Genomic DNA, 105,081 nt, shown 5'->3' with positions numbered 1-105,081 from the left:
GCGATGGCTGATTGAACTGAAGCAAGGAAAAGAGAAGCTACAGGTAATGCTAAGTCGACATTTGTGTGACACCCCACAGGGAGAGCAAAAAAAACCTCAAAGAATATGCAGTTGAATCAACTGGTTGTATTTTCTATACAATGTTATTGTGTAATAAATAGATGTTGAGCAGGATTTCTTATGAAAGCTTGGACTGTTCTAAACCTGAGGGTCATTATAAGCTCTGGCTACAAACTGTGGTTATGAATTGATGTAGTTGTGTATATACAACCACTCATAATTTGTGCGGCTAAGCTCCACTAGGACAGGGAGGAGAAGCAATCAGGGACGGGGAGGGACTGGCTCCCCAACAGGCAACGTCTAGCTCCAAGTAGCATTGTACAACCTAGGAACAGACACTGGTGAACCACTAAAGTTACTGGGAAAACACTGAAACAACTTGAAAGTGAAAAGAAAACCCTAACTAAGAAAGGAGGAATTTTTAACTATGAATCACCAGGCCCAGAGGACAAAACACCAAACCAGCCTTTTGAAAACTGGCCCTTCATCAGCACCTACAAACGTTCAATCTTCGTGCTTGAGGAAAGCTCCACAACTTGATTGTAAGATCCAGAATACAAAAAATGCCCCGAGTTTATTATTTCAGTGTGTTCATTTGCTCGAGAACATTCCACAATTATGAATTTGATTTTTATATTTATTTGATCACAATTTCCTTTTTCAGGTGCCACAATGGCTGCTTTGGTGTCACCCTCACAAGTGGAAAGAAACAGGTAGTATTTAAAAACCTTGACAGTTATGTCAAGTTGTTCTGCTTAAAATATGACACGACAAGGGATGCTGTGAATGTAGAAAATGTATCCACTGTTTGATGCTACTCTGTGGGTGGCAAAGTCCTTGGTGGAGTAGCCCAAGTGCATGGCCTCACTGCTGAAGCGATTACACAACACATTTTTGAAAGACCTCCATGAACTGGGTCCTGACCCGAAAAACACTTGATGTTCTTGCTTTGATGGCGCCAATCATATGTCAGGCAGTGTACAAAATGCCTTGATAAGAGAAATTAAACAAGCAAATACCTGACACACAAAACCTTGTCGGCAATGTATTCTACTCCACCAGCGCTCCAGACTCCCTGAGCCTGGAATCTCTGTGTGCTTTGACTGGCTTGCTTGGATTAGAGATTGAGCAGGTGAAAATGGAAATGGCTGTCCTTCAGGCACGGCCCACCCACTTAGCATCCAGACCACCCAAATCTGAGCAGGGGTGTGGTGCTGCCACAGTGGCCTGGAGCATCTGACATCCAGGACAGAGCTCTGTGCCCACCCTCCAGAAAGCTACGTGCCGGCAGCTCTGCCTTGCCATGTTCTGAGCCGCCCCATGTGTGGGCCCAGCTGGGAGCACCGGGGGGGCTAGGGCATGGCGTGCGTCAGGGAAAAGCTGCTGAGCTGGCTGACCCACCCCCACCACCCCCAACCCACCCCCTGACCTCGACTGAAAGCCCTGCTAGGCAAGAGAGACAAAGAAGAAACAGAAGAAGTTCTAGGTGCTGCCAAGGGGTTCAGGAATTCAAGAAGCGTTTGTTCATATTGAAAATGTCTACGGGGGTCTTGTCTGGAGCAGCGTCTGCAAGGTGTGAGAATTCCTTTGTACACCAAAGGACAAGCATGACCCAGGACAGAGAGAAACCTAATTCGCCTGTTACAGGAAAGTGATTTGACTTCAAGACTGACCCGGGCTGTCTTTGTGGCAGAATTCAGACACCATTCACCAGGAAGGCAGCAACTTTCGTTTATGGCCAGTTTTGGCATTACGTGACACTTTCATGTTATGCTCTAGTCTTTTACATTTCCGACGCTGAATGTTTTAAATGCTTGAATATTCTTAGACAGAGCAAACACATAAACAGGGCTTTATTTTTTAATTGCGTAAAAATAAACATTAAAACCAAGGGTTCAGACTGACCCTGCGTTTTTCACTAAGTACATATGAACTTCCGAGGGCACCCACAACTGTTCCTCTTGTCATACAGGCCGTCCGGTCCCTCGCTTAGCCGCGGGCCGGCTAATGGCCCCGCTGGGCCCCCGCACTCCAGCGAGGTTGGTGAATGGAGTTGGCCTCCTTCCCAGCACCTGACACGCTGCTGCCTCGGGGAGGGGCCCATCAGAACCGCTGGGATTAGCTAGGAATGCCTGGCACGCAGTTAACAACCGCACCTGACCCTGGGAGCAGCTGGCCTGAAACAGCGAGGACTCTGGCTTGGCCAGGCCCTGGGACACGGCTTAGCCGCTGTGCGCTCTGCCCCATGCCCGGTTGCATTCCTGCCCCCCTACCAACACAGAGGCCTATGTGATTAGTGGGAGGGGGTGGGTTCAGCCCTCCCCTCGCAGATCACAGCTGAACTGGGGCACTGTGGGCGCAAACAGCTAACCCAGAGCAGGCAGGGGGTGCAGGGTCTGTCCATGCTGGGGTGCAGTAGGGGGAGCTTGGGAAAGGGGGGGACGGGGCAGAGCAGCTGTTGCCGCTGTGATTGGGGTCGCAATGCACCACGGGCTTGGCCCACCCGCTGATTTTTCCACTCCCAGGATAGACGAGCTCTGTGCCCTGCCTGAAGGCAACGCTGGCTGTTGGGCCTCAGCCTCGTCCCGCCTGCTCCCATGTTTGGTGGCATGGGGGGGGAGTTCAGCTATTCCCCCCCCCCCACCGCCCTGATGTGACTAAGCAGACAGCAGCCTGTCAGCACCTGGACAGTGGGACCCTGATCCCCCCCCTCTCCCCGGCAATGTCATGACCCCTGGGCCAGCAGGGCCGAGTGCCCACAGCTGCAGTAGCCCACTGGCAAAGCTGCCAATGGCTTGTGCTCTAGGGGCGCAGATAGCCACGTGGCTGCCATTGCTGCTGGCTAAGGGCTACCCCAGAGCAGTGACTCCGGCCCCATCTACCCCACCCCCACAGCCCAGGGGCCATGGCTGTGAGTACTGACAGCCCAACAGCCACCGTAGCCGAACCAAGGCAATATGGGGCACTGGACTCAACCCACCTTGTGCCCCATCGTCCCACCTGCGGGCCACGGCCCTGCCCCTCCACGGGGTGACGGCAGCTGTCAGCGTTAAGATGAATGGGCCAATTTCACCCCTCTTGTTTTAGGCTCTCTGCAGACTCAGGCAGGCAGTGGTGATACCCCCAACCCCAGGTCACATTTTCAATCTTTTTCTTTGCATCCTTGAGGACTAGCAATATGTTTTCTCTCTCTGTCTTTTTTATTTTAAAGCCAAACTCTCAGCCCATGACTCCAGAAGCTGGAGCTGTAATCCCAGTGCCCAGGCAAGGGGTTGTAAGAGCCCCTTCTGCATGTAACACCCATTCCCCCCAGGAGATGCACCCCCCCACCAATGTGCCTTCCCAGCCCTTTTAGGGATGCTTGACCTGGTCATACAGAGTCACGTTAACTCTGGGCTGGGGAAGGGGGCAGGAGCACGGGGGTCAGGGCAGAAGTTACACCATTACACCTAAGATCAGGGAGCCCCCCTTTGCCAAGGGGGGGGGGCAGCCTGTCCTGATCCCAGCCTCTGCCTCGTTCGTCTCCTCTTGATGCCACAGGTGCCCTGCCAGGCAGCAAAGCTCCCCCTGTCCCTTTGCGCCCCGGAGGCTGGAACCCGGCCCCGAAAGGCGGCCTCTAATCCCAGCCTGGCGCATAGAGCGTGGCTGACCTTTCCCCAGCCCGGGGACACCGCATGCTTGCCCTTTGGACTGGCCAGCTGGCCGCCAGCACCCACTCCCTGCCGCTGAAATAGACGAGCCCTCGAAGGCAATCTGCCCTCACTCCTCTTCCCCACCCCCCCGCCACTGCTGGCGCCCCACGCAAAGCTCCAGCCTGGCCTGGGCGCCCGGGCAGCAAAGGGAGGAAAATGGACAGGGAGGGGTCGGGTAAACAACATAATCAGAGACTTGTTCACTGCTTCCCGGGGCCTGCTGCCAAAGCCAGGGTGCGTGTGCGCTTTGAACTAGCACAAAGCTAGACGCCTCCTAAATCCCCCAGCTTGGGGGTGACACATGAGCCAGCTCTGCAGCAGCAACGCTGGCCACAGCCGCCCCTCTGCTGCCCCGTGCTGGGCTGCAGGGGAAGGGGGACGGCACCGTCTTCATCCCCGGCTCTACTGAGTCATTAGCTAGAACCGGGGTAAGGGCCAGAGGCACTGGGCAGGGATCAGGGCCCTCCCGTGCCAGGCACTGGACGTACACACACACTAGGGTGACCAAATGTCCTGATTTTATAGGGACAGTCCCAATTTTTGGTCTTTTTCTTATATAGGCTCCTATTACCCCCCACTCCCCGTGCCGATTTTTCACAGTTGCTGTCTGGTCACCATAACACACACACACCCCACACCCAGTCTCAGCGCCCCCTCCCCCCCACCGCCATGCCAGGCACTGTACGTACACACACCAGGCGGCTGAAATAAACAAACAGGTGGACGGCTGCAGCTCAGTGGTGCGGGGTGTGTTGCAATGCCGCACGGCTCAGGTCTGGAATAGCAGGTTGGGGGGCTGGAGACGGGTTGTGGCAGGGAGTGGGGGATTGGATTGGTGTCAGAAAAGCCACATCATTTCTCTGAATGGGGAGAGGGGGAATAGCTCAGTGGTTTGAGCGTTGGCCTCCTAAACCCAGGGTTGTGAGCTCAATCCTTGAGGGGGGCGATGTAGGGATCTGGGGCAAAAATCAGCACTTGGTCCTGCCAGTGAAGACAGGGGGCTGGACTCGCTGACCTTTCAGACTCCCTACCAGCTCGATGAGAGAGGTCTCTCTCCATATACGAACCATGCTGAGAAATTGAGGCAGAAACCCACTGCAGGGAAGTCGATGATAAAAGATGGGGGGGGGGGTGAACTGCTCCACAACCCCGCACACCCTGCCTCTGTGACTGACATTCATTACACTAGAATGACAGCACCTCCCCCCAGGTTCGTTCCATTGTCAATACACCAGTGAGCCATGGGGTATGCCTCCCCCCCACCGACTGGCTTTGGCAGGGAACATTCACACAGAATCAGCCCACCCAGGAAAGGATGAACAGCAACAGGCCGAGCTGCAGGGACCCTTCCCGCTATAAATCTCCAGCCCAGCTCCCAGGTACCCCAGTATGAATCACTGCAGCCCAGGGCCAATGCTCGTAGAAAAGCCTAATGGTTTGCAGGTGCCCTCACTGACAGACGCGGTCTAGGACTCCCCCCTAACCGGAGAGTAGCATTGCTAGTAAGCAGCCGCTGCGTTCCACCCCAGAGGTGGCTGCATGGGAGTGAGGCCAGCAGAGAGGAGCAACTCCGCCGGCTGAGCAGGCACATCCCAGCCTGTTCCAGATGACAGGCACCGCCAGACCCTCATTCCCAACAGGACGGCGCCTCGTCCCCCCCCTCAACAATACAGGAAGGGCCAGGTGGCCCCAAGCCCAGCGGGGGAAGGGTGGGGGCCAGGCAGCGGGAGGGAAGGGGAGGGGAGGGGGTTTTGCAGGTGGGTAAGAGGGCAGCAGAGGGGGCACACAGCAGATTCAGGCTGCCAACAGGCCCCAGCGCAGTGAGGGGGGGGGCTATGACCCCCTGCTCAGCACCGTACCCCCCCAGCAGCAGCAGGACACAGCGGGACAGCGCTCAGCCTAACCCGGCTGCCCCCAAGGGCAGGCCTCACTCGATCAGCTTGACCAACAAGGACTCTTCATCCATCACTGCAGCCATCTCCTCTTCCGCGCCTTGGGGCGCTGGGCTCAGCGTCACCAGCACGGCCTCCTGGCTGGGGGGCTCCTCCTCGCTGGGGGGCCCCTCCTCGGCCTCCAGGGGGTAGTAGCGCCGGGCGGCGGAGAGGAAGTCATCGCTGGCGTCCAGGATGAGCAGCCGGTCCTGGGGAAGGGGAGAGACAGCCAGGCTGGCATGGGGAGGGGCACACGGTCAGGGCAAGCAAGGGGCTATGGCCAGAGTGAGAGACCCACATCCCCCATGTGTGTGGGGCAAGAACAGCAATTACCCATCATCCCTCACTGCAGCTGCGAACTCTGCACCCCATGACTGCAGACACAGGGGAGAAGGGGCCCCACCAGCTGCCCCACACACCCCACACACCAGGACGAAGAGGTATCGCTCGGGGAGGCTGCAGTGGCGGTCGAAGAGGCTGGTCTGCTCGGCCAGGGCGGTGAGGAGCTGGCGGGCCTGCAGGGGCTGGCGCAGGGAGCTGTAGGAGGCCGTGGAGGTGATGTCGAGCAAGCTGTCTGCCTCGGCGCTGAACCCTGCCCAGGGGTGGGAGGAGAGAGGCCTTTGAGCCCACGCCCCAGCTCCATACTCGCCCTTGTTAGAGCTGCATGGGGCCTGTCTCTTCGAGGGGATAAGAACCTACTACTGCTACCAGGCGCCAGAGGAGTTACTCCTGCAGCCCTGGGCTCGTTAACACTCTGCCCATGTGGGCGAGGCTCAGAGACTCTGGCACTCAGGAGAGGCAGGGTCAGGCCTGCTCTCTGGGTCCAATGGCACGTGCTCCGTGGGGCCCTGCATCCCACTGAACAAGCCCCTTGGCTGCACGGCCTCCTGGCGAGAGGGCCCAGCCCCTCAGCCCTGGCTAAGGCTGCAAGGCAGGGCCAGGCACAGCAGGCAAAGCCTGCAACCCACCCCACGCCCCTCTCCGCCTGCAGGGAAGCAGCCGCCGTACCCAGGACCTCTAGGATCTGCCTCCATCGGTCCTTCACCTCGCGGCGGATCTGGCGGTGGGCGCTGATGTCAAAGCTCAGGCGTCGGTAGCCCTACGGGAGAGAGACTGGGGGGGTCAGACCCCAGAAACCACAAGGCACCAGCTCACCCCCTCTTCCCTTCCCTATCCAGTCCTGGCTGCCGTGCACCAGCGCCACTGATTGGCCTGCAGCCATGGTCCCAGCCCAGCCTTGGTAGGAGAGTTATGTTCCAGTAGCACCCAGAGGTGCTAAGTGAGAGCAGGGCCCTGTTGTGTTGGGCACTGCCCAAATGCCGCCAGCCCCAGCCCAGAAGAGCTCCCAGGCTAGACAGACAGGCTGGGAGGAGAAACTGAGGCAGACGGGGCAAGGACTTGCCAAAGGTCACAGCACCGATCAGTGGCAGAGCCAGGCATAGCACCCAGGCCTCCTGGGGCCCCGTTCGGAGCCCTACGTCTCCAGCCCCAGGAAAGATGAAAGCTCCCTGCGGTTCGGCATGCACAGTGGGGACCTCAGTGAGTCCCCGGGGCCCACGTGGGCCGGGGGCACCGACCTCCGAGCCCCGGCGCAGCCTGGCCCGTTTCTGCAGCAGGTTGTAGAGCTCGCGGTCGTCGTCGTGCTCCATGTGGGTATCGTCCGCGGGCTCGTTCCACAGGTTGGTGGCCTGGGCCCGTTTGCGTTTCCCCAGCTGATCGAAGTACCGGAGCATCTCACTGCAACGAGAGGAGAGCGGGCCCGGGCGAGAGAGCGCGGGGCATGGCCCCAGCCTGGCACCCAGGCCCTAGGCAGCACCGGCTGGCTCGGCCAGACACTGCCATGCAAATGGGGCCACTTTACTAAACACTGGGGCAGCTTTGCACAGGCACCTCGGGGTGGCCCCCAACACAGCAGTCATGGACCCCTCCCTTCCCAAGCCCCTCGCTGCAGGACTGGGGGTGGGGGAAGCTAGGCGGGCGCTGAGGAGCTGCTGTTGCAGGTTGTAACAATTGCTCATCCAATATCCTCCTCCAGTGGTAGCCCAGAGCCAGTGGCTCCAGGGGAAGGGGAAGGGGACCCCTCCAAACGCTCATGCGGCCTGGTGGATAATGCAGGGTCCTGGCAGGTAACCGGGAAAGGGAGTTCATGCCCCCACCTGCAAGAGGCAGTCGAGCCAGCAGGAATCTCGCAGTCACTGGCAAGGGGTGAGTGGGGGGAGGCGGGTACCAAAATGGGGAGCAGGGAAGTTTCAGACCGAGGCTTCCTTGCCCAGGTGCCGGGTGGGTTTGTTTTTAAAGGGGCATTTCAGCCCTCCCCTTTAGATCTTTGTGGGCAATGCGTCGGGGGGGGGGCGCCTCTAGGAACGTTGACTGGGGAGGAAGATCCCAGCTCACTGGTAGCAGCCATGGAAACGCTCCTTCTGCAAATCCTGATCTAGTGGTTGTAGGACCTGGCTGGAGAGCCCCTCTCTGTCCCCATCAGCCCCCCACCAAAGAAGCCCCCATCCTTGTAGAGGAAAGGGGAGCAAAGGCGATTTGGAAGCGGGGTTCAGAGGCATCTGCCCTGCAGCCATGAGCCCATCTTTCTCCAGCCTTGTATGAACGCCTGCACGGCTGCCATGTCCTGCTTCTCCCAGGGCTCGGAGTTCCTCTGACATCCACTCGGTGCCGGGATCACGGCACAGAAATGCAGCTGACCCCACTGCGGAACGTGGCGGCTGCTGACCAGCATGCGGGGATGCTGTTCCAAGCAGCTGAGCACAGGCACGCGGGGGAGAACACCTCACCCAAGCATGGGACGGGGGACGGCAGGAAGTGAAACAGAATGTGATTAGCCAGAAAACTTGGGCTAAAGTTCTCTGCTCTTGTGAAAAGCAATACGGGATTTTTAAGAGCCCCAGCGCTGGGGTTAAGGGTGGACTGTAGCTGATTCACCCTGCTGTGAAGACAAAGGATTTTGCTTCTCAGAGCTGCTACCATAGCACTGGACACAAACACAGAATTCACTCCGCTGTGGAACAGAGGGGAAGGAGGGACATGGTTTAAAGCACTGACCTGGGACTCAGTTCCACTCAGAGCTCAGCCACACATACCGCGTGTCGTGGCCTTGCTCCGTGCCTCAGTTTCCCCAACTTTAAACTGAGGCGAATAATGCTTCCTTTTGCATCCCATTCTACAGCGAAGGGACGGCCTCGCACTTCGTGCAGCGCCTCACCCAACAGGGTGCCAGTCTCACTACCCTAACGACATTAATAAATACCTGAGGAGTGGATTGTTCTCTGGCTCTTCTTGTGCACAGGAGCAGCAGCAGATTTGGTGCCAAACATCCATATTAATTAAACCCAGAGGAACAGCAGCACAAGTCTCTTGAAGGGGCAGCAGATCCTTTTCTCCTGCATGGAAACGGCTCTGAAGAAGAGTGAGTGGGACGTTCAGTGTGTTCTAAATTTAAGAAAAAAGCAAGTCATAAGCCCCGATCATGTGAGATCCCCCCTTCACCAGGGCTCACAGCCTTAAGCAAGGGGGGACGCAGCCTTGCTAAAAAGGAGGCTCTTCTCTGCATCGCTTGGGGTTACTGGGCAATGAAAGCAGGTTTGTTTCCTTCCTAGCAGAAAGCAAACCCGTGGTCCGTAATGGCTGTAAATACACGCCAGGCCCGGCCCAGGAATGATGATGATCCTGTCCGGGAAGGTTGCAAGGCAGGGCTGTCACCTCTCCCAGTACCTCGTGGGGGGAGCTGCTCAGATCCCGTGGAAATAGGGCTGCTTTAGCAGACAGGCCAGTCGGTTCTTACCGGCTGGACGGTACACTCAGGCTCAGCAGAGCAAGAACTGTCTGGGGCACAGAAACCCATCTACTTCTGGAGAAATCCCCCTCCCCCATGGGGGTGGCAGCCTTCATCCCCTCCACCCCGAAAAGGTGGTGACCCTGCTGGAGACAAAAACCGGGGCAAAAAGGGATGCTGCAGCCTGTGGAAGCCAGGTGCCTGCCAGGATCTGGAAGAATCCCTTGCACCCCTCTCTACCCACCCAAGCAAAGCCCAGGGCAACTTTCCTCTGCCTCCATGTAACTGGGCCCCGCTCCCAGCTGGAGAGGGCCTGGGCCGGGGGATCAGAATCCTGCTGGAGGCATGTGCAGTTCACTGCGCCTTGCAGCAGGAGCACCAGGGGACGGAGAACTGCAGGATGCACTGGACTCGTGCGCAGTCGCCTTTCCCTGGCCCCGGGGTTACCCCTCTGTCGACGGGGGAAGGGTGGGGCCCCATCTGCAGTAGGTGGGACTCGCAAGTGGCCGTCACCGCTGCTTTTAAGGCCCTTTGGTGAGCCAGGCCAGGCAGGCTCGGTGCTCCCAGCCGGCAGGGACAGTGCAGGTGGAAGTGGACTGCTGGCCCCTTACTAAGACTCAGTGGGGGTGTTTTGGTGGCCAGCTCCCAGCCTTGTTGGGGTTATGAGGACTCTGCCACAGGAGAGTGGAAGGGGAGCCCTGAGGTCAGGCAGGGCTCTGGGTAAAGGAATGGGAGCGAGGACTCAGATCCTTTTGCCGGCCCACTTCACCGGGGTAGTGCATAAGCCAGGAAAGTTCCCCACAATAGTGCGACCACCCCCCACTTACACAGGCTCTGTTTTACTAAACGATTAGAGGGACTGGCCCTGGGAAAGGTCTGAGGCTGCTGCTCCCCGCACCCCAGGGCTTCACACCCTTTAGGGGACGGCTATTTGCGAGCTGCCTCTTGCCATCGTCAACACCAGCCAGGCGTGGGAGGCGGGCAGAAAGGCGCCGGAGTGTCAGTGCGGCCACGGCGAGCACACACCACGGGCAGGGGTTCACGCAAGAGAGATTTGCTGCCAGGTGCGATGGAACCGGCTTCCTCGCCGAGTCGCCGGCTGGCTCGTTTCACAGGCTCAGGGCTTCTTCGTTCTTTGCTTCGTTTAAAAGAGCAGGAGCCAAGGGGCCAAATGCAGCCTGGGTGTACGGGGGGCACTTCCAGAGCCTTCAGTGATCCCCCAGAGACAGACACTTTCGGAAAAGGCAGGGGCGACTTTGATCCATCATCTTCAGGGCCTCCAGTGCCAGAAGCTGCCAGAACGCCAGCCAAGGTGCATGGGAGCCCTCTGTCCCCCGGCTGTGCAGATTCATAACCAGCCACAGGTATCACTGCCCTGTGCCCTTAGCTACAGCAAGAGCACAAGCACTTTACCCAAAAGACGGGGCCTGGGTTAGAGGTGGGGAAACCAGGCACAGGGAAAGTCACGGATTTCCCAAGGGTCACACAGCAGAGCTGGGCACAGAACTCTGGATCCCCCGTCCTCTGCGCTAGCCACTGGCCCACGCTGCCTGAAGCGGGGAACCAACCCTCCGAACGCGAGGCTGAAGGGCAGCCCAATCACCTCTCATGATCACGCTTAAAGTTACCGCAGATCTAAGCGCTGGCGACTTGTTTCTGTCATTATCCCAGTGCACCAGGGCTGCTTTCTAGCTGGCCAATGAACATCTTCCACGCACCCCCCGCACCCCGTACGGCCCCGCTCCAGGAAAGCCCGTAAGCACATGCTTATACAGTATGTGCACTGGGCTACAGCGGCTCTGAGAGGCCCAAATGACAACCCAGTGGGGCGTGGTGTGACGCTGGGCGACACGGGTCAGAGGCTCTTTTCTGTTGTAGGTTTTTATTAGACGAGGGTACAAAGGTTCCAGGGGGAAGGCAGCAGGTTATTAGAGCGACAGGCTTTCTAACCAGGCTCAAGGGGAGCCCCTGCCCGCCCTGGAACAACCACAACCCCCCTGGAACTCACCACAGTCCCCAGGGGGGTGCATGAGGTCCCCAACAGGCGCTTTGCGCCGAGGCGATCGTTCAAAAGCCTCACGTCCCTGTGTGCGCCGTGCGGGGGGAAATCGGGCTTAGGGGAGCGAGTTAACTGGATGGAGATTGGTTTCACAGGCCCGTTGAAACCAGTGAACAAGCGGAGGTCAGAATTTCTTCTTCCTTCCCCCCGCCCCACAAGGCTGCATCATCCCCCCTCACCTGCACTCCCCTCTCCTTCATGCTCATGAGCGTTAGTCTACGCCCAGAGCAGGGGACTACGGCCCTTCCTTATGAAAACGGGGTCACAGCCTCGGAGGCCCAGTAGCCGTCGCCTTCCTTTGACCGCCCTACGCAGCCAAAAGGGACTTGCCAAGGTCGCTCGTTCCCGGACTGAAGTGTTTCCTGGAATCGGGCGATTCTTCTCCGAGTTCAGAACCATTCCCTCACCAGCACCCCGCCCCCAGGCGCCACGGCTGGTACGTCAGTGAACTAGGGCAATGGAACAGCCTTGGCAAGGCTCCACTGCTCGGAGGCCCTTCGCCGGAGCTCGTGGGGGACACGACTTCACAACAGGGGAAGCTGCGAGAGCTGGAGAAGCTGTTATCTGAATAGTGTTTTCCCAGGGGCGGGTTGCTTGTGGGTGCCCTTCCCCCAGGCCCAGTCACATCGGAGACCCAGAGATGCCCCCAGCTGGGGCTGCAGAACCGTTCTAGACCTGCAGAGACGCTGCCCTGGGTATATTTCACAGCCTTTTGTGGACCACAAAGGCCTAAACTAATCTGCCACTGCCTGGCAATACCCTTATCAGCGTGTTCGCACAGCCGAGCCCTGGCAGCTGAGGAATGACAAGGGGTAGCCAAGTGCCTACAGGGTGCGAGCTACCAGCCATGCCACGTGAAGCAATGCCTGGCAGCAGATCAGAAGCAAAGGCCGTCACACGCTACCTGATGGTGAGAGTTTCTCCATTTCCCACTTTAACCATCCTCCAGCAGCAAAATGAACAGGGATGCCTGGCCCCGCCCTTCCCTCGCCTCCACAAGGCGTTTAGGTAAATGCAGGAGCTCCGGACGGATGAAAGTCACACCCAATTATCAGAACGTTTTAAAAAAGGACGGGAGACAAACTGGGGAAGTGGTGGGCTTATCCAGCCAGGAACTGCCACCTCCGCTGGGTATGGCGAGGGAAAACCAAGTGATCAGTAAAGGGGTTTGGCACATGTTTAAATCACTAAAGGCTCCGCTGATTCCCATAGCAGCTCAGTTAGTTTGATCCTTGATTGGAGGGGTGAAGAGAAAGGGATCTGCGGGAGTGGGGAGGGACTGAGGCATCCCTCGGGCCTCTCAAGGCATCCACCCCCCTTTCTGCATTCCTGCAAAGGTTGCTCCAGTGTTAGTATTGTTGCAGTGATACACCTCCCTGGTCCATGGTCTGGCTCAGCCCGTCCTGGGGGGAGGGAAGAGGTCTGCGTTCCACGCAGGCGGCTCCCTGGCAGGCTGGCTCCGGCCCCTTGGAAGTTGTTCCCCACTCTGCGTTGAGAGAGGGTGAAGGAATGTCCCGTGGAGGGTCAGGCGCTGCAGCTCAAGGCCTGCCCGACGCCTCGCTGACCCGCTGCCGCAGGTGGAACGCAAACTCGAACATGGTAGCTGCCAGGCTTTGATGGATAAGGTAACGGGGAAGCCGACCCTACAGAAAAACAACACAACGGGAACACGGGGTTATTTTGCTGATTATGATTGTACATGATTCCTATCCTGCATCTGAATCCTGGGGAAAGCCGTGCTACGGCTCGTGTCTCAGGGGCACTGCTCGTTTTAAGTCCCACTCGAAGCCAGCACCATGTTTCCTGCACAGGTCTCTGTGGCCGCTCGAGATGGGTTCCACTGAGTATGAACCAGAGCATCTCAGAGCTTTTTTAAGGACCACATCAGTGCGGTAACAGGACGGGCCCTGCCTGGCAGATTGGCGAGAACCACAGCAAAGAGCCGTGACAGCTCCCAGCTGCTTCGAGCTGCTTTTGAGTGCAACAAAGTGTTTTGAGGTCTATACAAAACCCTGCATGGTTTGAGTCCTCAGCTGCCCCGTGCCAAACTGCAGCAGTAGCCAGCAGCAGTGGCATTCAGACAGTCCTCACCCAGCGGCAGGGGGCTGAGGGCAGAAGGTGAGGCAGGGGCAATCTGTCTCCTGTGTTTGTACAATGCCTTGCGCAGTGGGGTGCTGGTCCGTGACGGCGGCTCCTAAACGCTACCGCAAACCAGATCATCAACAACAGCAATAATTCACCACGGGATCCCCACCAAGGCCCAGATCTTGTAACTTCGAGGGCCCGCAGCAAGGCCGATTTTGCCAGCCCGTCCCTGTGGGGACTGCATGGAAGGGGCTGAGAGGGTGTTTGGTGGGAGGCCGTTCTGCAGGGTACTATGAAGTATTTGCACTGCTGTTCCACCCTGGTAGCCTGTCATTGACCAGGACCCTGTTGCGTTAGGCGCTGGTCGAAAAGACCACCAAGGGCTGCCCCCCGGGGCACCGAGGGGAAGGACATTGACCCAAGGGCGTTTCAGGGTGGCTGGTTTTATAACACGTGCACCTAGAGAGCTTGGGGAATCTTCAGATCAGAACAAATTCACTGGAGCTCTCAGCCTTCATCACAGAGGATGTAACCACGGCTGCGTTTTACAGGCATTTCTTCAGGGACACAGGATATGCCAGGAGGGATGGACCCGTGGGTCCGCCTGGCTCGGTAGCCAGTCTCAGACAGTGGTTAGCCCCAGATGCCTCAGGCGAGAGCTGGCTAATGGCCAATTCCGAATAGCTTGGCTGCTACAGAGGTTTCTTCCTCCCAGGCAGCAGCTAGCAGGGGCTGAGGGCCTGTCGCACAGAACTGTGCAAATGGCCGATTCCTTTAGAGGCTGGACAAACTCCAGAGCCAGTTCCCATAAAGCAAACCCAGACGCAAAGCACTGGACACAACAGCCCGTGTGAGAGGCGCAGCTGGTTTTTTGCTGCTCTCGGCTACATCCCCCCGTTTGATACCCCAGCAGGACGGCTGATTTTGCCAGTGCTTTTCAGTCATGTTACGAGCAACAGACTAACCGGCCGACTTCCCCGATGAATGAGGACTTTGTGCTTCCCTGCTGCAGCGGCGGGTTACCACGTCAACAATGGGACAGCTCATCTCCCACCAGCCCCCCGCACCTGACCCCGGCTGGCAGCTCTTCTGTATGCTGCCCTTGTCCGAGCAGACAGCAGGGAGCAAACGCGGCAATGCAGCCAACGGCTCCAGCTCGGGGCCACTCGCCGTGTTTCAGGCGCCTTGCTCCACGCGTGCAGAAGTTAAGCGTGCCAGGGGAGGCTGTTGCGATCGCAGGTTACTGGCGGCAACGGACACAAGGGTGGGCAAGCTTTGGGACAGCACGACAACTGCACGAGGACAGTTGACTTCTGGTACCCAAGCAGTACAAAAATACAAACAGTTCTTCTCTCGGCCGGTCTATTCTGCACCAAGAACTCAGATTTATGGTCAAGATGTTTAGGAATCAGCGGTGATTTGGGGGGAGGGGGGCAGCTCAGCACACCTGAAAGGGGCCAGATGTTCCGAAAGGGCTCAGCACCCACCCCTGGAAGAATCAGGCCCCGTTAAAGTGTCCCAAGCTGGGTCCCCAAAACCATTTTTGAAAGTGCCTGATACACCCACAGGTCAGTCCTCAAGGGCTTTGTGGCAGGGTGTGAGCCGGCTGCCTTTGGGACACAGGCACCTGAGGAGATGGGTTTGGTTGCACTGTTAGCACCACAGGTTTGAGTTCTCCTGGGTGGGGATTAGATCTCACTGCTTGCAAATACTGGCAGAGCCGCGAGCCAGATTCTCCACCTTGTGCTCCAGGGAGCCCAGGCACACGCCGACATGGAACCCGCTTTACCTTGAGGTCCGTGTTGAGGATCCAGATGAAGGTGCACACTTTGGGATTGGTGGCACATTTCAGTACAATGAAACCTCCTGGCCCGTTCTCGCCCCTTGGAAAAGGAACAGCACAAAGATTGCACAGCTGTGAGGCTCTGTAGACACCGTGTCACAAACACACGCAAACACACACTACCAGGCAGATGCACACGCATGCAGCCTGGATCCTGAACGCACCCATGCAGTGCAAGGACACCAGTATGTTCGAATGATCCATTACTGCACTTGGGTGCAATGAGAGGCAGGATGTCAGAGCTGGAGCAGTCCTTGGGCAAACCTAACTGGGAAACAAAGCGGGAAGGAGCTCGCTAGCTCTGCTGCCAGAGGATGCCGCCTCTTCAGCTGCCATGTAAGGGATTCCCGCTCATCCCACACCTTCAGCTTTTATTTCCACGGGAAGAGCTAAGCGAGGGCCAGTGGCCTGTGGGAAGGGACGTTGGTGGGGCCTAGTAGGCGTTTCCAAATCACAACATTCCCTGCTACTTCCACTGGCCCCAGCAGAGACACAGACATGGATGGGCCGAGAAGATGCCTCTCTACCTGCTGGGGGTGCTATGGCAGGATTAGCTCACACTGGCAAATGCTGCCTTGCAGTCCTGCTACTTGGGCTCTGCTCTGGGGACAGAGAGGGCCTTCCGTCTCCAGGGTGGCGGTTCTCAACCTGTTTACCATCGTGGCCTGCACACGCAGCTCTCCATGTATAACGCAGGCCGCATCCACGCAATATATATACTACCTGTATGGCAGGGAGGATGTCACATGGGCCACAGCTGTGTGCGGATTGGGCCGCAGGTTGAGAACCGCTGCTCCAGTGGCTGTCGGTGGGGCCTGTCTCACCAGCACTACATTTGCTGGATATTGCAAAGCAAACCCTTTTTGAACGCAGGTGCTGGTGGAAAGGTCCCATGTTGCTGAGCGCTGTAGAGAACGAAACCCTTCCTGGGCAGCCTCCCCTTCACTGCTCTTGGTCTGCTTAGCAGGGGCAGATACCGACTGATCCCTACTGACATGTGCCGGATTTGTGACTAAGAGGCGAAAGGCCCCTATCCATCCCGATAGGTTTTAAAGGAGATGCACGTCACCACTTCCCAGCTTTGCGACGCTACGTACATTTCTGCTGGATGTGGCCTTAAAAAGATTCGAGGCCTGAAAAGCCCCAGCACCTAAATAGACTGAGGCAGTTACTGAGCCTGTGAGTTAAATGTCAATTACTTTAATCAGATTACTCAGAAAAACAAAGTCAGTAAGAGAAGCAGCTGAGCTGGTCACTAGCCACCTGAGGCACAGCCTGACTGTAACAGAGAGGCCTTGTTGGAAGAGATTCAAACCCAGATTAATGCATCACAAGGCAGCCGGCCACTGTAGCTTGGAGTAGAGAAATGCCAGAGACCTTGGCGAGTGCTTTGAGAGGCTCCGTATGGAAGGGCCCTCTGTTTACACCGCCTGCTCCGTCTCTCTGTGCCCTGGGCCTCTATTAAAACTAAGGCCAGGCATGAGAGAAGAAAAGGGCACATGCATAACAAACAAAACCCAGGAGGAGTTCAGCTGCTTAGTCCCCCTTTGAAGTTGCAACTGTCCCTGCGTGAGAGCTAATTCCACAGCAACGGGATGTGGAGTCGGTCAGGGGTTTTGATCTGTCGTCCCCCCTACCCTGCCCCACTGCCTCAACCCGAGCTGCTGCTGACCTCCTAAGCAACACGCCGATTCCATACCTATTGTTCTTTAAACAAAGGAAGAGGAACACGGGAAGCAGAATACAGTTCCACAGACAGATGGGCTGCCAGCGTTTTTGTAAAGCGGCAGCTTCCTTTAAACAGTGACAAGAAATTCCCTCCCACCCTTTTTTAAACTCAAGCGTCTGTTTGCAGTGAGCATATAATATTACGTAGCAGCGTGCGCTATAAGAAAAATTAGACAGTTCCCCATGCCAAAATCAAAACTCTTACCTGACGTATTTGGACAGCGGAGGCTTCAAACCATGAGTGGTTGACATCCCTGAGGAAATATAGCGGTCTCGCCTTCGCTCAATGCGACGCACGTTTACAAAGTCCCTGTGTAAATAAAGGGGAAGGCAACTGCTCTGGGGTCTGCCTGGGAGCTTTAGGACTGCACAGACGTGGAAGGGCCAACATTCAATCTAAGCCCTATGGAAAAGGTGGCAAAACGTATTTTAATATGGAGACGCTATGTACATTTATGGTTATTAAAGGGACAGACCAGGTATTTAGTGACTCGGACAGAGGCTTGGAGCCAAGACTCCTGGTTCTCGTCCGGGCTCGGCTATCAATCTCGGCATAGGACCTTGGGCAAGTCATTACACTACATACTCCACTGTGTTACCCACCCACAGGGCAGGCTAGAAGTGCCCTCTTGGACCCATCATATGTTTCGTGTATAAGACGATGGTTGGCCTGGAGCTCCCTCACACAAAATCTCCCTGACGTGTTCTAGGTGCTCGTCTGACTGGGCACCGGGGCGGAATAAACTCACCTGGGCGACACTACACCCCCTGCAGCCCCTGCTGCAACATCGTATGAGATAATGGTGTTATCTTCAACCCGCTGTAAGATCTGAGTGAAAGAAGGACAGAATAAGATGCTTCCTCGCACCCGCCTGTGGATCCGTACATGCCAACAGCTGGGAATAAGGAGCCTCCCTCAAAATTGCCCCTGGATCTAAAACAAGTGAAGAGCTTTTAGCGGCAGATCTGACGAATACGGGCCTTGCAGAGTCCAGCATTAGCAGGACCACGTTCGCCTTCTGGTGTTGGGAATGGTCTGCTCTGCCCTTCTGTCTAGCGAGCAGGCATTTCCTTCGCATCCTGGACACAGCAACCGCCTAGGATGAGTAAGTGCCTCCAAGCCAGGGCAGCAAGTACGACCTTGGCTCTGCTCCTCGGCCCACGCCCTGGGGCTTTCAGACAGATCGGCTCTTGGTGCAACTAGCTACTTCGGCACGTTCACACTGCCTGGATGAGCAATGCATCGGGATTACAAATGCAGCCAACCCAGCTCCTGCAGGGCCAGGCACTGCATGCAGTAGGCTCTGTGCTGGGAAGTTCCAGCCCCAAAGGGTTATTAAAATGCCATCGTCACAAAGCACTTGCCTGGCAAGCTGCCACCGTTTTATTCCACAGGATCATCCTCTCAGGTTGGAGAATCACCTCCTGGTAGACTGTTTCAGCAGGACACTGCAGGAAGGCCTGAGAAAAGGACCAGACAGTTAACAGTTTGGCCCAGTTGCCTTCCCTGGGGCGTGTATTCAACAGCACAAGATAAAGATCATTAGGGACAACAATGGAGTGAAACAAGCGCTCATGAGAAGCGATCGCAGAACTACTGGCTGCAGCCAGACAGTGCAGACAGGAATAGCGTACCTCCATCCTGAGCAGAACCACCCCTGCTATTCCACCCCTGGGCTACTCCAGCGTCTACCGAAGCAGACAGCTGTTTCAGGAGGCTCATGGAAGGCTACTAAGTGCATCAGCAAAAACGAAACACTCGCATTCATCGGCAGCCTCGGGTAGGTCTTTAGAGGCAGAGGGATAATGCAGTAACATGGGGTCACCCAGATCTCCGTTCATTAAGAGCCTTTTCCTGTGCAGTTCTTGCAACGTACGTACTGGCACAAAGACAAGGTCGCCACGGCAATGGGCCTTCACTAAGAGATTGCTTATAGCCAAGCCACTACAATGAGTCACTGCCTAACATCTGTTAATGCCAGATTGTACCTGAAGTGGGATCAATCCTGATCTTGCTGGACAGTCAGTCACTATCTTACTGTAGTCCTGGAAGTTGAGGTTGGAACAGGATGCTTTGGTCACCTGGTCCATCTATCTGCCATTGGATGCCAGTGTATTTGTGGGGGGTTGGACTGGTCTAGTTTTGGATGGCAAGCCTGGGTGTTACCCGGGCAGTAGAACAGAGCTCAGTGTAAGAACGCAGCAGAGTTGTATTAATGAAAGTCCCTCCAACCAGCAGAACGGGCCTTACAATGCCACATGCGTTGCAGTTTGACCTGTACTGCTGTAGCCACAGAAGAGCATGAGTGACCAGCTGTGCTGGGGCATTAAGCAGTTACTGCACGTGGGTTATGCCCCTACAACAAAGCTGCAACTTACCAAGCAAGGAGGTGGAGGCCATAGGTCCTTACCTTTAAAATAAAGGTCTTGCCGTGGAAAGGAATTTCAATGGTGTAAACAACATCGCCAAACTCCTGTACAAGAGACAGTCAAGTCACACTTCACATGCACAATACTTCACGCGCCTGTAGCACCTTTCACCCCAGGATCTCCAAGCACATTTTAGACTTGTGTCACTAGCCAGGCTGCAGAACGGCAGTCCTGCTGCCATCACTAGAGTCAGCACTAAAACGCAACCCCCTCCATGGCGGGACCTTTTAAAAGTACAGCTCGACACTCTGCAGCAAGTTTAGGACAGGAAGTGAAGACTGCCTCCAGCTGAATTTTAACACACTTCCAAAAATCCACATGTATCGATGGCTGCAAACAGAATGCAACACGCAGTGGCATAAGCGTGACAAGGCACAGAAATGGGATGAATCTGTAGCTGGATGCGTAGCAAAGGGAAGGAGTCTATTGCATGTGACAGCTCCCTTAATGCGGGGCATGATGTTTTTCAAAATGGCACCACTCACTCCCTTGTTTTACCAACCAACGCCTTTGATCCTTTCCCATTCGGTCAACCGCAGTTCCACACCATAACTGCAATTAAAGGCTAACCACGCTCCTCCACCTGCCTGTGGAAAGACTGATGGGTTCCCTCTCCTGTCAAACACGAAGGTAATTGAACGCCTAATTAAATAAGAGGCGATTTACATTTAACTGAACTGGAATAAGATTCCTAATTCAATCATGTCATTGTAATGCTTGTTAATTTTTCGTGGCGTAACCAGGTTCTGAAAGCCACGTCGTTTTGTGGTCTGTGCTAACCCCTTCGTGCTTTCAGCGGCAAAGAGGGGTGATACTTGCATTGTTTTTTTCGAATTTCCAGTTCTCCTCCTGGGCTAGGATTTGATCCACAACCTCCATTGCTTCTTTGCCTTGTTGGACGTATCCCTTCTCCTAGGAGGAAATGCAATCTATTTACTGCTCCCTTTAGTCACAAGCCTGGGTGTGCGAATGAGTGAGTTCGCCTCCTAGTGGTTGGGCAACAGAGGAAGGGACTTTCCACTACTGTGCCTGCTACAGATCCTCCTTTCACTCGGGTGGCAGAGGCGAGCGTGTTGCACGTAGCAGGCCTAGCTGCGTCTCTCCACAGTTGCGATGCCCTTCATCCCGAGAGTCCCCCGCCGTTTTTGCCAGATGAAATGGTACAAGCCACAATGAGATCACTTCTCCTCCCACTGAGCTGCAGCCACCTCTGGGGTGAACCAGCAGCGGCTTAGCTGCACAGCTGTTTTGGAAAGGATGTGAAGAATCGTGTGTCCAAGTGAAACTACAGTGGGACGTTAGGGAGGTAGAAGGCTGTTACCCAAGCTGGAATTTGACAAGATAGTGGAGTCAATACCCCCCTTCCTCCTTCAGCAAAGTCACCATGTAACCAGTAAGAGCAAAGGAAACTGGAGGGAGCAGGAAGGAGACGAGCTGCTGTCAGAGCCACAGACGCCTTTAAAAGCCAACTACAGGACGGGGGTGAAGGGCAAAGTAAGTGATGCTGCACATGAGCGAATGATTCTCAGTAACGAGGGGTGACTGGATACTGAGTCAGAGCAGCTTTTCCTAGAGCACATGAGCAACATCGCTCAGCTAAGGGAATGATTTGCCCCTGTTTCTTGGCAGCAAGTAACATATTTCCTGACCTTCAGTTCTGAGAGAAGAAGAAGAAAGATTCTGTCCCCTTTCACCCCTCGATTTATTCAGCACCCTGGTGGTACATGCTGGAGTAATTAGCTGATTACAAACCCTCATGGCCACATGCATTAAGCAGCCATCAGAGCCAGACACAGAGATGCTCGGAACTAACGGTGGCAAAAGTGGGTCTCTAAAATGGCAAGATCACCGCTGCTCCATTTACCTGGGCTGTTAACACTTTCCTCCCCACACCTTCTTCATCAGACTCGTCGTCCGATCCTAAAGAAAGGTACAGAGTTGGGAGGCAGCTAGAGATCCTGCTGGTATGATTTTATGAAGAGGGGAGGGGGCCCTCCCTCCCGCCCCACTTCACCCTCCAGATGCACAGATTCATGCAGGCTAGTCTGTGTGTTCTTACAGGAACAGCGACAGTGGTTACAATGGGAAATGCTCCAGTCCCCCAGCCTCAATGCAGTCCCCTCCGAAAACGCACCAAAGCCACCAGGGGAACACCCTTTTCTGCAGCAAGCTGTGCAGCTCACACTAGCTCTTTGGGTGTCCAGGGTGAGGCCTTTGTTCTTCCCAGAGCAACCTCCGACTGTGCATTTCAAACCCTGTGTCCTGAGGCCTGGAGCTTTGGTTTAAAACACAGCTGAGAATGGATTTTGGTAGCACTGAAAAGTCAGGCATCAAATGCAAAGTAAGTGGCTACTTCTCCACCTCCTGACAATCTTTTTCCGACCCCACAGCTGGGCACAAAAGCAGATACACAACATAACCTTCCCCTGGCACTGGAAGCAAAGGGGATTTCGTGGCACTGTGTTGTAACACTGCTCAAAAGGTCGGTCTAATTAGGCAAAGCTCAGCGAGGAACTTTGAGAGGCAACAACAGGGAAAAGGAAACCCAGGGGATCCTGCAAGCGGAACAAGCTGAGAAAGCAACTCAACCCACATACAAAAGGTCACTGCATCCCAAGAAGAGGCAAAAACATTTGTCACCTGCCAAGGACTCCGGAGGGGAATAGAACTGCCCGTCCGAGAGGGCCCCGGAATAGAGCAGAGGGCCCCGGAAGGCTGCGGCCTGCGCTGCCAAGTACCCTAGGGAACCAAGGGACACACAGAGTCACTCTCTACAGAAGCCAGAGTTTACTCTTAACATTCCTCCAGGTCAAACTACCCCAGTTAACTGACGCTTGGAACACAGCTCTGTACTGGGACCCAGGCGGTCTCTGGGGGACACAGCCCAGCCTGGAGGGAGCGTTCAGTCCCTCTTCCCTCACTTTTCATGTGAGACACAGCACTTTATGTGCACGGAGATCAATGGACTCTTTTGCCTGTCAAATCCAAAGGTGATTAAGCGCCTAATTAAATAAGAACTTTCCCTCGAAGCAATCCAGAACACGCTCTTAATCCAATAGAGGCATTAAACACTTGCTCATTTTTCATCTTAAAACCTCCTCACAAGACCCAAACGTTCTCTGGTTTTTCCCAGCCCATCGATGCATTTGCGATCAAGTCTCACTCGACAAATTCTTCCTGGTTTAGACGCCGTCACTCACTCACACTCTCACACTACCCCTACCCGTTGGGAAGACAAGAGTGAGATGAGAAGCTCCTTTGGAGAGCTACAGGTCAGAGTGGGACCCTGGGCTGAGTACATGGGCCTGATTTTCAGTCAGGGTCAGCACCCTCCACCCCCACTCGCGTCCATAGGACCTGTGGGTGCTCAGCACCTTGGAAAAAGTCCTAGCGTTTGAGGCCAGAAGGGCCCATTCGATCATCCAGTCTGAGCTGCCATATAACCTCGGCTGGAGAATTTCAGCCAGTCTCCCCTGTGCTGATCCCAGCAACAGGGGTTTGGCTAAAGCATCACTTCCAGACGGGCACACGGGCTTGACTTTAAAAGATGGAGAATCCAACTCTCCCCTTGGGAGATTGTGCCAGTGGCTAATCGCTCTCACTGTTAAATATTAAGGCCTTATTTCTAATTTGAATTGGCCTGACTTTAAACTTCCAACCACTGGCTCTCATTCTGCCTCTCCCCTTTACGGTAAGGGTCCTTTTAGCAGCTGGTATTGTCTCCCTGGAAAGGCATTTCTATACCATAATCAAGTCAGACGAGGCAATTGATCCCCACAACCTGCCTGGAGATAACTTCTAATCCTGGTTCCCCTTCCCACACACCACCTGGCAACAAGCTGCTGCCAAAGCCCCAGCGGTTTGTTTGCTCCAGCTGCAAAGAAGGAAAGTGACTTACATCGTTCCTCTTCCGCCTCCTGAGATAGGACTTTAAAATCCAGGAACCACGTTTCAAGCCAGGCGATAACGAAAGAGACGATGGGAAGTACGTACCCAAAGGCCCCCTTGACTAGCAGCTGGGGGAGGAAAAGAAAGCCACAGGGAGTTTACACAAGCTGGGAAGTCACCGCATGAGACAAAACAAAATCTCCCATTAGAGCCCTTGAGAGCAACTGACCTCCGAGAGGATGACCTTCACGATGAGGAAGGCACTGGACACCAGCGTAGTGAACTGGAAAAGGGAAGACAGTTACACAAATCTACATGCCAGCTTCAGTTTAAAGAAAGAAAAAGTCCAATACATCAACAACAGGAAATGGATTCCTTACCGCGATGACCCACCAGTGGCGCAGTTTTAAGAGTGCATAGCCCAGAAGTAACACCGAAAACCGGAAAAAAGCCAAGACCTTTAAAAAACAAAAAAGGCACAGATAAGGACAGAGTCATTACTATTTCCATTACACTCATGCCAAACATGCAGGGTGCCACACAGACAGAGCAAGATCTTCAGGGCACGGACTATCTAAATAGTCAAGACAAGAGGTGGGAGGGGAACAGCCCAAGGTCCCTCAGCAGGTCAGTGCAGAGCTAGGCACAGAAACCCGTGCCCTATCCAATAAGCCACCCTGCCGCTATCTTAGAGCGAAATGTCTTTCCCTTTGGCGGTTTAGCATACTTACAAATATATCAAAGAATGAGGTTTTAAACCGGTACTCAATGATTTCGATCTCCAAGTTCTTCTGAATGCCATTGTTGGTCTGAGGGTTAGAGAGAATGGAAACAGAGAGATGTTGAGTGCAGAGATAAACTAAAGAGGATACAAATCAGATAGTTCTGTTTAAACATTAGTCAGCTCAAGTTAGGTATCAGGGCTGTCTGCTCAATGCATCAGTGGACTCATCAGCAAATGTTTAGCCATGAATGTATGCAACACCCCACTTCACGTCCATTTCACTGTCTGTTTCACACCCAAGTAACAGAGCAGAAGCAGCATGTAAATGCATTAAGAAAAGGCTTGAGTACCAGAAAGTATTGAAAAAACACCCACTGGTTTAAAAAAACAAAACAAAAACAAACAAACAAAAAAACCTCACACTGAAAACAAGCTTCCTTAAGAAAACTGTTTTTGTGTCTTTTTTCCACTTGGTTCCTGATGCTAACCAAGGACCCCTTGCAATCCCACGCCCACGGAATACGCAGCCACGTTGACCCGTAGGATTTCAAACAAACATTCTCTTTTCGGATCCAGACACGCCTCTGACAAAGTGGGTATTCACCCACAAAAGCTTATGCTCCAATACATCTGTTAGTCTATAAGGTGCCATAGGACTCTGTGTTGCTTTTTGGATCCAGTTATTGGAAGTGTGCTCTGAATGGAATTGAAAAAAATAACTGGTTTTCTTAAAGGACCATTGACGAAGAAAGAACTCACAAGGTTGTGTGATTGATGTTGCTTCCACAGAGTGTTGTCTACATAAATATTCCTGTTCTTTTACAAGTTATTCCATACAAGATCTCTTCAAGACTACTTCAGATCTGTCCTCGGACGATCTCTCTTAACAGGCATTCAGTCAACTCCCAGGTAAATGCGCTGTGGCTCGAGGCAGACGGGAAAAAAGGAAGCCTATTCATTCTGTATAGGAATGCTATTAAGGGTCTAGCATCTATTGTGTCAAAATAACTCTGCTTCAGAGCATAGTTAAGGGCCTGCCAGTGGGATTTTTGTACCACAAACCCTATTTTTAGAGGCTTGGAACTGTGGCTTATGAGGGACTGGATGGTTCAGGTAATTGGAACCAGCCTTTCACCTTCAGGCTATTGGGTGGAATACAGCCCAGCTGGACTGGAAGTTGTTACAATCTGACAGCTGTTTCATGGTCTATGAGAAACCAGTTGGTGGGTCTTCGTCCTTAGCGGACAGCCATTCGCATCAGAAGAGCCGCGGCTGTAACGCGTACTCCTTTGCTGGAGGAGAAGCCAAGGACTGACTAGGCAGCCATCAAAAAGCATTCCCCATAGATCAGGGCTGGGGCACACTGGAGGAGAGCAGTGGTTCTGCACTGCTGCTGTCATGCTGTATCTGTTCTGTGGCGAGAGGAGTTCGGTCTCCAGGGCTGGCAATCCAGCAGGCTTCACAGAGCTGCAGCTTAAAAATTCATTCCACGACTGAATTTGACAAGAGCTCTCACCCCCGGAGGAAAGGGATGAGGGCTTTGGGCTAAATTTCTTGGAAAAAATGAAAGTTTAAACAAACATCGCTGCCCTGAACAGACAAAAGAGACTGTTTGGGGAGTTCTTTAACTCAGAAATGAACGTGCTTGGACAATTCAAGTTTGCAGGTGACTGGTGCACTTAATGAGAACTGAAGGAGTTGCCAATATTGCAACAAGCGAGCGAGAACCATTTGAGTGTTTTAGAAGCATGAGTCACTGCACAAACCTGGTACTTTTCACAGCAGTGCAAATGAGCCTTCTTAACATTTTCAAACACACAGCTTCTGGGCGCAAGGCCCATAGGTTACCAGTCTCAGTTCAGGGCAACTCACGAGCTAACATAGCTGTGAGCAAAACTGGAGCATGAAATATAATTTGGTACCTTGGACACTAGTTTTATTTCCAGGAGTCACGTTGCAAATCAAAATACAAGTGATCCCTCCTTCCCCTCCCACCAGCCCTGGAAGAGGGAAATCCCACAGAGTCAAGGGAATTCACAAGAGGACAGGTCCCACAAGGGGTTTCTACTGTAACCCATTGGCCCTAATGGAACACTGGCTGTTAATTTCCTTGCTGCTGTGGTTCCTAGACAGACCCTCAGTCCTACTCACATCATTTCTGGGGGGTGGCGTGAACTGAACTGCGGACTAAGATAAACTGTTAAGTGCAGACTCTGAACGAGGTAAACAGGACATGAAGATAATAGCTGATATGTCCTCAGGGATCCAGTCATAATAAATAAGGCCAGGCCGGTGAGGGCTGCACGTAGAATTGGAGATGCAGCTCCGATCATCTCCTTTCTGCTCCAACCATAACAGATAGAACAGCAGCACATGCAGCTTCAAAGCCCAATCGCAAATGTGTAAGCAAGAAGTCTCTCCCTGCAAAATGTGACATCGCCATCACCTGGCAGAGGGCAGGGAACAACACAACCCAAGACACAGGCAGTGGCCAGCAAAAAGCCCATCAGTTCCCCTTTACTAAGGGGGACACAGGAGAGGAGCTTGGGCAGAACAGACCCAATGCTCAGACTGAGCAATACAGGTATCCACAGGATCTCAAAACAGACTCGTTTCCAGCTGGGATGGTAGCACCATGCTGTTGAGATGCTGCTTTTCTGACCACTTATTCATATCACAAGCAAGGGAGCGCCCTGTAACGCCCCCCACGTTTCTCATTTATATACAATTGTGATCTTGCATATAAAGCATATAAACCACGTATGGTTGTCACTAAAACATGCTGTAAGTTGGGGAAATCAGCCAGATCTTAGCTCCCCAGAGGCAACAGCAAGGAAAGTAACCAACGCCCGAGCGGGGAGCCATTGTCCAGCAAGGGAGCTGCAATTCAATGACTCACCTGCACGAGACCACACCAGGGGAACTGCTCACCCTTGCCTGGAGACTCAGCAATGCCCCCCCAGACATGCCTGGATTCCCAAGGGCACATGGGACTAAAATACAACAGCAGGCCCATTCTTCGCCTTTCTCCTGCCCCCACCCATGCTGCAAGCAACAAAGACACTAAGAAGACTTAAGCAGAGGAGACTGGCCCAGATTTCAAGGGTAAAATCTGTGTACTATGAACTGCAACATCCAGTGGGATGAGAAAAACTGCTTAATCTAGATGTTACCCAGCGTAATGGGGTTGAGGGTTTAGACTGTGTGCTTAGATTTTCTTTTCTTTTGGTAACTGACTGACTTTTTGCCTATCACTTAAAATCTATCTTTTGTAGTCAATACATTTGTTTTACTGTTTATCTTTACCGGTGAGTTTGTATGAAGTGTGTGGCAAGCCTGCTCAGGTTTTGGGAAGGCGGGTGTATATCCACTTTCCATTGATGAAGTGGTGAACCAATTAATAAATTTGCACTGCTCGTCTTGAGCAGTGCAGGATGGTATATTCCTGAGGTGCAAGGCTGGGAGCTGGGGTGGATCTGGCTGGTGCCTTTTCCTGTGTGATTCATGAGTGGCTCTGGGCGCAGTCATGCAATCTAGCAGGGTGTTGGGTCTCCATCTGCGGTTGTGCTGAGTGATCCCAGCGCCTGGAGGGGTTGCTGCTGGTCACTAGCAAGGCATTGTGAAACGCAACCCAGGCTGGAAAGAGTTCAGGGGGATAGCGGTCCCACAGTCGCAGGCTGCACCCTGGGGATCCTGTCACAGTCACCATGTGCCCAGTGCCAAGCCCAGGGAATGGATGAGGATCTCTGTTTGTAACAGCTGGCGGGAAGTGGTGCAGTGCCCTGGCAATCAGCTGAGGACCTGGCCCCAGGGTTTCAGAATGGGGCTGTTAAAATGGGTGGACGGCATCCCAAAAGCAACAGGAGAGATTCAGTCACTGCTTCCCCACCAAAAAGGACCCAGGACTCACATTCAGCTCAATTATCCACAGCAGAGAGACAAACAGCAGGTCGAAGGTGACAAAGAGGCAGAAAGTCCTCCTGACGTCCGAGATGGCTTTCCTCTTCTCCGGCGGGAAGTAACAGTGCGGGGAGAAGCCTTGGCTCTGCGAGAGGGAGGTGCTCATGGACGCAATGGCTGGGAGGCTCTGCTCCAGGTCATGCTGCGAGTCTCTGGGCTTGTTCATCCTCGGCTGAAACGACAACGTCCAGCAGCGATCGGGGCAGCATCTGTGAGCTCGTCACCGTATCACCTGCGGGGAAGATGGAGGAGACCTTTAGACACTTAAAGGGATGCTTGGTTTGCTTTACTAGCTGAGCCAATGCTTATTAACTGCCTTGCAGCCCCAAAGGATCCCAAGCTACGAGACTGGCCCCTCCAATACATTCAGCCCACACAGAAGCCAGCTGCCTCACCCCCTTCTTCACCTTTGAAAATCATCTCCACCCCCAATTCAACAGAATTAATTCCCCCAGCTATAAGCAATACCTGGCAGGAGAGGCCAATGTTACGAGAGCTCTTGTGTCATCAGCAGGAAGCGTTTGGGTTATTTTTCCTGCCCCGTTTCACACTTGTCCTCCGAGCCTGTCAACATGAGCAGGAACCTCTTTTGCCTCCCTCAGCTTTCTGCCACGCCCCACATTCACACTCGCTTCAGGGGAGTGAGGATGTGCCACAAAAGGGTCTGGCTGAAAGAGTCCCAGTGGTCACTAAGTGCAATTTCACTCCAAACTAAATCTGTCCATGCTCTCCTGCTTCAGAGCACGCTTTGCCGGCACACAAAGCTGGCCTCCTTGCTGCTTTGACTGCAGAATCTTAGCCTTTGCCACCGAGGCGATCAGGGTGGCATGGCCTTGGGGAAAGACGCACATGAGATGTTTTTGCAGAGGCAGAGAAATGGGCAAGGGGTCCTTTAATACAGGATTCCAGGAACACTCTCAAGCCACCCAGCTGTGGTGGAACAAGTCAGTCTAGGGGGGGATGGATGGTCCCCAAGGGCTAACCCTTGCACACGGCTCTTGGATATTCACCTTACTTTGCGCCATTGGCTGCCCATCCCATTGACAGACGCGCGGCCTGTGTTTAAGTCATACAGCGGAGCCGCTCCCTGTGCGCCTGAGTCAGAGCTGCTGACTACACAAATGCTTTTTTCAAAACTCCTGTTAGAACTGCATAGTGAGGTGCATTTTATTCTGCCTCCTGTATTGACTACCCTGACAGCCAAGCTCTGACTGCAGCATCTTTATTGCTGCACGTAGACTAAAGGAGAGAGAGAGAGAGAGAGAGAACAGCTGCATTTTCACACCCAGAGAAAGCTGGCGGTGCTGGGCATTTAGAACAGACCTATGAGTGGAGCGAGTTTGAGCAGGAAGGCATTAGGCTGCCCTACAATAGCTGGTTTAAACGCACTTGTGACCTGTTGCACTCGACCAATTTTTTCCTTGTCTGTGGTCAACAGGAAAATACCATGTTGCAATCACATAAAGAACCGGGTTTAACCCTGCCAGGTACCGGGATACTGCTTCCTAAAAAATACTGAGATGCAGTAAGTCATGAATGCTGGATATGACTGGTCAGCGGGATCGTTCCTGTCACACCACAGTGGGTGTTTAGAATTTCCTGTGGGACTGTAATGATCCAGCTTGATAGGGAGCTGTGGGAAGAGCAGACAGAAAGCAATGATAAGAACACCCCTGTGCGCAGGCACAAGACCACGGCACACGCTGTTAGCTTCCACGAGCCTGTCTCCAAGGAAGCTGCAAGTCTGGTTTTACCCGAGCTAGGAGACTGGAGAGCAAGAGAAAAGAGTTTTAAAGTCCTTTTTAAGGGGAGTCACTTGTCAACAGCTACGTATAGAGACAGGCTGCCAGAGAGAGTAGGCAGAGGGAGTCTGAAGCAGCTGGGCCCTCCCATGTCCAGGGAATAGCCAGCCTTGGGGTAAACTTGATGTTTTCTCTCAAATGCTTTTGTTCTAATTTACTTTTTGCCACAAGGAGGCTTTCTGGTCACCGCACTAACCACAGCCATTGCTCGCAGAGGGAAAAGACTGCAGGGCCTGAGCCTATGACTTGGTCTACACCAGAGAGTCAGGTCACTGCTTACGTCGACCTAATTACGTCAGCGTCCACACTAGAGCCTTACATCGGCGGGAGCAAGTGCCCTGCTGCACCGATAGAATAACTCCACTGCCACGAGATGCGTAGGGCTTATGTTGGTGTCGTTCGGGCGACGCCGTGTCTGTGTAGACACTGTGGGTTACTTATCAGCTGTTGGCTGCCATTCTTGTCAATTTCATGGCTCCCCGCTGGGCTACGCCCAGCCGGCTCCCCGCTCCCCACTGGCTCCCTGCTCCCAGCTGGGCTATGCTCGTCTGGCTCCCCACTGGCTCCCTGCTCCCAGCCGGGCTCCTGGCAGTGGAGAGTTTCTAGGATAGACATGCCCCAAGTGCAATATTCTGAGGCCATCCCAGTTAATAGCAGGGCCTGCAATCCAGAGCCTGGTCTGAGAGTGGGAGAATCATGTGATACCACCCCGAGCCAGGTGATGGCTCAAGGCCTGAGAGCAGGTGCACTTGATGAGACCAGGAAGGCTCAGAGGTGCAGTTTGCACAGTAACCTTAACATGGTTCAAATGTGTTTTTTCCTGTCCATATACGCAAGAAGCCACCATGCTCTCTAACACTGAGGGTGCTTCACCACATTCCCCAGTTGTGTGGATCACTAGGATAGGAAGGACCAGAGAAGGAACATACATGGAGCCCTACAAGTCATTTTTACAGTCACGTTTCTGACAATAGCAGCACTTTAGAAGAGAGATGTCACTTTATATAAACAGTAATAACAAGCCCTTCCACTGCTACGAGCGATGGGGAAGAATCTCTAACTGAAAAAAGTTAAGACATCTGTGGGTGCTAAATAATATATTGACACGTACACTGTGCCCCGTTCTCAACGTTAGAGTGTCACTGTGTTCTCAGCTCGAACAACATTTTGCACTTACAGTCCTCTGCAACTTCCAAGTACTTTGAAATCAGCCATCAATTCCTCACAGCCGCCGCCCCCCAGCCAGATGCATAAATAGCGGAACCCCCTTTTTTTTACAGCTGGGGATATGGGGTGGGAAGTAACTTGCCCAAGATCACACACAACCAGAACTAAGAGTTCAGACATTCCTGGTTCCCACACCATGCTCTGTCTAAAATAGCTCTGCCTTTCCAGAGAAAACCAAAATAGACCTTGTTACTTTGGGGGGGGGGGGAGGTTGTTTGTTTTTTTTAAGACTTGACCTGCGGCAAGACCAACACGCTGATTAAGAACACGTGGACTATCGCTAGTCTTCTCTCTTGCCCTTCAACATGCAAAGAGCAAGTCAAATTTTGCCCTAAACCCAGCTAGAAACAGACCTGAGGGAAAGAGGATTTCTTGTTTCCAAGCAATTCTAAAGAGATGAATTCCAAAGCACAGGTTAAGCACAGGTTATGGTACTGCAGAATTCTGATAAGCAAGTGATCTTAGAAGCTCATTATAAGGTCTGATGTGATGCATTTCTTTTCTGGGTGCTCCCAACACAGGCCTGTTCCATTAGACAGGGATGGAGTTTGGAGAGGGAACAGCAGCATACCAGAGGGGTTTTTGTTTGTTTGTTTGTTTTTTTACACAAGCTCTCTTCTGTGTGAAAGATTAATTAGAGAGCTTCCGAGTGCTCCATTACATATTTATATATTCTCTGAAGTCTCTCTTTTTGTAGCAGGATGTCAGCTCAATCGGGGAAGAGAGACACTTGGTTTTATGGTGCTGCTCCTCAAGGGGTGATGCTCGACTTCCAGAGAAGACAGGGTTTGAGAAAGAGCAGCAGAGAGAAGAGAAACAGCACTCGCTGCCTTGAGAAATTCCATGGGCAGTGATAGGACTCGGAAAAGGCACCCGGAAGCTAGAATGTCCTATGACACTTTTCTGATTCAAAAAGCAGCGGTAACATTATTAACGTCTTTAAGGAGGAGAGTTGGGGTTTTTTTCCCTTACTCCTCAGAGTTAGTGTTTCAGGCACGGGCCGTACACTGGGATAGTTCACTAGCCAACTTTGTCCTCTCTGATGAGAAATTGTTTCTAGTGATTTGAGCAGGAATTTGGGAGACAGGAGGCTCCTGCATCAAACATGAAGTACTCGTCTTAATTTTCGAGGCCTTTAATGACCTATCCCATCATCTTTCATTCTCTGATCGAGATATTGACTCCTACCTTCGATGGGCCAACCGCAGCCTCTATCACCCACTTGTCAGATTTTCAAACAAGTGCCTTCTTGCTTTCCTCCATGCTGCCCCTCACTGTCAGCATCCACAAACCTACTTCACTGTCCTCCTGCAAATCCCTCCATAAACCTCTCCGTTGGGTCACTGGTGAGCTGAGATCACTGCCTGTTCTTCCAATCAGTATTGTTTATCGTCTCCTTGTGCTCCCGCTTCTGTCTCCATCCACCTGTTTTTCATCTCAGACTTAAATCGTAAGCTCCTTGGGACAGACACCTTCTTTGTTCTGTGTCTGTACAGTGCTTGGCACAACAGGGTTCCAGTCCACGACTGGGTCTCCTCAGTGCTACTGCATATTGATAATAAAAACCCAGCTCCGCCACTGACTGCGTGGCCCTGGGTGAGTCACTTAGGGAAACTGAGATAGAGTTTATCTGTACAAGGGGCACAATACCTACCTCAGACCGCTGTATTGCAAGAATTACTCGGTGTTTGTATTGTACTACTCAGTGCCAAGTATCATCTAGAGATGCCAAGAACTCAAAGATAGTAGTTACACTGCAAGTGAAAGGGGATGGGTCTCACCTTAGCCAGCAGCAGATCAATATCTGCATCATAAAGACACCTTGGGATTCAGTGAGATTGGCAGTTCGTCTGTTTGAGAAGGCCAAGCCTGGAAGAGCAGACAGCGCTGCAGGTCAGGGTTGAGAGACACTGGCAAAGTGGCTTGCATAGCACCTGTCCACACTACTCTGGGATCTCGCCAGCCCCTCCCTTTAGTCAGCAGCGAGTAGGCCCAAGAACCCGAACTTGTCAACAGACTTTTCAAGTATCAGATGAAGGTGAAGAGAATTCACGCAGATCTGTCCTCTGAGGCCTGACGTGCTAACACACACAGATGTTATGACCCAAAAGAGACACCTGTGTCAAAACACTGCAGGGATGTGTGTGATTAGGTCATATCCTATGCACTGCACATAGCCACACTTCAGGCCTACCATGTCAGCATCCACTTGGACTGCCTGGCTTCTGCTGATTTAAGTAATAAGCTTCCCATTAGCACATGTTTGCATGTTAATTACATGTCTTGCAGTAAGAAGACTCTTTGCCTCTCACTCTCTAGACTTCCCATTACCGATGTGTCTTCTCAGCTCATAAAATGGCTTTAACATCTAATTCTCAAGTCACCTCCTTTGATAGTTGCAGATTTTACACCAAATACTGTATCAGAAGACAAACTGCCTCAAGAGATTATTAGACTTGGATCCTTTCAAAGAGATGAACTACAGAGGATTTACAAGTTAAAAAAAAAAGTCCTGGATTCCCTAGAGAATAGACACGTTTTTAAATGTAACCATCACTGTACTCCCTAATAAAGGGGAGAAATCCACACTGCAGATTTCTCTGTTTCTTTGCCAGAGTGACATAGCATAGACAGCTCAGATCTCTCTCTCTCTCTCAGGATCGCAGAGAGGTAATTTTGTTAACACACAGCAATTACATTTTTGATCATAACAATAATTAGCACTTACACACCACTTTACAAATGTTAATTAATGTTCAACACCCCAGAAGGCAGGTACAGATTATCTACTGAATACACTTTCCCCTGGTGCTGGAATCTTATAAAATTTGGGGCGTGATTTTAAAAGCAAACTTTGAAAGCAGCTTCTCTTTAAAGTCTTTCAGGACAAATTAGCGTCTGTACCAATGCTTCTGAAAGTTACCGCCTGGGTCCTATTATGTATTTGTTTCTGGTAGCTCCCACAAAATGCTAAGGCAGGGGTAAGGCAACCTTCAGCACGTGAGCTGATTTTCAGTGGCACTCACACTGCCCGGGGGTCCTGGCCACCGGGCCGGGGGGCTCTGCATTTTAATTTAATTTTAAATGAAGCTTCTTCAATATTTTAAAAACCTTATTTACTTTACATACAACAATAGATTTGTTCTATATTATAGACTTATAGAAAGAGACCTTCTAAAAATGTTTAAATATATTACTGGCACGCAAAACCTTAAATAAGAGCGAATAAATGAAGGCTCGGCACAGCACTTCCGAAAGGTTGCTGACCCCTGTGTTAGGGCCTGTCCCAAAGAGCTAAGATTGTGAAGTGAGAGAACAAAGACAAGGCTGGAGGGAGGGAGAGAGGAGAATAGTGAATAGCAAAGTATCTATTGGGTTTCTGGGAACTGGCCGGGCGGAAGCCTGCCCAATGCTAAAGGACCCCCCCCCACCTAAGGGGAGGATCTACAGGACCTCAGAAACCCACTAATTTTGGGGTACAGCTAATAAAAGAACAGGAACAGGAGTGCGGTCAAAGGGTCAGAAGAAGGGAGCCTGACGGGGACACCGAGCAGAAGCCAGGTAGTAATCTGGTTCTTGACTCCATTCTGATAATACAAAGTTTTACTTTTAACACAAGTTTTGGGTGGGGGCTTATCCATAGAACCAGCCTCTCAAAATCCTCTACGAACTCCGCTATTAACAGCTGGATTGTCACCTGAAGAGGTGGGCATGTGAACTGGCTGAGGAAGGGGGCTCCACGCCTGGGGGAAACAGTTGCTGAGATGTTTGTAGAAGTGCAACCCAGAAGAAACCCTTCCCCCCGCCTCCCCAAAGAGCAGCCCTATCAGAAGTGTGAGCTGGGAGCAGGGCTGGGCAGAAGTCTATTGGTGCCCCACACAATATTTTGGTGCCCTCTCACCTCTGCTTCCCTTAGGAATCCGAGCACATCCTTTCCATGGGGCACCGCCAATCCTTCTCGCTCAGAGGGTGCTCTCCCACGGCGTAGCGGATTGCCCATTGCAAAGACAGTTTCTTTCTGTAGCAGAATCCTTCCCATAGAGTGGTGCCATCCAGGCTATGCCTAAATCCTCCCCCACAGCTGGCAGCCTGACCTCAGAATTTCCTTCTGCAAGCAGGAGGAGGAAGGGCTGTGAAGGGGAAGCAGTGATCCTGCTTCATGCTCCACGCCACAATGCTGCTGAAGGGCCAGCGCCTCAGACCCCTTGATCCTGGTTCATCTCATGAAAGCCCTGCCTGGGAGGGACAGAAGGGCAGGCAGGCCACATACCAGCAGCACAGGCGGAGGCGTGAGCCTGTGCTGTATTTAACCCCAGGGTTGTTTTCAGTACCCCACCCGAGTGCCCCTCTGCAGAAACAGCTTTTCCCTTCCCCACAAACTGCCACAACCCCCCACCCCACCCCACCAGAAGGAACAAGGAAGAGCTCATACGGTTTCCTTTCAGACACCCAAAGCTTGGTATTGCAGCCAGCTCTGACCCAGGGACACGTATCTTCTTTGGGAGTCAAACGAGACTCCCCCAGAGCCGGGATGGCTACTCAGCGATGTGAGGACCCCGCCTCCCCATTTCATGCTGCACAATTCCAGCCCCGTCAGGTCCCAACTGAACCACACTGTGTATTTGACTGTACTACGCTCAACTCTTCGAGTCCTTATTACCGGCTCTCTCTCCCACCCCGGAACAGGGTGAAGCCTCCTCATGGAGTAGGCCTGACATTAATCAAAGGTGGATTTGTCTGATGGGCTTCACTTCCCCCTTCCCAGTTCAGATTTTTGCTCAGATCCGGATGCAGACAGGCCCCTTGTTTCTCCAACCCAGCCCCTCCGTCAGGGGTCACCATCCCAGAGCTCAGACGAATTGCTGTCAGAGCTCTAGCGATGACACACTCCTTACCACAAGGCTCAGTTTCCACCGGTGACTCTCCCTCCCCTACCCAGTGAGACTTTCCGTCACTGAACCAGATGCTCCCAGGAGACGTGGGGCATTACAGTCAGGCGCCTTAACAGTAATCAAGTATTTGGTGTTACAAGAAGAGGTTAATCGAAACCCAAAGCTGCGCGTGTCCTCCCCCACGAGCAGGAGAGCAGTGACCTTTAAGCCACTTGATGTCTGGAGCTTCTTTCGCTAGACACCAGGCAACATTTAGGGCAGCAGGAAGACAGACAAGGGATTCTCAGCTTGAGAATTCACTCTTGGTCCGAGGGCTGTTTTAAAACAATGCACTTGGGATTACTCAGTCACACGGGGGTGACTCAACAGCAGCACTGCTGAAGGACAGGCTCCCCTCCTCCCCTTCCTTCACACCCTGACTTCCTCCTGCTGCCAATCAAAGCTGACAAGGCATCAGCCTCTTCCTAATAGTCCTGGGTCAGCAGCGGGCCCGGAGTACGTTAGGAAACTGAACCCAAACTGCAATTTGGAGCCAAACACGGACATGTGAGTGGGGGTTTCGATCCCGTGTGCTCATTCAGGACCATGCAGCACACAGATACTCAGACCTCAGTGGGTCAGGAGCCAAATTAATGATCAACATTACCCAAAAGAGCCATAGCAGTGTGAATTCATTACTTACTATTGATCTATATTGTATATTTTCTCACAGCAAAATGACTGACCTAGGAGGATTATTTTAGCAACTGCAGTTGGTTAATAGCACAGTAAAACATCCTGATTGGCTAATAATGAACTCACACAGGGGTTTAATATGTGCTGCAAAGAGGAGACACATTAAAGAGCCACTTGCGGCTGAGTATCACGGATCTAGCACAATGACGGGGTCCAGAACTCTTTTCTGGCATTTAACCTCACTGCCCACAAGAGCCTTTCTCCAAAGCCCTGTGTTGTCTGAGCCATGCAGCCTGCTGCTCCTGCCCTAAGGTAGCTCCCTCCCTCTCCTTTCCTAGGGGCAGAACAATTTGGACAGAACATGCTGTGTGACACACAATCCCTGCCAGCCTTAGGGCAGCTCCCCAATTTACTGCATTCTGGCTATGTTACTGGTGTGTGTGCCCGAGGCCATCCAGAGCATGGCGAAGAATGGCAACGGGCTTTGCAAGGGCCGTGCTAATTGCAGAGAGCCACTATAAAGACGGACAGCACCTCACAGCCGTGCTCTGTGACTAGGGTATCAAAAGAGCCCCCCAAAGCCTTGTGACTCAGCCCATTTTTCCAACATCCCTTGAAACCTATAGAAAAAAAATCAGGATCACACTATGCAGCCATATCTAGGTTCCTTCTTTATTCAAAACGACAGTAGCCTGTCTGCATCCAATTTGCCGTCTCCACCACTCGAGCGAACACCCCCCCCCCCCCAGTGCAGCCGCCTCATTAGCCCTTCACACTATCAAAACAATTTTCAGAACACGTCAGTGGCAACTTAATTGTTCGAGCCTCTGATTCACACCAACTCCATTGTGCTCTCTGATCACAGCAACTTTGAGTCCGGGGTTTACACTTCTTCCCTTCCCTTCTCCCCAGCTCCCCTGGAGTTTACTGTCTGACACCGACCACTTCCCTCCCATCCCTGCGCCGGCAAGTCAGCAGAAAAAACACCCTGCCTAAGTATTCAGGAAGGCTGATTTCCATGCCACTGCAGATCAGCTGCGAAACTCCAGCGTGCAGACTGGCAACTCAAGGTCTCACAACTGTGCGATGAAATCTCAAGGTCTGATGTAATTAATCACTGTTTTTATTAACGATCACCAGCAGCTGCCAGCTTGAGTTTAGAGACCGACTTTAATGAGGAGACTCTCAGGGCCTCATGCAAAGATTAGAATTAAACATGCAACCGATCACGTTTATCTGAAAGTAGGTTTAGGAAACGTAAGATTTGCTATTAGGCCATTACTCCATTAAATTTCTGGCCTCGGGCAGTGACCAATATCGGATGCTTTTAAAGGAAATAAAATTCACCTCATATCCACAAGCTACTCCTAGCATTAAGGGGCTCATGGATGGAGAACTGTCATGACCCCCTCAGGCCCCACCGTAGCACTTCAGATGTTACCATGCAGTCGTGGATAAAATCCAGTTTGCCACTAGCTTCCTGGAATTGTGACTGCCACAGGCTGATTATATTCCATGCGAAGTAGCATTTCCTTTTATTTCATCTAAATTTAATCTGCCATTAATTTTACCAAGAGACCACTTATTCACTCTAGGGCTTGGGTTCAGTTTGTATGCTGCTCAGAACAGGGAAACGGTGGATGTATTTGTCTACAAAGTTTCACGCACTCAACAGCAGTGCATCAATAATAAAGTACCCAGTGTAAAGAGACGGATCAGATTACACTGTACTTTTAATGGAGATTTATTTAAAGTTACAAAATCCTCTCTCACTTGCGCCATCACCTTTCGCTAGGTGCCCAGATCCAATGGTGAGCCATGTGACACAAACGCTTAGAAAGATTCAGATTTATAAACACATGAGGAACTTCCCACTGATCAGTACAAAGTTCTTCTAGACTGTAACCAGCGTTACTGTAGGGTGAGGAGAGTTGCAACAGTCTTCGCAAAGTTAGGTCACTTTGTTTGCTCATGCAGCTGCTGCCAGGGCCAAAGCACACCTTTGAATCTTTGCTTTCAAGCAGATCAACAAGCAGCATGCCACACTGTCTGCGTTTTCAGATCAATGCAGCGCTCCAAGACACACAACAGCATTTTCCTCACACCATAAAGTTTGACAGCCCCCAAGTCTGGACAATACTCGTAGCAGCACCCAGTGAAAAATCATTAGCAGCAATGGCAAAAGCGGACATATCCAACACTTCTGCTGTGCTGGGATCCCAGGGCTGAAGTAGAAGGGGCGAGGTATATCAGCAGAGGTTGGGCGTGGAGGGAAAGCAGTACTGGAAAGCAGGGACACCACCGGGCAGGTTGGACAGGCAGACCCCTGAAAGTCCTGCCCTCTAGCCTTGTCCTTAGCTTGAAAAGTAAGGGCAGCAACAATGCAAGAACAGGAAAGTGGAGAATCATAAAGGCTCTGAGGTGATGACTACACATCACGTTGGAAAACATCTTAACTAACAAGATTTTAAATATGGCTTAGAAGCCAATGGAGACAGGACAAGTTAGGGTTAATCACAACCAGCTAACGTGTTTTTTAAACATGAATGTTTGTCCTCATTCAGGACAAAATTGCATTGATTAATAGGATAAACATTTCCTACCATGAGTCATTCTCCTGGTGTAAACATAGTCAGACCCCTATGAAATGCCCTCCTACCCCCAGAAAAGAGAAACAATAGTAGTATTTAGACTTCAAAAAAAAAATAGCCCCAAGAAAAAACAAAAACAAAGAGTTAATTCTGACAAGCTGCCCAGCAAAGGCAGTATTTGCAAAACAAGCCTCTGAAAGTAGAATATTCCACTGCTACATAAGCACCAGCCTTTCACGTTACATGTTAGAGATGAGTGACTACCACACAGCTTCATCGACACTGGAAGTCACAGCAAGCTTTAGGGATGTTCTTCACTTATTCCTTCAGGTAAGTGTTGTTAAACAGATAGAGCGGGGGGAGGTCTGCAAGGCAGGAACAGAGATCTGCTCTCAGCTCTATCAATGATTTGGCGTGACTTTAAGCAAATCACTTCATCTCTATATGCATTAGTTCCCCATCTGCAGGCAGGAGTGATACCACTTCCCAGCAAGGGTTGAAAGGCTTAACTAGTTAATATTTATAATAGCACCTTGAGGTCTCTGGATGGAAGCATAAGGTGGCATTAGGAAACATTGCTACAGCTTTTAGCTCTGCATCTCTCTGTCTCTGAATGCTTCTAATAAATGTTTACCATCTACAGAGTGCTCTCTCCTCTCCTCACTGCTAGGTCGACTCTCCTGTTTATCATCACTACAGCCAAAAAACCAGATCAGATCATTTTAAGCCACTTAAACGTAATGGTGCCCTTGGCGAATTAGTGAATAAAGCAGCTTTGGAAGGATTTGATTTAAATCAGAAAGTCATTGGTAATCATCAGTTTCTCCCTCACTCAAACATCAGATTCCATTGCCAATCAAGATTTGCAGCGAGAACCCCACACCATAGCACTGCTACTCTTCTAGACAACTGGTGCCCCTTATTTGCTCTCGGTTTTATCTATTAATCAATGACTAATGTGAAATATGATCAAGTGCGATTTTACACATTGGATCTACCTATCTTTAGCACAGAGGTGGGCAAACTACGGCCCGTGGGCCACAGCCGGCCCATCAGACCATTTAATCCAGCCCTCAGTTCCTGCTGGAGAGCGGGGTCTGGGGCTTGCCCTGCTCCATGCGGCTCCCAGGAAGCAGCCGGCATGATCCCTCTCTGGCTCCTATGTAGTATGCGCAGGCACAGCCAGGTCACTCTGTGTGCTGCCCCCATCCACAGGCGCCACCCCCACAGCTCCCATTGGCCACAGTTCCCGGCCAATGGCAGCTGCAGGGGTGGCGCCTGTGGACAGGGCAGCATGCAGAGCCACCGGGCTGCACCTCGTAGCTGGAGTGGGGACATGCTTCCGGGAGCTACTTGTGATAAGTGCTGCCTGGACCCTGCATTCCTGAGGCCTCCCCACCCCAATCCCCTGCCCTATCCTTGATCCCCCTCCTGCCCTCCAAACCCCTCAATCCCAGCCCAGAGCCCCCTCCTGTACCCCAAGCCCCTCATCCCCATCCTCAGCCAGAGCCCTCACCACCACCATCACCCCCAGGCTCCAACAGCCTGCCCCATTCTTGATCCCCCTCCTGCCCTCCAAACCAATTGGTCCCAGCCCGGAGCCCCCTCCTGCACCCCAAACCCCTCATCCCCAGCCCCCCTGAGAGCCCACAGCCCCAGCCAGAGCCCTCACACCCCTGCCCCGATCCCCCTCCTGCCCTCTAAACCCCTCGATCCCAGCCTGGAGCCCCTCCTGCTTCCCAAATCCCTCATCCCCAGCCCCCCCCAAGCCTGCCCCGCTGCACCCCAACCCAGAGCCCCTTCCCACACTCCAAACTCCTCATTTCCAGCCCCACCCCAGAGCCCGCATCCCCCAGCCAGAGCCCTCACCCCCTCCCATACCCCTACCCCTAATTTTGTGAGCATTCATGGCCCGCCATACAATTTCCATACCCCAACGTGACCCTCAGGCCAAAAAGTCTGCCCTCCCCTGCTTTAGCATTCTGCAACCCGTTCCCCAGGCCCTTCATCTGCTTTGTGTAGCCAGACTGTAGGCACTTTGGGGCAGGGACTTTACTCACTCTTAACTATGTTAGTATTATTTCTTCTTTGTAATCCTGTAGCATCTAGAGGCCTCAACCAATATAGAAGGATGATCTAAGGGATAGACACTGGATTTGGACTCAGGAGATCTGTGTTCAAATCCCTGTTTAGCTCCAGACTTTGGATGTAATCTTAGGCAAATCAATGAACCTTCCCTGTGGGAATAATATTTCCCTCCCTCACAGTGATGTTGCAAAGATAAAATATATTAATAATTGCGATGCATTCAGATGCCATAGGATGAGGGCCAAGTAAGTATCTAGATTGACTGGAGCCCTATTACGCTAGACAAACAGAATAAGAAACAGCTCCTGTTTTAACAGCTTAACAATTTAAATTACACAACACTCAGCACAACGTGACTCCAGTCCTGAACACAGCCTCAAGCTCTACTGCAATACCAATAACAAGAGTAATAAGTATTGAGGGTTTGTTTTTAAATTTCCTGCTAGTACAAAAATGTAAATGGGTCAAACCTGGCTCAGATTTTAAATTCCATAAGTTTAAAAAAAATTCCAATAGAAACCTAATATGTTCTCCTGTAGAACGGAAAAAATTAGAAGTGGAAGTGACTCAAAGACCGACTGGAAAGAGTGAAAATTTTCATAACCAGTCTGCTGAAGTGTTTATTTGCAGAACCGTGAGAAACATTTGTAAAAAAAAAAAAAACACACGAAAAGTACATTTTAAATGATCAGTTTTTTAAAATCTAAAATTATTAGAAATTTGGGAGTTTTTAACACTACCAAGAATCAGGATAATGCTAAAGTTTTGAAAAAAACATTTGCAAACACTTGGGTTATTAATGGGAGAAAAATCCAGAATCTGAGCCCACAGGTAAGCCATCACACTATGATAGCTGGTACCAAGGGACCAGCGTTTCTCAAAGACTTTTCGGGACCACCAGGACAGAGAGAATACGAAGGCGGTGTATTGGCAGTGGCCGATGAGAGGAATCTCTCTTATATGGATGGAGGAGATGTGATACATAGATACCACTTCTTCCCCTGTGGACCTCAAAGCAATTTACAAATGGAAGCTAGTATCATTATTACTTAAACACACAGAGAGAAACTGGAGTACAGAGAGAGGGTGGGACTTGCCCAGTCACACAGCCACTCAGTAGCAGAGTCAGGAGTCCTGACCCCCAGCCTTCAACACTGTTACATGTGTCACCCCCAGAGGATTTGTGGGAATCAGTGTTCTCTTATTTCTCCCCTCCAAACCAGCTGCCTTTCCATGGGGCTAACAGGCAAATCGTGCACAATGAAGACAAAAGCGTCACCACAGGGCCATGCAAAGGGGTCAGCTGGGCGCCTCGGACAAGGGCGCTGAACAGAAAGAGCCGCCCCTCGGGCATCCCCCTCAAGAGTCAGACTGAGCCTGCTAACCAGCCCCCAGCTCCCCACGCCTGGCACAGATCGCAGCCTGCAACCCCGCCCCCTCCTGGATCAGAGCAGGGGACACATCCCAGGAGAGGGGAAAGCTTGACACCCCCCGCAGCATGTCGAGGGGGACAGACAGACACGAATGGGGTGGGGGAATAAAGGCCCCTGGGACAGGCACCGAGAGGGGAGTGGGCAAGTGAGAAGGGTCCCTGGGACAGACAGACGCGGGGAGGGGTCCAGGACAGACAGACGGACGGGGGGGGGGACAGACGGTGTCCGGGACAGACAGACAGACGCGGCGGGGGGGACAGACGGACGCGGCAGAGGAGGAGGGACAGACACGGGAGATGGGGAGGCGGGACGCGGGGGTAACAGGAGGACGCGGCGGTGGGGGGGTCCGGGCCGCACGGACGCGGGGAGAGGCGGGACGGACAGACGGACGCGGCGGCTGGGGAAGCGGATGCGGCGGTCCGGGCCGCACGGACGCTGGGGGCGGGGGAGACAGACGGACGCGGCGGGGGGGGAAGGAGGGACAGACACGGGAGGTGGGGGAGGCGGGACGCGGGGGGGGACCGGTGGACGCGGCGGTGGGGTCCGGGTCGCACGGACGTGGGGTGTCCGGGACAGACAGACGGACCCGGGGGACAAACGGACGCAAGGGGGGAGGGACAGACAGACACGGGAGGTGCGGGAGGCGGGACGCAGGGGGGACGGACGGACGCGGCAGCGGGGGGGGGGGCAGGACGGACAGACGGACGCGGGGGGGTGTCTCAGGGCGGGCGGACCCCGGGGGCCCGGGCACGAGACGGCCCCATCGGTACCTGCTCATGGCCCCAACCGCCTCCCGCGGCTCAGCTCCCGGCGCCGGTGACAGCTTCAGGCCGGAAGCAAATCCCGGCTCGGGACAGGCAGCTTCCGGGCCCCGCGCTACCCATAGGGCGCTTCCACACGGCGCCGGCGTGACCCCTGACCCCGGAAGAGATCGAGACTCCCCCTCCCCGCTTGCGGGAGAGACCATCCGGGATGGGGGCGGGGGAGACACATTGGGGAGAAACCATCGCGGGGAGAGGGGGACTGGAGCCGGGCTGCTGGGCATTGGACAGCCAAAGCGGGGGAGCCCCTGGTTGTGGGGGAAAGAGAGACCCTGTTTTTGGGGGAAGACACCCCTACATGGGGGAGCCCCCCAAATGTGGGGGGAGAGAGAGCCCCTGTTTGTGGGGAGAGGACACCCCTACATGGGGGAGAGAGCCCCTGTTTGTGGGGGAGGACACCCCTACATGGGGGAGCCCCCCAAATGTGGGGGGAGAGAGAGACCCTGTTTGTGGGGAGAGGACACCCCTACATGGGGGGAGCCCCCCAAATGTGGGGGGAGGACACCCCTACATGGGGGAGCCCCCAAATGTGGGGGGAGAGAGACCCTGTTTGTGGGGAGAGGACACCCCTACATGGGGGGAGCCCCCCAAATGTGGGGGGAGAGAGAGCCCCTGTTTGTGGGGGGAGGACACCCCTACAGGGGATGGATGGCACCCCCCTCTCACTGCCCCTGCGCTAGGAAGGGTCTGATGTAAGGGGCTCCCTGTGGGGATGGGCGTGGCGCAGGCAGACGCTGGCATAGGGCAGAATCTCTTCAGGCTAAGGAATCTGCGGAGCTGCCAGCGTCCTGGTTCCTGCTTGGCTCATGGAGATAGGAGCCCTAGCACACCCCCTTTCCCCCCGATAATAGAACGTGACTGTGAGCTGGTGCCGGCTCTCTGTGCTGCGGATGGCCCCCGCCCCTCTCCTGCTCAGGGCTGTCTGCCTTGATTTTCAACTTTCTCAACTGACTGGGATGAGCTGTGATCTGAGCACGGGACCAGGAGCTTGTCCTGAGGTCCAAGCAGGAGGGAGGTGCAGGGGAGAATGGACAACTGTCTGTCTAGAAACGGTCCAAGGTTTTCATCAGCCTCTGTTCTCCCTTCGGAGCCTCAGCAGTTCGCCTCAAACTCCTCAAGCCCGTCTTGCTTACACTGGGGCAAATCACAAGTAACTACTAAAGTTAGTGGAGTTGCTTTGCTGCAAAGCAAGCGTAACCGAGAGAAGAGTTGGGCCCTTGAGGCTGTAGGGTGAGCACAGGCGCTCGGAAAGCGATGGATTGGAGTTGGTATTGCACATCACCTGACTTTCAGCTCATTTGCTGGTAGCCATTGCTAGTGAGGGAGGAAACCCACGGAGGTCAGTGGAGTCTGTGGTTCTCTGGCTAGAGGACTGGAAGTCAGGAAAAATGTATTCAGCATGACCTTGGAGAAATCATTTAATCTCTGTCCCCCAAATCCGTGTGCCCTAAGTGGCAGTACGATGTGGTAGCCAGCCCCCTCTGAGCCAGAATTTCCAGCCCAGAGACATGGGTAGTCCACTGCATTCCTCATTGGATCAGCCGAGAACAAGCCCTTACAAGTCTGCCACCTTCCCGCGGGAAGGGATCAGGAAAAGAAACAGGCTTGTGTTGACTGGAGAATGCAGATTGAATTTGTTAATAACATGAAACCGGCCCTTGTCCACAGTGGGACAGGTGCCAGGACACTGCATCTTGGCAGCTCTATGTATTTCCTTGTGAAAAGTCAATTGGTGGAACGAGGGTATTGCTGGCTTCACTCAAAACGCTGCTCCTGAGCAACAATGCCCTTGCCAAAGCAAAAACCAGTTCCTGGACAAAACCAAAGGTGCTCCTTGAGCCAAACCCATGTTTGTACTTAAAGCACAGACTGGGAGGAGCACAATAAGGTGCAGTGAGGTGGGATTAGCTGGACTAATAACCTCCAGAGGCAAGAAAACAGATTAGGGCCCAGATCCTCAAAACTATTTAGGCACCTAACACTTGTTGATTTCAGTGGCATCTCTTGAGTACAGCATATGGGTCATGGGACTTAATGGCCAACTGTTACCAATAGCACTGCAGAATTCAGGGGCTGGTGGTGGATTACAGAGACCCTCAGACCTAGGTCACTGCTTCTACCCGGGCCCAGCTTGGGTGGGAAGTTGTTACTGTCTGATCCTAGCAGGTGTGGCTCCATATCACAAAAACCCACCACCACTCCACCTCCTTGGCAGCCTCAGCAGAGAGGCCAAAGACTGACTGGACCCTGACTGCCCCTTTCACTCTGAGAGGGGAACCTGGCAGGTCAGTACGAGCCCATCCTGTACCTGACCCTATGTCCCCTGCCTTTCCCATCCTTGTACAGAGAGCCTAACAGCCACTGTTCTGCGTCTAAGACAAGAACCTGCTCTTTCACCATCTGGCACTGCAGTGACTCCAGCCCACGCTCCCTCTGTCACCAGCTCTCCAGGGCCCTAGCACCCTACGGAGCATAAGGGATTGTGAGTTGCGGCCAAGTCTTCTGCTTACCCGCATTGAGGCGTTAACCACTACACCAGCCCCATAGTTAGGTGCCAGCCTCATGCACTTACTGTATCCTGGCAAACCTGCTGTTGGGAGGCCTTGGAGTCGTTCCTGGGCGCTTGGTGACAGAAGGAGGACTAGCCAGGCCCATCGTATCTGAGCGGCTCCTCCTTTACCCTCTCCCAGTAAAACACACTGCAACGATTTATTTACAAAGCTTTATTACCGCAGTGAGGTGCATGGAAGGGGCATTGCTCAATACAGGATCAAAGGGTGCAGAATGAGAGAGAGAGAAGGAGAGAGAGACAGACCTAAACTAAACTAAGCAGCTGCCTCTTGCTTGCAGTCCCCATTAGGGATGATCTAACCATGGAAAACAGCATTTTGAATTTGGCAAACAGGAGCTTCTTGCATTTTCCATGTTAACGTTCCCTCCAGGGGGCTGGTTCAAATCCAGCTCAAGCCGCTAGCCATTGTAAGATGTGTGGTGGCTCCTGTGAAACAAGTTAATGGGTTCTTGGCTCAGGTCCCAGTAGATAAGTGGCCACATGACAAAAATCACCCTCATTGGCACAAACTGGCCTCTTCTGCTAGGCAGCGTCAGCAAAGAAGCCAAGGCTCGAGCGGGAGGCCTTCCCCCTCGCTAGAGACGGGCTCAAGGGGAGTTAGGCACCTACAAAAGCTTTGAGGATCCAAGACAGGGTCCTTCCTGCAGATCCAGCTTGAGGCACGTTGGTGGGGGAAGCTTGACCCTATCTGCCCTAGGATATAAACTAGAGGACTTCAGGCTCCAGGGCTGGTGAACCAACACTATGATTTGGCTCCACCTCTTCAATTGTCCAGTGCCATTTCACATTTTAATTTTAAAGTAATCCCACCTGCCCTGTCTCCCCTGTGTTCAGTGCCCCTACACCCAGTCTCTGGTCCACTGAAAGTCATGGAGATGCTCTAGTGGGTGGAATCATCTTCAAGCTTTCTCCTCTGGTCAGCACTCCCCTAGCAGCACTGGGCTTCCCCCTGCCACACGGAGCTGGAGTTTGCTCCCGTGTTCCTCTCTCGCTCTGTGGTCTGTCAGAGAAGCCCAGGGCCGGTTTTCTTTTAGCAGGCTCAAGCAAAGAGGGCAAGGACTAAATGGACCAAAAAGACTGAACTGTCCAAAGGAAGGGCCTTTCTTTAGGGTTGAAGGCATGGGGGAAGCTTGTATTGCTGCCCCCTGTACTGCACTGGGACGTGTGATTGTCTGCTAAGGGAAGGGGCCGAAGCCCCATTGTTTGGCACCGTTAGACGGACAGGACAGGGCACTAGTAAATGGAGAATAGGGGAAATCTTGCATTAGCCTCCGGCCTGGGATGGATTAGATGCCCCACAGCAAGAGGACTTGCCCATCTCTGTCATCTAGATGGACATGCCGAGGCTTTCAAACATCTGGTCCAGCTGCCACCTTTCGCCAGCACTAAATTCACTTAACAGAAACAAGCCATCCATTGGCAGGTCACGGGAAAAATCAGAAAGATGAGAAAGGAAGTGTGCGGGGGGGGGGGGGGGGGGGGATAAATTAAACGAGGCCGTTAAGGAAAGAGAATCCATAACGTGGAGCGGGAAGATGAGTGCGTTCCACCTCTGAGACGGCTTCCTCCATCTTCCTTCCGCCACCCCAGCTAACTGGTGCCTCCCAGCGGGGAGGTGGCGGAGCAGTTCTCTACGTTAACGGAGCGAGGAGGTCTCTCTGCAAAGCCAACGTGTCTCCGCTCCTTGTGTTCTGGGGAGGGGAAAAGGGAAAAAAAAAGATGCAGAAGCTGTAGATTGTGAGCTCCCCAGGGCAGGGATCACCTGTTATTTGTTTGCATGTTACCTAGTGCACGGATCCTGGATTGACAGGAGTCAGTTTATGGCTCTGAGGTGCAGGTCCTTAGAGCCTGGGGCTTTGGGGGCCCTGGGTCTCTGCCAGTCCCTCGTCACCACCAAGGGACTGTCCCTGTAAAATCACCTCCCCAATCCTGGAAGCTCAGGCCCCGCAGGAAGTCCTGTCGCAGTGGCCAAGGTGTGCACCCCTGCTTCAGCCAGGAAGTGACCCGAGTGGGTGGCCGAGTGGGTGGCTGAGCGGCTCTCCATTGCCGCTGCATCAGATTCCGCTCTTGCCTATCTCCTGCAATCTGCCTCCAGCCCATTCCCACTTCACGCCTGCCCTTGCCCTCGGCTCCTCCTGCTCCTTGCCTCGTCTATGGATACTGCCCATTCGCTGCATTCCTGACCGCTGGCCAGCAGACCCGGCTCTGAGCCTGGCTCGTCGGCTGCCTACTGACTCTGATCTGACCCCTCAAGCACTGATCCGAGTCCTTTCCATTGGGCCAGACTGCCTGTGCCCCGGTTCCTAACACGTAGAGACTACTGGGATGACAATAATCATGAAAGCGGCTCTCCAAACCGCCCCAGGCTGAGATCCCTTTATCTAATGGGAGGACCTTGCTTCCACCCAACACACTGTCATTTGCAAAGCCGTTACCCTTTGCAATCCAGATGCATGATTGAGGGGGAAAATCCATTCCATGGATCCCACCAAGCGAGCCTCTGGGGCAGGGAGCCCAGCTTGCAGCTGTTAAAAGAGCCACGTGGCTCTTTTTGTGAGATTCTGGGTGTTAACCAGAGTGTTGTGGCCAAACTCGAGCTCAGGGGAGGCCTTTCTGCTGAGCCAAGCTTCTCCATGCGGTTTCAACAGGATGCAGGTTCCCCCTTCGCTTTGTGTTCCCAGCTGTTAGTTGCCGTGCGCTGTTAAAACAGTAGCCACGTTCCACCCCAGAGCTGGCTGCAATTCAGCACTGGGGATGTGGCTCTTGCGTTTTCCTTTGCTTACCCCACTGTTGTGGGTTAGATGAGGCTTCTTTAATGAATGTTTGTGAAGCTGTCAGAGCCGCCCAAGGAGCGGGTACCCCTGAAGTGTTAACGTGCTCTGCATTAACTGGCTGTATTTATGGACTCTGCATCCAGCACTGATTAATTCTGTCGTTGCTCCTGCTACACCCCCACCACCATTCTTGCTCCTCAGGCTCATGACGTTACCGCTTGGGGAAGGACTGTCCTGTCCTGGATCTGGTTCTTGGGCCTTGGTCCCGTCTCCTTCAGTAGCTTCAGGTTTCTCCCATTCAGCGAGCGAGTTCAGTTCATCCCCAAGCTCTGCTATCCCGCCTGCAAAGGACACTTTCTGGCCACCTACCGGGAGTAAACACCCGCATGTTAAATGATGGGAGTCTCCATCCCCCATCACTGAGGGGTCCAGGCTTCATGCAACAATCAGACAAGTGCTTTAAAACGCCACCATGAATCAGTGAAATCCTGATGATCGATCGAGCCCAGGGCAGATCCAGATCCAAGCCCTCCTTCCCCTCAAATTAACGTTAGGATCCTCTGGAAAGACCCTTCCCCTAGTTTCTTCTACCCAAGGCTCCAAAGTTCCTCCCAGGCAGCCCACCAATCTACACGCTCCGGAAAGGCTAACGAAAGACCTTTGGGAGCCTGATTAATTTGCAGCCACAAAAAGCCACTGGTTTGGGGTTAGGGTGACCAGATGTCCCGATTTTATTGGGACAGTCCCGATATTTGGGCCTTTTTCTTATATAGGCTCCTATTACCCCTCACCCCCATCCTGATTGTTCACACTTGCTGTCTGGTCACCCTATTTGCGGTATCTCAATTTCTGAGACACCTTGGCCCGGGGCCCAGCTGACTGAGGAAGAAGAGGTCAGATGGACAAATGGACGGGAGCTGCGGGTGATCTATGTCCTCTGAAAATTAGGCCTTGTCTACACTACAAATGCCATCCTGGCAACCCCCTGGTGTCGACGCAGCTTGTGCCAGCAGATGGCGTTTCTCTGTTGGCAGAGCAAGGCCACCTCCCTGAACAACATTAGCTATTCTGACAAGACTTTGTAGCGGACACCTGGCTTTCGGGCTGGGGGCTTGAAAATGGTGCTAATTTTAGCCTTGATGCTTCAAAACCCAAACAAGGAAAATGCAAAGGGAGACCGAAACCAGGGCTGATAAAGCCTGGGCCCCAGGTTAGCGCCAGGCCAGGTAGGTGCCTCCTCTGAAAGCATAATGGAGCTGCTAACTGACCCTTAACCCTGGAGGCATAGCTGGGTCTCCCACCCACCACAGCAAATCCCCATTGATCCACCATTGTCTATTGCGCGGCAGATTACCTTTCCTTTTGTGTGACTTGACGACAGCTGGATAGATACGGGGTTCAAATGCTCTGGCCTCAGTTCCTGGGGCTTCTCGGTGGGCAGCAGCGAATGAGAAAAAGAACAAGACGCATTGCACAGAATTCTCCGTCGTAAATATTAACAAAGGGGATAAACAAATGGGCAAGCAGGCCAAACTCATGTCACAACTCGATGTGCTCTGAGCAACGGCCCTGCAGGGGTACAGACGGGCTCCCCTCTCATAGCTAAGCTGAACGGTGGGACATGCTCACCGTGGCCAGGCACAAATCAAGGACGGTAGATCCTGAGCAGCACAGTATTAGGGGCCATCAAATGCCCAGTGAAAGCCCCGACTCAGAGTGAGGGGGTTGGGGGAGAGTGATTCTCTGATTTACACTGGTCTCAATCTGAAACGACTCCTTTACAGTCAAAGGATCAGGTCCCTAGGCCGGGAGGACCCCAGAGCTAGGACAATCATCTCTGAGAGATGGAGGATACTGGTGCCCTCTGAGTGATCCCCCCACCAGGGGAAGTGGGTTGTGGCACTGCTGTTGGTTTCACACAGCATGAGACCACCCCCTAGGTGAGTTACGCCCTCGGCGTTCAGCTTTCCTGAAAACTAGAGGTGTTGCCTGCACTTTGAATGGGGAGAGATCAGACTTTGTCGGGTTAACGTGCTTCCCTGCAGTGGGAAGAACCCAACTCCAAGGGGAACTAGCTAGTTTGGGAGAGCCAGGAAGCTGAGAGGGGCGAACCTCCCAAGCAATGGGTTACGCCAGCCCCTCCACACCCACAGCTTTGGGGGCTGAGAGGGAAGGGAAAATGGGACCCAAAGGGAACGGCCTCCAGTTGGAGAATCACAAAGCAAACTCCTGCTGAAGGAGGTTTTGCAAACCTAGGGTGTCGTCGCTGCAGAGTTAACTCTGGCGTTGTCTCCGAGCCCTCTCCTGTTGCCCAAGTGGGTCTATCTTCACTGCAGCTAACCCAGGCGCTTATCCAATTTTAGCTCAAACCTCTGCCCACCAACCGACCCTCTCGGCCTTGGGTTTGGAAATGCTTTAAGCCCAGGCTAGCTGACCAGGATGGGGCTGGGTTAGCCCCTGGGCTCTAGTTTAACACTGGCCAAACCATTTGAGTGCTTATTGTCCTCCAGGGCTTTCCCACGATTCCCCCCATGCGCCCAGGACAGACCGATTCTCTCCACAGCTGACTGGCAAAGAATCCTAGAGCAGCCCAGCTCCCTGCACGCAAAGAACCAAGGGATCTTCCCCCGTGAGAAGTCCTAGCAACACACACAGGAGTGAGGGCCTGTTAACTGGGGCCTGCCTGCTGCTCACCCCAGGGCTAGATCATTAACTCTGCAGTGCAGCCACGCCCCAAGGGCACAGCTGGGTTTTGTCCCTTGCTGCTGCCACGGGAAACTGAAGTAGTAGCAGAAAGGGAAACTGATGGGCTTAGTTTCCTTATGTGTGTGTAACTGTGACTGCTGGAGTCCGGGCGGGCTGCTCCCTGGCCACGTGTGCCCTGAGCCAGCACACTCCAGAAATGGCAACGAAAGTTAAAATGGCACCAGCCACAAAGACTAAACTGAAGGTTGAGGGTTTGGGGTTTTGATGCTTTCAATTCTAATCCTCAAAGGGGTTTGTCGTGACCCAGAGAAGGAAACATCGGGCCAGATGCTGATCTCAGTTAAACCAGCATAAATCTGGAGAAATTCCATTGACTTCACTGGAGTTACTCCAGATTTACATGGGTGCAAATGAGATCAGAATCTGATTTTGTTACCATACACAGGGGCCAGCGTCTGTTGTGAATTACCCCAGAGTAAATCCAGAGCGGCTCCATTCATGTCTCTCTGGTTTTGCCTCAGAGGAACTGACAGCAGATTCTGGACCCCAATTTTTTCTTGGCAACCTCCCTTTCAAAACAGAACGGCGCCAACCAAATCAATGATCTGTTGTGGCAGGAAAGAGAGGACTCTGGGGCAGTGAATGCAAAGGGGGTTCCTTCATTACGCCTGCTGGATGCAGACAGACACCACGGTTCTCTCTGCCTCCAAGACTTGCTCAACACCCTGCGTTCTGCCATGTCAACCTTTCTACGCTCCACCTGCCCCTCCTCCCCCGCACACCTGCCTTGCCGCCCCCTCCAGAACCTCTGGCTGTTGTGTTTGCAAGAAGCCTGGACACCAGTGCAGGCGTGAAACCCCAGGCCCGGCTCCCCAACGTGAGAGATGCCGCCCGCCGCGATGACATGTGCCTCCTGTCCCGATAAAATTTCTCTCTGCTGTAATCACCAGCTTCCCGGCGCCTCTGGAGCTTAGCAGCAGGGCGGGGAGTGTGCGTGCAAACTCGGGAAGGGGTGCGAGCCTGTGAAAAGCAGCGTCAGCTGTTTCCCCAGATTTGGCTGGAACCGTTTTCTTTCTTTCCGTGGTACTTCTTGTACAATCCCTCTTCCCTGGCCTCGCACAAGAGGGAGCCATTCCCTTACCGGAGTGCTGCTTTGGCAGAGCTGGCTTGGGACGGGCTGCTGCTGCCTCAGGTGCCAGAGGCAGCTCCTTCATCGCCTGGGCTCCTGGAATGAATACAGGAGCAAGATAAGCCATCTGGGGAGCGACCAACGAAGGTCAGGGCGGCTGGCGTGCCGTCTGCGGAGCACAAATCCTGTCCCTCCCCCACTCCGCCGTCACCGGCAATTTCAGCCCAGTTCAGCCACTCTCTGTTACCCTAATGCCCCATCGCTCTTGCTACCCTCTGATGGACGTTTGGTGGGGTGAGCTTGGCAAGTCTTGGCCCAGTTGCAAATAAGACAGGAAAAATCTCCCCCTGCTGCAGGTGCCTCTGCTAATCTCCCTTTGTCTTCGGCCGCAGCAGACAGCCAAGGACTGAATGGGGCCTGGAGATTGGCTGCCCCTCTCAGCCCTACAACGCTGACACCAGGTCAGGATACAGCCCCACTGGGCCAGATTCCTCATGCCGCCATGGCGGTCTAGTAGATGGGCCTGGGGGTTTGGATTCAGGAGACCTGTGCTCTAGTCTGAGTTCTGGCAGGGGCCTCAGGGCAATTCTGTGCCTCAGTTTCCCCTCCCATCCTTTACCTCCTCTATTTAGACAGTAAGTAACTGGGGGGGGGGCAGAGGCTGCTTCTTGCTATAGGTCCGTACAATTCCCTGCACCATGGGCCCTTGATTGCTGCCGAGGCCTCTAGATACCTCTGTAATAGATCTAAATCACAGAACGCAGGGAGAACCCTCTGCAGCTGCTACCCTTCCTTCCTTCAGATGCCTCCGCTGCTACCATGTGGCCTATCAGAAACCAGCCAATTGGCGACGGCTGGAGGGGCAAACTGGGACAGCTGGTGCTCTGGCTATTGCTAATTGCAAAGGTATCGATGTCTATCAGATTGTATCTGTCTGATTATATCCTTTCCTCCCCCAGCCACCCCCTCAACTTCAGACCCGACTTGTCTCCTTAGACTGTAAGTTTGCTGGGAGATGGGACAAGTGCCAAGTTTTCCCAAGTGTTGGTGCAGGGCCTTGCCTCATGGGTCCCCGATCCTGACCGGGGCTTTTAACCGCTACTGGGACACAAATCGGAAATGGACACTCAGGTGCTTGGGGGAGGGGCACATGACAGATTCCCAATAGATTTCACTACCATTGTGTTGGCAGCGCTCGGTGTGTGTGGGCAGCCCCGGATTGGAAGGGGAGGGGGCTGCGGGGCAGGACTGAGGGGCACGGACAGAGCTGTGGAGGGGGGGAGCCCCAGGCTGGGATCGCAGAGGGGGATGTGCGTCTGAATGGAGCAGCATCGATGGAGCGGTGGGGTGAGAGCCCAGGACGATAAAAGAAACAAAGAACTTAACTCTAACCCCAACCAGCCTTTCCCAGAACGGGGGGGAGCTGAGATGCCGAAGTGCCAAGTTAAACGTCCCTGATTCCCACCCCCCTGAATTTAACTGGGGCGGGGGGAATCTCGCCATCCCCCAACAGGGCAGGGAAAGCAGGTGGGTGGGTTGGAGTGGGTGTGTGTCTCTGACTGAATGCCAAGGCACCAGGCTCACCGCTCCTTCGTGCCAAGCAACAGGGATGGTTTCCTAGGTGACTGACGGCTCATTGTACCAGGGAGGGCGCGTCTGCGTGGCGGCGGTGGGGAATATTTACAGGTTTCTCCCTAGCAGCAAAGGCGCTAAACGAAGGGATATTTTAGTATGCGCAGCGGGTCCCTGGTGAGTGGGATCCGAGGGGGAGGGGGGGAATAGTGAGGCCTTTAAATAGAATCTTGCTACGCTGGCAGCCTCCCACCTGCTTCCAAACTCCTTGACCGCCAGACTCGGATCCAGGGAAAACTGCCCTGGACTAAAGCAAATGAGCAGGAATTTCCTTCCCAACGGCTCTCCTGTCCCCCACATCACTTCCTTCCAGGGCTCAGAGCGGTCAGAATCCCCACCCCCTGCTTCCCATAAATGGCCAAGCAAGCCCCATCTGCCCTCTGCGCTCCACCCCAGGGCCTTTGACCAGCCTATTCTGGGCTCTGATCGGGTAGCATCCCTGAGCGACTTTGCACTGGTGTCCCTGCTGGAGTCTGGTGGTGCTCGTCCCCGGATATCTGAGCATCCAGGGAACCTAAGCAGCTGAGCCCTGCACAGGGATCCATTGCCCCAGGGCACCAGGCTTGGAAACCTCCTTCTTTCAAAGAGGAATCTCAGCAGAGCAAGGCCAGCAAAATGCCCTGGGAACTGCTGAGCCACCCTTTGAGCTGGAGAACAGATACGAACTCTCCGCCAACACTGGCAGCCAGGAGCGGGACGAGTCATCCCGCAGCTCCCGCTGAGCCTAAACCGATGGCTCGTCCCGCTCTCCGGTTCAGGGACGGCTCCTCAGGCTTCGCGAGGCACCCCAGGGATGGACTCAGCACAGGGAGGAAAGCAGCAATTCCCATCGCCGTGATACCGAATGGGACAACCCTGCTAGCCAGAGAGCTGTGATGTGTGCTGGCGTCTAGCACTGTCCCCACATGGAGAAACTGAGGCCCAGAGCAGGTCCCCAAGGTCAGCCGGAAAGCACCTCTCCTGAGTCCCAGCCTGGCAGTGAAGGGAGAGCTGCAGCAGCCGCCAGCCATTGGCTACGTTTCTTGGCTGCATGATTTGCAAAGGACCATTCTCCCGGGGCTGTTGGAAACATAGCGCCAACCTTACGGGATCCAGGACTAGACGCCCGTCTGCCTGGCTCCCAGACCCGTCCTTGTAGGACAGGATCACGCTGCATCGCACGGCCCTGGGCTCCCCTCCTGAGGGAAGATCTAACGACCTGAGCTTCCCCTCTGGTTTTCCATTACCCCTCTTCCCAGGCAATGGCACCGCTGTGTTACATGGCTGTACGGCAAGTTGCAGTACCAACTGCTGCCACTGGGATGCAGGCCAACTAGCTGCCCCTAAGCGGGAATTTTGGGCGCTGCAGGATGTGCAGACCCAGAGCAGGGAACCTGGTGGGGCCGAGTTCAGGGGCACCTGCCTGCACCTGCAGCCCTACACCACTTGCTCCTGCCCCCTGCCTCCCCGCAAGTGGCTATTTATCCTGCACGTCTCTTACCAGGAGCGCCGCTGCTCTCGAGTTCACACGGGCCGGGGATCTCGGAGTCGATGTCGTCTGGGTCACAGGGCTTGTCGTCCTCGGCCTCCCCTTCGGAGCTGTCCTCCTGCTCGGCAGCCTCCTCGTCCTCCAGGCCGCTGCCGGCCTCCAGGTGCGACTGCACAATGCGCTGCATGGCTGGAATGCACAAGGGGGGGGGGGGGGAAAGAGCCATGTCGTGCCAGTGGGAGCCGGGTCCAGCCAGTGCAGGTTCCAGGCGACCCAGCCTCTGTGGTCTCCGGCACCAAGTGGTGGAGTGCGGCGGGATCCGAGAGACGGGAGCCACACCCCACTAGCCATCTCTCTGGGTGTATTATACTGTAGGATGGCAAAGCACTTCACAACCCCCAGATCACATTCACAGCCTCCCTCACAGCAGGTCAGTGCTATCCCTGCTGCACAGATGGGGGGAAACTGAGGCACTGAGCAAGGAAGTCACTTACCTGAGATCAAACCCAGTCAGTGGCTAGAGCTGGAACAGAACCCAGGAGTCCTGGCTCCCAGGCCTGTCTTCTAACTATGTCACCTTTCTCTCGAAACTCCACACAGACCAGATTCTTCTTTCACTCGCATCAGTTTTATTCCCAAGTTTACACACTGATTTCAGAGGAGTTAAACCTGATTTCAGTTGCTGAGAGAATGTTATCAAGTCTGAGCTCTATCAAGGACATTACCAATGTATTCTTCACACCACTGGTGTTACGGTAACACCACCTGTGAACCTAAAGTTTGTTTCCTGACCAGTTTTTCCCCTCCATCCCATGTGCATGCCAGCCTGTTTGTTACAGGGTTGCTTGTAAGTGCTGTGACACGTGAACACTGTTTGGCTATTGTGGGTGGCTAGTAATCGCAGGCCCACGGGCACGGGTTTGTCATTGCAGGGCAGTTCCCCAGGTGGTGGGCTCGGCAGGTGCTGACAGCGCCTTCACAGAAGCATCAGTGCCTGAGCTCTGATCCCCCTGCGCTCTGGGCGTGTTTGCGGAGCTGCTTTCTGGATGCCCTTGGTTCTCCCCGGACTAGCGGACCCAGCGGAGGAGGCAATCTCCTCCTGGGAGCAGCGAAGCCTGGTTGCAGGGTAGAGACCCACCAGGCCTGCACAAATCAGCCCTCTGCTGAACCAATCTGCATATGTGCCTGGAAACCCAGCCCTGGCAAACCTCTGGGTACGCCGGCTCAGTGCAGTACACAGGGCAGCCCTACGACAGCAAATGTCAGTGCCTGCATACGCTCGCCCCCCCGCCCCAGACTGTGTGTGTGTGTGTGCGCGCGTGTGCTCCGGACAGACGCGTCTAGCCTGCTAACGGACCGGCCAGCAGATTGGAGACACGCAGCTTCAGAGTAACAACTCAATGCTGCAGCTTCCCACGACCCAGCCTGCCTGGGGATCATATGAAAGCTCAGAGGTCAGCTGTCCACACCCAGTCTCAGAGCCGGGGTCAGCTGATCTGGGCTTGCGGGGCTCTCAAATTGCAGTGGAGATGTTTGGGCTCTGTCTGGAGCCTGGGCGATGAGACCCCCCACTGTAGACATACCCCTAGCGCCCCTCTTTGAAGGGCTCCACAGGATCTCATGAAGCATCAAACGAGCCAGAGCGGAAAACCTGGCCAGGAAGTGAAGTGGGGAAGCACCCAGGATTTAATACGGCGCCAGCTCCCACCGGGATGATTGGCCCATCAGCAGATCACGCTGCCGCTCACAGCCCGGTGGGCAAGAGGAATTAGCTTCACGGCCAGTGAAACAGACAAAGCACACGGGGCAAAACCCTCCCTCCCTCAAATGAATCCGGCGCTGCCTCAGCGCTTTGAGCACTGGACATGCTGACCGGGTCCGGGTCTTCATCCGCCTCCTCCCCTTCACCACCACGGGACGAAGTGGGGAACCTTCCTACCTGCTCGCCCTGGCTGCGGTACAGAGGCGGCTCAACAGGGTTCCAAGCAGCGTGGCAGCCTTCGTGAAACCAGCGCCAGCCACTAACTTCCCAGCCAGGGGAGTTTGCAGCTGGGTGCAGGGCCGCCCAGAGGATTCAGGGGGCCTGGGGCAAAGCAATTTTGGGGGCCTCTTCCATAAAAAAAAGTTGCAATACTATAGAATACTTCTTGTGGGGGCCCCTGCGGGGCCTGGGGCAAATTGCCCCACTTGCCCCCCCTCTGGGTGACCCTAGGCTATAGAGCTCATACTGCCCCAGGGGAACACGCTACGTAATGTTCACACTGCAGCTGGGAACCAGCCTCCCGGCCCAGGCAGACAGACTCGCGCTAGCGCGGTGCATGGATCTTCCGGCTCAGGCAGGTGCTCGAGCTTTCAAGCACCCCCGGCCCCCTCGGCTTGAGAACCCCCCGACTGCTAGCACGAGTCTGCTTACATGAGCTGGGCGATCCGCTCCCAGCTGCAGCGTAGACAAAGCCTCTGCGGCCTGCTCCTCCACACCCCCTCCCTAGAGACCCTGGTGCTTTATCAGTGACCTTGAGACGGTGCGAACAGCACGGAATTGCCACCCCGTCCGAGCCAGCACCTGCCCTCCCAGGCCGGAGATCACCCCCGACCTGAAAACCCGGCCGTGGCGTCACAGTGGGGGGGCGAGTCCTTACTTAGACGCCTCAATGCGAGCTGAGCTCAGCTGACAATTGGGGCTGCTGAGAACCAGGGCCTCCGAGGTGGAAAAAAATTTCCGGGCCCCCCAGCAAGGGCAGGCTGGCTAAACAGGGCCGGGGAAGCCGGGCCCTGGGCCCCCTTCCAGACCGCCGGGCCCCGGTAATTTGTACAGGCTTTCCCCCCTCTCGTCGGGCCTGCTGAGAACCCTGTCAACAGTGGACGCTTGTCTCTGTCTCGCGGATCGGTTTTATTTCCCCAAACAAGGCGGGTCCCATCCCTGGCTGAGATCTACATCCCTGCCCAGGCTGAAGAACGAGGAAACAGTTGCTTTGTGGGAGCTAAGGGGCTGGGGACAGGGCTGGAAAGAGGTGGTTACGGGCACTCAGCAGCCGTCTGAAATGCAAGTGCTATCGCAGCTGTGAGCCGAGGGGAAATAGGGGTTTGGGGATAAAGGGGGGACAGGGAGGCAGGATTCCTGGGGTCTCTTCCTGGCTGTGGATTACAGCAGGAGGCAAGGGAGTCAGGTTTCTTGGTTTGTAGCTGCAGGAGGAAGTGGGGTACGTTGGATAAAGCAGGGGCCTCCCGGCAGTCAGGACGGCTGAGTTCTGTTCGTGGTGGGGAGAGGGAATACAGTCTAGTGGCTGGATCACAGGGTTGGGGGCCCCAACTGGCTTCTATTCCTGGCTCTGAGAGGGAGTATGGTCCAGTGGTTAGAGCAGGGGCCTGGATTCTATCCTGGGCTGGTCAGTGTAGGTGTCTCAACCCCCTTGATCCTAGGAACTGAGGCAGCGGGAACCGGGAGGCCAAATCCCAGCTGGGCCTGGGCAGGTGCGACCTGAAGCCACTGTCCCTTTAACACGCCAGTTAGCTTGTTCCACCAGTAAAGCAGGACTGAGGGCAGGGGGAATGGCGGGCGGGGTCCTGCTGACTCCCCCCTGGATTAGAGGAGAGGGAGGCTGTGCCAGAGCACCCCCCCTGCCCCCGGGGCCACACTTCAGCCTCCACTGGCTCTGAGGCAGCTAACGCTGCACCCAGCCCAGCTGCCTGAGCTGCTGCCAATGCACTGAAGGGGAGTGCGGGCGGTTGGGAGAGGAGCCAGAGAACTTAGTGATAAGCTCAGGGGGAGAGATAGAGTGATGGCAAAGCGGGGGGTGGGGGAGCACCCTCCTCCAGCCTTGAAGGCAGCACAAAGGAGCCTGCTGGGCCTCCCCCTCCTGCCGGCCTTGAAACCAGCCAGTGCCTGCATGGGAGCCAAGAGGCAGGAGCCAAGCCAGAGCGGCCGGCTCGGCGGCCGGAGGGCCAGCGATCGGCATGGCCGACGCTCGGGGCTCCCCAACACTGGCTGGGATGCCCCGAGGCCAGGCTGGAACAGACCATCCCAGCCCCTGCTGTACTAAAGGCTGGGCAATATTGACCCTCTCTTCATTCCACTGACCCTTGGGCCCTGATTCACCCCAGCGCTGGCACGGGGACCGAAGGGAGAGAGGGATGCGCCTCTCTAGGCCTGGGGCCTGCTCTGGCCCTGGACAGAGTTAGAGGGGCCTTGAGCCCCCATGGCCAACAGGCATCGGAGCCACCCAGGGGAGCGGGGCATGGGAACACCCTGGCCATACCCCCTCCTGCCCCTGTCCACCCTGTCCTGCTCCCAGCACTGGCCGTGGAAAGGGGACGATTCATGGGGCACGGGGCTTCCAGATCACAGGGGCCATAGGAAGCTGAAGAACTGGCCCTTGGGTGGGTCATTTTAAAGGCACAAGGCTGTAAAACTTCCCGGGGGAGGGGGGGTTAACAATTCCCTGGGCTCGGCACGGGGGTAACTGGGTGAAATTTACAAGGGGCCAGACTACAGGAGCCCATTGTCCCTTCTGGCCTTAAACTCTGATGAATCCTGTGACTCCTTGGGTCCATCTGCACAGCAGGAAAAGACCCATGGCAGGGCCACAGCTGGCCCGGGTCAGCTGACACAGGCCTGGGCTGCAGGGCAGTAAAACTGCTGCACGGGGCGGCTCCCAGAGCCTGGGCTTCAGCCCAAGCCTGCATGTCCCCCTGGCTATTTTCAGGCCTGCAGCCCGAACCCTGTGAGTCAGCTGACCGGGGCTCAGACTGCAGTGTAGACGTGCCCCGTGACGCACACAGCATTTACGTCCCAGAGAAATCTTGGGTGTGAGAGACTTGGTCCTGGCCTTGATGGATTTCACCATGTGGAGCTGAAACAAAGCCAGATTCGGGGCTGGATCCTCCACTGGTGTGAAGGGGCACCCCTGCGCCAGAGGCACCCCTGGTTCACATCAGCTGAGGGTCTGAGCCCAAGGCGCTTTGGGGTTTTTCCAAGCTGTGTGGCCTTTGCTGGCCCAGGATCATCCAGGCTGGGCCCTTCTCTAGCCCTGCTCCCTCTGGGATGCCCGTTTTGTGAGCGATATCGACCCAGGGCATGATTTCCCCCTTGCTTCCCGCAAATTACACACCCCTCTATAGCCCCATAGGCCTCAGCTCCAGCAGGTAACGCAGCCCCCCAGCACCATCTGGGTCCTTCCCTCTCTCGCTGCCATGCGGGAGGCAACGTGCCGGAACAAAGCAGGGGGCTGGGAGGGAACACGGGGGAGGAAGAGCAGAGCCCGAGTCCTGGCAGATTTCACAGAACCCGAGATGTGACAGAGACAGGTGAGAACAATAGATGCGTGCGGATTATGTGGGAGCATGCGGCTGATGGGAAATTGCTATGTACGGTACAGAGCGTGTGTGCACGTATGTGCGAGCTTGACGCAGTGTGTGTGCGTGCGTGCGAGAGAGAGACAGTGTGTGTGCGTATGAGTGTGCAGGAGCGAAACTGGGTGATTGTGTATGTGTGGGAGAGGGAGAAGCAGCCGAGCAAGAAACGTGTTGCCTAAATCCACTCCTCATCCCCACTATTCACCATTCATGGCCCCGCTCCAGGCCTCGGTTTCCCCGTCTGTAACGTGGGAGTGGGGGTGAGCCTGAACTCCAGGCTGTCTGCCCTGCGCACTGAGATCCCCAGGGCGGCAGTCAGAAGGGGTGAGCTAGGCGCAGCGAGGACCCTCTCTCTGGATCTCACCCCCTGTTGAGGTGGCCCCATCGCCACGCACCCTGCAACGAGATCCCTGTGGGGCAGTAAACTCTTAAATACCTGGCAGCGTCTGCAGCACAGACAGATTGTCGAACGCACACACGGCGTCAAATTAGGGCTTTAAATAGATCATGTCAGTAAACACGCTGGGCCTGATTCATCTCGCTCTGACATTGGTGTAACTCCACCCGCTCCCGACATGTCGCTCCTGATTTACACTGGGAAGAGGAGAGAGGAGAACCGGGCCCTCTGATTTTCCCATTGTCGCTCGTTCAGCTCAAAAGGTGCTAATGAGAGATTTGGGTTTGGTGTGGGGTTGGTACATTACACTCTTTCACCTGGCAACATCTGACAGCTCCGACAGGGACCCTTGCTAAGAAAAACAGGGCCAAGCCTGTTAACTCCACTGAAATCAGCCAGAAGAAGTATTTGTACAGAGCTTAGCACAACGGGGCTCAATCTGGTTGGCCTCCACAAGCTCCTGTAATATAATAATGGAAGAGAACTTGGGAGGAAGCGAGAAACATTCACCTCGGCGGAGAGGGTCCTTCCCAAAACCTCATGTACCATCTAAGTCCCATTTAACGACTTCAAAATAAGCTTAAGTGGGATATCAGCAATGCACAAAATATATGCTGGCCCATTGCTCACAAAAGGCAACAAAGGTCTTTTGCTGATGAAGACAACTTGGCCATAGGCAAACCCAGAGAGAAAAGCACAGCTCTTTAACCCCCAAGATCGGACCATATAACTGTCAGAATCGCAGAGGGAACACATTCTGGGTCTCAAACTCTGTCTTTTTTTTAAACACAAAGCCTCTGTAAAGAGGGAGCCGGGACTAGTGGAGTGAACACGGGTCTGGCAGCCAGGATCTCCCTATTCTAAGCCCAGCTGAGCCACAGACTTGCTGTGTGGCCCTAGTGCAAGTCACTGCCCCTCTCTGTGCCTCAGTTTCCCTGCCCGTAGAACAGGAATGGAATTATTTCGCTTCCTTTTCTGGCTGCTGCTGGGCTTATTTGACCTCTGCAGAGCTTTTAGCATTTTTAAAGTGCTGCACAATTACCGCCACTCAGCTCTGAGGCATTTAAAATAAAACACACTGGCTATTTTTAATGGGGTATGGGGGGGGACGACTAAACAATGTGCTGGCTCCCCCGGCTCTGCAGCAGCAGTTGAAGCGCCAAAGTTATGATCCAAAGGATTTTGTGGCCTTTAAGGATTTGAACTTTTCCCTTGTAGCTTTTGGAAACCGAAACTGGCTGCAGGGAAATGTGAAACTGACTAGAAGCAGGAAGTGAAACTGACCAGGTAAGATTCACTGCCCCCAAGCTGATGGAAGACCAAGAAGGTGTCTATCAACAAGGAGGTGAGTGAATGAGGATGGAACACGCTGCTGTGCAGCGGGCAGTGAAAAGGCCACGCATCCCATGGGGATGAAGCAGAACTCGAGTGATACATAGACCTTGTGGGTGAAGTGGGACGTAGGTGATGCATAGACTTTGCACTGTCTTTCGGCACAGGGGTGAATTTCACCGCGGCTCCCAGGCTCTCTTTTTGCAAAGGATGAAATGAAAGCACCTGTACCTTTAAGAGAGGGAGGCGTGTAGACACACGGGTTGGTCCTCTTTGCTTTAAGCAGGTGGCCCTCGCCCAGCGTTCTCTGGAAGGGAGGAGAATGGATTGTCAACCGTAGCAGAGCAGAGAAAGCAAGAGTCTCCCGTGAACATGGGCCTACGAATGGAGTTGCCCACTTCAGGTTGAATGGTTTCTTGCAACATGTGTTCACTCCTTATGTTTAACAGCCTGTTCCATCTTGTATCTAGCTGGGATGCTCTGGGAGTGCCTTCCCCCGGCCTGAGGGAGAGCTCGGTGTGGCATGAAAGCTCCTTTCTCACCAACAGAAGCTGGTCCAATAAAAGATATTCCCTCCCCAAGCTCATCTCTCTCATATCCTGGGACTGATACAGCGGCAACACTGCAAAGGTATTTAACTATCCCTGACATCACTGGGAGTTTGGCACCTAAACATCTTTGAGGATCCGAGGGCCTCTCTGCACAGAACAGGGACGGTGCGGTCACTGCACTGCCAGTGTGTGTCAGACCGGAGCACAGTTCTGTTCACTCCAGGAAGCAACTGGCTCCTTACCCCACCTGGGTGGGAGAGAAGTGGGAGTGGCTTTCTGGAGAGAGAGGATCTAGAGGGTGGGCTGAGATTTCCTAGAGGAGGAGCCCTAGGAGCTGCCAGCCCTGAGGAAAAGGGGTTTGAAGTGAACTTTGCTTCACTGTCAATTCCTGAGACTCCAAGGAGTCGGGATGGTGCTCGGGGGAGGCCGGGGGAGTTTGGATTCTAACTCATGTGAGTGGACTGTGTCTGAGAGCAGGTTGTGGGATGTCCCTCCTCAGACAGGCCAGTTAGTGCCACTTGCTATTGTGGGGCTGGGCTGAGGCCATTGTCAAACACCCATCAGATGGTTACAAGTTTCATTCACCGTCAATACCGAGCTGGGGCAGGATTTGAACTGGCCACACGGAGGTGAAAGGTTCCGTATGGCACTGTCCATGGCCGCCAGCCAGGGGCTGGTTTTGTTAGTACACTGCGAGGTGGCGAAAGTATGTGGCAATGATGAGCTATGTCGCAAATCCACTGCAGTAACGAACTGTGAGTTCTCTGCATCATGGGGGGGGGGGGCTTGAACAGCAGCCAAACCCTTAACCGGTTCCTAAGCTTCAGATTCCTGGCTCCTGTTCACTTCTTCACCTCCCATTACAGCTTAGCGCTTTGCCGTGCATTAAGGAATTTCATTTCATTCGAGATCAAGGAGAAGTCATGGAAAATGTGGGCCGAGAGAATCTTTGGCTGCGAGCTCCTGGAGCCTGGGGATTGAGCTGGGCTTTGCGGCAGCTCAAGTTGTTTGGGAACTTCCAAGGTAACTTTGCACCATGCAATCTACCATGGTCATGCTGGCTTCACAAGGGCAAGGAAAAGGCCCAAGGCCATGAGCCGGGGGTGCCCTGACATTTTCTCCCTTAATCAATGCTGAATAACCGCGGTGCCTTGCAGGGCTCCTGATAGGTAGCGACCGAAAGCAGCAGCTGTACGCGACCAGCGCAAGCTTCCCCTGCCAATGCCCCTCCATCCTGACCGACGGTCCCCCACTAGTCCAATGCACAGCTCTGCCAATGCCCCACACGCCTGACCTGCCATCCCGCTGCTATTCTGATCCTTAGCCTCTCCGTGTCCCATGCCCTGAGCCCCACGCCCAAGCTCGGGCAATGCCAGGGGAGCAGGTTTTTCCACCAATGGGTGAACTGGGATGAGTCTCTCTGGGGACGGGTCATGGCCCGGAGGCCGCGTTTGTGCCTGTTCTGAGCCAGTCACACCACTGGAGGAAGGGGCCTTTGTAGCATCCGGGTTGCCACTGCCTCCACCCTCCCACCTGACGCCGGTGGCGGGGGCTCCTGGGGCTGCCGATACAGGTCAGAGCCTGGGTTGGTCGTTTTACTGCGTCTCCATTCACCCAGCCCATCCTCCCCGCTCCCTCCGCGCAGGGCCCCGTCACTGACCTGGTATGGGGAATAATCCTCTTCTGCACGAGGAAGAGGGCGGGAGAGAGGAGGGAAGAAGAAAAAGAGAATCAGGACACAAGCCAGGGGAGCGGGACGGCCGCAGGGGGCACCCACTCCTGGTCAGAGAGGGGCCCAGTTCCCCGGGTGCTTGGGGCCAGAACTGCTGAGAACAGAAGGCAAATGCCTCTTCGGTTCAGGGCCCCAAGGCCAGGCACTCGCCCCAGCCCCCATGCCAGCCTCAGGCAAGGCTGCAGTGAGGTCGCCAGGCAGGGAGGTGCCCAAATGGGGAGAGAGTCCCCTGCCAGCACCACCATGGGCCGCGGCGCCAGGCCATAGCAGCCCAGAGCCAGACCCACTCTGCTGGGCACCGAGAGCCGCCTCGGGCATCCCTCCAGGCCTCTCAGTCTGGGATTCGCCCTCCAGGCTGGGAGGGGAGGGGGATCCCCTGGGACCAGGAGGGGGCGTTGGGGTGGGGAGTCCTCAGGCTTCAATCCCTCTTCTCCCAGGCAAGGGGTCACCCGCCCCGCTGCCCCGGCGCGCCTCAGCTAGCTGGCGATGGCCACGAGAGCCCCCCCCCGCCCCCCAGGCCCAGCCACCACCAGCTGTGACCTGGCTCCCCCCAGCCCTCTCCTCCCCTCCAGAAAGGCCGATGAGGGCCCTGATGGTGGCTGAGCCGCTGCCTCTGTGGAGACCTCCCTCTGCCTGGCCTCCCGCACGTTCTGTGCCGTGTCCCCCCCTGGCTGGGACGGAGGCCACGACCCCCGCCCAGAGCAGACTCACCCGGGGACGAGTGCTCCGACATCTGGAAGAGCATGGCGGGCGTGGGCCTCCGGCGCCGGATCTAAACAGGGGAGGAGAATGATTTGAACATCACCATTCGGGGTGGGGGTGATGAGAGGTGATCACTCCTTGCTCCCTCCCCCCCTCCACCTCGCTTCGTTCGGGCCCACAGGGAACAGGTTTCCCCGGCCTCCACTACACCCCCCCCCATCAGAGCCGTTGTTGTGGTCCCCAGGACATGGCACCGGGGCAGCGGGATGCTCAGCCAGGGAGCCCCCTCCGACATCCTTGGTGCCGATGCCTACGAAGAGCACGGTAACAGTTAGGCCGCAGGGGCCCGGATATCCCAGCTGACCAATATTGTCTCATTGTTTCCTGGCGCTCCCCTGTCTGACCCCATCTCTGGTGTTATGCTTCGCTTGCCAGCTCCTTGGGGGCAGAGGCGAGCTGTTAATTGTGTGTTTGTACAGCACCTAGCGCAACAGCCCCCTGGAGCAGGACTTGAACTCCCGGGTGCTACAGTAATACCAATAATAATAAAATCCTGCACCCCTCAGGTAACCCTTCACCATCACATGCCCTCTCCAGCCCCCCACTGGCCCTCTAACCCAGCACCCTAAGCCAGGCAAGTTCATCTAGTCCACCACCTGGCTATACCACAAAGCCGCAGACAAACCTTACAATGTACGTATCATCACCGCCCTCTACTGGGCAGCATTGGACTTGCACATATTTACCCTCTACAGGTTATAAGCCCTGCAACAGCTACAGCCAACGGGGATTTCCCAAGGGGTAGGAGCAGGTTTCCAGCCCTGCCACACTGGACATTGCACGTCCTCTGGGAGCCCTTTGAAGATACAGAGCAGCCAGCGCTCGCGATTTTCTCTCTCGACATTGGACAGCCCTGGCCCTTGGAATCACAAACATCTCCGATTTCAATTTTTAAAAATAAGGACGTTTGCAGCCCCCCCGTGGCTGCTGGGGAAAGCAGGGAAACGTGACACAGGTGAAGTCTCAGAAACCGGCAGGCGAATAAAAAGAACCCCCAGTTTATTTAGTTTAAAAAAAACTCATGATTTTTTAGCCTATCTTGTGATATTCTGGGGGGACTTTGACTTGTGGTTTTGGAATGCCTGGGGCTGGCCAGGCTGGCTGACAATCCTAACACCCTTGTGGGGAGGTGTGCGAGAGAGAGAGAGAGTCAGAGTGATCTAGTGTGTGCATTGATTTTACATGGGTGTCGGGTGTGTAAGTTGGGGTGTTAGTTTTGTGTATCTGTGTGTAAGTGACCTTGTGTGGGCGCGTGAGTTGGCTTTGTGGGGAAGTGGCTGAGTGGTGTGTGCCTTGGTATGTATCGGAGTGTAAGTGATTGTGTGTGAGATGGGCGCTGCGTGTGTGTTGGCGTTGTGTATCAGTGTGTATGTACACAATCTAGCGTGTGTACGCGAGTGTGAGACGGGAGATGTAAGGGGCTCGGGCCTGGGGATGTACCAAGTTCTCCGCATCCCCGGTTTATTGAGCAGGGAAGCGTCTAAGCCCAGGGCCTCCCTCGCGAGGAGGTGGTAGGAGAAGATGGGGCAGGCAGTCCCGCTGCAGGGGCTGGTCAGTCCAGCCCAGCGGGATGAAGGGAGAGAGATCGGCTCTCGCAGAGGCCAGGCTGGTGGGGCCAAGCACCTGGAGAAAGTGAGATCAAAGCTGAGTGCATCTTACAGGGGGGCAGTTCGGGCCATTCTGGGGGCACAGGTGGGGCAGCATCAGGGCAAGCTGCTGGGACCACCACGGCAGCCTCATCCCTGGCCTGGCTGGTGCCCCCACATGAAGGGAAGGGAAATCAGGCTCCGCAGCCCTTTGGTCTCCCTGTTGCGGCTGCTAACAGAGGCCAGCTGGTGCTAATGGTGCGATTTGTCACATGGACGCAGGTCCACCAGATGGAGGCCCATGAACTCAGGTCACATGGGGCATCCGACTTCCATGAGATGGTAACTTGACGGGCCATTGGCCTGACTGGAGCTGCCCCCCCAAATATAGGAGTCAAACTACTCCCACGCCTGGAACGGAAACCAAGTTTCATCTCTGACCGATAACCCTGAGGTCACGCTCCTCTCCAGTAACACATAGGCACTGGGCCGGTTATGTGGCTGGAGGGGGGAGTGTATTGGTTAGACTTGCAATTCACGAGGATCACCAGCGCGAGCGGAACCCGGGTTTGCTTGTGAAATTGCATCTGGCATCATAGGTGCTGGAACGAGGGGGACTGGGGGGGGGGGAAGGGGGCTGCCGCACCCCCTGGCTTGAAGTGGATTCCATTATATCCAGGGGTTACAGTTTGGTTCAGTGGCTCTCAGCACCCCCACCCCCACACACACACCCCTCTACAAGTCGTTCCAGCGCCCTGCCTGGCATGCACCGTCTGTAATCTCACCTGACCCAGCCTGGAACTCGGAAGCCACCTAGCTCAGGCAGGCAGGCAGGAGGCCCCCCAAGACAGGGGGAACTTTGATCTGACACCCTCCCCACCCTTCTGCTCTTTGCTGGGGGCTCGTAGGGCCCGGACCCAAGTCGCATCTGGATTCAGCAAATCCAGTCCTCAATGCTGCCTGTCTGGAGGCACCTGGGCTTGACAAACACAACTCACCCTCACCTGTGCAGCTGGGGGAGGATTTTGCAGCCGGATTTAACCCTGCGTGGTGACTGGCCAGCACCGGATTTAACCCTGCGTGGTGACTGGCCAGCACCCGAACGGCTGGTCTCACTCCAGGGGCATGTTTCTGCAAAAAGCTCAGGTTCTGCCCTCCTGGCTGCTAAGGGACTAAGGTGCCTTTTATGAAATTCCAGCCCTTTCATGCCCAGATGCCTCAGCCTGCTGACCGGCTCTAGGACAGGAAATGGAGTTAGGGCTGAGCAGGGAAGGCACAGATGGGGGCATGGTGCTTTCCCGGGGCTGTGCTCAGACAGCGGGATCGGGGGGCATTAGGTAGGTAGGGTCTGATGCTCAGCTGGTGTAAATCAGCCCCACTGATGTCAATATAGCCGCACTGATTCACACCAGCAGTGGATCCCGCCCGCTGCTTGTTGGCGTGTGAGCGTGAAGGACGTGTGTGTATGTGAGTGTGCGCTGGGCATGGGTGTGTCACGGCGGGGTGCGTACCCTTGATTTTTTATTTTTTTTAGATGGAAGGTTGTTTGGTGTGCCGGTGTCCTGGCTGGCTGGGGGTGTGAGGGATGCAGGGTGCACAGACCACTGTGCATTTTAGTGCATGCACGGCTGGGCGTACGAACCTGGGGCGCGCACGAGTGGCCTGGGGCGTGAGTTTGTTTGCACTGGTTTTGCGGGTGGGTGTGCAGAAGGGATGAGTGTGTGCAAAGGGCTAGGTGAGTGTGCACAGGGGCGAGTGTACCCGAGCGGCTGAGTGACCGGGTGTGTGAATTGTGTTTCCTCACGTGTGTGTGTGACTGGACCTGTGAGGGACTGTCTAGGAGCATGTGCCTGTTCGCACCGGGGTGCGTGTGTGACCCTAGCAAGCAGGCGCCAGCCCTAGAACCCAGCATTTCTCCGCTGTGTCACTGCCCCCTGCCCTGTCACCCCCCAGTCCCGACACGCTCCCCTTACCATGTCCACTGCCCTGGGGTCCAGCTGGCTGGGGGGTGCCGGGACGGAGAACTGGATCTTCTTGCGATCCTTGGGGTCCATCGCACCGTCGCTCTCTCCCGCTTCCCAGCGGAGTCTCCGAGTCCACGTCTCGCTCTCCCCCTGAACTGAGCGCAGGGAGAACCGTGCTGTGTGCCCCCCTGCCTTCTTCCAGCCCGGCAGGGTCTCTCCCTCTGCTCCTCAGCGAGTGAGCCTGCGCCCCGGCCCCCAGCAGAGTTAGACAGCTCCTGAGCCCAGCTCCATCCCCGCTGCACAGTGAGTGGTGGAGACGGGAGGGGAGAGGCAGAGGGAGAGAAGAGGAGGAGGGAGGGAGGGAGGGAGGGGAGAGAAGTTATTACTGGCTCTCTGGAGTCAGCCTGAATTATTAATCTCCCTGGGCAGGGGGTCAGAGGGCTAGCTTAATGAGCCCTCGTGGGGAGCCAACTGGCGGGGGGGGGGGGTTTCAAACAAAGCCACCCACGTCCAGTCTTAACCCTTTCACCGCCCAGCTGCGGAGACGCCCCCCCAGAAGCAAATGCTTTCTAATGGGCAGCGTTGCCCAGTGGGGCAACCAGGCACTGGATGTTGTCCAGTAGATAAAGCGTTAGGCTGGGAGTCAGAAGACCTGGGTTTTATTCCGGTTCTGCTGCTGCTGAGTTAAGGCAAGGCAGTTAGCTGCCCTATGCCTCAGTTTCCCCAGCTGGACAGCAGGGGCAGTGATTAGAGCTGCTTGGGACTTGTTCAGTGAATAGTTTTGGCATCAGAAAAAATGGCAGTTAGCGAGACAGGGTCGGGCGCAACGAATTTCCCAGCTTGAAAATAATGTTGAGGGAAAACAAAGCAATCAAACGTTCGGGGTTTCAGAACGCTGACATTTGCCAAAGGAAAAATTCCGTTTTCCTGGCACGAAACAATGTTTCAGTCCCAACTGTAAAGCTCGTTTTACTGGAAAGACGTTTCAAGAAGAAAGGTTGAAATCTGCACCAAGCGCTTCGACCGAGTGAAAGTTTTCGACTGACCCAAAACAAGGGGAAAAATCAAATTGTTTTTTCGGTTTGCGAATTCTTTCGAGGTTTCAACATTTCATCCTGATTGGAGAAGGGAAAAGAATGTCAAACTCTCAAACGCATTCACCGCTGCCCTCCGAGCCCTCCACATGGTGCTGTTGTAATCTGCTATGGGGAGCTATGCTGGATGTGTACGTGTATCTAAGGTTGTGCGTGTGTATGGCGTATGCTCTTTGCATGTGTGCGCATTGGTTTTGTGTATGCATCAGTGTGTGTGCACACATGTGCATCGGCTGAACGTGTTGGCATGGTGAGTTACGTTGTATGCGTGTGCGCACTCTGTTTGAATGTGTACACATGAAAGCATGCATTTTTTGCTCTGCCTGCAGGCGTGTTTATGTCAGCTTTGTGTTTTTGGAGTAACACACGCCTCATTCAAACACTCTCCCTCCAGCAAGAGCCTGCTAATTTGGAAGCTGCTCCATTTCAAAGGGCAAGGTTAGCAGATGTAGTGGATACAACACTGGGCAGGGGCAGAGGAGACCTGGCTCTGCCACTGACGCTTTGTGTGACCTTAGCAAAGTCACTTATATCTCCCTGAGCCTCAATTCCCTATCTGCAAAATAAGGATAACACCTGCCTCACAAGGATATTGGGAGGGGAAAAAAAATCCATGAATGAGTATGAAGATCAGCTAAATATCTAGTAGGGCTGGTTTTCAGAACAAAAAGTCAAAAGACTGGAACTTATTTTGGAACGAAATGTTCTAAAAAGCTTCAACTCAGAAACGTCGACATGTTTCGGTTTCCCCATGATGCACGGTGGCCACTCAGAGGCAAGACCACAGTGCATCCTGGGAGACGCAGTCTAGGTAGGGATCATGACCTACAGGGAGAATGGATGCATGAGGGACCTGCAACTACAACTCCCATGAGACACTGCAGTGGGCAGATGCAAAGATTAATGGAGACCCGATCCCAAACTAACCATTTTGTGTTGATTTTCCTGCAGAAAATTCTCCCAGAATTGATCTTGCCCCTCAGAAAAGACTACATTTTTGGACAAAATCCCCCATTTTCTGATGGGAAAAATATTTCACTTGAAATTTTTCCACTGGCCCTGATAGCTAGAATTCACTGGTATCATGTGGAACAGACGATACTAGAGAATTCTAGCTGCATGTGGAACAGATGCGGCTCCAACTTCCCCATTAAAACTTTGATTAAAACTTTCCATAGCTACACATCAAACCCACCCGGGGGACTCAGAGTTATTTAAGATCCTTTCGTCTGAAGTCTTTAACATTGAAGCTGGATGTCTTTTCTAAAAGATTTGCTCTCATTCCGCTGTGGGCTCGTTAGTGTCACTTACATGGCAGGGGAGAATAATTCTCCTCGTGGCAGGAATCGCTGAGTGGGAATCTCTGGCTGGTGTTATGCAGGAGGTCAGACTAGATGGTCACAGTGGTCTCTTCTGGCCTTAACCCCCCCGCAACCCTACAAATCTCTAGACACACACTGTACATTATTATTTGCATTGCATTAGCAACTCGCAGCCCCAGTCACGGACCAGGAGCCCATTGTACCAGGGGCTGTACAAACGCAGAACAAAAAGACTATCTTTGCCCCCAAAGTGCTTCCAATCTGTACCTAAAGCCATTGGCTCAGTCTTCCTTAGCTCTCAACATTGCTTTGCAAGTGGTGTCTTTGCTCGCTCCAGAATGCCAGGCTTAAAACCTCGGGGCCCCCAGCCGGTGTAAATCAGCGTGACTCCACTGAGTTTGTGGATTGCCACCAGCTGAGGATCTGACCCGACAAGCCTAGGACTGTGCATTAGCTGCAAGGAACAGGCTAGTCCCGCTGTCGCTGTCGCATGGTACAACCGAGAATGGGACGGCTCTGGCCCCAGGGGATGCAGGAGGGACGGGAAGGGCCTTGGATGCTAACCTGTGATTTCAGGAGCCGCCAGTTGCAGAGGGGAAGCAGGGAGCGTGCATGCAGTCAGCCAGTTCCACACACGGGGGCGTCTGGGCTGCGGACCTGACTGCCAGGATCAGCAACACCAAAGGGCACATGCCCAGGTCATTCTGGAACACGTTGGCTCTGCCAGCCATTGCACAAGCAAGCAGCTCACCCCCAGTCTCTATTCTAATCTGTGCCCTGCCAGCTTCCCACTGTCCTGCTCGTTTAGCCTGCAGATTGATGGCTCTTGGGGAGAGAAGGCAAACCCCAGAGCTGGTCGCAGGCCAGAGTACAACCCCTCCCGCTTGGGGGGCGCTGTCTGTAGAGATCCACGAAGCTACATCCTCCTCCTTCAAACTTCCCCCAAATTTGACACCGGCGAGGCTGCTGCTGAGCTGAGACGCGCCTGCCACACTGACCAATGCTGTCGCATTGTTTCCTCGTACTCCCCCATGGGTCTGTTTGCCTCCAGCGGGTGTCTCTTGCTTTGTACTTAGCTTCTAAGCTCCTGGGGACAATGACTGTCTTTTGTTTGGTGTTTGTACAGCCCCTAGCACCCCATGGTCCTGGCCTGCCACTGCGGGCTACAGTAATGAAATAAGAAACAATGAGAGAACCAATTTGCCTGATAATGCATCCAACCAGAATGGCACTGCCTGAGGAGTGTTCGGTCAACAGCAGAGCCCAGGGGGATTGAGCCCCAGCATTTTATTTTTCCAACAAAAATGACCTCTGTGAAAATCTTATGAAAATGGTTGTTTTCATTTACATTTTTCAAGTTTTCATTGGCAAAAAATGTAATTTTCAATTTCTTGCTTGTCAAAAGTGGTCCATTTTGGGTTGGAATATGGGGGTGTGGAATCATTTTTTGGTTTTTCAACCAAAAGCTGAAAAATTCAGTGAAAAGTCACGATTTTTTATTCTGCTGGGAAATAAAATCCATTTTCCAGCCAGCTCTTGAGAGCAAGATTCAGCAGCCACGCCGCTCTTCTAAAAACCAAGCTTTGGAACGTGAGCTCCTGACGCTTGTTTTAATCCCTTGCTCTCATCTGGTGCTTTTCAGCAGGCGATCTCAAAGCACTTCTCAGCCTTTATTGCATTTCTCCTCACGCCACTTCTCTGAGAGAGGGAAACTGAGGCACAGAGGCTCCGTCAGCTGAGGTCACCCAGGAAGTCTGTGGTAGAGCAGACTCAAACCAGTCTTTGGCCAGGTCCCACGTCACTCAGCTCGTTCAACTCGGAGCCCCATCTGTTTTCAGCTTTGGCTTGGCCTCTGCTGCGACAGGAGGTGTGTTTTTGCCACATGTGGCAGCGTTCTAGCGTGGACGAGGGATTTGGTTTTAACACATGTGAGCAGGTCACCGGAGAAGCTTTTTGTCTCAACTAGAGTTTGTGGCTCTGTTGTAACTATGCCCCTGCCCCCCACACACACCCTGCACAGACCTTTCCGTTTGTTTTCTGCAGAGGATCCGGGTGAACAGGGTTTGTGGTTACTAGATGTCCTGCCTGGGTAAATATTTTGCTGGAACTTGGCCACTTTAAAGCGATTGGATCACCTCAAAATCCCAGCACCTGAGCCAGCCTAGCGGCCTGCAGTGATCTCAAAGGCTAAAACTCCCCCTGACTGGAACGGGGAACAGAGTTAGGTCAACACGGGGGGCTTTGGAAAACACCACCAAGCACCTGAAATGCTGGCCCAGGGCTCAGTTAAAGGACATGCAAAATGAAAAACAAAACTGAAGCTTTGCTGGGTTTTGCATCTTGACCGTGGAGAAAACCAGCCTGGAAAAGTTTTCCTCCCGAATAATTGTGGGGAATTTCTTCAGTTTGGTTAACATAAATCTATCACCCCGGCTAATGAACCGATTGCCTTTGTTAAATGTTTAGCACCACTGCCCCTGCTATTAAGGTATGAAAGGCTCCCCGCATGTGCTCAGAGAGCCCCCAGAAGGTGATCCGGAGGGAACCAGATTTGTCACTCTTAAGGTGGAAGCAGATCACTGGGTTTGGGCCTTCTCTACCCACCTTAAGGAAGCCAAATTAAAGGCACATGCCTCATTGTTTAACACTCCTTTGTAAGCGACCCCCTGTAAGTGGCATCTCGTGCTAGAGGTACCTAGACCAGTGGAATTCAGCACAAAGTATTAAACAAAAGAACGTGATGAAAAGAAAAGAGAGAATTGTGGCCGGCTGCATGGAGAGTGGTAAAATCCGACCCTGCTGTTCATTTCGACGCACTGCCAAATTTCAGGGGCTCCTGTGGGGATGGGCAGGGCCAGAGAAATAGCCCAGAGCCCAATTCAGCGCCAATGGCCCCGGGACACAGCAGGTGCAAAAAGCTGCCAGCCAGGGTCGCTTTTTGCAGTGGTGCAAATGAGGGCACGAGGTGTCCGGCAATGGTGAACCGAGTCCCTAGAGCGCCAGTTCAAACCCAGCCTGGCACTGTCAGACCCAGAGCAGATGCCTACCCCGGCTGTTCAGCATGGGGGAGTCTCAGGCCAGTTCCTAGTCATGGGGCGTCTCCACCCTCGAGAGCGGAGTCACCCCTCTTGTTCGTGTCAGCACCGCAGCGGGACCTAGCAGCCGAGCTGGGGTCAGAGCCCCCTGGGTGCTGCACAGACACAGGGGCACGCAGCAGAGCATGGAACAGAGGCCAGGTCTCCTCTGTCCTCCAGATATGCCAGTGCTCTCACCACTGGACCATGCCACCTCCCACAGAGCTGAATGGCGTGAGAATGCTCCGCAGGGCCCAGCGCTCAGGCACTGCAGGGGAAATTCATTGTGCTGCCACCTCTGCTGTGCCTGGCTCTCAAAGTGCCTAAGTCTCCTGGGCGGGAAGCTAGTGCCAGCACCAAATCCGCTCTGCGCTGCAAAAGGAACGAGCACTCTCCCCTTCCCCACCCCCGTCGCTTTGCGGAAGGCTCCTGGCCTCCCCCGCAGTCCGCCCCCACCTCGTGCTCCCCGGTGGACTCCACTCTGCACAGCTCCGTGCCAGCTGGGGCTCTGTGCCTGACGCAGGTGGGAGCAGCAGCTTCGAGGCTCGTGACACAAAGCGCTGTGAGTCACCCGGGGCCCTCCGGAGACCTGCGCGGTGGCTGCTACCGCTGGGGCATGCTCTGGAGGGAAGGAGGCAGCTGCCTGCAGCGAGCCGGGCATGGGTCTGGTCCAGCCGGGGTCTGGAAACGCAAGCTCACAGGGTGGAGATGGAGCGGCTCCGCTGGGACACCTGGAGGCTGCCGGACACAGCCAGACCCTGCGAGTCTCTCTGTGGCTCCAAGCAGGCCTGGGGAAGGCCGGCTGCTTTCTACACTAGCGCTCCCACCATCGCAGCCTGGGGAGGGGGGAGCCACCCCACTGCTACAGGGAGAGTGGGAGGATGTCACCAGCCCCTCAGGAGGCAGAAACGAGAGGCCGCTGGAGTCTGTTCCCGGGGTCTTGCCAGCGGGATGGCTCCAAGCTGTGAAATATGGACAACCCCACTGCAGGGAGTGGGGATCGCTGGGGGGCCCTGAGGCTGTACTCTGGAGGGGGGCCCTGGTGAGTAAGGGGGGCTGGCTGGGGGCCCCCCAAAGAGATGCCCTAGAGAGCAAGCGGAGGACTGCTGGGGTCTCCAGAGTCAGTCCCAATCTAGCCCCTTATTCACACGGCCCCGTTCCTCATTCCCAGCCGAGGCCTGGGACAGGAAAACACGCAGTGACTGGCCTGGGGTGTGTCTAGCACAGGGGAGGGTGAGCCCGTTCTCTGGCTGGATCCGCAGAACTGGCGCCAGGACCAGGCACTTGCCACCCCCACACTTCTGCAGCCCTTCTGGTGCCCCTGTATTGTAAGGGGGGGGCTCCACGTTAAAGAAAAAAAAGCTAAGGTGGGGCATGATTCAAAGAAGGTTGAAACCCCCCTGGCTTGAAAGGAATCACCCAAAGATCACCCAAGATATTGACAGAGCCCAGCTGAGGGCCTCCCTCGACCGCTGGCGACCCTACGCCCGCCCACACGTGTGACTTCCCACCAGCAAGGTGGGGTTTGCCATCTCGTCAACTCAGCGCCCTCCCAGCGGGCAGCACAGCCTGCAGCACAAAGGGATTTCGTGTCTCTGCCGGGGCCCATGCAGGAAGGGCCCGGGCCCCCCGCTCCTTTCGTGCCCACGAGCGCCTCAGCAAGCCAGCTAGTTACGCTGCACAAAAGGCCCCCCTTAGGGGCTCATCCTGAGCCAGGATCAGAGAGCCAGAGGGTTACCAGGCTGACAGCCTGCGAATGGGGCTAGGATACATGTCCCTGCAGGCGCCCTGCTGCTCTCCCCTGGCACCAAGCAGGCAGCAGGGTGGGATCTCGCAGGGCGCTGGCACACTCGAGTGGAAGGGACCGTAAGGTTGTTATGGCAACAGGTTCTTTTGTATTGTTCTTAAAGAAGATTGGAACTTTTTTTAACCACAGGAGGTTTTTCCGTGGTGAATTCTCCATGGCAGGTGTTCAGCACGACCGGTTTCCTGGCTACCCCAGAGAGCCATGGGTTGGAAATATCCCCCCTCCCGCTCCCCGCTGGCACATCCCCCCAGCTGGTCTCCTCCCTAGAGGGGCAGAGCGCACACGCCAGCTCATGCCATACGGGAAGCCAACCTGGCGCACGGCAGGTGATTGAGCCTCAGCTGCACAGCTCACCACAGTGCGGACTAACCACAAGACTCAGGGGGCATGGCCAGCGCTGGGATATCAGGGTGCTGGGGTCGGGAGTGAGGGGTATCAGTGGAGCTGGGTGTGTCAGGGCAGGGCTGGGATTTCAGGGTGCTGGGGTTGGGAGTGAGGGGTATCAGCGGAGCTGGGTGTGTCGGGGCAGCGCTGGGATATCAGGGCGCTGGGGTCGGGAGTGAGGGGTATCAGCAGAGCTGGGTGTGTCGGGGCCAGCGCTGGGATATCAGGGTGCTGGGGTCGGGAGTGAGGGGTATCAGCGGAGCTGGGTGTGTCGGGGCAGGGCCGGGATAGCAGAGTGCTTGGGTCGGGAGTGAGGGGTATCAGCAGAGCTGGGTGTGTCGGGGCAGGGCTGGGATATCAGGGTGCTGGGGTCGGGAGTGAGGGGTATCAGCAGAGCTGGGTGTGTCGGGGCAGGGCCGGGATAGCAGGGTGCTGGGGTCGGGAGTGAGGGGTATCAGCGGAGCTGGGTGTGTCGGGGCAGGGCCGGGATAGCAGGGTGCTGGGGTCGGGAGTGAGGGGTATCAGCGGAGCTGGGTGTGTCGGGGCAGGGCCGGGATAGCAGGGTGCTGGGGTCGGGAGTGAGGGGTATCAGCGGAGCTGGGTGTGTCGGGGCAGGGCCGGGATAGCAGGGTGCTGGGGTCGGGAGTGAGGGGTATCAGCAGAGCTGGGTGTGTCGGGGCCAGCGCTGGGATATCAGGGTGCTGGGGTCAGGAGTGAGGGGTATCAGCAGAGCTGGGTGTGTCGGGGCCAGCGCTGGGATATCAGGGTGCTGGGGTCAGGAGTGAGGGGTATCAGCAGAGCTGGGTGTGTCGGGGCAGGGCCAGGATATCAGGGTGCTGGGGTCGGGAGTGAGGGGTATCAGCGGAGCTGGGTGTGTCAGGGTGGGACTGGGATTTCAGGGTGCTGGGGTCGGGAGTGAGGGGTATCAGCAGAGCTGGGTGTGTCGGGGCAGGGCTGGGATATCAGGGTGCTGGGGTCGGGAGTGAGGGGTATCAGCGGAGCTGGGTGTGTCGGGGCAGGGCCGGGATATCAGGGTGCTGGGGTCGGGAGTGAGGGGTATCAGCAGAGCTGGGTGTGTCGGGGCAGGGCTGGGATTTCAGGGTGCTGGGGTCGGGAGTGAGGGGTATCAGCGGAGCTGGATGTGTCAGGGCAGGGCTGGGATTTCAGGGTGCTGGGGTCGGGAGTGAGGGGTATCAGCAGAGCTGGGTGTGTCGGGGCAGGGCTGGGATTTCAGGGTGCTGGGGTCGGGAGTGAGGGGTATCAGCAGAGCTGGGTGTGTCAGGGCAGGGCCGGGATTTCAGGGTGCTGGGGTCGGGAGTGAGGGGTATCAGCAGAGCTGGGTGTGTCGGGGCCAGCGCTGGGATATCAGGGTGCTGGGGTCGGGAGTGAGGGGTATCAGCAGAGCTGGGTGTGTCGGGGGCAGGGCTGGGATATCAAGGGGTCAGGATGCACATTGGAAAACATAATCCCAACTATACATATACAATGATGGGGTCTAAATTAGCTGTTACCACTCAAGAAAGATCTTGGAGTCACTGTGGATAGTTCGTTGAAAACATCCACTCAATGTGCAGGTGCAGGCAAAAAAGTGAACAGCAAGTTGGGAATCTTCAAGAAAGGGATAGATAATAAGACAGAAAATATCATATTGCCGCTATATAAATCCATGGGACGCCCACACCTTGAATACTGCGTGCAGATGTGGTCGCCCCATCCCCAAAAAGATAGATTGGAATTGGAAACAGTTCAGAAAAGGGCAACAAAAATGATTAGGGGCATGGAACAGCTGCCATATGAGGCGAGATTAATAGGACTGGGACTTTTCAGCTTGGAAAAGAGACGACTGAGGGGGGATATGATAGAGGTCTATAAAGTCATGACTGGTGTGGAGAAGGTAAATAAAGAAGTGTTATTTACTCCTTCTCATAATACAAGAACTAGGGGTCACCAAATAAAATGAATAGGCAGCAGGTTTAAAACAAACCAAAGGAAGTGTTTCTTCACACAACACAGTCAACCTGTGGAACTCCTCGCCAGAGGAGGTTGTGAAGGCCAAGACTATAACAGTGTTCAAAAAAAGTACTAGATAAGTTAATGGAGGATAGCTCCATCACTGGCTATTAGCCAGGCTGGGCAGGGATGGTATTCCTAGCCTCTGTTTGCCAGAAGGGAATGGATCACTTCATGATTACCCATTCTGTTCATTCCCTCTGGGGCACCTGGCATTGGCCATTGTCAGAAGACAGGATACTGGGCTGGATGGACCTTTGGTCTAACAGTCTGGCGGTTCTTATACTCTTAGGATTGAGGGGCACCAGCAGAGCTGTGGGGGGGAGAGAGCACAGGACTGGGCTAGCAGGGGGTCAGGATTGAGGGGCACCAGCAGAGCTGGGCACTTGCTCCCACTATTCCTGCTGGAGTCTGGGTCTGAGGGAAGGCAGGAGGGCAGGGTGACTGGCAGGGTCCTTCCAGGAGCCAGAAACCAGAGGGTTTAGATGCCAGCTGAGTGTCTACTCTGCACGGTTTCCCTCCTTAGCAGGGACCAATCGCTGAGACAACCCCTGTTGAACCCAAGCACTGCGGTAGCCACCCTGCGGGCCCTTAGCCGGCAGGTCGGGGGTGGGCGTCACTGATGCAGCAATAAGGACCCATCTCTGACGACTGATCCTAGGCAAGAAGCCCTGGGGAGAGAACTGGGAAAATCTCAGGATGTCCTCCCCCAAACACCCCTAACACCCATGGACACGCATTCATGGACACCCCCTCACACACCCACACCCCAACCCTAACACACACATCACAAACACCCATGGAGACACACACACACATCCCCACACATGTGTGCACACACATACAAGCTCCCACAGCCCTGGTCACACCAATGCACATGCGTGTGCACACCCACACACACCCATCGCTAACACACAACCCCCCCTCAACACACATCACCCACATGCACTGGGGCCGATCCTGCTCCCACTCCCACCAGTTTCACCCCGCAGAAGCGCCACTGACCCTAGCCCAGCGAGCTTGGGGTGGCAGGAGGGCAAGACCCGGATCTGCTTTCGAGCTGGTGCAAAGGGCTGCGCATTGTCTCAGCAGCAATTTCTCTTGCAAAAAGCGAGTAAAAATAGCAGAACATTTCGGATAATTGCCACTTACAGGCTCACCCTCCTCTAGGAATTAAATTACATTTTATTACTTTGATTTGCTTTGATGGAACATTACGGGGCTGCTTTCAGCGGAGAGAAGCCTTCAGCTCATGGTGGGGGGGGGGAGAAGAAGGCAGAAAGAGGAGGGGGCTCAGAAGCTGAGGTGTTTGGGGGAGGGGCTTGGAAGGCAGATCCTTGGGGTGGGGCTCATGCAGAAGGGGAGATCTGGGGAGTGGAAGAGAAGGGAGGGCAAAGCGGAGAAGGAGACGGGAGTCAGAGTCCTGGAGCATCATCCATTGTCCCTGGTCCCTTGCCCCGGCCTTTTCTGGGCCGCTCTGGGCCCCCAGCCCCCCAGATCGCACAGGAAGTGTTTCTCGCCCACTCTGCACTGGTGTCAATGGCCAACGCACAGGCACTAACGATTAGGCCTAGTCGTGTTAATTACACGCCTGCCCATGCTCAGCTCTGCCCCAGGGCCGCCCCCGCAAGCCCCACTCTGTATGTTCAGTGGGTTTGTTCCCTCCCCTGACCTTGACAGTGCAAGGAAGGTCTCTGGGTCAGGGCACGTGGTGAAACGACAGTTACCCCTCTCCCCCCCACCAGGGACCTCCAGATGCACAGATCCAGCCCCCACCCCTCCAGCACCCTGGGAAAAGGCTGCATGGGTGATTTGGGGGGACAGCATGCCCATGGGTTACACACACCCTCTCCCAAGATCCATGGGTAACGGAGGGTAGAATTTCTCCTGCCCGGGAGGGACCCCCTCTGGGGATGAGAACAGTTCTCACCAGGGCCAGCAAGCGGGAGGGATCCCCCAAAACATCTGTAACGGGGCTGAAATGGGAGCAGATTGATGCAGTGGGGGCCTCAAGTTCCTCTCCCTGGGCCTGGGTCGATCTCCACGGCCCCCATGCTCCTTGGCCCTTCTGCTGAGACTGTTGCCAAAGGGGGCTGGGCAGCAGCAGTGTAAGGGGGGTGCCCCCTCATGGCCCCTGTGGGCTCCCCACCCTCAGCTTCCTCCCAATGCCTTTAAAACACAGGTCCCCTTCCGGGGTCTCATTTACCAGGTCTTTACACTTTCCAGTGGCCTCGAGGTTCCAACTCGTAGCCCGTGGAGAAGGGATCGCACGGGCCCCCCCCTTCCAATTCCCTTCTCCGGTTCCCAGGCAGGCGGTCGGGAAGCAGAGCTGAGCACGAAACCTCCCTCTCCTGGGTGGGTGGATGGATGGATGGATGGATGGATGGACGGACGGCTCTGCTGGGGCACAGTTTGCCAATCATCTGGAGCACACGCCAAGCCTCAGCTTCCATCTCCCTAGAGCTGCTGCTCTCCCTAGGATGCTCCCTTATCACCTACCCTAGCTGAATTGCATCACATGACCTTCATTTCCCCCACCTGGGGAGGAGAGGTGGCATGGCACAGGTGGGGCTGAGGCCCTCTCCCCTTAAAGGGGCAGTCACCTGGCGACAGGCAGCCTCGCTGGGCCAAACCTCTTGAACATCTGACTGTGGCCTGTCCGAAGGAGGGGAAGATGCTGAAGGACCCAGTGCAGGGGTATCGGAATGGGTGGGGGGCGAGGCCAGGGCCCCACCACTTTTTACCACTTGTAAGGGCGAGCGATGGCAGGGGGGGGCAGAGAAGAGCGAGCTGGGGCGGTGTCTTGGGGTGAAGACAGTGCAGGGGCAGAGCCTATGAGGGACGGGTGGTGAAGGGGCTGGGGCCACGGTTCATGTGCTGGTGCCCCCCCCCACTTTTAGGAAGCTTCTGCCACTCCTGAGATGCCCGCTGAACTAGTGACGCCCACAGAGCAGGCAGCACGAGTCACTTGCAGGTAAATGGTGGCGTCTCTGTAACTTGAAGGCTTTAACTCACGATCAGAGGACGTCGGTGACTCAGGTCGAGATTAAGGGCTGTTACAGGCGTTCTGTGGCCTGCAACGTGCAGGAGGTCAGACGAGGTCCCTTCTGGCCGTAAAGTCTCTGAGGGAAGGCGACACCCCCCTCCCCCCACCAAACTGACACCATCCTGGTTAGAACTAGCTGAAAAAACTGAACTGCTTTGGGGTCTAGAAATAGCCTCCCTCCCACATCCCCCAAACCAACACTTCCTGTGAAAAGCCGTCGGTGTTCTCAACATTTTCCATTCTCACCCACCGTTTTTAATCCAGCATTTGCATTTGCCAAAAAAGGCATTTTCTTGCTGAAAACCAGCTTTTTGGTAAAGAACAACTTCCAAAAACGATGTCGATACAAAAATTCAATGAAAAGTAGCTCAGAGAACTGGGGGAGGGAATCCCCCAACCCAGAAACCGGCTCCATTTTGAACCTTGTGAAAAGGAAACAATTCTGAAATTTATCTTAAAATCATTTCCCCCTCTTTTCCGACCAGCTGGAGAGCCCTGGTGTCGGTGGGACACTCCTGGTCTCTTGTACCACCCCCAAGGAGGACGGTGAACAGCACCCAGACTTCCCCTGGCCATTGTGCCACCTTGAGACGCCATGATGCAGCGTTGATGTTACAGCTGGGGAGTGGGGGAGCCCAGAACCATTCCAGGTTTGGGGCTGAGCCCCAGGAAGTCGAGATGCTCCCAGGAGTTCAGGATTCAGTTGCGCTGGTGGGAAGCGGGTACGGACCGTTAACCAGACCACTAGTGGATACTGTCTCCAGTTCTGGTGACCACACTTCAGGAAGGATGTCGACAGCTTGGACAAGCTATAAGAACAATTTGAGCTGGAAAAACCTGCCTGAAAGTGAGACACCAGAGAAGCTCAGCTAGTTTATCCAAGCAAAGGTTAAGAGGTGGCTCGATCGTGATGCACAAGTACTGACACGGGGAAGAAATCTCTGACAGCAGAGGGCTCTGTAGTCCAGCAGACAACGGCAGAAGGAGAGCCAACGGCTGGAAGATGAAGCTAGACAAATTCAGACTAGCAATAAGGTGCACTAGAGTTAGGGTGGATTCTCTGTCGCTTCAAGTCTTTAAGCCTGGGTGTCTTTTTAAGAGAGACACTGTAGAACCCAACCGCAAGGTATGGGCTGGAAGAAGGGACTGTCGGGGGAGGCCGTCTGGCCTGTGCTCTGCAGGAGATCAGGTAGGATGATCAGACTGGCCCCTCCTGGCCTTAATGAATCTCTTAACCTGGTCCCTGCCCTACTGGCTGTACGAATCAGGGAGACACCAGCTTCCAGGGACCGGAGCTAAACTTCACTTATTAAAGCCTAGCTCTGGATTCATCAGGGCTCTGCAAAATGCCATGGGTTATAGGCACCTGAACCTTGGGGGGTCTGATTCTTATACTAAGGGCCTTTTAAGCAGCTCCGGCAGCATAAAGGGGCTTCAAAGTGGAAATCCCACCTGCTCCCTGGCTGGTGTAGCGCTGGCAAAAGGCTCTGTGCTCACGCCCCCCGCCCACCCCCAGCATTAGGGTGTGTGTTAAGGGTGTCGCACGGCTTTAGAGCTTGTCTCTGCATCCTGGGGGCATGGGGAATGGAGTGCAGGTTAGAGCAGTCCTGAGGGTGCTCTAGCGGACACTGGCAGGCATGGGAGAACTGAGAATCAGGCCACAAGCCTGATCTAAGAATCAATGGGAAACCCTCCCTGCACACTGCTGGGCCAGTGGTGCCTGCAGCACGGCAGCCTGTGCATCGCAGTGGAGAATGCACTCAATCTAAGCCGCTGCACACGCCAAAGGGATTTCAGCAGCGACTCCCAGGCTCAGCATCTCTCCCGTGGTCCCCGTGCGTCCGGTTCCAGACAGCTCTCCGGCTCTGGCAGGGAACTGTGCCTCAACTTTGGGAAGGGAGGTGGCAGTTTGATTTGCCAGCCTCTCCCCCGCCTCAGCTCTCTGTCTCTGGGCCGCTTTGTCCATTTCAGCTGGGCAGCTGGTAGGCTTGGCTGGAGTGAGAGCACTCATGGACGAGGAAGTTGGCAGTGGAGGCTTCAGCAAACAAGAGGCTGGGGAGGAAAATCTCCCACGGCTGGTGACCCAAACCACTCTACCCACTGCACCTCATTAGCCCCCAGCCCGTGGGCTCACACACAGGGTGTGCTGGATCCCAGCCCACAGTTGCACAACCGGCATTAGAACAAGCAGTGAGGGTCTAGTGGGTAGAGCTGGGGGAGAGTGCTGGAAGGGCAGGACTCCTGGGTTTCATTCCTGGCTCAACCACTGACATGACAGGCAACCTGAAGTTTCCCCTCTGCCACAGATTCCCAGAGACCAAGACCTCTTACCAGACCCTCCCTACACTTGGGGCTGCTTGGATCCTAGCTGCGTGGCCTAAACTGGCCTCTGCTCACTGCACTGGGAAGGGACTTAATGAGGAAAGCCTCATGCTCCAGGGCCTAGCAGCCCACTGCTTGCAGGGGTCAGGAAGGAGATTTTTCTCCTGACCCTCCTTGCACCATCACACTGTTCTCAGGGAGAATTCACCGTCCTCTGAAGCCCCAGGGCCACCCCACTGCCAGAGGGAAGGACACTCATGTGCCAACCAACACCAGGGATCGCTAGACACACGCCTCTCCCCAGCTTGAGCCACGCTGCCCCCTGGGTTCCCTCTTAGCAAACCTGAAGTTCCTCTGGAGGAGTGGATCAGAGCGTACGTGACGGGCCCAGCCGCCCTGGCAAGGGGAATATTCCCAGCGCTGCGGAGGAGGCAGAGCTGCATTAGAACAGGGGTGGGTGGGGAGCGCATTGAAGAAGTGGCGCGTGGGTGCAGTGCGTGGGGGGTGAGGTGGGGTGAATTTAACTCATTCCTGTCCGGGGGCGAGCAGCCCGGAGCCCGCATGGGTCTTGTGTAGCTCTCTCGCCCCCTCTAATGGCCAGACTGGGGAGAGACCTTCCTCCCGGGGGCTGCTGTTAGCTCAAGCCAGAGGGGCCCAGGTGCCTCAAGCCAGAGGCCCTAGGGACAAGCCCTGCCACTGACTCAGCCAGGGTGGTGTTGCGCTGCATGAGATTTATAAGGCCTCCCAGAGTTTAGGGCCAGAAGGGAGCATTAGCCCATCGAATCTGACCCCTGTAAAACCCAGGGCAGAGAATCTCCCGCAGTGATCCCAGGACTGAGCCCAGGACCGGCAGCAGCTCTGGATCCGAAGCCATCAAGTGAGGGAGAATCCACCACTTCCCTGGGTCCCGAAGGCAGTGTTATGACCCACCCCTTCCCCAGGAGCTAGTACCCTGTTGTCATCCTATCCCGCTTCGCTCAGGTGGGGAAACTGAGGCACGGAGGGGCGGGGGAATAACTTTGACAAGGTCCTAGAACTGGGAACACAGCCCAGGAGTCCCGTCCATTAACCTCCTTCTCCTGTGCAGGGCGAGGGCAATGTATTGGCTCAGGCTGTAGGCGCGGATTTAAGAACATGGGTCCTGTTCCCAGCTCTGCCGCTGGCCTGCTGGATGAGCCGGGGCCAGTCACTGTGCCGCTCTGTGCCTCAGTTTCCCCTCCCACCTTTTTTCTGTAGGGTCTATCTGGCCTGTACGCTTGCCTGGGCAGGGACTACGTGCCCAGCCCAACAGGACCTTGGTTGAGATCTCCAGATTCTGCTGCAACAGGAAAATTAATCAAGCCCCGCTGCCTCCCTAAGCAGCAGGCGGGGATGGGACCGATCGCTCGGTGCTGCAGTGTATTTTCATACCCTCGTGTTGCCCAAGCGAAGGTCGAAGTGCTGCAGAGCCACCGGCAGCCAGCGGGTGTCAGCCCTCAGCCATCGTGTGCAGGCAGGCTGGGCGGTTGGCAGGCAGAACCCTGCAGCAGCCTGGCACGGCTGGTGCCTCGCACGTTAAGAACTGGGCATTAGATCAATGACCTTGGCGCGGGGGATCCGGCTTGGAGACAGGCTGGATCAGAGCAAATTTGGCAAATTGTCGCTGGCCGGCTCTGCCAAGCCTCCCTGGGCAATCAAGGTCCTTTCCCAGCTTGTCCGCTAACAGTGGCCTGTGTCTCTCCCTTCTCTCTCTGCCACGTTCCCGGAGCCTGACACCAGCAGCTCCCTGCCTATGATCCAGGGGAAAATGCCAGCCTGTGCCCAGTGAGCCTGTGAAGCTTGCTCCAGGGAAGAGACGCCACCCCTCAGTGCCCCCTCTTTGCCAGGGGTGCCACTGGTGCCAGCGTCCGAGCAGCAAGCAGGGCGTAACTGTGGGGCGGGGCACCCTCTCCCCTCCCTGGCAGATGGTATTTGCTGAGGAAGGGTTTGCCAGCGAATTAACAGACCAAGGGGGCCCTCTACCTGCCGCCTGGGGATGCAGGCTCTGCCGGCTGATTCGCTTCGAACACCTGTGGCAAACACACGTCAGATTTCAGCACTCGCCCCCGGGGGCAGGGGGGTTCCTGGCAAACCCCCCATCTCTACACACAAAGAGTTGGGCACCAGGTTTTCCACGAGGGCAACCAAACCTTCAGGTGCTTTGGCTCGGTGTCAGGAAAGCAGCAGGTCGGGCTTGTGGGCGCCGAGCTGGCTTGGAAAAACTCATCGGCAGGGGCTCGACTTGGGAAGGTCACAAGGTCTAGTGGTGAGAGCAGAGTAGGCGGGGGCCAGAAAGCAGGACTCCTGGGTTCTCTTCCTGATATTGGAAGGGGCCACCGCACACAGCAGGGCCATGGGCGGCACGACCCCAGCTGGGATTTGAACCTGCAGCCGCAGGGAGGGCCAAGGCTCCAGACCTGGGCCTGGAGATCACTTGAGGCCCAGAGTCCCTGTGCTTTGAAAACCTTGCGCTCTGCTGCTCCTCCCCATGGCGGAGACCCCACTGGGGGCTACCGGAGGCCTCCCCAGCTGGAGCCAGGCCTGGGGTCAGGAACCCACCCTCCCACGCCACGTGCAAGGCTCGGGGGCAGCCCGGCGGCCCCGCCACAGAGGTGGCAGCGGCACAAGGAGCTTGCTCGGGCGCCAAGATCCCGGCGGGGCGTTAGCTTCGGCTGTGACCTCCATCCTCGCCCCCTTGCAGCAGGGCTCAGAGCAAACAGCCCCCCGGGGCGGGGGAGCCAGACGAGGGCAAGAATGGGGCGGGGGGAACAAGCGTGGCTGCGGACAAAGGGGGTCCCAGCATCCCTTGGAATCGCAACGCCGGCAGTGCGGGGCGGGGGGGGGGCTGCGCTCCGGACAGGGCCTGAGCTCCCCGTGGGTATCCCTGGCACAGCCCCACTCGCAGCATGTTGAGGGGCTGGGCTGTGATGACTGAGCAAGGTGTGAACAGCTGAACCTTGGTGAGACCCAACCCCCAGAATAATAAATCCAGTTATCGCCCCCCAGGAAACGGGGCAGCCGGGGCTGGGAGTCAGGAGGCCCGGGGTCTCTCTTGGCTCTGCAGGGGAGTGGGGTCTAGTAACTCGCGTGAGGGGGGACGTCAGGACGCCTGGGTTCTAGTCACATGACTGAGAGAGGAGCGGGGGGTTGTTGTTAGAACAGGGGGGCAGGGAAGCCAGATTCCCCACTTTTATTCCCGCTACTGGGAGGCAGCGTGGTCAGTAGTTACAGCAGGAGTCAGGACTCCTGGGTCCACTTCCAAGCTGCTGCGAATCCCTTCCAGGCTCTGTGCTTCAGTTTCCCTGTCTGCAAAATGGGGGTAATGAGCCTGACTCCCCAACAGGGGCTATAAAAATACATGAATTGACATCTGAAGGCATATCTGCCTAGGGGTCTGGGCCCCACCCTGGGGTGCCAAACGGCCTGGGATCAAACTCCACCTGAGCCCTGGGGGGAAGTTATAAGCACCTTCCTGGTTCTGGATGGGGCGGGGCGATTCTGGCTCAGCTCCCAGAGCAGATCAGCCCCAAGATTCATTTGGCCCAGTGTCCTGTCTCTGCCCCAGCCAGCCCCAGCTGCCTCAGAGCAGTGCAAGAGCGCCCCCCCCCCCCCGACTGGGCAATTATGGAATAAGCAGCCCCTCGGGGACGTTTCGTTCAGGCAGTGAGTGGCTGGTTTTGTGCCCTGAAGGAGGAGTGTTTCTCTCTCCTACAATAAAACGTTTCATCCTGTTTCTAGTAGCTGTGGCTGTGCTTCTCCCTATCAACGTCTCATCGTCTGTTTTAAAGAGTCCTGCTAAATCTCTTGGCTTCACTGCAGATCTTGGGGCAGTGAGTTCCACATGCCACCTCTGCTGTGCGTACAAAAAGCATCCCCTTGGTCTCAGGGCCTCCTTTCAGATTCATCGGCTGTCCCCTCGTCCTTGTATTGCAAGGACAGCACTGGATTGGATCTGGCCTCATCCCACTGACAAACCCCAAGTTACCGCCTGGTCCTTGCTACACAAAAGGCAGATGGCGCACAGGAGAAAATGACGGTACAGACTGGGCCAAATTCATCCCTGGTGTAACACCACTGACTCTAATCCGAGGACAAATGTGGCCTACTCTTTATTAAGTATATTATGGTAGGACCTAGTCTCCCTAATCAGAATCGAGTTGCTGCACAGTCACGAAGGAGGAGACAGGCCCTAACCTGAAGAGTTTACTCCACTACCAGATCATCTAACGGGAGCTGCTGGCCTCCCTTCTTGTGTTTTCAGCCCAAGTGCTGATCGCTTCAGAAAATAATGAACCAACACCCACCTCTGAGATTGAAACGTTCAGGGTTTGGGTTGCACCCAGCAGAGAGCATCGCCGAGAGGCTGCCTCCCGGCTTGCAGTTCTGGTGCCCAGCACCACAATTGCAGGGGGAGTTTTGCACGGCCCCTGCAGCCCTGAGCAGGAGCATGCTCAGGCACGCGGTGTGGCTGGCACATGGGGGTCTGGTTAGCGTAGAGGAGCTGCGAGGGGCTGGAGCATGTTCAGTGCAGATGGAATCTTTGGAAAGTTTCGCTGCTAAACCCTAACAAGTCTCTACTGAGCATGTGCAAACTGATTTTTTTTTTCTTAGGCAGCTTATAACTTGGCCAACTTTGGGCAGATTTTCACAAGGACAGCCAAAGTACATCCCTGACCCAGAGCAACTCCCCGGCCAAATTTCAAGGCTTTACACCACAGCCTGGAGCCTCCCACTGAAAGGGTTGTAAGAATTTTTTTTTTTTTAAACATGGACAAAAAAACGCATCATTCCCTACTTTCATTCTTGGAAATGGCCGAACTGTTTTAGCTTAAACGTCTCCCCAGAAAATTAAGCCTGAGACAGACATCCACCATGGTAAATTTCAGCCTAAATGGTAACAAGCAACTGAAAACAGGTTCTTATAATGGAAAGTGTTGGGGAACCTTAACCACATGTATTGCCTATAATTAGTGCAAGCTACAGTGGCGTGGTGTGGCACACTGTCCCCCCCTAGTGGTGGCTAGGCCAACTAGCAATGGAGAAGCCTGCTGCAGCCACAGTTAACAGCTGGAGAGGATCGTGCATTAAGAGCCAGGTTCTATCCCTGAAGCTGATGATCTACCCAGGAGTTCGGGTTTACATTAGAAGCTCAAATCAAACCCCTGATTCCAACACCGCTGAACTCTGGGGAGGGAGGGGGGTGTCCACTTTTTGAACCCCAATTCAAATTTGAGCAAATGGCCCAGTTCCTTATTTTGGACTGAACCAAACTTCTTTGTCCAAAGCTCCTTGAAATACACACTTGGGATTCGTATGGAGTTGGGCATCCTTAGAGCAAAATAAAATAATGGTAAATTCCAGGTCCATGGTACCTTAATTGTGAATTATCATCTCCAACCCACTTTCCCAGATCTTAGGGCTGAGGGGTAAGTTCTCAATGGAATGCAAATCCCACAATAATGTTCATATGTATTTTTTGCTTTGAATTTTCCCAAATGGCTCAATTTTGTGGAAAACTTTCCATTTCCCCCCTTGGAATGAAGACCCATTTTTGAGCAAGAGTTTAAACATTCAATTAATTGCTTTTTTTAAGAGAAAAATCATTTTGCATCAAAACATTATATTTAGAATTTCGCCTGGGTGAGGTTAAAGATGCCGATTTTGTTGAAAATGACAGTTCTGGGTTATAGAATGGCCTGAAGGTTCATGACCAAAACAAACAAACAAAAAATAGGTGCTTTCACTTCCTCTACTATGGAAACGCAGCCATCTCTAGGGCGGCGCACAACAGCTGCTTAACCGCCACGCAGCAACGCTACACAACTCAGTGTGGGACAAGAAGTGAAGACAAATCCTGTATCCCAGTGAACCTGCCCACGGTTCATTAATAACCAAGGACTCCAGTTGCTGGTTTTTCTACCTCTGAATTCTTTCCCCAGGCAGTCTCACCCTGATGTCATAGCTCATCCCTGACTTCACAAATAGTTGCCATGGAAATGACTGCGATGCAGAGCATTGTGGGATGTGCGATATCAGGCTGCAGGGGAAGGCAGGCAGCAGGAGCTCGGAGAGAATCTGGATTTGTTACAACCGTCCATCTGTGATGGGGGAAAAAGGATGTGGGAAAAGCCTCGCTTAGTTTAACAGGGCCGTATTTCCATGCATATCACACACAATTGTCTCAGCACCCAGCATGGAGCCCTCCCTCAAGCAAAGCCACCTTGAAGTCAATGCATCATGTGTTCAGGATGCAGCCCAGTTAGATCCGTCAGCCTGGTCAGAGATCCACACTGCACAGCCACAGGTGAGGTCAGGGGATCATACCTGGATTAGGACTGGTATCTGGGACAATATACGGTGCAGGCCAATGGGGATCCAGGCCCAGCTGAGGAAGGCGGATGCAGTGGCCGGGGTGCTAATCTCGCTGAGCTGGCTTCAAATCCCTGCTCTGGCATAGCTTCCCTGGGCTATTAGGGAATGCATGAGTGGTACAAGGAAGATGGGAAAAGGTTCAGCATATCAAGTAGGGAGATGTACACCTTTGCTCTAAGTCAAAAAGCAAAGACAGATGACCTTGGACAAATCTGTGGGCTCATCTACATGGGGAAATTGGGAGTAATTACTCCACTTCCAGAATGGAGTGTTCTCACAGGGGAGTTCTATGGGCATAGCTATTGCAGAAGGATCATCCCCCCATAGGCAGGTTAGCCTAGGGAATACCGGCCTAGACCTCAGTAAACCTAGGCTCTATTCCCAGCTCTGCCACTGGCCTGCTGTGTGACCTTGGGCAAGTCACGCCCCTGCTCCGTGCCTCAGTTTCCCCAGCTGTAAAAAGCCTGCTCTCCTTTGTAAAGCGCTTTGAGATCTACTGATGAAAGGAGCTAGGAATCACTACAGCCATGTTGGCCAGTTTCTCTGTACGTCACTCAAGGTGGGAACAGTGGCACTGCCACACGGGACTGGGGAGGTGAAATGCACTGAAGGTCGTGAGGGGCTCAGATCCTACAGTTAAAGGGGCTTGTTACATACTGATGACAGCTAGATTTCTGCCACAGAGGAATCCTCTGACTTCACCAGGGAGAAAGGGCTGGTGGCTAGCACAGAAGCAGGAAAGCTCCTCACCCCTTCCCCTCTCCTCCAGCAGCACCCGGCCTGAGCTACAATCACAGATCCGTTTGCTGTCTGCATTCCCAGAAGAAAGAATAAAGTTAAAACATCTGTTAATTTATAAACCAATTTAACCATGACTGGTTAATAAATAGCTAACAGCTGCCAAATCCACTACCCCTCAGCTCAGGAGAAGGGCACTCTGGGATGGCAGAGACGAACAGATTAATCTAGATGGTTTTTCCATCTCTCTCTCTCACACACTCTTCCCTGTGTATTTATTATTGTGGATTTCCACCCCCCGAAAATCAATTTGCTCCCGTTAGGAGGAGGAGAGGATTCTAGATCCATAAGAAGGGTGTGTGTAAACAAGAAGCATACAGGCTGTATCCCTCCTCTTTGCTATTTTCCTGCTGGATTTGAATTTGTGGTTGTGGGGTCAGTCGCCTCGTTCAAGTCGGTCGATCAAGTAACTGGGAGATGGAGACAGCGGTCAGTTCAAAGCCACCCCGAGAGGTGGCAGGCCTGGATCAGGAGCTCAGCTCCAGAGGCCCCTGGCAGGAGGCAGTTTTACAGCTGGTTCCTGTTATGTTCATGGCACCACACACACAGAAGTGAGATAAAAAACATAAGACTCTTGCTGGAAAGCTGCACCCTAACAACTTGATTCCTTAGAATTCAGAACGATCACATATTGGAACCCAAGAGCAGAGGGAAACAAAACAGGCTGCTCCCTAAAGCAGAGAGGCACAATTTACCCCCACCTTATTCTAGGCTGGCTGGCTGCAGAACTGACTCAGATCTCAGGCTGCCCTGCGGAGGTCCCTAGCCTGCAAGCAGGGCCAGGAAACCCATTACAAATGAAAGCGATAGCATGTAATTTTAACATAGGTTAGATTAGATGGCAAAATTTCAAATTTTATGCCTTGGAAAAAGGGTCAGACAAAAGGCAGGAAAGTAGGGGAAGGGGGGAAGGGATGAGAAAGAAACAATCTGATAATGAGTTTGATGGAAAAGAATCTTGTCCTTTCATGAAGAAATTGCACTTTTAAGTTGGCTCCACACAGAGGAATCTCAGCTAAGGAGACTTTCAAATGCAAATCTCTTAAAAGGGACCGAACATATGGGCAAAGCAAAGCACTTACTTTTCAGAATGAAATTATTCATAGGGGTTTTTTTGTGTTTATTTTTCTGCACGTGTGAAGGAATGGGGTGGGGGGGGCAGCCCGTTTAATTGGGTTCCCAAAGGGATAGGGCCGTTAAGACGCTGTGCCTTCGTTAGGAGCGATTGCCACCCTGGCAATATGGGGGAGGAGGGGCTGCATCATTATTGGCAGACTTGGGGGGGGAAATAAAACCAAACTCTCCTCCCAAACCAAAGGCAACTCCCAAATCTAAATCCCACAGGCCAGATACAAACTGGCCATTGAGTCCACTGGGGCTGGGCCCATTTCCACCAGAGGGAATCCGGCCCAATAAGTGAAGGAATGGGATTCTTTGGGGGGTAGCGGCAGCCGCGGAGAGCAGGGAGAAGGGGTGAATTGTGGCATGCCCAGGGAAAGGAGTTGTGTGCGGAGAGCTGTGTTCCAGCGGTTCTGTATGCAAGTCTGGCTGTCTGTGACTGTACAGGGTCTTGCCATGCTGTGTAGCTATGAATGGATGTGTGTGCGTGTGTGGTGAGCACAGGGCGGGGTTCTCTTCCCAACTCCGTCACTGCCTCAGTGTCCCCTTCTGTAAAATGGGGTAGGGACACTGACCTTCCCTCGTAAAACACTTGGAGATTATGGGATGAAAAGTGAAACAGACGTGCAAATGATTAGTGAGGCTTGTACTACAGAGCAGTGGTGCTCGGACTGAGGCTCGCCAGTCGCATGGGGCTCTAATCTCTCTCACTGTGCTTTGCAACATGGGATATTAAAACCTGGTGTGATTTAATTATGAACCAGGCAGCCGGCTTTTACTAGCCTATTAACCAAATGGGGTTGATAAAACACTTGATCATTTTTGCTGTGAGAATAATGTATATTTAAAAACAAAGTATCTCCAGTCCCACTGGTTAAACAGGACTATAAAGCACTATAGTAAATGAAACAGTGAATTCCCACGCCTGGGGCTCTTCCGGGTCATGCAGATCGCGAATATGGCTCTGGAACCCCTGAGACCAGAGTACCCCTGTTCTAGAGCAACGCACAGCCCCTGTGAGTGGTACACGCCTGGCCTAGCTCCGGTCACACGGCTCTGTGCATGGTACACGCCTGGCCTATCTCCAGTCACACGGCTCTGTGCATGGTACACGCCTGGCCTAGCTCCGGTCACACAGCCCCTGTGAGTGGTACACGCCTGGCCTAGCTCCGGTCACACAGCCCCTGTGAGTGGTACACGCCTGGCCTAGCTCCGGTCACACAGCCCCTGTGAGTGGTACACGCCTGGCCTAGCTCTGGTCACACAGCCCCTGTGAGTGGTACACGCCTGGCCTAGCTCCGGTCACACGGCTCTGTGCGTGGTACACGCCTGGCCTAGCTCCAGTCACACGGCCCCTGTGAGTGGTACATGCCTGGCCTAGCTCCGGTCACACAGCCCCTGTGAGTGGTACACGCCTGGCCTAGCTCCGGTCACACAGCCCCTGTGAGTGGTACACGCCTGGCCTAGCTCCAGTCACACAGCCCCTTTGAGTGGTACACGCCTGGCCTAGCTCCGGTCACACAGCTCTGTGAGTGGTACACGCCTGGCCTAGCTCCGGTCACACGGCTCTGTGAGTGGTACACGCCTGGCCTAGCTCCGGTCACACGGCTCTGTGAGTGGTACACGCCTGGCCTAGCTCCGGTCACACAGCCCCTGTGAGTGGTACACGCCTGGCCTAGCTCCGGTCACACAGCCCCTGTGAGTGGTACACGCCTGGCCTAGCTCCGGTCACACGCCCCTGTGCATGGTACACGCCTGGCCTAGCTCCGGTCACACGGCTCTGTGCATGGTACACGCCTGGCCTAGCTCCCGTCACACGGCCCCTGTGAGTGGTACACGCCTGGCCTAGCTCCAGTCACACGGCCCCTGTGAGTGGTACACGCCTGGCCTAGCTCCGGTCACACGGCTCTGTGCATGGTACACGCCTGGCCTAGCTCCGGTCACACGGCTCTGTGCATGGTACACGCCTGGCCTAGCTCCGGTCACACAGCCCCTGTGAGTGGTACACGCCTGGCCTAGCTCCGGTCACACGGCTCTGTGCATGGTACACGCCTGGCCTAGCTCCGGTCACACGGCTCTGTGCATGGTACACGCCTGGCCTAGCTCCGGTCACACGGCTGTGCGTGCTCCTCTCTGGTATTTGAGCTGCTGCCTGATGTGCGGCCTTCAGCCAGGTTGAAGCAGAGGTGTTTCAGGCTAGGGACCTGGGGGTGGGGTGGGGGAGGATGCTGCACCCCACTTCAGTCCCTCGCTGCTGCCGAGGGGGTGGAACCCCTCAGCTGAGTGTGGCGTTCCTGGCTGCAGAGGTGTCAAGGCCAAGACAGACAGTCCGACTCCTAGGCCTGGTCCCCAAGCCCCTCCTCCCATAGGAGCATGGCTGGGGAGATACAGGGGGGCTGTTGTAAGTTAGAGCAGCCAGAGTCCTCTGGGACCCCGGCAGCCCTTGGAGAAGCCGGGGATCCTAGTTCCTGGGGCTCTATTATTTTCTCTTCCCCTCCCCCATGCATCCCCCAGCCTGGGCTGCATCTCCTAGGAAGTGCAGCTTAGAAGCTGGGTCCATTGAGCATCCCCTGCCCCATGCTCTTTGGAGCAGGAGCGAGGAGACACACAAAGAATCCCCTAGGTCTCATCTCTCCGGACAAGAGAGCATCTTATCCCTGCTGGACAATAGGGCACAGGCTGAGCACGGCCCAGGGCTGTGTGAGTGAGAGCACCTGCATGTGCATAGACAACTCTGGGAGGCTGCGAGTTGGTGTGTGTGTACGACTGGGTGTTTATGGCTTGTGTACATGTAATTGTGCAACTTAGGGATGTGTGATCAGGTGTGCTCAGCTGATATCTACACACCGACTTTGAGCACGTGTGAGAGACTATTTGTGCAAGTTTGTGCGTATATGTACATGTATACACACACACACAGAGTGAGAGAGACACACACACACACACACACACCCTTGAATTTCTTCCAAGCACTCTGGAAGTAATTGATTGCCGCTGCCCCTTCCCATCTGGATGGGAGGTGAAACATCTAGCAGCTCGTGTGCTTTGGAAACGGCCCTGCTCCTGGGCTCCCAGAGGTATCGCAGCGTTAGCCACTCCAGCCAGATTCGGTCCCACCCGCCTGCGGCATCCCTATGGGGCAGATGGACACAGCCTTCATTGCTTGCCACCTGCCCTGTAGCTACAACCCTGGATTCCCTTCCCGGCTCGTTGGGGCAGGAAGTGGCTGCCTGGTGCCCAGCACAAGCCCCTGCTCTCGGCTGCAGCCTCTAGTTGCTAGTGGAATACAGATAATGGCTTTGTTGCAGGGGGAGCGGGGAGGGAGGAGGAAGGTGCCTGGAAACCAACCTCTATCTCCCCCCAGACTGGGTGCAGCATCACCACCAGCCCTGCCCCTGACCTGGAGGCTCTCCCCCCATCTTTAGAGTCAGCGAAAGCCAGGCGCTGGGTGGCTTTGTGCTGTGCACACCTCCCCAGTGAGCAATCGGGCTGAGACCCACCAACTCATTGCACAGGGAGAGTTGTTGGGATGAACAGTAAGGCAGCAAGCAAACACTTGGGGACTTCATCTGCAGCTGTAACTAGGAGCTGGCTCCCATTTCCATCCAACGTGCTGGATCAGAATCAAACCCTTCTTGGAGATATTCAGTATCACCAGTAAAGACGTTAACTCCAGCCTCCCTGGCATTACCCAGCCTCCCCAGAGGTATATGGTATTTCCATACCTAGAGGAAGGTTGCTCTAACTTGGCCTGATTTCAATGGGCCATAGATGAGGATTGTAACCCAAAGAACAGACTCCAGCTCTGCAAAAATCAAAACCGCAGCTTCAGTGTTGTTTCCTTTTAAGCCTGAGCTGCAGAAAGCTCAGAGTTCAGGGGGAGGGGCTGGATTTGGGGGTTGGTTTAGATGCAACCTTTGGGGAAAGTTTGGGCACCGTGCAGGTCTCCAGAGTGTGGGCTGGAGGGAGGGTCGGCAGTACTGCCAACAACTGCTGGTCTACTTGAAAGGCCCAAGCTCCTGGAGTCATGTGATCATGAGAGACTCTCAGTTCTCATTTAAAAAATAATGAAATAAAAGCTGCACTCCTGGTTGCAGAGAAAACGTCAGAGAATGACCCAAATGCCCTCAGAGGCTTTGAAAGGAAAAGAACCCAACCTCTTTATTTTTAAAGATTTTTTTTTTTAAAATCATGATTTTTTAAGCCAATCTCACAATTTGGGGAGGGGCCTTGACTCACGATGGTCAAAGGTTTCAGTGATGGGTGCTTGGGAGAGGGAGGGGGCTTCAGATTAAGACAAACAAAACACCTCCAACCCCCCCCGCCCCCCCATCGGAAGGCAGGGCTCTGAGCAGCCCAGCAGGAGAGCCATGGTCTGCTTACTGGGGCATTCGATCTAACCATTAAAGCAAGGAGATCTTGGCTTTAATGTGAAAGACACAGTTTGGACCCATTGGCAGAGAACAGAGTGTAAAGAACGAACCAAATTCTTCCCCTGAGCCCCGAACCTCCAAGAAGGATTTGGCTGGAGATCCTGGATGCAGATTCAGAACTGGGGGACGGGGGGTTCATGTTTAAGGCTACCAGCTGCCTCACCCATAGTCTCAAATGCGACTTTTGTGCCTGAGGGTTAGGAAGTCCCAGGCCCCGGTTCAATCTGTCTAGAAGGGTTAAATTCTTTTCCTGGTGAACCCCTTCCCAGCAGCTGGGTACACCACCACATGTCATAATAGTAATGTAATTTGTAAGTTAACAATGGGCAGATTGAGGTTTATATTTAATTACAACGTTTGCACCAACCTGAACTCACCCTTATTTCATCAATAATGCATGGGTTTGTGTTTATCGCTGCTTAATTAATCCACGCTTACGACAATTAAAGGCTTGCAAAATCCCCAACGGTGGCTATAGGGGGAACTCTGCAGTGCCTGCTGCTAGCGGCTGCAGTGTGGGGTGGGGAAGGACAATGGGCAAGGCTGGCACAAGGGGGAGGCAAATTTTAGAGATGGGGAAATGGAGGCACAGAGAGAGAATAAATGACTTTGCCCAAGGTCACAGGGGCAGAGTCTGTGGCAGAGCAGGGAACTGAACCTAGATTTCCCAGGCCAATGCCCTAACCACTGGGCCATCCTTCCTCCCTGACACTTCCTGGTTACGTGTGGATGGCTGTTAAGGTGACCAGACATCCCGATAAAATCAGGACTGTCCTGATTTTGAGGAGTTTGTCCCGCATCCCGACCAGAGTGCGGTCAGGACACCATTTGTCCCAATAATTGGTTTCCTGGTCTTTGGCGGCAATTCAGTGGAGAGTCCTTCAGTCACGGACAGTCTTCCGCAGTATTTCGACGGCGGGTGCTTCTGTCTTTGGCGGCAAGGTTTATTACCCACTGCCAAAATACCGCCAGAGACCATCCGTGACTGAAGTGCTCTCCGTCGAATTGCTGCCGAACTCCCGGACTGGGTAAGTGTTTAAAAAAAAAAAAAGCCCCCCTCCCCCTGCAGTGGTCCCGATATTTTCCCCTTAACATCTGGTCACCCTAACAGCTGTTACCACGTCCACACGTATGTAAATAGTTCACTAGATAACATGCCAGCAGATGGCACTCAAGAACACCCAGCGTCGTACCTGGGATTTGTAGGCCCGATAAGATTTCGTGCAGTAGCCCAGTACAGATGGCTTCCTCTCTGCAGCTCTCCCACGGTGACAAGACTAGCCAGTGCTTGCCAGCTTTCCACAGCGGGTGGGAGCCAGGAAGCACAGAGAAAGTTTGGAGGGGGGGTTTCTTTTATTTTACTCTACCTATGGCACATCTGCTGAAAGGAGGGCTCAGCTCGGTCCCCCCAAGTCAGGATTTCTGGATGGGCAGCAACTCCGTGTGACGCAGAAGATACAGGATTCGGCTGGAAGAATAAAGAGCCTTTGGGGAGGCTGCTGGATGCAGACAGGCCCTGTAGTTCCCTTCGGTGCTCTGGTTTCCAGCAAGACGTCACCGTTGGGGCTCAGCCTCAGGCCTGCGCTGGGTGCAGCTCCCTGGAGGGGCCGAAAAGCCAAAGAGGGGAACATGAACCTAGACCTGATTGGGTCCAGGAAAGCAGCCCACAGGTGGATGGCAGTGGAGAGAAAAAACAAACAAAAAAAACCCCCAGTGTTTTCAAGTTCTTGTGCCTAGTGAGGAACCTTCAGAGGAGATCTGGACCTCTCCTCAGCAAAGCGTTTAAGCACCTGCTCAAAGTTAAGCACACAGTTAAGTCCCTTGGAAGCAAATGGGGTTTAAGCATGTGCTTAGCTGAACTGGGGCCCAGTGTTCTTGCTCGTCAGCGCCTGCACAAGGGATGGAAATCTCGCAGGCAAAGGCAGTTCTTGTGCTTTCCTCTGGGCTCCCCACTGGAAAACAGGGGGGCAGGGCCAGCAGGGAGCCAGAGAGAATTGAGGGTGTATTTGTATTTAGTTCCTCATCACCACCCAACATCATTTGCCCCATTTTGCCATAAGCTCACTTACCTCTCAGGCCAGTCCCGCAGGAAGCAGCCCCCGGCAGTGCTGACCTAGTCCCAGACTCAGCATGTCTTTCCCACGGGGTCTGACTTATATAGACCCCAGGCTCCTCCCACTCCCAGCAGCCTCTGAGAGGACTGGAGCATTGGAGTCAGCTGCTTGGCAGGGAGGGGTTTGCCCATGGCCACAGTTCACTTTATCATAAGCTGCTTGAGAGCCAGGGTTGCCCTGCTGTGCTTGGTGCTGTATAAACGCACACTCAGAGGCAGTCCCGCCCCGGAGAGCTTGCAGTCTAAATAGAGAGGGGAGCCAGAGGCCCTGAGATTTGCCCAAAGTCACATAGCAAGGAATCAAGCATCAGAGGGGTAGCAAAGAATGGAAACCAGGTATCCCATGGCTCATTCCAGGACTCTCTCCACTGGGCCACACTCTTCCTCTGTTTCTACCCCCTGAGGAAGTGTGATCTATCAGCTCGAACAAGGACCTGGGTGTCAGGGCTCCTGGGTCCTATTCTTGGCTCTGTGAAGCAGTGGTGTCTAGTGATCAGAGGAAACAGGGCTCCTGGGTTCTTCCCAGCTCTGCTACAGACTTCCTGTGTGACCTTGGGGGAGACCCTGCCTTGCTCTGTGCCTCAGTTTCCCCATCTACAGAATGGGGGGTGATGATACCAACCCCCCCCTTGAGGGGTCTGAAAGGCTCCATTAATTAACACCTGAAAATCTCATTAAGACCCTGGGATGAACTTGCTAGAGGCCTGCTTAAAAATCAGCTGTTAGTGCAAGGCGCAGCGGGGGTCAGGAGCCAAGAGTGCCCGACTCTCTGGCACGTTGTCCCCCGGGTTAGTGTGTCTCTGCCGGCGCCAGCGACGCCCGGCGTTTTGCCAGCGCATGATGGCAAAGGGCAGGAATGACGGTGCCACTGCAGCCTCTCCCTCCCTGCCGCACCACTGAACTCGGCCAGCCAAGCTGGGATTGCGCAGGGGAAGGGCCAGAGACCTGGGCTTCTCACAGCCAAGGAGGCCCTCAGAGCCCCCACCTTTCACAGGGCTAGGTCACCCCCCCCCGCCATCTCTGTCCCTTTGCCTCTTTCTTCCTTTCCACCTGCTCCCTCTCTCCATATCTACCCATCTCCTTGGCTCTTTCTCCCCAGCCCAGACACCTCTGCTCCCTTAACCTCCATCCCCCCCCTCTTCTCACTCCCCGTGGCTGACCCTAGACAAAGCTGGGCCCACGCTCGATTGTCTGGGGAGGAGGGGACACGACATAGGCCTGGAGTTAGCTGAGAGGAAGGAGGGATTGTTCCATCCCAACGCCCCTGGACTCTTCACCTACCCCCCCTTTAAACCCAGCGCCAGACAAATAAACAAACAAACAAAAATCCCCAAACGGAGTCACTGTCCCTTTAAGATGCTACCAAAGAGCACGGCTGTCCCGGATCAGCCGGAGCGCCTATTAAAATTTTATGCGAAGTGTAAATGGGCCAGGTCTCCAGCTTCCTCGCTCCCATCGAATGATTTATTACTCGCAAATACCACAGAACTAATTAGTATAGTAATTAATTAATACGAATTTGCATATTTGCATGTGCAATTAGTGCAGTGGAGTGATTACTCTGAAAATGAGAAGTTGGGCTTGTCAGATGTTAGTGTGAACTGGACTGGAAAGCCTCATGCCGATGAACTTTAGCAGCATTACAATCCCGGCTAGGAAGCCAGGCGGGTGGGTGTGCGGGAGCACCATCGCTGGGGGGGTTTACACCAGGCTTGGGGGTGCAAACACAACTTGCTGCACACTCACGCCGCATGCACGAGATCAAAGCCGCCTGTGTAACAGAGCCCCCCGCTCCTTTCCCTCCCCGCTCCCCCCCAAACATCCCTTTTATTCATCTATTTCTTCCGATGGCACCCGTCCAAGTTTGCTGGAATCAAAGCTTATTGTTATGCATTATGTTTCTCTTTTGTAGCTAAGCTCTGTGTAATGGGATGATACAAGCTGCTCCCTAACCAAGGCCTTGCATTAAGAGCAGGGCCACCTTAAAGGTGCAGCAGCCTTTTTTCTTGCACCGCCGGGATGTGGGGGGTGAACCCCAGCACCCCCACGCAGTTCTGCGGCCTTTCCTGATGGAACGCTGTGAAGCGGGGGGTTAATTTCGAGCCAGACTTACCCATCTTTGCGTTGCCAGCGCTGCCTGTTTGTCACCTCCCTGTCTTGCCGGAGGCGGTGATGGCCGGGATGCCGGGCACCTTTGCGGGGAGGGGAGCGTGAGACAGACTCGGAGAATGATAGGACTGGAAGGGACCTTGAGAGGTCGTGGGGTGCTGGTTTCTCACTGGTTTCCATTCCCTCCCCTTCACCAGCACCCTTTGCCCCAGCTCCAGACACGCCCCCCCCCCAATTGGGCGGATTCCCAAAGCCAAACTCCCACTTCAATTTTGCCAATGTCCCCTTGTTTTTGCCATGGCCCGAACCACATCCCCAGGCTCTTGCCAGGCAACCTCACCATGGTGACTGTTCTAACCATGGGCCATCTCCATGGCAACTCCCCTCACCATGCACCATCACCATGGTAACTGGCCTTGCCACACACCCTCGCCATGGCAACTGTCCTCACCAGCACCATCGCCATGGTGACTGTTCTCGCCACGCCCCCACTCAAACGGTGGGGTTTTGTAAAGCCAGATCAGAAGCTGGTGGCCTGGGCGTCTTGCTATTGGGCATCAGCCTTTCAGCTTCTGGGACTGGACAGTCCATGCACCGTCCTACGGTGCAATGGCCCGGGGAGCCTGGGGTCCCATCAACAAAGCAGCCATAGCGATCCCCCAAAATCCATCCAGGTGTGCTGCTGGCGTGTGGGGGACTCAGGCCCGGGGGGAAACACAGGCTGCCAGGGGGATGGATGGAGGGCCGGGCCTGGAAATTTAGTGCCTGAGACCATATAGGGGATAAAGCAACATCTTCCCCATGAATTTGTCACACAGGGTGGGGAAGGGGGCGATGGCGGGGAGGAGGGGGGTCCCTTCTGCACAGCATGCCTGAGGTGGGGTATAAATACAGGCAAAATTGGGGCTGGACCCCCTCATCCTGTTGCCCCTGGAATTTAGGAGCAGTGGACCCCATCTGGATCCATAAACAACAGTCTGTAGCATGCACACCACCTCCCGGCTCCCCTCTTCTCCCGGGCCTCCGAATTGGGATCCCCTGGGGGGGCAAAGGGGAGGTGGCATTCTGCCCCCCCCAAGTCTGAGTTAAGGCGCGCCGTGACTCAGTACATTTCCATAGGCTTCAAAGATAGCAGGAGCGTTTCCTGTCTGCTCCAAATGCCATGGCAGCCGGCCAGTTCTGTAATATTCCATGTGCCGCCCCATGGGTTCGGAGAGACCCTGGCAGCGACGGAGAGCAGAGGGATAGAATTTGTGGATCCCGCTATGCAGCAGCACGTGGGGAGGGGAAAGGCAGGTGGGGGGGGCACTTTCCCATCCCACGGGGTGGCCCAGGGACGAGGCGCCAGCCGGGGTCACAGCTCCCGCCCCATGGTTCTGCCACCCTGGCAGCACTGGGCCCGCGACCGCTCACACGCTGGTCTCGGAAAGGGGACTAAGCTGGCACCATCTGCAGGATGGGGGGGAGGGGGAAGAGGAACGGGCCTTCGCACTTGTCCTGGCTCCCCGCGGACCAGCTGTGCCTGGTGCCAGAAGAGCTCTCGTTAATCCATGACATACTGTGGGTGTGTGGGAGCCAACGGGGCATTTGGGCTTCAACCTGGATCGTTTCCATCCTGCCCGGCTGGCGGCCGACTCCGGGAGGAGTGCACTGGCTTTGCAGCTGTGTGTGTGTGTGTGTGTGTGTGTGGCTGGGAAACGCCCTTGAAATCAGATCCACGTGGAAGCAGTGTGGGGGCAAAGCAGGGGATGTGTCTACCCTGGCACCCAGCTCCCTGGCAGCCACAAGAGGGGGCTGTGAGCATCAGGGGCGCTTCGAGGAGGGGAACTGGCTCTCCTGTCGCTGTAGGGCAGGGTCAGTTTAAGTGTGTCCCCCTGACCCCCCTCCTGCCTGCATTCCCAATGGCCCCAGATCAGCACACTCCATGGCCTGATTGACATGCTGCCAAGCCTCCCAGCCCTGCCTCCTGCGGACCTCCTCACTCTCCACCCCCTTCCCCAAGGAGCCGTCATCACCTGCCGCTTGGGATGGCACAGCCCGGTGGCTGTGACATCATAGCTCGGACCGCGTGACGTCACAACCCTGTGATTGTGGGGTCACGGCCCAGTGCTTGTGATGTCACGGGCTTGCCACGTGGCACAGATTCAGGGGGTGAGAATAGGAGACAGGGCAGGGCTGTGATGAATAGAAAGGGGGATATTTTAAAAAAGCAGCTGGACACAGACAGTCACACCCTGTGGTTCTCCTTAGCTCCCAGCCTGCCCTGCTCACCAAATCGTGAGCATAGGCTGGAGCTAATTTGCACCAGGATCCCTCTCTGCTGCCATGTCCACTTTTTTTCTCCAAGAAATCTGTTCTCTCCCTCTCCCACTGCACTTCCTCCCTCCCCTCCTCAGATGCCATTGGGCAACCATGGACATTATTACAGCTGGCACCACCAGGTGGTGCTGTTGCACACAGTTCTTTTTCTTAGCGTGCAAGCAAGTTTAGACAGTTGGGAAGACATGCCACTGTTAGTTCTGGGTTGAGCAAGATTTTGTGCAGGGGCAGCTTTGGGAGCCCTAAGAGCAGCAGGAGAGTTTGCACGGTGCCTATGGTGAGGGCCAATTCTGGGGGCAGAGTTGCTCCTGTTGAGCTGAGATCCCTGGGAGTAGGGCTTGCCTGCATGCAGGGAGACCATCTCCGTCCAGGATTGGTGAGTGTGTGAACAGACCAAACCTTCGCTCCACCACACTAATTTAGCCTCCACTGGGAAGCTAACTTGCGAGGCCTGGGACAGCGGCTACTCCTGGGCATAGGGGCAAGGATGATGTCAGGAATGGGATACCTGCATCAGCAGACAGGGTGACAGTATTGTTCCTATTACAACAATGGCTGGTATTTCCCTTTAAGAGGACCAGGATTTGTTTTGCCATCCATTCATGTTCTTCTTGGTTCTTTCATTCATGTTCTCTCTCACTCTTCCCTTCTCCTCCCACCCCCAAAGAGTGTCCACCTTCTCCCGCTCCGCACCCTTTGCAGGCCCCTCCCCAAACCCAGGGGGCCAGCCCCCGGCCCAAGATTGCCAGCCCCAGAGACCTGCTCTTTCCCAGACACGACAATTACACAACTCACCCGGGGACTTGTAAACAATTTTTAAAGACACAGCCAGTATTAATTATGCAGATAACGACTTGGGAATTGTCCGGTTACAAACGTAACCGCTGTCAGAACGGTGTGGGCTGGGAATAACACCCCTCGCGGCTGGAGATACATGTCTCACAGCTTATCTAACACAGCACCAGGTGAGGCTGCTTCTGGTCTCGGCGCGGGCTAAGGTGATGCAGGCACAAGGCTGGGAGATCTGGCTTCGATTCCCAGCTCCACAAGAGGCTCTCCGTGTGACCTCGG

The 105,081-nt window shown here is 54.5% G+C and overlaps 3 protein-coding genes and 1 long non-coding RNA gene across 8 annotated transcripts; 1 reads left to right on the top strand and 3 right to left on the bottom strand.

Annotated features, from left to right (window-relative positions):
• Positions 1-4,474: 4,474 nt before the first annotated feature.
• Positions 4,475-10,323, bottom strand: LOC120392247 (melanoregulin-like). Its single transcript, XM_039516918.1, has 6 exons — positions 10,295-10,323; positions 8,943-9,091; positions 7,261-7,420; positions 6,692-6,782; positions 6,112-6,275; positions 4,475-5,892 (listed from the first exon to the last, which is right to left on the bottom strand). Exons 2-6 carry the CDS (start codon positions 9,011-9,013, stop codon positions 5,680-5,682), a joined length of 699 nt encoding a protein of 232 aa, XP_039372852.1. The 5' UTR covers positions 9,014-9,091; positions 10,295-10,323; the 3' UTR covers positions 4,475-5,679.
• A 903-nt stretch (positions 10,324-11,226) lies between these two features.
• STARD3 (StAR related lipid transfer domain containing 3) lies at positions 11,227-43,818 on the bottom strand. Of its 5 annotated transcripts, none has more exons than XM_039516807.1 (15): positions 35,115-35,343; positions 28,135-28,416; positions 24,232-24,309; positions 23,881-23,958; positions 23,730-23,783; positions 23,511-23,628; positions 22,253-22,351; positions 21,477-21,532; positions 20,432-20,524; positions 19,594-19,656; positions 18,548-18,643; positions 17,932-18,011; positions 17,388-17,492; positions 15,401-15,494; positions 11,227-13,169 (listed from the first exon to the last, which is right to left on the bottom strand). In XM_039516807.1, exons 2-15 carry the CDS (start codon positions 28,348-28,350, stop codon positions 13,065-13,067), a joined length of 1,335 nt encoding a protein of 444 aa, XP_039372741.1. In that variant the 5' UTR covers positions 28,351-28,416; positions 35,115-35,343; the 3' UTR covers positions 11,227-13,064. The 5 variants fall into 5 exon arrangements, with proteins under 5 accessions (XP_039372741.1, XP_039372743.1, XP_039372742.1 ...); XM_039516809.1 differs by lacking the exon at positions 35,115-35,343 and adding an exon at positions 32,995-33,016; XM_039516808.1 differs by lacking the exon at positions 35,115-35,343 and adding an exon at positions 28,653-28,782.
• A 2,603-nt stretch (positions 43,819-46,421) lies between these two features.
• On the bottom strand, positions 46,422-81,724 carry PPP1R1B (protein phosphatase 1 regulatory inhibitor subunit 1B). Its single transcript, XM_039517031.1, has 10 exons — positions 81,568-81,724; positions 69,680-69,966; positions 66,070-66,130; positions 65,287-65,309; positions 63,307-63,382; positions 56,007-56,183; positions 52,907-52,990; positions 50,414-50,485; positions 49,275-49,424; positions 46,422-47,976 (listed from the first exon to the last, which is right to left on the bottom strand). The coding sequence occupies exons 2-10, from the start codon at positions 69,758-69,760 to the stop codon at positions 47,876-47,878; spliced, it is 825 nt and encodes a 274-aa protein (XP_039372965.1). The 5' UTR covers positions 69,761-69,966; positions 81,568-81,724; the 3' UTR covers positions 46,422-47,875.
• Positions 81,725-90,760: 9,036 nt separating this feature from the next.
• Positions 90,761-91,983, top strand: LOC120392249. The gene is made up of 2 exons (XR_005591625.1): positions 90,761-91,051; positions 91,892-91,983. It is a non-coding gene; the product is annotated as an uncharacterized LOC120392249 (long non-coding RNA).
• The last annotated feature ends 13,098 nt before the right edge of the window (positions 91,984-105,081 follow it).

This window comes from Mauremys reevesii, linkage group 27 (assembly GCF_016161935.1).
Source record: "Mauremys reevesii isolate NIE-2019 linkage group 27, ASM1616193v1, whole genome shotgun sequence".
Classification (NCBI taxonomy): Eukaryota; Metazoa; Chordata; order Testudines; family Geoemydidae; genus Mauremys; species Mauremys reevesii.
The sequence above is the reverse complement of the archived record's forward strand: the minus strand, read 5'-3'. Positions and strand labels throughout refer to the sequence as shown.

What these genes read in the sequence shown, in the direction of transcription:
- STARD3 (XM_039516806.1), bottom strand. Translation starts at nt 28,350, where the DNA reads ATGAACAAGCCCAGAGACTCGCAGCATGACCTGGAGCAGAGCCTCCCA. An exon ending in TGAAGGTCATCCTCTCGGAG is followed by an intron (nt 23,629 to 23,729) that starts GTCAGTTGCTCT and finishes TTCCTCCCCCAG; the next exon opens with CTGCTAGTCAAGGGGGCCTT. An exon ending in GGAAATTCGAAAAAAACAAT is followed by an intron (nt 19,657 to 20,431) that starts GCAAGTATCACC and finishes TCTCTTGTACAG; the next exon opens with GAGTTTGGCGATGTTGTTTA.
- LOC120392247 (XM_039516918.1), bottom strand. Translation starts at nt 9,013, where the DNA reads ATGGATGTTTGGCACCAAATCTGCTGCTGCTCCTGTGCACAAGAAGAG. An exon ending in GAGAACAATCCACTCCTCAG is followed by an intron (nt 7,421 to 8,942) that starts GTATTTATTAAT and finishes CTCTCGTTGCAG; the next exon opens with TGAGATGCTCCGGTACTTCG. An exon ending in GCAGATCCTAGAGGTCCTGG is followed by an intron (nt 6,276 to 6,691) that starts GTACGGCGGCTG and finishes ACCCCTGGGCAG; the next exon opens with GGTTCAGCGCCGAGGCAGAC.
- PPP1R1B (XM_039517031.1), bottom strand. Translation starts at nt 69,760, where the DNA reads ATGGACCCCAAGGATCGCAAGAAGATCCAGTTCTCCGTCCCGGCACCC. An exon ending in CACGCCTCCCTCTCTTAAAG is followed by an intron (nt 56,184 to 63,306) that starts GTACAGGTGCTT and finishes TGTGCATTCCAG; the next exon opens with CCATGCAGCGCATTGTGCAG. An exon ending in TCTGCCAAAGCAGCACTCCG is followed by an intron (nt 50,486 to 52,906) that starts GTAAGGGAATGG and finishes CCCACCGAGAAG; the next exon opens with CCCCAGGAACTGAGGCCAGA.